This window comes from Tachyglossus aculeatus, chromosome 16 (assembly GCF_015852505.1).
Source record: "Tachyglossus aculeatus isolate mTacAcu1 chromosome 16, mTacAcu1.pri, whole genome shotgun sequence".
In the NCBI taxonomy this organism is placed as follows: Eukaryota; Metazoa; Chordata; class Mammalia; order Monotremata; family Tachyglossidae; genus Tachyglossus; species Tachyglossus aculeatus.
In genome coordinates, this window is record NC_052081.1 from 32,580,108 (window position 1) to 32,724,286 (window position 144,179).

At 43.4% G+C, this 144,179-nt stretch overlaps 2 protein-coding genes across 5 annotated transcripts; one reads left to right on the top strand and one right to left on the bottom strand.

The window, feature by feature from the left end:
* The first annotated feature begins 17,202 nt into the window (after positions 1–17,202).
* Positions 17,203–32,221, top strand: SMNDC1 (survival motor neuron domain containing 1). Its single transcript, XM_038758384.1, has 6 exons — positions 17,203–17,299; positions 21,785–21,904; positions 26,883–27,025; positions 27,638–27,799; positions 29,381–29,534; positions 30,998–32,221. Exons 2-6 carry the CDS (start codon positions 21,785–21,787, stop codon positions 31,133–31,135), a joined length of 717 nt encoding a protein of 238 aa, XP_038614312.1. The 5' UTR covers positions 17,203–17,299; the 3' UTR covers positions 31,136–32,221.
* An 8,009-nt stretch (positions 32,222–40,230) lies between these two features.
* MXI1 (MAX interactor 1, dimerization protein) lies at positions 40,231–115,594 on the bottom strand. 4 transcript variants are annotated; one of them, XM_038757676.1, is made up of 6 exons: positions 115,174–115,594; positions 89,187–89,319; positions 75,643–75,672; positions 48,384–48,498; positions 46,419–46,590; positions 40,231–42,846 (listed from the first exon to the last, which is right to left on the bottom strand). In XM_038757676.1, the coding sequence occupies exons 1-6, from the start codon at positions 115,403–115,405 to the stop codon at positions 42,686–42,688; spliced, it is 843 nt and encodes a 280-aa protein (XP_038613604.1). In that variant the 5' UTR covers positions 115,406–115,594; the 3' UTR covers positions 40,231–42,685. The 4 variants fall into 4 exon arrangements, with proteins under 4 accessions (XP_038613604.1, XP_038613603.1, XP_038613605.1 ...); XM_038757675.1 differs by having other exon boundaries at positions 40,231–42,849; positions 115,174–115,590; XM_038757677.1 differs by lacking the exon at positions 115,174–115,594 and adding an exon at positions 93,739–93,971 and having other exon boundaries at positions 40,231–42,849.
* Between the last annotated feature and the right edge of the window lie 28,585 nt (positions 115,595–144,179).

The window sequence follows — 144,179 nt, forward strand, 5'->3', positions numbered from 1 at the left end:
TTGTGCCCTGTCATACCTGCGTGGAGAAGGCAGTTATGAACTTCCGAGAAAAGACACATTTTGGTCTCCACATTTTGGTTCACCAATCTAAGCATCTCCAGATTAAGTCCGGTTAGAGCAATGATTAAGAGGGAGGTCAAAATAAAGCAACTCAGAAATACAAAGGAAGCTCCAGTTTAGGCTTGAAAATTGGCTGCCAATAAGATTAGATTTGAAGATTCAATTAGTGGCAGATCCCTAATGGAGTTTCCTTCGGTGGGTTTGTTAACTAAGAGGCCAGAACCTTGGGAGGTTTGCTGATAACATGGCACAAGGTGAGTCATCAGATGCAGGATTACTCATAGAGTAGAATAAATGTCACTGGTTCACTGTCTTTGATAGATTAACCCCGTTCATAAATATACGCAGATATGTATTGATTTTTTTTCTTTGCACACGACTGTTAGTCAATGCTCTTGACAGCTAATCCTCCAGCCTAAGAGATGTTTCTTTCTTGCATTTCCTAATGAATTCTCAGGAAGTTTCAACTGCCCTGAGCTTTAGCTGATGCAACCAGAGCGGATGTGCTCAGCCATATCTTCCAAGGGCAGGGCCTGCCTTAAGTCTAAATCATAAGACTAGACACGCTGGGTCAGGAGGGGCAAGCTGCTGTTGGATCTCTTAATCCATCTATCCTAGCCAAAGGGCACTGTCAAATGTCAGGGGTCAATGCCGGTTGGGCAAGGAGTGGTGGAGGAAGCCACGGGAAGAGCTCGGATGGGGATAAGAGACAGCGGGTCCCATCTCCCAGGGCTCCGTCTTCTCCCGGGCTCCTTCTCCCACCCAAAGCTTCCCAAGTCCGGTTACTGGATAGAGCCAGCTTACTCACTGTGCCCCGATCTCGTCTAGCCAGCCATCGACCCCTTTCCCTCATCCTCCCGCTAGACTGAAACTCGCTTCCCCTCCGTACATGCCAGACCACTACTCTCTCCCACCTTCAAAGCATTCTTAAGGTCACATCTCCTCCAAGAGGCCCTCCAGTGCTCACTTCCCCTTCTGTGTCATCTACACACTTGGACCTGTGACCTTTGGGCATTTGAGATCCGCTCCGCCCACTGCTCCGCTGCACTTATGTACTAATACCTTAAATTATGTATTATAAATTATTTATATTGATGTTTGTCTCCCCATCTAGGCTGCAAGCTCACTGCGGACAAGGACCATGTCTGCCAACTCTGTTGTACTGTACTCTCACAAGCGCTTAGTCCAGTACTCTACACACAGTAAGCACTCAATAAATACCACTGATTGCTTGATTGGTATTGGATACTAATTGGCCCAAACCTCCTGATAATAATAATAATAATGATGGCATTTATTAAGCGCTCACTATGTGCAAATCACTGTTCTAATCAACATGCTTGCTGACATGATGGCCCACTCCTTCCATCAGCAGTTTACTTTAATGTTTGTCTCCCCTTCTAGACTCTGAGCTCCTTATGGGTAGGGAATGGGCCTACCAACTCTGCTGAATTGTTCTCCCTCACAACCCCAGGCACTCAGCACACGGTAAACGTTCAATAAATAAATCCTACCGATTGATATTGTAGACACATGTCACCATATTCAGTACCACCCAGCATAATTCAGGGCAACAGACTTAAATTTCACCTCTGCTCCTGAGAGTTTTATCCAAGGGGAATATAGGTGTTGGACACCTTATGTTCCTCAATCAATCGACGGTATTTATTGAGCACTTACGGCATGAAGAGCATTATACTAAGTGTTTGGGAGAGTACGATATAACAGATTTGGTCGACATGAGCTTTGCTACAATCTTGTTCAGGTAAAGTCCCCAGCAGATTGCTTTTTAATATGTCTCCATTTTCCTACCAGTAACCAGCGAGAGGAGCAACTCCCTACTGAAATTACAGAAGAGGGGGCAGAGAGTTGAGCGAGGTCGGCACAATACAAATACCGGCCTTAGATTCTGCTGTAACATCGGCAAGTATTCTGGGCTGGCTGGTAACGACTCTCTTCTCCAGTTCCAAGTCACCGAAGTAGCATGATCATTCCAGAAATGTTTATTTTACCAGGAAGTGGCCCAGTGGTGGGGCTGCTCTGTGAACAGGTTTTGCAGCTGGATCAGCTGCCTGACTTGACTGAGTGATTGCAGCGGCATGCACATGTCCTCCCACTGACTGAGCCGCGTTGGATTCCGTCTCCCTGTTTGGTGGCTTCGTGATTGAGTTGACACTGACGGACCCACGCTTTCTTCTGACACTCAGTTATACAATTGTATTTCTGCCCCTGTTTTTTTTTTCCTTTCAGTTCATTTTGTTATACCGTACTCTCCCAAGTGCTTAGTACAGTGCTCTGCACACAGAAAGTACTCAATAATTATGATTGATTTTGTTTAAAAACAATGCAAAACTGATTTGGTTTTCCTTTTGTAAAATTTCCCACATCCTTACACTTTTGGAGAAGCATTTGCTATTGCTCTATACCCTTGCCTTTCTCTCTGCTTCTTCCTCAATTGGCTAACTCCAAGAGGGACTGTCTCTTTCTAGGGAAGGGGATCACTATCCCTCTAGCTTGGGGGGAAAGTATTAGATGGGGTGGATGAATAAAATGTGGATAGAGACAGTAGGTTGGACATTTCCCCCCAGAATGAATCAATCATGCAAGGCAATGTTGACTGTGTATGGGATTTGGGAATGGATGGACACACACACACATACACACACAGTGCACTGCCTAGGAGTGCTCCCCAGCAACCTTGTGCATATGCAAAAATTAAAAAAAAAGAAAAAAAAGGCAACATCCAAGATGTCTGAGGGACACTAGGAGCTGCCAGGGCACATTTGTGAAAGCTTGGGTCTTGATGAACTTTTGAGGTCCTTTCAATCAATCAATCATATCTATTTAGCACTTTACTGTGTGTAGAGCACTGTACTAAGTGCTTGGGAGAATACAATAGAACAGAGTTGGTAGATACATTCCCTGCTCACAACGAGCTTAGTCTTGGGGGAAGACAGGCATTAATATAAATAAATAAATGAAATTACGGATATATAATCCCATGAGTCAATTTTCCTAAGAAATGGGTCACGTAAGCTCATTATGGGCAGGGAACATGTTTGCTAATTCTGTTGTATTGTAGTCTCCCAAGCACTTAGAACAATGTTCCGTACATACAGCTCAATAAGTACCACTGATTGATTGATTGATTGTACCTGGGTAGCCAGTTCAACTGAGCTCTTTTGTCTCTTCTGGATTTATAAAGGGTGGCTGGGACAAGCACAGACCCCTAGGCCAGCCCAGTCCTGATTCTGACCCAAAATGGTCAGATGCCTGTGAGAAGAGAGCTGGACCCCACCACTACAAATCAAGGACCTAGAGCCTGCCTATTTCCTCCTGACTGCCCCAAGTCTTGGGTCTTATTCACAAGAACAAACTGGATCAGACTTCATGAGAGGAGCACCTATTTCAGTCCTGATGAGGATGATAATGATGATGGTATTTGTTAAACTCCTACAGCGTCAAGCACTGTTCTAAGCATAGGGCTAGATACAAGCTAATCAGGTTGGATACAGTCCCTATCCCACATGGGGCTCATAGTCTTAATCTTCATTTTACAGATGAGAGAACTGAGGAACAGAGAAGTGAAGTGACTTGCCTGAGTTCACATAGCAGACAAGAGGCAGAGCCGGGATTAGAACCCAGATCCTTCTGACTCGCTCTATCCACTGGGCCATGATGCTTCTCCGGTCAACAGAGTATACACAGGGGTTCTTTGAAGGTTTTGTGCTTTTCCAATGGGTCTTTTACCTTGAGAATCTGGGCTGCAATGGATCTCCAGCAGGGCCAGGAGGAGTCTTCAGCTTGTGATGCCTGTTGAGATTTGTCTAATGGCGCCTCCTCTCCCTGAGCACTCTGAGCACCTCGGCCCTCTCCTGTGAAAGCAAAGTGAACTGTAAATTTGGCTTTTATCCACTGAATCATTAGCCACACCCGATTGTTGGAGCCAAAAAGTCCATTTTGAAGTCTGAATGATCCACTTTGGGCATTTAATAGATCAAATTAATGATCTAATCTGACTTCATTTGTACTACCTTGGTGTCAGATGACTACCCGTCTAACATCCCTAATATTTCCTTCTAATGTCTATATCCTTTCCTCCCGAAACCCATTATGGAACTCGTATCCGTGAATTTATCAAATCCTTCTCAAAGGAATGGGTAGCATCTAACTGTACACCTCACTCTAGTGATGAATTCTTTACACTAACCACCCCTCTGCATGAAGAAGTTTTTCCTTTGCTTGCTTTGAACCTCCCAGAAGCAACTTTCAATGGGTGCCCTTGGGGTGTGAGATTAGGTAAACGGCAATTCCTTGTTAGCCCAGTGCTTAGCACAGTGCCTGGCACAAAATAAGTGTTTAACAAATGCTATAAAAAACCCAGTATATACAAATCATGATTCTGTAAACCCAGGTATGATTCAAAACCCAGGTATAATTCTCTCATTTTTTGCTTTTCCAAACTTATGTGTAAAACAACTTCAGGATACCTTACAGGTGTTAAGTCAATTATAATAAATAAAACACCTCTATATTCTCATTTTAAATAGGAATCCCTAATCTCCTACTACTCCAGAGAGTTCCTTTGAAGAGTACATGAGGTAAAATCTCACATTTGCTAGCTCTGTTGAGTAAACTGAGGCATAAAGTAGTCAAGTGGGTACTTGGGGTTGCATGTTGAGTCAGAAGCAGAGTGGAATTAAGTTCTCCCAATATCCAAGCCCTAGCTTTATCACAAACTCACTAGCTGAGATGCCCCCTACTCCCTTTCTCTTCTGCATCAGTCTTCCACTTGGATTTGTACTCTTTACTCACCCTTACCCTCAGCCCCACAGCACTTATGTCCATATCGATAATTCGTTTTAATGTCTGTCTCCCCCTCTAGACTGTAAGCTCCTTATGGGCAGGGAACGTGCCTATCAATTCTTCTTTTGTTTTGTTTTGTTATTGTGGTATTTAAGTGCTTACTATGTGCCTAACACTGCTCTAAGCATTGGGGGAGATACAAACTAATCAGTTTGGACACAGTCCCTGTCCTACATGGGGCTCACGGTCTAAGTTGGAGGGAGGAGGATTTAATTCACATTTTGCAGATGAGGTAAGTGAGGCACGGAGAAGTGAAGTCATCATCATCACCATCAATTGTATTTATTGAGCGCTTACTGTGTGCAGAGCACTGTACTAAGCGCCTGGGAAGTACAAGTTGGTAACATATAGAGACAGTCCCTACCCAGCAGTGGGCTCACAGTCTAAAAGAAGTGATTTGCCCAAGGTCACACAGCAAGCAACTGTCAGACCCAGGATTAGAAGCCAGGTCTTCTGACTTCCAAGCCTGTGCACTTTCCAGTAGACCATGCTGCTGTTTTATTGTTGAACTCCCCTAGTTGCTTCATACAGTGCTCTGCACATGGTAAGAACTCAGAAAATACAATTGATTGATTGATTGAGTCTCAGAAGAGCTGGAATCAACCAATCAATTGTATTTACGGAGCACTTACTTTGGGCAGAGCACTGTACTAAGTACTTGGTAGAGTACAATAAGGAAAAAAGGGCAGGAATGGACAAATCAGAAATTAGGCTAGGAGTAAGAGAGCAGAGCTAGAATACAGGGCTGGCTGTTCGCCCAAGCCCTTCTCCCATGAAAGGTTGAAGGTGACTCAAACCTGTTCAGCTCGGAAAGCCTGATGTGGTTGTTGGGTCAGCCCTTCCTGATTGGGGCAGGGCCGAAATCTCAGCGAGAATCATTTTCTTTATGAGAGTTTTGTAGTTTCCTCTTCTGGTTAAGATTGTAATTAGGAATACTATTAGAGCCAAAATGGACGGAGACATTCTCATATTCATTCTCTTTCTCTCTTTCTCTCTCTCTCGCAGGTTTAGCTTGTGTTGAATATGTTGCCTGTTTGTTTACAGATTCACTAGTAAATCTCAAACATGTCTACACACTCCCTTAGTGCTTTGCCCTGGCCCCCAAAATACTTTCACCTTTTTGTGGGGTTGGAGCACAAGTATAACTCTGGCTAAGCAACAGACATGGAACTTGCTTATTGTGTGCAGAGCAATGTACTAAGTGCTTGGGAGAGTACAATATAACAGAATCAATAGACATGTTCCCTGTCCACAAGGAGCATACAGTCTAGAGGGGAGACAGACATTAATATAAATAAACGAATTACAGATATGTACACAAGTGCTTTGGGACTGAGGGTAGAGTGAATGCCAAGTTCCAAAGGGTACAGGCCCAAGGGCGTCATATATATATTATACATATATATTCCCCAAGTGCCTAATGCAGCATTATGCTAAGTAGGTGCTCACCTCAACAAACATTAGTAAATAATAATGATAATCATAATGATGAATGTCAAATGAGTTTAAATACTCTTGATTAAAAGACCTGACCTGGGGCTCTGATTCACTAATCTTTGCTTTCTATTTTATTTTCCTAGAAAATAGGAGATTAGTAGATAGGGGTAAGATATTATTGGTCCCATTTTACTGACAGAGAGACTGGCATCTTATGTCTGCTCACCATAAGAGGAAGGGTGAGAATTTCCATCTCAGTCCATTCCTTTCTTCCTGATCCCTGTCACGTTAATTACAGAGTTCTAGCAAATAACAAATCTAAGTAATCAGCTAAATGATTTAATAATAATGGAGCACTTTGGGGGCCAAGAAGCAATGAGGTTAAACTACACAACAAGGAAAAGACTGATCGCAAGGCCAAGATGGATCACTGCCACTATCTCATATTAAAAAGTTAGCCGTAGAACAAGTGTTCTGAACTCTGAGAAGAGGTGCTAGGTGAACGTAGGGTATGTGATACATTACTACCACTTGGGTAAAATAGTTTCATTTCAAAAATGGCAATAAAACGTCTTTTGAGTCATATACTGTTTATACCGACTATATGCAAAACACTGTAACCAGCGCACACGGAATATCAGAAGCCTAAGGCATAGTCCCTGCCCAAGAAGAACCAAGGGAGAAGACTCACAGGTCAACAACCATAAAATAGTCAAGAGAAACAAAAGAGGTAAAAAATACCAGACAGAAATGGAGTAATAAGCAAACAGCTAGTAAAAGATAAATGCATTAAGCGATACACACAAGGGTAGCAAAATAGGCTGTCATTCAGAAGGAAAAATCTGGGGTACACGGACCCCAGGAAGTAAGAATCATGGGCTTGGTCCAGGAGGAGACTTTAAAGAGTGGAACTACTGCAGCAGCATTGAGTTATATTTGCTGAACTCCCCTCTCCCTATTCTGTTGTCAGAAGTGGCCCCAGTCCCAACCCTTTAGCAGAGGGGTGACGAGCCTAAATAATCTATATACACACCCCAACCCTCGCCCCCCACCTCAAATCTCTAGTGAGGCTGTGAGAGTAGAAAATAATGGAAATGGCAAGGGGAATCTACTAACTCTGTTATATTGAACTCTCTCAAACGCTCAGTACAGTGTCCTGCACACAGTAAGCGCTCAATAAATATGATCAATTGATTGACTGCTATCACACCTTCTTTGAGTATTTTCTTATTCCTAATTACAACACCTTGTTGAGGTAGGGAGGGATAAGGTAGCATTAGTCCCATTTTACTGATAAGGAGATGGAGGAACAGAGAGGTTTAACGACTTGTCTGGAGTCCCACAAGTCATTACGTCCCTGACCTATAAAGAATTTGCATCTGAAGTGGATCGTTTTGGTTCGGAGCCCAACATTTAACAAAGAGGCATTTAGCGCGTACAGAAGATTTGATCATTATGAATAATTAAATAGAACTGGAACGCTAGAAACAATAATTACAGGAGTTAAGTACGATACAGTGGGGTGCCGTGGAGATGTTTTTCAGCCCTGACTATTGCTATCCAGGGGGCAATTACCCGGAAAGCTGTTTTTTGCCATGAACCCTTGCGTAGACTTTCAAGGAGAAGAACGTTTTGTGTAGCCTTGCTGTCATCTAGTGGAAATTGTGAGCATGGAAAGCCCTTTGTGAGATCAGTCACAATCTCCCCTTTTGTCTTCACATCTTTTCACCAACAAACTGGGACAACTTGGAGGAGGAGGAAGAGGAGGAAGAGAAGTAATGGTAATTTTTTTAGCACCTTCTGAGGGCATTGCATGCTTTACTAAGTGCCTGGGAGTTCTGCTGTTGATCCGGTGGAAATGCACCGCTTTGGAAATCTGGAGATGCGGATTTTAGTCTTGGTTCTGCACGGAAAAACTCCTGGGGCAATCTGGGAAGTGGACAGGCCCAGCCGGATCCTGAAAAATAGGTGGCTAGTGTGGACAACAAAGACCACGGAGGCTACAGAGGCAACCGCCTCCTGGCTCGTGGCGTTACGGCACAACACCGGCCCCGTGAGAAGCAGCATCCCTCATGGTTAGAGCACAGGCCTGGGAGTTAAAAGGACCTGGGTTCTAATCCCAGCTTCACCACTTGTCTACTGTGTGACCTTGGGCAAGCCACTTAACCTCTCTGTGCCTCAGTTACCTCGTCGATAAAATGGGATTAAAACTCTGAGTCCCATGTACTGGGACTGTACCCATGGACTGTGTCCAACCTTATTAGGTTATGAGAAGCAGCGTGGCTCAGTGGAAAAGAGCACGGGCTTTGGAGTCAGAGGTCATGGGTTCAAATCCCGGCTCCGCCAACTGTCAGCTGTGTGACTTTGGGCATGTCACTTCACTTCTCTGTGCCCCAGTTCTCTCATCTGTAAAATGGGATTAAGATTGTGAGCCCCCCGTGGGACAACCTGATCACCCTGTTACCTCCCCAGTGCTAAGAACAGTGCTTTGCACACAGTAAGCTCTTAATAAATGCTATCATTATTATTATTAGCTTGTACATAGCGCTGAGAACAGTGCTTGACACATAGTAAGCACTTAATAAATGCTATCATTATTATTATTAGCTTGTACATAGCGCTGAGAACAGTGCTTGACACATAGTAAGCACTTAACAAATATGATTTTAAAAAAAACCACCCAAAACTGCTATGATCACTTTGGCCATTAATGAACCCTGATCACGTAAGGCCTTTTTGATGTGCTCCACCTCTCCCTGCCTACTTGCTCGGTTGTCACTAGGAAGAAAAAAGCGCGTGTTGGTTTGTCAGGACAGAGGGAAGGTTTGAGCGCAATCATCAACTTCTCAGCAGAGGTTCTCAGTTCTGACTGAAATTTCGGGACCAAAGCTTTCCATCGTTCCTGGCAGGTGACTCCATCGAGCTCTTATGGAGGGTACCGGGCCCGCACACTCGCTCCTCTGCCGCTAGCCTCCTCACTGTGCCTCGTTCTCGCCTGTCCCGCCGTCGACTCCTGGCCCACATCCTACCTCTTCTGGTCTGGAATGCCCTCCCTCCTCACCTCTGCCAAACTAGCACACTTGCCCCCTTCAAAGCCCTACTGGAAGCTCGCTTTCTCCGGGAGGCCTTCCCAGACTGAGCGCCACTTTTCCTCTGCTCCTCCTCCCCTCCCCATCGCCCCTACTCCCTCCCTCTGCTCTACCCCCCTCCCCACCCCACAGCACTTGTGTACATGTGTACATATTTATTATTCTATTTATTTCATTAATGATGTATCTATACTTCTATTTGTTTATATTGACACTATTGATGCCTATCTACTAGTTTTGTTATCTGTCTCCTCCCTTCTAGACTATGAGCCCATTGTTGGGTAGGGATTGTCTCTGTTGCTGAATTGTACTGTCCAAGGGCTTAGTCCAGTGCTCCACACACAGTAAGCGCTCAATAAATACGATTGAATGAATGAATGAATGAACAGAAGCAAGAGGCATGTTCCCAAATCAAATACGATTGATGATGATGATGATGATGTTCCCTATCCACAAGGCGCTTGTATGTTAACAGGGAGATAGCTAGAAGTGGCCTGGGAGGAGTGAAGTTTGCAAGCTCTTACCTCCTTCCCTTCCCCACAGCACCTGTATATATGCATATATGTTTGTACATATTTATTACTCTATTTATTTATTTTGCTTGTACATATCTATTCTATTTATTTTACTTTGTTAGTATGTTTGGTTTTGTCTCCCCCTTTTAGACGGTGAGCCCACTGTTGGGTAGGGACTGTCTCTATATGTTGCCAATTTGTACTTCCCAAGCGCTTAGTACAGTGCTCTGCACACAGTAAGCGCTCAATAAATACGATTGATGATGATGATGATGATGAAGCTGGAGAGCAGTGGGTGAGGGGAGCTAATGTATGGACTGGCGAAGCCTGAACTTCAGATGGCTTATTCAACAGAGGACCTGGAGGATGCCAGCCTGAGAGGACTAAAACCAAAAAAGGACTAAAACCTTGGATCACTGCTTTCTGCAAAAAAAACCAAATTCTACTGGGTGACTATGGGCAAGTCACTTAACCTCTCTGAGCCTCAATTCCCTCACCTGCAAAATGGGGATTTAAGACTGTGCGCTCCATGGAGGACAGGGACTGTGTCCAAACTTGTATCTACCTCAGCGCTTCGTACATGGGCCTGTAAGACTAAGATCATGTCTGCTGTACTTTCCCAACCATTTAGTATACTGCTCTGCAGACAGAAAGGACTCAATAAATATCACTGACTACTATTTTAGGGCTACACAAGAGTAGAGGGATGGCTTTCAGGCATTTTTTTCCCTATAACATCTTTATTCCAAAAAAAGCCTCAGAGATGACGGGGATAAGCAAAACACTAATGCACAGAGACAAAGGGAAGTAAATTTTTAATTCGAGCAGTAACATTAAAGCAACGCAATGGGTTTAATGACACTCTACACATTGTTAATTATTCAAGTGAGGAGAGGGAAAAGAATAGTCTGGTCTACAACAGTGCTGCCTGAAGAACTGGAATGAATGAACTGTATTTCCCTACGCACTTGATAACAGCCATGGCTCAGACTGACTCTCCTCTTTCCCCCTCCCCAATCACCCCTCTACCTGTTCTGCCCTTGAGTATCTCCAAACCTGCCCGAGGAGCAGACTCTGGGCTTGCCAGGTTGTCCCTATCTCTGGCCCCTTTACTTCACGGAAAACCAGACCAAAAATATTTTTTGAGTGAAGAAACACATGGTATCTGGGCTTTCTCTCAAAACGTGGCTTATTTCATCCCTCGCCGACTTGGCCAAGTGTGCCGATGAAGTCAGCAACCATGCTAAAAACACCATGATTGTCTTGGGAGCCCAAAGCACACCCTGCAAAACTTCTCCAGGTAGCCACGAAGCCCTAGAAAGGAGCAGGCGGGTGTTGGGGGTGGCGGGATGTAGAGGCAATTCTGCTGGACTTTCAATTTCAGACTTTTACACATCTGTTCCAAATTTCTTATATTGCAGACAACCTTAGCTGACAAGGGCATCAAGCAGAAACTTCTGACCATAGGCCTTCCCTGATAAGTCTCTCACTCCCTGCCAACTGAACCTTCAATTACCACTTCAGCACTTCAATGCCACCTATGAACTACACACACACACCCCCTATATTACACACACCCCCAGCTATTTATGTAGAGAGCTGTATAATAATAATAATAATAATAATACTAATAATGGCATTTATTAAGTCCTTACTATGTGCAAAGCACTGTTCTAAGCGCTGGGGAGGATACAAGGTGAACAATCAATCAATCGTATTTATTGATCGCTTACTGTGTGCAGAGCACTGTACTAAGCGCTTGGGAAGTACAAGCTGGCAACATATAGCGACAGTCCCTACCCAACAGTGGGCTCACAGTCTAGAAGGGGGAGACAGAGAACAAAACCATACTAACAAAATAAAATAAATAGAATAGATATGTACAAGAAAAATAAATAGAGTAATAAATATGTACAAACATATATACATATACACAGGTGCTGTGGGGAAGGGAAGGAGGTAAGATGGGGGGGATGGAGGTTGTCCCATTGGGGGCTCCCAGTCTTCATCCCCATTTTACAGATGAGGGAACTGAGGCACAGAGAAGTGAAGTGACTTGCCCAAAGTCACACAGCTGACAGTTGGCGTCCCCTAGGAAAGGGGACAGGGAGGGAAGGCTGATAGCAGGACACCCAGGATGTCCTGAGGAGCAAGGACAGGAGATAGGCAGGTGCCACGGGCTACGGAGGCAAACTCACTTTTCCAAGTTGGCCATTTCCTTCGCGGCTTCCACGGCCCCTGGAAGCGGGTGGAGGTCCACGAAGAAATTCTTTGATTCCCAAATGCTGATGGCTTTCTCGCCTATTGAGCGCTTACTCTGCGCAAAGCACTGTCCTAAGCGCTTGGAAAGCACAATACAGCCATAGAGACAATCCCTGTCCACAATGGGCTTACAGTCTAGAGGGAGAGACAGACAACAAAACAATATATAGAAATATAGATAGATACATAAGTGCTGTGGGGCAGGAAGGGGGGGGAAGAGCAAAGCGAATGATTCGAGGTGACAAGGAAGGGAAGGGGAGCTGAGGAAAAGGGGGCTTAGTCTGGGAAGCCCTCTTGGAGGAAGTAGTAATTTGTAATTTATTTATTTATATATGTGTATATATATGTGTGTGTGTGTGTGTATATATATATACACACACATATATATATATATATACACACACACACGTATATATATATATATATATATATATATATATATATATATATATATATATATATATATGTATACCCTATTCCTTCCTCCCATCTGTAATTTCTTCTTCACCGCTGTCTCCCCGGCTGCACCATACAGAACGTGTCTTTGGACCATACTGTGCTCCCCCTTTTTTAATGGTATCTTGTTAAGCGTTTACTATGTGTCAAACACTGTTCTAAGCACTATAGAAAGTACAAGATAATTAGGTTGAACGCTTTCCCTATCATGCCTGGGGATCACAGGAGGGAGAACAGGTATCCTCATTTTATAATTGAGGGAAACTGAAGCAGAGAGAAGTTAAGTGACTTACCCAAGGTCACGAAGCACACAATTGGCAGAACCAGGCAGAGCCCACGTCCTTCCTTCGGCCTCTCAGGCCCGTGCTCTCTATACTATGTCACGCTGCTTCTCCCCATGCACTTGATACAGCCCGCTCACAAAACGGGTGCTCAATAAATACTACTGATTATTTGACCGCCAGGCCCCTCAGAGAACTGACAATATACGTCCTCGATTACCACTGCATCGTGGACCAGGAGGAAAATCCCTTAGTCCTGAGCACCATCTTCCCATAACAATAATTATTACCTTGCAAAACCAGTCCCATTTTCTTTCCACAGCCTGCCGGCCCAGACATCTTCACTTAGATTAGCTAAAAATCAATCCATTAATTGCCTTTATTGAGCGCTTGCTGTGGATAGCGCCCAGGCCTGGGGGTCAGAAGGAGCTGAGTTCTAATTCCGGCTCCACCACCTGTCTGCTGTGTGACCCTGGGTAAGTCACTTCATTTCTCCATGCCTCAGTTACCTCATCTGTATCATCATCATCAATCGTATTTATTGAGCGCTTACTGTGTGCAGAGCACTGTACTAAGCGCTTGGGAAGTCCAAGTTGGCAACATAGAGAGACAGTCCCTACCCAGCAGTGGGCTCACAGTCTAAAAGGGGGAGACAGAGAACAGAACCAAACATACTAACAAAATAAAATAAATAGAAAAGATATGTACAAGTAAAATAAATAGAAAAATAGAGTAAAAAATATGTACAAACATATATACAGGTGTATAAAATGTATAATCTGTATAAAATGGGGATGAAAACTGTGAGCCCCATGTGGGACATGGACTGCGTCCAACCTATCTACAGTGTCTGGCACAAAGAAAGCGCTTAACAAAAAGCATTAAAAAGAAGGAGCGTGGCTTAGTGGCAAGAGTCCGGGCTTGGGAGTCAGAGGTCGTGGGTTCTAATCCCGCCTCCGCCACTTGTCAGCTGGGTGACTTTGGGCAATAATAATAATAATGATCATGGCATTTATTAAGTGCTTACTATGTGCAAAGCACTGTTCTAAGCGCCGGGGAAATTACAAGGTAAACAGCTTGTCCCACGGGGGGGCTCACAGTCTTAACCCCCATTTTACAGGGCAAGTCACGTCACTTCTCTGGGCCTCATTTCCCTCACCTGTAAAATAATAATAATGATGGCATTTGTTAAGCGCTTACTATGTGCAAAGCACTGTTCTAAGCGCTGGGGGGGAGGGTACAAGGTGATCAGGTTGTCCCACGTGGGGCTCACAGTCTTCACCCTCCTTTTACAGATGAGGTAACTGAGGCTCAGAGAAGTTAAGTGACTTGCCCAAGGTCACACAGCAGACAGGTGGCGGAGCTGGGTTCGAACCCATGACCTCTGACTCCAAAGCCCGTGCTCTGTCCACTGAACCACATTGCTAAAATGGGGATTAAGACTGTGACCCCCCGCGTGGGACAGCCTGATCACCTTGTAACCTCCGCAGCGCTTAGAACAGTGCTTTGCACATAGTAAGCAATAGAGAATAGAATAGAATAGAGAAGCAGCCTGGCTCAGTGAAAAGAGCCTGGGCTTAGGAGTCAGAGGTCATGGGTTCAAATCCCCGCTTGAGGCCTTCCCCTCCCCACAGCACCTGTATATATGTTTGTACGTATTTATTCCTCTATTTCACCTGTTCGTATTTATTCCATTCATTTTATTTTGTTAATATGTGTTGTTCAATCAATCAATCAGTTGTATTTATTGAGCGCTTACTGTGTGCAGAGCACTGTACTAAGCGCTTGGGAAGTCCAAGTTGGCAACATCTAGAGACAGTCCCTACCCAACAGCGGGCTCACAGTCTAAAAGGGGGAGACAGAGAACAAAACCAAACACACTAACAAAATAAAATAAATAGAATAGATATGTACAAGTAAAATAGAGTAATAAATATGTAAAAACATATATACAGGTGCTGTGGGGAAGGGAAGGAGGTAAGATGAGGGGGATGGAGAGGTGGACGACGGGGAGAGGAAGGAAGGGGCTCAGTCTGGGAAGGCCTCCTGGATGTATTACTCTATTTATTTATTTAATTTGCACATACTTATTCTATTTATTTTCTTTTGTTAATTTATTTTGTTCTCTGCCTCCCCCTCCTAGACTGTGAGCCCCCTGTTGGGTAGGGACCGTCTCTATCTGTTGCCAACTTGGACTTCCCTAGCGCTTAGTCCAGTGCTCTGCACCCAGTAAGCGCTCAATAAATACGATTGATTGATTTTGTTCTCTGCCTCCCCCTTTTAGACTGTGAGCCCGCTGCTGGGTAGGGACTGTCTCTAGATGTTGCCAAGTTGGACTTCCCAAGCGCTTAGTCCAGTGCTCTGCACACAGTAGGCGCTCAATAAATACAATTGAATGACTGACTGCCTGAAGGGCTCCCAGACTGAGCCCCCTCCTTCTTCTCCCCCTCGTCCCCCTCTCCATCCCCCCCCATCTTATCTCCTTCCCTTCCCCACAGCACCTGTATATGTGTTTGTACAGATTTATTACTCTATTTATTTATTTTACTTGTACCTATCTATTCTATTTATTTTATTTTGTTAGTATGTTTGGTTTTGTTCTCTGTCTCCCCCTTTTAGACTGTGAGCCCACTGTTGGGCAGGGACCGTCTCTATGTGTTGCCAATTTGTGCTTCCCAAGCGCTTACTACAGTGCTCTGCACATAGTAAGCGCTCAATAAATACGATTGATGATGATGATATCTATTCATTTTATTTTGTTAGTATGTTTGGTCTTGTTCTCTGTCTCCCCCTTTTAGACTGTGGGCCCACTGTTGGGTAGGGACTGTCTCTCTATGTTGCCAACTTGGGCTTCCCAAGCGCTTAGTCCAGTGCTCTGCACCTAGTAAGCGCTCAATAAATACGATTGATGATGATGATATCTATTCTATTTATTTTATTTTGTTAGTATTTTTGGTTTCGTTCTCCGTCTCCCCCTTTTAGACCGTGAGCCCACTGTTGGGTAGGGACTGTCTCTAGATGTTGCCAACTTGGGCTTCCCAAGCGCTCAGTCCAGTGCTCTGCACACAGTAAGCGCTCAATAAATACGATTGATGACGATGATAACTATTCTATTTATTTTATTTTGTTAGTACGTTTGGTTTTGTTCTCCATCTCCCCCTTTTAGACCGTGAGCCCACTGTTGGGTAGGGACTGTCTCTAGATGTTGCCAACTTGGGCTTCCCAAGCGCTTAGTACAGTGCTCTGCACACAGTAAGCGCTCAATAAATACGATTGCTGATGATGATATCTATTCTATTTATTTTATTTTGTTAGTATGTTTGGTTTTGTTCTCCGTCACCCCCTTTTAGACTGTGAGCCCACTGTTGGGTAGGGACTGTCTCTCTATGTTGCCAATTTGTACTTCCCAAGCGCTTAGTACAGTGCTCTGCACATAGTAAGCGCTCAATAAATGCGATTGATGATGATGATATCTATTCTACTTATTTTATTTTGTTAGTACGTTTGGTTTTGCTCTGTCTCCCCCTTTTAGACCGTGAGCCCACTGTTGGGCAGGGACTGTCTCTAGATGTTGCCAACTTGTGCTTCCCAAGCGCTTAGTCCAGTGCTCTGCACATAGTAAGCGCTCAATAAATACGATTGATGATGATGATATCAATTCTATTTATCTTGTCAGTACGTTTGGTTTTGCTGTCTCCCCCTTTTAGACCGTGAGCCCGCTGTTGGGTAGGGACTGTCTCTCTATGTTGCCAATTTGGACTTCCCAAGCGCTTAGCCCAGTGCTCTGCACCTAGTAAGCGCTCAATAAATACGATTGCTGACGATGATATCAATTCTATTTATTTTATTTTGTCAGTACGTTTGGTTTTGCTGTCTCCCCCTTTTAGACCGTGAGCCCGCTGTTGGGCAGGGACCGTCTCTAGATGTTGCCAATTTGGACTTCCCAAGCGCTCAGTCCAGTGCTCTGCACACAGTAAGCGCTCAATAAGTACGATTGATGATGATGAGGGTGATGAAGGGCTCCCTCCCTCCCCCGCGTCCCCCCCCCGCCCCCCGTCTCCTCAGACGACGGCCGGGGCCCCCGCTGACGTCACTTCCGCCCCCGGCGCGAGCCCGGGCGGGCGCCGGCGGGGGTTGATCACGCGGGCCTCGGGGCTCTCGCGAGGCTTCCGCCTTCCTTCCTCCTGCCCCCCCCCCCCCCCCTCCGCCGCCGCCGCCGCCGCCGCCGTCCTTCCTGCTGCGGGGCCCCGGGGTCGCGCCGTCGCTGAGGAGAGGAAGAGGCGCCGCCGCCGCCATCGTCATCGTCACCCTCCGCCATCCCGGCCCCGGCACGGTGAGCCCCCCCCTCGGCCCCCTCCGCCGCCCCGTCCTCGGGGACAGGCACCGTGGGCGGCGGCGATGGCTTCGGGAGGGTGTGTGTGGTGTGAGGCCTTCCCACACCGAGCCCCCTCCCCACAGCACCTGCCTATATGTTTGGACCTATTTATCCCTCTATTTTACCTGTACCTATTTAGTCCATTTATTTTATTCTGTTAATATGTGGTGTTGTCTGTCTCCCCCTTCTGTGAGCCCGCTGTTGGGTGGGGACCGCCTCTATATGTTGCCAACTTGGACTTCCCAAGCGCTTAGTACAGTGTTCTGCACACAGTAAGCGTTCAATAAATACGACTGAATGAATGAATGAATGCCCTCGTGGGCGATGGCTTCGGGAGGGTGTGTGTGTGTGAGGCCTTCCCACACCGAGCCCCCTCCCCACAGCACCTGTCTTTATGTTTGGACCTATTTATCCCTCTATTTTACCTGTACCTCTTTAGTCCGTTTATTTTATTCTGTTAATATGTGGTGTTGTCTGTCTCCCCCTTCTTTGAGCCCGCTGTTGGGTGGGGACTGTATATGTTGCCAACTTGGACTTCTCAAGCGCTTAGTGCGGTGTTCTGCACACAGTAGGCGCTCAATAAATACGACTGAATGAATGAATGAATGAATGCCCTCGTGGGCGATGGCTTCGGGAGGGTGTGTGTGTGTGTGAGGCCTTCCCACACCGAGCCCCCTCCCCACAGCACCTGTCTACATGTTTGGACCTATTTACTCCTCTATTTTACCTGTACCTCTTTAGTCCATTTATTTTATTCTGTTAATATGTGGTGTTGTCTGTCATCATCATCATCCATCGTATTGATTGAGCGCTTACTGTGTGCAGGGCACTGGACTAAGCGCTTGGGAAGGACAAGTTGGCAACATATAAAGACAGCCCCTACCCAACAGTTGGGTAGAGACTGTCTCTATATGTTGCCAACTTGGACTTCCCAAGCGCTTAGTACAGTGCCCTGCACACAGTAATTGCTAATTAAATGCGATTGAGTGAATGAATGAATGCCCTCGTGGGCGATGGCTTCGGGAGGGTGTGTGTGTGTGTGAGGCCTTCCCACACCGAGCCCCCTCCCCACAGCACCTGTCTATATGTTTGGACCTATTTATCCCTCTATTTTACCTGTACCTTTTAGTCCATTTATTTTATTCTGTTAATATGTGGTGTTGTCTGTCGTCATCATCATCAATCGTATTGATTGAGCGCTTACTGTGTGCAGAGCACTGGACTAAGCGCTTGGGAAGTCCAAGTTGGCAACATAGAGAGGCGGCCCCTACCCAACAGTTGGGTAGGGACCGCCTCTATATGTTGCCACCTGTACCTATTTAGTCCATTTATTTTATTCTGTTAATATGTGTTGTTGTCTGTCTCCCCCTTCTGTGAGCCCGCTGTTGGGTGGGGATCGCCTCTGTATGTTGCCAACTTGGACTTCCCAAGCGCTTAGTCCAGTGCTCTGCACACAGTAATTGCTCATTAAATGCGATTGAATGAATGAATGAATGCCCTCGTGGGTGATGGCTTCGGGAGGGGGTGTGTGTGTGTGAGGCCGTCCCACACTGAGCCCCCTCCCCACAGCACCTGTCTATATGTTTGGACGTATTTATCCCTCTATTTTACCTATACCTATTTAGGCCATTTATTTTATTCTGTTAATATGTGGTGTTCTCTGTCTCCCCCTTCTAGACTGTGAGCCCGCTGTTGGGTAGGGACCGCCTCTATATGTTGCCAACTTGGACTTCCCAAGCGCTTAGTCCAGTGCTCTGCACACAGTAAGCGCTCAATAAATACAATCGAATGAATGAATGAATGCCCTCGTGGGTGATGGCTTCGGGAGGGGGGGTGTGTGTGTGTGAGGCCGTCCCACACTGAGCCCCCTCCCCACAGCACCTGTCTATATGTTTGGACGTATTTATCCCTCTATTTTACCTGTACCGATTTAGTCCATTTATTTTATTCTGTTAATATGTGTTGTTGTCTGTCTCCCCCTTCTAGACTGTGAGCCTGCTGTTGGGTAGGGACCGCCTCTATATGTTGCCAACTTGGACTTCCCAAGCGCTTAGTCCAGTGCTCTGCACACAGTAAGCGCTCAATAAATACGATTGAATGAATGCCCTCGTGGGCGGCGGCGATGGCTTCGGGAGGGTGTGTGTGAGGCCTTCCCCTCCCCACAGCTCCTGTACATATGTTTGTACATATTTATTCCTCTATTTTACCTGTTCGTATTTATTCCATTTATTTTATTTTGTTAATATGTGTTCAGTCCATCGTATTTATTGAGCGCTTACTGTGTGCAGCGCACTGGACTAAGCGCTTGGGAAGTCCAAGTTGGCAACATAGAGAGACGGTCCCTACCCAACAGTGGGCTCACGGTCTAGAAGGGGGAGACAGACAACAAAACAAAACATATTAACAAAATACAATAAATAGAATAGTAATTATGTACAAGTAAAATAGAGTAATAAATCAGTACAAACATATATACAGGTGCTGTGGGGAGGGGAAGGAGGTAGGGTGGGGGCGGGTGGAGAGGAGGAGAGGAAGGAGGGACTGAGCCCCCCATGGGACAACCTGATCACCTTGTAACCTCTCCATGGCCTAGAACAGTGCTTTGCACATAGTAAGCGCTTAATAAATGCCATTATTATTTATTTATTTGGGGCGAGTCACGTCATTTCCCCGGGCCTCATCAGGAAAATGGGAATGAAGATTCTGAGTCCCACGTGGGAGAACCTGATCACCGTGTAATAATAATAATGATAGCACTTGTTAAGCGCTTACTATGTGCAAAGCACTGTTCTAAGCGCTGGGGAGGACACAGGGTGATCAGGTTGCCCCAGGTGGGGCTCACAGTCTTCATCCCCGTTTCACAGATGAGGGAACTGAGGCCCGGCCCAAAGTCACACAGCTGACAATTGGCAGAGCCGGGGTTTGAACCCATGACCTCTGACTTCCAAGCTCGGTTCTTCCCACTGAGCCACGCTGCTTCTCCTCTTCCCCCCAGCACTTAGAACAGTGCTTGGCACATAGTAAGCGCTTAACAGATACCACCGTCATCATCATTACCTTGTATCCCCCCAGCTCTTAGAACAGTGCTTGGCACATAGTAAGCACTTAAATAGCATTATCATCATCATCATTATCATTATTATTACTACCATATTAAGCACTTGGCGAGTACAAAGAAGTGACACATTCCCTGCCGGACGAGGTGTATGTGTGTGCCATTTATCGTATTTATTGAGCGCTTACGGTGGGTAGCGCACTGCTGTAAGCGCTTGGGAGAGTACAGGATAACAGAGTTGGTAGACACATCCGTTGGATCTGGCCAGATCCTTCCCGGAATGGCAGATTCCTATCGTGTGATTGAACTGGGACAATAATAAGTTGAGGTTTTGGGAGATGCTTACCATGTACCCATCATTGTGCCAAGCGCTGGGATCGAGTCGGGACAAGCAGGTCGGACACAGTCCTTGTCCCCCAAGGGACTTTGGCTAGGATGTGAGGAAGAGCATCGGGCCTGTGGATCTGAATCCCTCCTGGGTTGCTAGGGTGTTAGTTGGCGCTCTGGTGGCGATTATGTTTTTAATCGTTCAGTAAATGACTTTTAACAGATCGCAGACAGGCCAAGGGGTTGTAGGAAATAGTATTGCAGGTTGCCTAGGCACCTACTTCAGTGCTGATGGGCACTGGGCATCTGGATGAGCATTTCTGTTAAATTTAAAAGATTCACAGGTGATGGTACCTCTGAATTTTTAAGGATAAAGATAATTATTATTTTTGGAGATGAATCACAGAATGCTTATATAAAGCCAGAACTTACGTTGCATATAGAAACTAAGCATGCATACCTTAAGTCAAAGTTGTTTTTCAAGCAGTTTGAGGATAGGGGTTAAAATTAGCATTATTGTAGTTTGTGGTTAGTCATGTGTTCAACACAATGCTTTTGAAAATTGGTAGCATTACATGTTTCAGTCATCATCATCATCATCATCAATCGTATTTATTGAGCGCTTACTATGTGCAGAGCACTGTACTAAGCGCTTGGGAAGTACAAATTGGCAACATATAGAGACAGTCCCTACCCAACAGTGGGCTCACAGTCTAAAAGGGGGAGACAGAGAACAAAACCAAACATACTAACAAAATAAAATAAATAGAATAGATATGTACAAATAAAATAAATAAATAAATAGAGTAAAAAATATGTACAAACATATATACATATATACAGGTGCTGTGGGGAAGGGAAGGAGGTAATACTAAATTACACTCCCCTAAAAAACACTAAAAAACACTCCCCAATACTAAAACTGATCATTTAGGGGTGATGTCTAAGCAGGTTAAGGAAACTGTTGAAAAGTAAGTTGAAGGGGGCTTTTTTGTCTGTTGTTTTTGTTGTTGTTTAGTGTTTTTGGTATGTTCTTTATGGTGTTTTCCCTATTCTTGTAGATGTCAGAAGATCTAGCAAAACAACTTGCCAGCTACAAGGCTCAACTCCAGCAAGTTGAGGCGGCGTTATCGGGCAATGGAGAAAATGAAGACCTACTAAAGTTGAAAAAAGATTTGCAGGTGAATATTGAGTGTACTTGGAAATAGAGACTTTAATTTCTTGAAAGATAGACTTACACATAGTCTATCTCACAGGGAGGTATTTTGACACCTGCGGTACAGATAAACTCAAAATAGTATGTTAGCCACAATTTTTGGCAGTTTATTTGCTTCCTGAATTTCCAGTAAATAGTTGAGTTGTAATTTGGGCAGACCTCAAAATTGTCCATTGAAAAAGCTTTTTCGTATGCTTTTTAAAAATGGGCATTAAAAATTGAGTGGCTCTAAAATGATCAAGCCTGGAAGGAAAGATCAGAAACATTCAAAACATCTCTACCAAGGTGAGGTGTATATAGTAATTTGTGATTAAGAAAATAACTTACCAAAATTACTGTAAATTATGGTGGAAGAGAAATAGATTTCCTATTAACTTTTTCAGAAAAGAGTGTAATCTCTTCAGTTATGATTTTTTTCTCAAAGCTTCCATTTGTGTTTAAAATTGGCTATAATTTATTTTCAATCCATTTTGTGGAGTCAGATCTTTCTGGCTTTCAGGTTATAAATACTACACTGTATTATTGAAACAGTATCAATTTGTAGACCAAGTGTAATCAAACTAATTTTAATTTAATTTAATTTTTAAAAAAATTCTTTTTAATTTTTTACAGCAAACTTGACAATTGCAAGTCAGCAATCATAATTCCATAGTAATATGCATATGGTACTTCTCATTGATTTCCATTTAAAGCTAATATAAATGGCTGTCATAGCACCCTCTTTTAATGTTGGGAATACTTTTGTGCCAAGCAGATCAAAGGAGTTGATTTTTAACTACTTTGCGGATGAATCCCAAGAATAGACTTTTGTGGCATTTCACTTGGTCAGCCTTATTTTGACATTGTGTTCATGGATCCAGTTTCCAGGCTTTTTGTCCACTGGTCATGTTCTAAATTTTTTATTTACAGTGATGTTTTTTTCACAAATTTCCAAATAAGAATATTGTATATTTACAGTATGCACGCCCCCCCCCCCCCCCCCCCCCCCCCCCAAAGAAAATCCAGCCTGAGTAGAATCTAACTTTAAGTCTAGGAGTAACAAAATCTGCAAATTTGGGTGGGGAAGAAGAGAGGCTAATCTTCCCAAGATGGGCAAAGTCTTTATAGTGTATTCTATAGTAGTTTATATATTTATATTATATTGTATGGCCCTCTCCAAAAGGCTTGCTACCCATATTTTCCTGCGGCCCAGTCACATTTATGATATTTCCTTTATATATAAGGTGAAATAGATGGAATAATTTCATAAATATTTGGTAAGGCTTGCAATTACAGAGATTCATTATGTTTTTCAAGGATTGAGAGAGTGGGATCTGGGAGCCAGAAGTCCTGGGTTCTAATCCCAGCTCTACTACTTGTCTGCTGTCTGGCCTTGGCTAAATCACTTCACTTCTCTGGGCCTCAGTTCCATTATCAGCCAAATTGGGATTCAAAACCTGTCCTCCATCCTACTTAGACTACTTAGATAATCATGTGGGACCTGATTATCTTAATATCTAGCCCAGTGCTTAGTACAGTACTTGGCACATATTAAGTGCTTAACAAATACCATTATTATTATTATTAGTTATAATTATTAGTAGTATAACTATGGAGGGAAAAACACATGATGATGATGATGGTATTTGATGGTACATCATCACTCCTACGTGTTCCATGTAACTACAATACTATGAGTACATATTTATGTATTTATTTTGAAGCTGAAATAGTGCAGTAATCCAAAGGAAAATGTTTACACCTTCCATGTAAGGTTCAATTGGCAACTTGTTGGGAGCTTCCTAGTTGTAGAGTAGTGAGAATTTACTGCTAGTTGCCTTTAGTGAGAATTTACTGCTAGTTGCCTTTAGTGAGATTTGTGCCAAGGGAGGCCAATTGGCAGCTTGTGATTTTTTTAAATTATTATTTGCCTCCACAATGGGCCATTGTACTACCCTTGTGGTGGCATCACCCTTCTGTGCTGGGGAGATGTGTTGTGTCCCATTCCTTTTCTCTGCCAGCCCCTTGGAAAGTCAGCTTGCCATTCCAGTTAAGAATTTTTTTGACCTTTGGTTCTCAGTCATGGTACGTTTTTGGTTGGTGGCTTTTAAACTCAAGAGGTTTGACCATCTCTGCCTTAGGTTCTTAGATGAAAATCCTTTTTGTTTTCAGAAATGTCTAGGCTTGCTCTTTTGTTTTTGGTCCCTATGAAATCATGTAAAAATGTTTCAGCACAGTTGCAGGCCCATTCAGAGCCACACATGTGCGCGGACACACATATACATTGAAAATGCTGTTTAATACAGCTTAAGTAAAGGAGCAGTCTGAGGAGCTAGAAGTTTTGTAACTTACACAGTGGTGGCATTGCACTTTGAGTTTACGCACAGCTGCAGTTGACTGCGCTGCCTTCAATATTTCATTTTCTACTTTATTTTGGACTTAAAGAAATCTAATTAAATATAGGGCCTTAGTTTGTGGCTGCTTTCATTTTCTGCACTCCAAACCATTTTGTGGGTTTATGTCCCACTTTTCAAACCCGGTTTGAATCTTCTGACCTTTCATCACAAAGATGCCCCTTTTCATGCCTTAGCTTTCTTATAGTAAATCCCCTCCAGTTGTCCCAGTAAATGCTGTCTTTCATCTGTGGCCAGTACAGTTATTCAGCAGACAGCAAGTGAGTCTCCTGAAGTGTTAACTGATTTATAGCCTGTTCCTTTTTTTTTTTAAACTTCAAATAAAACAAGTACAGTCCTAAGGTCTAGGATTGTGACTGACAAGCTGCCAAGCTGGTCTATAGAATTTTCACAGGAATAGTCTATATTAAGCTGTTTTGCTAGATAAACTGATTTATAAAGGAGGCAGGGGTCAAGTCACTTGTCTCCTATATTACAGTGGCTCTCTGCATTCCCGAAACGCCTTCCTTCAGTAAGCCCAGTGCTTGGGTGCACCCCCTTTGACCTGCTGATATGTATATCGCAACTCCTGATGCTTCCTGGAATTGCCGATTACTGTAACTGCTGTCCATCTGTCAATGAAGGAGCAGTTTCAGAGCTCAGACTTGGGGGAGGAAAAGTAATTAATGGTATGTACCTTCAAGAACTCCCTCCTATATGAAATACATTTTTGATAACTAATACCTTGGTCCACATGCACAAAAGAGGAGGAAAATAGTCTCAGAAGCTTTTTGATAAAATGTGTTTGAAATAAGAATTCAGAGTTTGGAAAACTTCAAAAGGACACTCCGAAGATTATTTTCAGAAAAAAAGTTAATAAAATAAATTAAGTAGAATTTTGGGCAACATTCAGTGCTGGACTCAATCTTGTGGAGGGGTGTTGTTGGTTGTTGCGTTTATGGAGGTGGCACATCTTTCCCTTTACTGAAAATTCCTTTCTTGAATAACATTGTGAAAAGATAGACATATTTCCAGTGTGATATGATGATACACACAGCACTAAATGTGTGGCAAATAAATACAGGATTTGAGTTTGTGTGTTAATTATGTTTCACCAGCACAGTCAGAGTATAATGATATGTTAAGAACATGAGGCTGGGGGGAGGGGAAGAAGGTGGGAGGGATCAGTTTCCTGAGCTCTATTCCTGGCCCTCTAAGTGACTGGTTAGAAAATAAAGAGAAGTTGAAGTAAATTACTTTTTGTCTAGGTTTCTAAACCAAGTAATTGATATATTTGATTTGCTTCATGTTCAAAGTATTACATCATGATTAAAATGCATTTGAATTGGACCAAAGCAATCTATATAATTTCACAAAAGATGTAATTTCAAATTTTACTCTTATTCTTTAGTTAAATTTTCTTTTCTGTCATTTTTATTGTTTTTCAACCATATTTCCATTCTTCTAAATTTTGAGCTTTCTAGTATTAGCCATGGGGGATTTGATAACCTGCGGCGAGAGGTAGAATTTGAGCTTCTGGCCAATGGTCAAAGTCACAGTAATAAATTAGGGAAAGCACCGGAAGAAACTCCCTACAGATATTGCTCTGCTGGTTTTACCCTGGGTACTTGGCATAGTGCTTTACAAAGTGCTTTGTGTAGAGTGTGGGAAACAATTTTAGAAATGTCCCCCATGTTTTGTAAAATTTTAGTTTTAATGCTCTCTTCTGCAGCTAATAATATTTTTTGGTTTGTTTTTGTTTTTTTGTGGGGGATTTGGGGGAGGGTTGGAGAGGGGGGAGGTAGGAACAAAAACACCGGCAAAGAAATGATAAAACTTACTCATCAGCCTAAAGCTGTCTTGGCCTAGAGGAAAGTGGAAGATAAGTTCAACCAAAAAATGAACATTCTGCAAACATTTTTACTTATCCAGGCAACGCTTGGAAGGGTCCTGGCAATGATAAAGCTCTAGGAGCAGGGAGTGTCTGTAGTCTAAAGTAAAGCAGATTTTTATTGTTGCCTGGCCTAATTTCTTTCTATGCGCTTGTTCTAATTTGCATGGGTGGTAAGCAAGTGAAATGCTTTGTTCCAGATACTGGAAATGGTCACTCCTCTCTTTCTCAGGGCATGTTCTAATTAAGCAGGACAAGAAGGAAAGAAAACCAATTTCATTCTCGGTAAACATACCTCCATAGGGCAGGGAAAGAATTGGAAGGGTTGGTGAACATTTTGTACTCAACAAGACAGCTTTAATACTGTTTGGCACTGGTCAGTGAATGCAACAGAGCTCCATCTCCCATCAGTACTGCCATGTGATGCCCATTCCAAGCAGGGTAGTCACATGAAGCAAACATGCCACATCATGTATTTTTCCACTTGAATACTTGACCCTACTTTGGTTTTCAGCATTTGCAGATCACTAAAAGTAGCCATTTGCTAAAGTATACACTGGATTAATTTAATGCCACTCCATTTTCATAAAGCTGTAAAGGCTGATATGTTTTTCTTCTACTTATGCTGTTTCAGCCCCGTTTTAATGACTTATTAAAAAAAATTCCTTCTCCCTTTTTAGGAAGTTATAGAATTAACCAAAGACCTTCTATCAACACAACCTTCTGAGACCCTTACAAGTTCAGACAGTTCTGCTTCTGCCCAGCCCTCTCACTCCTGGAAAGTGGGCGATAAATGTATGGCAGTCTGGAGTGAAGATGGACAGTAAGTGTAGAAAACAAACCTCTCTTGCTATAACATGAAATAATGCAGTACCATGGTAAGAGATTTTCATTCAGTTTGAATACTGTTTGGTTCCTTCTCTAGCAAGGGTGGAGGGTGGTACAGGCAATTTGGTGAGTTTACATTTTCTACTTGTCAGGGGATGGGATCTCTCTTTTAGAGAGAAAATGAAATCAGAGGGGGTAATTGTGTCATTCCAATATACGCTTTTTTCTTACTCTAACAGCACAAATTAGGTTACAGACTGGGTAGTGATCACCTTCAATGTTTGTCAAGCAAGTCTTTACATAGAAAGATTGCAGAACATGATCTATAACTATCTCTAAATGGAAAAATTTTAGAGGCTGAATTTTTAGGGGCTGTGAATAATTGAATTGGCCTTTTTTAAAAAATTAGCCTTTTCTTTTGTGATTTTAGTTTGGTCCCAGTAGCACTAGATTCTGAAATAGATAATATTTCAACTGCTAACAAAGTAGGCTGATTTTAGAAGAACCACTTGAACTTTATATTGTAGCTGAGAAACTGCAGAGTAACTCTTATAGGGTTGAATACTAAGCCTTTACTCACCTGCTTACAGCCATGATATCTTTACAGGTGTTATGAAGCGGAAATTGAAGAGATTGATGAAGAGAATGGTACTGCTGCCATCACGTTTGCTGGCTATGGCAATGCCGAAGTCACCCCACTGCTGAATCTCAAACCTGTGGAGGAAGGAAGGAAGGCCAAAGAAGATAGTGGCAACAAGCCCATGTCAAAGTAAGTGACTTAATTGATTGCTGTGTTTTTGAGGCACAGGACATGTGCCTGTTATTACTGTTCCTTATGCCCAGTATTCCGTCTTCAACAATGACAACAGGAAGAACTGTGTGATAGTTGCCCTCTTTGATACGTTTCCACTCTTTTAGAGCAGTGCCATTTCACATCCCTACCTTTCCCTCTAGTTATGGACCACTTACACTTAATGTGGCCAAACATCTCTTTTCACCCTGCCCAACTTGCTGAAGCAGCAAGTTCCATATACCAGCTGCTGCTTGAGATCATTGTTTTAAATCTACCAGCTTCTAGTTTGAATTGGAGCCCCTGGTCATGGTGAACAATTCCTTGTTTGCCCCGTTTGCACTCTCCAAGACTATAAATTTTGATTACCTTCATCTTTCCAGACTGAGGAGTCCAGGCTTTGTGCTTTGCCCTCAGTAAGGCAGCTTCTCCAGCCTCCTGATCACCTTGGTTGCCCTCCTCGGTAGTTTCTCCAGCCATGTGTCCTTCCTTAAAGGTTAAATTCCAGGGGCGGACACACAGTGGTTTTTGTGCAGTGGCAAAATGGTATTATTTCTCTTCTGATCTCTTCCTGAAAATGTTCTGCGTAGGCAGGCGCTCACTGTCTTGCTCACCAGCGTTCCCAATATTTGGTAGGAGTGCCAAAGAATTAACCTTCCTGTTTCAGGTGCGCCATTGCTGGATGGGAGATAAGTCAGAAAGTGTAGATTCAATTTCAGGTTATGAAATTTAAGGCAAAGGGAAAGAATTCTGATGTGGTTATTTTGCAAATGATTGTTATTATTAACAATAATAATAATAATAAACAAATTATTTTTTGTTTTACTATGCTGTACTGACTTAAGCTGTTGCCAAAGAGGCAATATTATCAGATTTTAATTGGTAGTAAGTTGCACATGGACCAGTTGACCTTGAGAAAAATTGGGCCATTAGCCAAAAAGCCACTTTTAGAGACATGGTGATAGTTTCTGTTGGAAACAAATACAATAAGAACTCATCACCAGAATAGATTGATTCCAAATAAACTGCTGACTCTGCAGACCAGCCATCTTCCTCTATATGTGGATGGCTAGGTGTAGTGTGAGGGCAAGTGTCGGGACTAGGGCCAGGGAATTCATTTGGGTGATGTGGATTTTTATGTACTCTTCCTTGGTTGTTAAGTATTTGAATTCTGTTGTCTTATATTCTTTCCTTGGGGACCGTAATACATGGGTAATGTTTCTTCCTGCTCCTTGTTCTGTTTTTATTTGGACAGTTCTGACAATGAGAGATACAATTCTTAATTAAATTCTTGGGAGAAATACTTTAATATATGGTGCCTGGGGGAAGAATTAAATCAGTTTTTTGAAGGTAACAAGGAGGGCCTAAGGATACCATGTTACCCAGAAAGAATTTTACTTTTGAAACTTGATGGCTGACTGGCATTGGTTTGAGTAACTGCTTTAGGGTAGAGTTGGGTTGCAGGGTTATTGGTTTGGTTTTTTTCCTTTACACAACCACTAACTTGTCATCTTTTAAATCTTCTGAGTTGGCACCTTATCTCCTTTTTTTTGCACACAGAAAAGAAATGATTGCCCAGCAACGAGAATATAAAAAAAAGAAAGCGTTGAAAAAAGCCCAGAGAATCAAAGAACTTGAGCAGGAAAGAGAAGACCAAAAGGTGAAGTGGCAACAATTCAACAATCGAGCTTATTCAAAAAACAAAAAAGGACAGGTCAGTGAATTCTCCTTTCTTCCTGGGTCATAGTCAGAAGGTGGAAGACCATTAAAGTGACTTAGTATGGTGCTCTGAACACAATAAGTGGTCAGTAAATACCATTGATTGGTGCAGTGAGTAGAAGAATTATTGGGCAACCAGGCCTTAAAGTTAACTTGCCCCTGAAGTACCAGTTTGTATTTTGCAGTCTCTCAAGACCAGTACTTCATTGGATTTAGTGGAGTTTCCTTTAACAACAATAATTCCTGGAATTAATGAAACACTTACTAGGCACCAAGCACTAGGGTATATAAAAGATAATCAGGTTGGATTCAGTCCTTGCCTCATAAAGGGCTCACGGTTGCAAGGAGGGATAACGGGTTTTTAATCCCCATTTTACAGATGAGGAAACAGACGCAGAGAGGTAAGTGGCTTTTTCAAGGTCCCAAAGCAGGCAGAAGGCTCCCAAAAGGAGTTAGTCCTGCCCTTCTAGGTAATTTTTGACAAGGGAGACTCACTAAACCATTCACCACTTCATGCAGTTCTTGTAGTCCTGATGCTTTTTTTAAAAAAATCTCAATTGTATCTTAAACTACACATTATTACCTGTTTATAGGGAGGGGAGAATGGCAGTTATTTAGCGATTCATTTATATTGAGAGTGTGTGTATGTATCTATCTTAGTACCAAATCCTTACATAATCCCCTTGTTCCAAACTCTTAATTGTAATGGAATAAGGTTGCTCAATGTGGTGTTAGTGGGAAGAGCAAGGGTTTTCTCCTGGAGAGTAAAGAGACCAAAATTTTAGTACCAGCTCTGCTACTAGCCTGTTAACGTAATTTTTTTTTCTTTGACCATGTCACTTAATCTCTCTGTGCTTGTTTTCTCTGCTGTGTAATGGAGATGAACTGTGCTTCTTCCTGTTTCTGGTACTGCGAGGTCCTTGTGGAATAAAGACGGTCGGATCTCAGATCTTGTACCTTCTCCAGCACATAGCTTAGACTAAGCAGGCTTAAGCACTTGATTAATAATTATACTATTTTAGTTGCTAAAATTGAAAACCCTTAGTAATTAGGACATTCTCCCCGTCCCGTCCTCCACCCCCCGCCCATTGTGGGATGGCATGACTAAAACGGATTTTCTCATCCTGACCTTAGATTCTGTTCTTTACGAAACATTGATGAGGCATTTAACACCTTTTAAAATCAGTCATTTCCCAAACAAGTATGGGGTGGTCTCAAGCTGAATAGCGGTATAGTAAATGCTCACTGTGTAAGCAGTCTATTCATGGTGGAGTACCATACAAGTTGGACTTACGTCTCTGAAGTATATAATCTTTAGCCCCCTCTATGACATTAATTGATGACTGGTTATTGCGGGTGCTGAGCTTCTCTATGTTAAAGAAAATTCATATTGTGTTTCGTTCAGAATTATGATTCTGTCCAAGGCTAATTAAGAATGGTGTATATGTTTTTCCTTAGGTCAAGAGGAGTATTTTTGCTTCCCCCGAGAGTGTAACTGGCAAAGTTGGCGTAGGAACTTGTGGAATTGCCGATAAACCCATGACACAGTATCAAGATACCTCTAAATACAATGTCAGGCATCTAATGCCTCAGTAATGAGATAAACTGCTGGATTTCATCTCTGCAGGGCTTTACATTTACCTTTTTAACCTTATATTTTTCTAAAGGTAAATTATTTGTTAGATGTGTAAGGAAGCGACCATTGTCACCATTTTCTGACTTCAAACAATAGAAAGAGCCGTGAAGAAGTTGCATTTGATTAAGTACTGTCCGGCTTTTGTTCTTCATTACCTCCAGCACCATTCCCCCCAAGGGTTACCTTCCCTAACCAACTTCCATAGACTCAAGCAGCCTACCTAGAACATTGGGATGAAATGTCGACTTTCCAAATCTCAGACTTGACGAGTGGAGATATGTGCTCTTTCCAAGTCGAATGTGACCCTCTCTGACATTTTGAATTCGGCTGGTCCTCTCAACAATGCATTGGAGCATTATGCAAAATCTCCATCCTTGCTGAACAGGTGTTTGTTTTTGCCCAGTTCCCTAGAAAATGGCAACCGTTGTTTTAAGGTATCTGCCCCTTCAGTAATTAGTGTTCAAGTTTCTAAAGCATTTGGGGGATTAATTTCAATCCTATTAGACTTTTCGATGAGACTTTGTTGCATGTGAAAGCAAAACCATGTCTAAAACCACCGGCTTTTTTAAGTTTTTATATTTGTTTGCTTTCTTCCCCACTGACGGTAGTGGTTCCATCTTCGGAGGTGTAATGTTTGTATGAAGAAAAAAAAAGCTAATGTATAGCCCTGTATACAGTGTAGATATTATTTTTGTAAAAAAACAAGGCTGAATTAATGAACAAGAGTACTCTGGGTGGCTGAACCATTGAACTCTATGTATGTCTTGTGCATTAATCTGACCACATTTTCCCTGTATATTATGTTCATGTAGCTGTTTGTAATTTTTGTTAACTAGATCAGGTTGTCAGCATTTGTTGATGCAAATGACCATCACAGTTACCTGAGTTGCATTCAGTTTGAGCTAAATCTGAAACTGATAGTTTAGAATTACCTGCATAGAAAAAGTTCTTCCTATTAATGGAAGAAGGTGATTTTTATGACAAGTGTGTTAATTTCAGTTTTGTATGTTTAACTTTTATTAAATAAAGTGTTCTAAAATCTCAAAGAGGGTATGCAGAAAAGTGGACAAAGCAGGGCTTTTAAACTCTAACTTCTACAATTAACCCTGGGCTTGGACTGCACTCATTTTGGCCATCAATTAGAGGAATTAGGTGCTTTACAAAGGATAAAGATACAATCTCAAATCTTACTTGTTCTTCCTGGCAAAATGAGCTTCAGAGCAATAGACAGATCTGAAGAGATGCTCTGTGTTGAGAAGACAGGACTCTGAGCTGGAACCTGGAGGAATGAAGAAAAGGAATGCTTACATTTGGTGAGCACTGTATGCTTTGGCAGGGCAAGATGGTTGCTTTGCACATAGTAAGCGCTTAACAAATGCCATCATTATTATTATTATTATTATTATTATTATTATTAAAGACAGTGAGCAGAGAATCTTCCATTCCCCCCCTGCCACACCAGCGTTTGAACAGATCTTTACTTCTCCACTACCTAACATTGTGCCACAGGGCAGGTCGGGCAGAACCAACTGGGACGTAGTGGAACTTGTGATGGAAAATTCCACAGAAGCTTAAACAGAATGAATGGGAGGGAGTAGAACTGATTAGCAAGAAATCTTCATTTAAAATGAAGTATTGTTTCTCTGGTCTTCTCAAGTGTGGCCTATTCCCTTTCCCCCAACCCTACTCTTGAGGGGGGTTTGGGGGGGTGGGTGGGGGAAACAGGGCAATAGCGGGTATTTTTTTTCCTTCTAAACTTTGCCTACATTGGGGCCATCTGAACAGGAAACCATATTTAATCTGATCTGAATTTCTGGGAAAGGCTGAAGGGAAACCCTATGTTTGGTCAAAAACAGTGTCTGCAGGGCGTGTACGTAAACAGACCTTGCACCAGCCCCTCTGTTTCTCCATTAGCTCCTTATGCCTTTTACCTTTTGAGCTGTACACGTGAAGTGTGGGAATTTGACACCAATGACAAGGAATAGGAGAAGTATAGAAGAGAAGCGAAGAAAGGTGGCATATTGGATAAGCACCCGCCCCCTCCACCCCCCAAGCAGAAGCTTGGACTCCTAATTCCTAATCAGCTCTCGGCATGCATGTACTGATGCCACAGCTCCAGGTTCAACTCCCTGGGCCTCAACACTCCTGAAAGCCAACCCCCTGGGGGCCTCAGGAAGAGCCTGGCCCAGCCTGGGCTTGGTCTGCAGTAGTGTGGCTCAGTGGAAAGAGCTTAGGCTTGGGAGTCAGAGGTCAGGGGGTCTAATCCCAGTTCTGCCACTTGTCAACTGTGTGACTTAGGGCAAGTCACTTAGCTTCTCTGCATCTCAGTTCCCTCACTTGTAAAAGGGGGATTAAGACTTTGAGCCCCACGTGGGACAACCTCATAACCTTGTATCCCCCCCAGAGCTTAGAACAGTGCGTGGCACATGGTAAGTGTTTAACAAATACCTTCATTATTATTATTATTCAGGACTTGGGTCAGTCCTGCACAAAGCAGAACCATGCAGGCCCTTCTGTTCACTGTTTTAGGGTGGGATCATCAGCCAGAAGTGAGTCCAGATTAACTTCCCATCCACCTCCATAGTGAGATTCTGGGATCCAGAGGCCTATTTTAGGCTGGAATTCCTATATCTGGCCTGGGCTGCCCTCTAGCCTTTAACCAACCCTTGAGACGTGGTATGAGCACCCTCAACTTCCTACTGACAGGGCTAGCCAGGGGCTTAAAATTACTGTTCCCACAAAGATATCAAGGGTTCCTACAATAACAGACTAGAAGATGGCTAGATTAGGTGCTGTAAAGCCAATGGTTAGGGGTTTCTTTTGATGCAGAGAGGAAATGGGTAGCCATTTGATGTTTTTCAGGAACACAAAAATCTGTGCAGGAACTGTTTTAGAAAAACATCCAGGCAGCAGATTGAATTAATGAAGGAAAAACTGGAGGCAAGGAGATGGGAGAGAAGACTACTGCAATAGGAAAGTCCAGATCTGTCAAGGTCAGGACCATTATAGTGGTTTTTTGGAAGGCATGGGTCCTGGAAATGTGGAGGAAAAACCAAGGGGATTTGGAACAGCTTGCATATGGGGGTTGTAAAAGTGAGGAGGCAAGAATAATGCCATAGCTGCAGGCTTCGGTCAGGGAGGATGGCGGTGTAGCCAGCTGGAATGAGAAGGTTGGAGAAAAGAGGATTTTGGAGGGAAGATGAGTTCAAGCTTTGCAGACTGTGCCCTTAAGGAGCCTTTCTGAAGAGTGGAAGAAATGTAAAACTGCAGGGGAAAGAGGTTGAGACTAAGTTAAAGCAGATGACCCCCACTCCAAGAAAGTGAGTGTAAATTGAGAAGAGGTATTAAGCTTCTTCATTCAATTGTTAAAATTTGTGTGTGTGTTCCTGCGATTCTTATGTGGGGAGGTGGCTGGATTTTCAGTAAGCTGACGATGGAGAAGCATTAACAGGGAGGAAGAGGTGGAAGGGCTGGTCCTAGGAACTAGTCTTCAAAACCTGATTGCTGGGCTGAGAATTTTGGAGGGTAAGGAAACAGTACCAGATGCAGCAGACAGCAAAGGGAAGAGAAGCAGTGTGGCTCAGTGGAAAGAGCCCGGGCTTTAGAGTCAGAGGTCATGGGTTCAAATCCCTGCTCCGCCTCTTGTCAGCTGTGTGACTTTGGGCAACTCCACTTCCCTGGGTTCAGTTACCTCAACTGTAAAATGGGGGTGAAGACTGTGAGCCCCATATGGGACAATCTGATCACTTCGTATCCTCCCCAGCGCTTAGAACAGTGCTTTGCACATAGTAAGCGCTTAACAAATACCAAAAAAAAAATTTTAAAAAGGGACAACCTGTGTATGAACATGGTATGTGGCTGGGACTGGCCCTGCACGGGCCTTTCAGGCCACACCCTCCTCAAGAGGTAAGATTCACTGCCATGTTCAAATACAAAGGAAGGCAAGAATATTCTGGGAGGGATTTGGGGAATACGGTGACTGCATATTTGGTAACAATTAGGAAATTTTCAAAGGGAAGAAATGAAATGGATGTATATTTCAAAGTGGACAATTCATAGGTGAAGATCAACTGAAGTTTCCTCTGATGGGTAACTATAAAATACTGGAGTACCAACCAATTTCATTGACACAGTGGACTCAACTGGGGAATTGGGGGATGAACTGTGACACCAACCTGAATTGGGGGACTTCCACTCAGGGAGGCCATTGTTGATTTAAACCTTTGTCTTCTGATGTGACGTATTAGAGCCAGCTGAGAGTGGTTGGGGACTGGTGCTTCTGTCTGTAATCTACTCCGACTTCTCCAGGCTTCCTCAGTTGTTTTCTTTCCCACATCAGGAATGGCCTCCTCAGTCACTGCCTCTTCCTCCTCCTTCTCCACCTGGGCCAGTATCTCCATAGAGGTCCTCCATGTAGCCGTCTCTGGGTAAATAAGAGTGAGTGAATTTCCACCTATCCCAAACCCAACCAAACCACCACACCACCCTCATTCCAGAAAATCAAACAAAACAAGATCCCTTAACCCTGCTTGTCTCCTGGCAAGAAAGAGTTCGTGACATTTCAGCTCTGACCTTTCTTCCCCTTTAGTTTTAATGGCATTTAAGCGCTTACTATGTGTCTAGCACAGTTTACGCACTGGGGCAGATACAAGGTAATCAGGTCAGACACAGTGCCTGCCCATGGGGATCAAAATCCAAGTAGGAGGGAGAAGAGGTATTGAATCCCCGTTTAACAGTTGAGACAACTGTTGTGGGCAGGGGTTGTGTGTGTTTCTTGTTTTATTGTACTTTCCCAAGGGCTTAGTACAGTGCTCTGCACACAGTAGGTGCTCAATAAATTCAAATGAATGAGTGAATGAGGTACAGGGAAGTTAAGTGACTTGCTTGAAGTCACACAGCAGGCAAGTGTCAGAGCCTGGGATTAGAACTCAGGCCCATTTTCCACTAAGGCCATGCTGCTTCCTTCTCCTATCCCCTCAAATGGAGTTGGGAATGAAAAGTTGGTGCTTATCACCCAGAAAGCCATGACCTCACCTTGTACTCCGGACTGATTTTTAAAAGGAGCAGTATGATTTGCCTTGGCTTGTCTTATGCCGTCCAGTGGTTTCCGGCCCATCGCAGTACGATAGCTGGCTTCTTTCTCAAACGGAGGGAACCGTGTGCCTTGGTACGTTACGTGATGCTGCAAATCAATACTATTTTCAACTAACACTGGTGACAAAAGTGATTACACTTCCAGATGGTTGATGAAGGGAAATAAGGCCAGTTCTGTAGCAGTGTAGTTTCATAACAAAATTTATTGCAGATCTTTTTTTTTTTTAAACAAGTTAATACAGATAACCACAGACACAAACAAGGATTGCTTTTCAAACTAGATTGGAGAAAAACAAAAATGCTACATATTTTTGTCAGCACCAACTCTAGGCATAGAATAATTTGCCCTGTTCACCTGTGATCTCTCATCAGGCCCAACATCTCATTTGGGCTTAATATCAGTTAGCTGTGCATCATTAAGCATCTCCAAATAGCAACTGGCTGCAGCACCTCCAAGGCTACTAGATAAAACTGAAACCTCACAGGAAGCTAAGAGAACAGTTCAGCAAGGGTTATAGATCAAAATTACAATGCACACTGATCTAACGAATGTACATCCCAGGAAAAAAAAAAAGTTTTTCACTTGAGCGGTACCAAACTGGAGTTCATCATGTATTTACATCAAATAGGTTATTACTACTTAGCTGTATGCTGGGCAACTGCTTGGATCTTTAAAGCACAAACTATGCTAGGAATACTAATGTAATTTAATACCTTAGTACAAATAAATGGATTCTAGCGTAGGCTGTAAACTTGAAAAAGTGCCACAAACAAACTAGAAAACCAAAGAAAGACTAGAATTTGTTGGTGGAATAAAATTCAGCTCAGCGTCTCCTCACCAAAACATCATTTTAGAGCCCACCCTACCCCTTGGCATATGTGGCTTGTTTCAATTCAGAATAATCAACACCCCTGTCCAACTGAATGGTAAGTTCATCTTCAGTGAAACAGAATCAATTCCCGATAAGCTGTCGGTGAGCGAGATGTATTTTTTTCATCAGTGCCTGACCAATTTGATTGTCAACGTATCTTTTTTAAATTCAATCTTCTAACCCACTTGGGCAACTTATGAAAATGGTAGAAAGAAGGGTGGGGATTTTTTTTCTGTAGTCGTGTGCCAGAGTGGTGTTCGGTGCCTCATTTCCTCCTCTCCCTCCTGCCCACCGGCCGCTGTGCCGCCTGCGCACTAACCCAGCGGAGGCTGGATGGAGATGAGGACCCCGGCCGCAGTCGCTCCTTTTGTCCGCCCTTCAGAGGCTCTTTTCTGGATTTGGGTTCTGAAACCTTTTCACTAAGAAAAGGAGGACCTAGGTAAAACTATTTTCACAGGAATCCCTTGAGCAAATTGGTCCAGCAGCTTAAGACGTGAAAGAAACCTCATGTGGTCATAAATTCAAGACAAAAAGCATTTTTGAAAGAGGCCTTGATTTGCCTTTCATGCTTGGTAACTACAACTTGCTTAGGACATCAACCCAGTTAAAGCATCACATGAAGCATCACAAACTGTCAGTCCCCCCAAAAATCACCAAAAGGATGCAAATTACACAACATTCAGCTGTAGTCATTGATCCCTTGATTTGTAGCCAGGTTTTACCTGTTTCGCATCACTAAACCACCATATGAAGATTAAGAAATTAGTGTGAATATATTAATGTATACTTTCAGCACCAACATAAACATTTTACACTAGGATTTTTGAGTTACAATTTACTGCAGAGAAAGCAAGTAGATGTGAAAACAATAGGCAGCAGTTGTCACATAAAAGATCACAGCAAATAGGAAGCTATAATTCCAGTCACTAAATACTCCTTAAATGGATCTTTTCCACTCTAATGACAGTTAAAGTTTAAAAGCTTATGCATTTGTAACTAGGTCTGACATTTGAGGAATTCTTTGGCTTTGCTGATAGAGTAAATAGAAGCAAAACGTGTAAGAAAGATGAAAGTGCTGAGCTGTTTTGAGACTTGCCTTTTCCATCTTTCTAATCTGTTAATTTAGGAAAATTAATGTCTTTGTGGGAACAGTAATTTTAACTGCCCACCCCTACCCCACTAGACCTGTCACTAGGAAGTTGAGGGTGCTCATTCATTCATTCAATTGTATTTATTGAGCACTTACTGTGTGCAGAGCACTGTACTAAGTGCTTGGGAAGTACCAATTGGCAACTTATAGAGATGGTCCCTACCCAACAACGGGCTCACGTGTCTCGGGGTTGGTCGAATCAGACATCAAGATGGGTTAAAATAAACTTGAAGATGAATTTTTACTTCTTCATTTGAAATTCCTTGTTTTTTTTTTTAAATTAAACTATGTTGGATTTAGAAAAATGGGTACCTCTGAATGCCCGACTTTTACTTAGTTTCTAGCTTAGTGACAGCAATGAGCTAGGCCGGAAGAATCCACTCCTGCTCATTAAGGAGAAGACAGGTTTTTTTTCAACAAAGTGCTATTAGCTAAACTTGAATATTTTCTTAGGGTTTCTTTCTAGGACATGATTTTCATTTTTTCCCTCAGTCAGCTGGTAAGCTTCCCAGTAAAAGTTTAACAACGGGAGAACAATCACAAAACGAAGCTTCAGACCTGCAGCTAAGGCAGCCTAGAGAATAATTAATCAACATGCTAGCTGGGACTCAATATCAGGACCAGGCAATCGGTATCAATTTGGTCTAGCCCCTTTGCCTTGAGTGTTACCTTTCTGGCTCTAAATTGACTGTAGTTGATATAGATGTCAAAGGGATTGCAGTGACGGTACTTAGAAACCAACAAACCCTCGAGTACCATTTTTCTCTCCAAGACTTTTAAGTTGTTTTAATTGTTGCTATATTTTTTATTTAAAACCTACTTGCAACCTGAGGTGACTTCAGAAAGAGGTGCCATTCACACGGCCACGCTGGCCAGCTTGAAAAGGAGAGAAAACCAACACAGGAAGCTAATTGCCAACACTTAAAATAAAAATACCCTTCCATGGTTATTTTCCCCAATTCTTGGAAATTCTATTGAAGATAAAATGGGATAAAACTTTAGTTCAAAAATATAGACCTCACAATAAAAATGTAAGGACATGCTAAAAAGTAAAGATCACCACAGAAAACAAGTGACTGACGGCTACAGTCTAGGGATGTTAAAGAACCACTTCCTTCACATCTCCTATTCCCAGGAATTGCAAATGCACAGCAGTGGTGGGAAGAAACAAGTTTCTTACAGAATGAATGGCCTGTGTAATTTCAACAGTACTGACAAGACTGAGCTACAAACAAGGTAGCTCAACAGTCAATGGAATTGATTCTGACTAATCCATTTAGTGCTTTCCTTTCTCTTTCACTTGAAAAATCTAGAAACAATCACGAGAATTCACAATCGTCTATATTTTTAAACCCCAAAGCCCCAGACTAATTTTGGCAGCCTGCACTTTACAATGGCGTTTTCTCTTTCTTTAAAAAGGAACCTGGTTTCTGTGTTCAAATTTTTTTTAAACCACCAATTTTATAAGCAAAATAATGCGAATGAATCTTTTCATGCACAATGCCTTCATATCAGGTAATGGTGGATTCACCAAGCACCCATAATGAACAAGATGTTTGCCTCTGATAAAAATCATGACTCGCTAAGTTACACTGTGCACTTCTGCGATAGCAAAGGGCTAATGAGTAGGTTCTAAATGAGGTGGCTTGAGCTGATAATTGGTCATGAGAAGGTCACTCTGGAAAGCAATGTGGAGAAGAAACAAGGAGAACAACAGGTGCTTCCGTGCATACCTCTGGTAGAAAGACGTAAGAACTAGTTCCAAATTCAGGGCACGATGGTAGCTGAAAATGCCGCTCTGTCCTGATTTAAACATACGATTGACACACATGTATTGGAAAGATGAGCTATCCAAGGGAAAACATACTTCTTCATAGCGTGAGTCCAAAGGATCCTGTTACTTTCACAGAGAAACATGGTACAACAAACATTTGGATGGTCTTTAGTCACAATTTTATTTTTCGGTAATTTAGCTTTTCTGTTTTCAAAATTGATTCATCTTTAAGAAAAAAAAAAGTAATACTTTTCTCATCATACAAATGTTTCCCCCCAAAATGGAAATGACCCAAGGGAAGGAAGTAATCCAGGGACAGTTGAAATGTGTAGTGAACATTCACCATGGAGATCTTCCTATCTGCCATCTTACAGTTGCATTAGGAGGGCATGCAACAAAAAGAGTGTTGTGGGGGGCAAGGAGGGAACCTTAAACTCCGCAGAATGTCTCACATTCCAGTTGTGGGACTCAATTAAGGGTAAAGTTGTAGCTCTATCTGCTTAGTCAATGGCTCCCGTTTGATTTCTACGCTAGTTACTGCAGTCAGCAAAGACACCAGCAATCAGTTGTACAACAACGACCTGCTCCAGACAAATGATGGCAATGAAACCAGAACTAGGTTGCGTCACTCGCAAAAAAAACACATTTTTGTCATGAATTAGGCATCGATCAATGTATTTTTAACAACAACTCGTGGACTTCGTGGTTGAATCACGGAGTTCTAATTTCCTACTCATATTTGAGCTCTACAGGACCTTCTTCCACCTGGTCATTTCACATACTTAAGGTAAATCGTATCTTTGAGGCAGAGGAAGAGCACAAGAAGAACACGTGTACGCTAAGGCCCTATGTACGACCAAGATGGCAGACCACAATACATTTCACACTCACAGACGTGGTGAATGTTGTTAAAGTGCTACTTTTACAGGATAGACTAACATTAACACACAACTCAACTGCACTGCTAAATAAGGTTGTCTTTATTTCTTTTTCAGTGTTGCTTTTTCTTGCCCTGTTCTATCTAAAACGTAAAATAAGTCTACAGGACTGAAATGAACAACCCATTATAATCAGCAATAAGTTACGAAATTCATAAAGCATTTTTAGTAATTAGGAGTAGTTAAATTATTTAAGGTATACAAAGTTCAAACAACGCCAGAGGTGAGGTCTCCCAAAAGATTCGCTGAGGGTGAAGGTGAGGGCTGGGGAGGAGGGCCTTGGGCAAGCCTGGAAATTTGCAAGACAAAAGGAAAATGAGACCTCAAAGGGCAGGTTAGAAATCTCAGCTTGAAAAAATGAGAATATTTCTGAAAGAATTCGGTAACAGCACCTGCACACTGGGGAGCATGGGGAGAGGAAGGTGGAGGGGAAAAGGAGAAAGAGAGAGACTGCCCTTGGGAAAATGAAGGCAAAATTTTGTATTAATAAGAGAAGTGCTGAACTTAACTATGTTAACTATAAGTATGATAGTGCTACTACTGTGTAGATACCAGAAGGTCAAAAACTGGCAAAAAGGGAATGATTCTAACAGGAAACTACAACACTATATCTGACCTTTACCATCTAGTCCAAACCTCATTCGTTTTGTTTTGTGCACTGTAAAGAGTGAGGTGTGACGTGTTTTATCATTATCAAATGCTGCATCAAAATAGATGATTTTTTTTCCCCCTTGTGTTTTTCCACTATAAAAGACATCTATATTTCTTATGGACAAGCTTTAAAAAGATGTCATTTTGGTTTTTCAACACATACAAACATTTATCAAAATCGGAAATAAAAATGTTGCAGTGGCTCAGACCCTGCCTGCATCTCTCTTCAGGCTCACATAGACACTGATGCTGTTTTGTTTTTTTCCCCCCACTTTCAGGCCTCCAAACTGAACTTGCAGTGGAGTGTTGCTAAAGGTGCCATCAGCTATCTCCATTGTTCAGCCCCACCAAGTGCTGGTAAAAATGAGTTTGGTGCCCTTGTGCTAGCAGTGCAGGAAAGGTGACTGGCTTCAAAATGGAGCCCAACAAAACCAGAGCGGAAGGGTGATCCCTCTCAACAAGCTTCATGGGAGTCTCTCCTTGGCAGGGCATGAAATGAGCATTGAAAACAATTGTTATCCACAGGTTTCGCGACAGGTGTCTCAGGCGGAGAGCTGCAATAGCATTTTGCCACACACAAAATTAATGCCTGATGGTTCTAATTTTTCATGAGTGAGGGCGTATTTATTTTGCTGTCTTAGGACCACAGAGCTCAAGAAGTCTTTAGATCTATCCCCTGAATGTAGTGTGAGCCAACTGGGAAGAGAGAGAGAGGGAGGGAGGGGGTTAAATCTCCAATATCCTCTTTCAAATCAACTAAAGCAGAAGAAGGAAATTCAATGTTAAACCTCTGCTTCCACACGGAACTGTGATTTTGTGAAGCAAACCCACAAACGCATCTGTGCTCCTGGGGGAGTCTCTGCCCCGTTTACTGCTAAGGAGACATTTAATTATAGATCTGTGCAATGTTATTGGTTCAAGTATAGTTTTTTTGAAAGAGGAGACTGCAGCATGAACCCAATTTAAGCAACGGCGTGGATTGGATTGGCCCACTGAATGATCTGCCCTGTCCTGGTGTATCCTGCTGGGTTCTAGGAGGTGAATGAGAGTTTGACACTTGCGCTGGAGTAACCTTCGTCACTCCCAATACTCTGCAGGCTGCTGTGATCATCAATGTCACTGATGCTGGTGGTGCTGATATTGTCCACTTCTCCATGGGAGAACTCTGTGCTTTCAACATCCACTTCGATCTCTTCTGTCAAAGGGAAAAAGGAGAGAGTTGGTATCAACTGAGGTGCACATTCCTCGGGATGAGCGTTTTTTTGCAACAAAATGACGGCTACATAATGTGGTTGTTAACGGGGACCTCTCTCGAGAGCAGGAGGAGCTGGGGCTGAAGAGGTAAAGGGCCAGTTTTGCAGAAGGGACTGTCCAGGAAGGAGCCGTGGCCTCAATCGGAGGAAAAGTTTACTAAACGCTTTGACGCCAGGGTGTCTGGATCTCCCACAAGAAACACTCAGGCTAGCTGGGATTAGCACTTAATATTCAAAAACTCCTAGCCCCAAGTGGTTAAGCATCTGTTTTGCATCAGGCCAGAAACTAATTTTCAGAGCTGTTTATGAATTGTAGATGTCTTGAGAGAAAAGCATAACCCTAAGTAAATCCTGGCTCACTGAAAATAGTCCTCTGCCAGATGACTGGTGTCAACCTGGGTGAGATGGTTTCACTGCCTTACAGCCTTTATCATAAGGGTGTTTTGGTAAATTTAATAACCCAAACTGGCAACCACCAGTCGTCACAGGCAGGGAGTGTGTTCTACTGTACTCTCCCAAGCGCCTAGTACAGTGCTCAGCACACAGGAAGCACTCAATACGAATGAATGAATGAATGAAAGACCATCTGAAAACAAACGCCAATCTGTTCTTCCTTCCCTGGCCAAGCAAAACTAACGTCAGGTTTCACACTTCTACAAAGAAACAAATGCAAGGAAGCGCTTCACATTTGATACTAGTTTGGGGGCTGGGGTTTATTTCAACTACTGCAAAAGAAACAGACTCTGATCCCCAAAAGAAAGGCTGAAATGGCTTTCAAATAAGTTTTCTAAGAGGACCTGACATAGTACTACTTCTGCCGTTGTTTCCACCTCCCCACCCTTTAAAGCACACTTGCTCTGGCACAACCCATTGTACTCCAGGGCCCTCCAACATGACCTTCATCCTACCAATTAGCCTCATTACAGCGAAGTAGGGAAGCTCAGCTTCCAATACGCCGCACTGAACTGCCCAGGATAAGTGCTGGAGAATTAATGGAATTGTCTCTTTGTCATTACTAGGGTGAAGACTGGAATTAACGGGGTGAGCGCTATCGTGAACCATAACAGTTCCACTTGTTGGGGCCATGAGGTCATTTACTAAGCCTGGCATCTACTACAGTGTGTGTGGTGAGGGGCGCGGGGGGAGTGTTCAACACATTTGTGGATGAATTTCCTTGGGGGAACTCAAGCATACTGTACCTATGGCTCAGAGCACAGGCCCGGGAGTCAGAGGGACCTGGGTTCTAAGCCTGGCTCTGCCACCTGTCACCTCTCTGTGCCTCAGTTACCTCATCTGGAATAAGGGGATTAAGACTGTGAGTCCTAGGTGGGACCCAGACTGTGTCCAACCTGATTACCTTGTAGCTCCCTCAGTGCTTAGTACATTGCCTGGCACATAGTAAGCGCTTAACAAATACCACAGTTGTCATTATTTGTGGCTGCCCTCTCTCCTGAGGTCTTATTTATCTCACACTTTGGGCCACGGAAGGCCAAAACTCTGGCCTGCCAATGGAGTCATTCCACCTCACCGGACAGATCCGGGCTGCCAAGTGATTCGGGGGGGGATCGATGGCAGTGGATTCGAAGTGGTTCCAGGTTTGCAGCAGTTGCCCTCAGCAACTCCTGCACATCAAGGCTTCCGGGACATCCACTATCACCCACGGCTGCAGAGCACAGGGGAAGCCTCGCTCTTCCAGGGTGACTGAGGGCATCCACGGCCGGGGAAACAGAGTCACTTTGCCCTCTACTTCTCCTCCTCAGTTAAGTAAGTGAGCTCTGAGTCAATACAATTGCTCTCCACCGTCCACTACACTTTGGACCCTTCAGCACAAATGAGCTTTAGAGCCCCAAATCATCACTGACAGCATTTACTGAGCACCTATTCTGACCCAAGTGCTATACTAGACACTTGAAAACACACACCTGAAGTGAAAGACTCTGCGATGGATGGGGGGGGGGGGGAACAGGTGAGCACAAATTGCCAATATATGACAGGTAAAAGAGTAAGCACTCTCATGCAGAGGATTAAAAGAGGTACAAGCGTAAAAGACCACATGGGGCTTAAATCCCAGGAGCTCAAACCTGGCATCTCTAGTTTGGAGGTTTCCACCTGCGGGACAGGAATCCCTCAGGACATTAGAAGGAATTGTTAGGGGGACAGACAGGATAAGTTGCTTTCTCCCGGGGACCCTGGCTAAATGAGAACACCAGAAATTTGGGGAAGAGAAATAGCTCCCTGTTGTCTCTGTCAGGGACCCTGCAGCCTCTAGAATATGGAGGTGAGAGGTCGTTGCAGAAAAACACTTTCCCTTTCAATCAATCATATTTACTGACTGCTTACTGTATGCACAGCACTGGACTGAGTGCTTTCCCCAATGATGATGATGATGATGGTATTTGTTAAGCGCTTACTATGTGCAAAGCACTGTTCTAAGCACTGGGGGGATACAAGGTGATCAGGTTGTCCCACGTGGGGCTCACAGTCTTCATCCCCCTTTTACAGATGGGGTAACGGAGGCACAGAGAAGTTAAGTGACTTGCCCAAAGTCACACATCTGACAATTGGCGGAGCCGGGATTTGAACCCATGACCTCTGACTCCAAAGCCCGGGCTCTTTCCACTGAGCCCCGCTGCTTCCCAATAATCTGCAGTTCCACCCTTCTGCTCTTGCAGGACTTGTGAGGTGTGTAAATTTGGCAGAAAGGAAGGAAGGGAGAGGAGGAGGTGTGTGAGGCAAACTTTAAAAAAATATGCTGAAAACTCCATATCTAAAAAGAGTAGTGGAGAAAGTCTGGTAAGTGGACTGAGAGAAAGTAAATACTGGTCTTTGAGTTTCTGATTTCTCCCCCTCCTCAATGCAGAGGAACACCTCGTAATTTTGTTTCACACCATGAAATCGTCCAAAATTTGAATTCAGGTTCACCACACTGCCCTCTGACAGACAGGCATTCAGGGCTCCGTTTCTATTAGGGAAGCAGCATGGCCTAGTGGCTAAAGCACGGGCCTGAGAGTCAGAAGGTCATGGGTTCTAATCCCGGCTCCACCACCTGTCTGCTATGTGACTTGGGCAAGTCGCTGCCCTCCTCTGTGCCTCAGTTACCTCATCCGTAAAATGGAGATTGATAAAGACTGTGAGCTCCATGTGGGACAGGGACTGTGTCCAACCTGAACTGCTTGCTCCCAGCGCTTAGTACAGTGCCTGGCACATAGTAAGCACTTAACAAATGCCTCAATTATCTTCTAGACTGTAAGCCCAGTGTGGGCAGGGACTGACTCTACTGCTGAACTGTACTTTCCAAGCTCTTAGTACAGTGCTCTGCACACAGTAAAAAGGCAATAAACACGACTGACTGAATGAATCATCATCATCAATCGTATTTATTGAGCGCTTACTGTGTGCAGAGCACTGTACTAAGCGCTTGGGGAGTACAAATTGGCAACATATAGAGACAGTCCCTGCCCAACAGTGGGCTCACAGTCTAAAAGAATGAATGAACGAATCCCTTTCCTACCTCGCTCTGAATCAGAACGATCTGAAGAAATTGTTGAGCCGATGCTGTCCATTCGGATTCGCTCCATCTCCTGGGGACCCTGCAACTGTTCCAGCCGCCTCTTCAGAAACCTCTGTTCTCGTTCCAGGTTCTCAAGCTGGTGCTGGCTCTTCCTCTCGGCTTCTTCAAGTTTCTAACATAATCAAATACAATTTAGTTCGACGTGAGCCTCTGCTCCGGGAATAAACTATTTTGATTTCCTGGTTTTCTTTCTGCCTATAGCAACAGACATCATTTTACTCTAAAGCAGTGAACTGGACCCTCTGTATTTTCCTCCCTCTTACCATGGAAAAGTCTGTTTCCGTTCGTGGCAGATTTCTTTGTGTGGGGGAAACTCTGTTTGTATAAAATGGTCTGTCCTTCGAGTCAATAAAATAATCTCCATGGAGACTTTCCCCTCCGTTTAAATTGTTTGACGGAAAAATACAGTGTTCAGTTACCAGAGAGTCACACAATCGATCCACCAGGGGGCCCAACCTTCTCGATTGGTGGGAACAAGCCCTAAGTGTTTTTAAAAAGTTCTGGCTCTGCAAATGGCTACACTGTTCAAAAATGCGGTTCGTTTTCCTTTTTTCAAGAGGCCGTCTCGCAAGGGAAAGTCTGGCGGTCAATGCATCATCAGCTGACGACATTATTGATGTCCGAACGCAAACGCTTTGGGGCGCGGGCTTAGGAAGTCGGTCAGGTTGTGCCACCTGACCAGAAAAAGAAATGAGAAACTTGAAAATCCCTAGAGTGGCTGCAAGAGTCTCAAACCTGAGGCTGGCCTGGTCCACTCTAAGCCGCGGAGGTTTGGATCTGTACCTGAAGTCTTATCAATCCTGCCCGACTGGTAGGTGTGAATGTGCAGGGCTACTAACGTCTTACAGTAGCTGGACGGGAGGGTATCAAAATGGGTGGGTGAGCAGGAGGGAGGGATTCTGTCCTGCCACTTCATTACCTACAGCTGCAGCCTGCGGAAGCTCCGGAGATGAAATAGCCCCAGAGAGGTTGGTTCGGTCCAAATCACCGCTGGTACTATGAGTCGGGTAGACGCTTCAGCAAAACTGGCTAAAATTGGCCTACCCTGAACTATACCCCCACTGGGATTACTTGGTGGAAGCAACAGTGGTGTCAGGGGCTGGTGAATCTTGGATTTTCTCCCTGCTTCCCCCAAGCCGCCATAGACCAAAAGATTATATCTACCAACCCTGCTGCATTATACTCTCCCAAGTTGCATTGTACTCTCCCAAGATAGCGCTCTGTATAAAGTAAATGCTCAATAAATACCACTGATTGACTGATTAAGCTTCAGGGCAGGGCTCCTATCCTCTATCTCCCAACAATTAGTACAGTGCATTGCTGTCAATAAACACCATAAATGCTATGCAAAGTCTGTACACAATAGGTGCTCACTAACACTACTGACAGAATGATTCCCCCTTTTCCCACCTACAACCTTAAGCAAATGTGGTCCCTAGGCTTATTGTTTCTGTTAGGGCCCAGGGACTTACGCACAAGCATGATTCTTTAATATATATCTATAGAGAGAGCGAGATATAAGTGTGTGTGTGAGAGTGAGATATAAGTGTGTGTCTGTGTTTGTATGTGAGTGTGTGTGTATAGTGCAATAGTTTCCAACAGTGCATAGGTCTCAAAGTTGGAGGTGCTGTGCAACCATGGGAAAGCCACTTTCTTCCCTGTGCCTCAGTTTTCTCATCTGTAAAATTTCTACCTAGATTCTGAGAAGCACAAGGAGTGTGTCAGACCTGATTAACCTGTGTCCACTCCAGTGCTTGGCCCATTGTAAGTGCTTGACAAATATCCCAATTATACATGGTGTCTGCCTCTCTCAACTCTCTGACACCAAAGAGGCTCAAAACAGGGGTGTTCAGGCCTCCTCAAAGCTGGTCCCCTCAAGGCTTCAGTCTGAACTGTCCATCTTACCTTGATATGTGCTTTGGCTTTATTCAGCAGGCCAAGGGTCGTATGCCTGGTGCAATCCGGTCCTAGTGGTATCAGAACTTTTAAGCGCTCTAAACACAAGCGCAGATGAGCTCGCCTGAAGAAGAGGAGAAGGATCTGTTAGGGTGTTGCTCTAAGGACTGAACATTGCATTCTAAGGAAATTAACGTTAGGAACCCTCCTGAAACAAATTCTGAAATCATTTTTTGGATCAGGAATTATTTCAAAGTGCTTACACTTTGTTCCGACTTCTGCCACATCCAAATCGGTAGTTCTTCCCTGGTTTCGAAGTAGCAACAAGTACAGACTTGCCTGCTTCTAACACACTGCCATGTCCAACTGTTTCTGCTGCAAACACAGGCCCCTCTAGGTTATCATTCCCATTGGGAACTTCTGTCCAAGATAGTTCATTTCCATGCCTTTTGCCCTGTTAAGGAATCTCAACTTGATCAATTTTGAGTTGGGAAAACATACTGGGGCTGTTGCTGCAATTCTCAATAACTGAAAACTTCCACCTGGGAAAAGCTTGCGGCTCAATTTTTAGCTCAGGCCTCTGCTGGGCACATAAAATTTACTTCCACTGATAGCTCTTGTGTCCTTAAAACAAGAAAAAGTGACAAACTCCACTTTCAATTCCCCCACTTGAAAATGGGGTCCCATAGTTTAACTCCGCCTCCTAAGGCAACCCAAAAAATAACCGAAGTGATCTCTAACATTCATTTCATGTACCAGGTCATTAGTCTCCACTCTGATCTGATTTCTCTCTCCCTCTCCCCTTTCCATTTGCACAAGGAAACACCCAGTTGACAAAGCTTCAAAATTGGTAGCTAAAAGTTGAGTGAGTTCCATAATGAGCCCATTATGTAGGAAATCCTGACAGAACTCTACTGCAAAAATCTGCACACAAGACCCCTTGTGTTTACCTTTCCTTGGTGTTCCCAAGCTGTTGTTAGAACACTTTCCAAACACACAATTCCATCTTACAATAGCATCAATCCTGCACTTGTCTCCACTCTCCACAAACACAGGCACGGCCTCATATAGTTCAACTACTTGGATTACACATTAGAGAAAACAGCCAAGTATCTGAACATGCAGCATTCATCAAAAGCAGGATTTAAAAATAATCTATTTTCCCTGGAATAGCAGGACTATAGGGCAGAAAGAGCTTTTGCCAGCTCATTCCCTAAGCTAGAACAGAATGGATTCTAGCTGTACCTAAATACCCAAGATACGGTATCAAATGTTCACTTGGATTTTGTATCTGAAATTCACCATTGTTACCAGTTTGAAAGAGGAGGGGGCCAAGGCAGTAAGCAGGCAATTATGTTACTGACAAGCAAGGATGATTAAGGGTAGGGAGGTCAGGGGTTTGGCTGATGAACTGTCAGGATTCTTGCAGGACCACTAGCCCAGCCATAGTTAAGAGCCTGTCAGTATTTCCATTTCAAGTCCTTTACAAGAGCTCGATAACTCAGCTCTAACCATCAGCTCTGGCCCGAAATCTGACACACCAGATTTGGGTTTTTTTATTTTCCTTTTATAAAAATACATGAACAAATTCTCCTTAATTAGATTGAACAATTTTCAAGTCAGAGTCCCCCACCACTCCCTCACCATCCCCCTGCCAAAAAAAAAAATAAAATTCACAAGCATTTAACACCAGCTTCAGTTTTAACAAGAACTTTCACAGGTGGAAACTCCATACATTGACATGGTGCTGTTTTTGAAGGGAAAACCAACTGTTGCAGAAAGTTTTCTCAACTCAGCATTAGGTTGACTACAGCATATGCCTACTATCTAGGAGCAGCGTGGCCTATTGGAGAGAATACAGGCGTGGGAGTCAGAAGGACTTAGGCTCTAGTCCCTGCTCTGCCAATTGCTTGCTGTGTGACCTTAGGCAAGTCACTTAACCTCTCTGTGCCTCAGTTTTCTTAGCTGTAAAATGGGGATACTTGTTCTCCCTCCTACTTGGACTGTGAGCCCCATGAGGGCCAGGGACTATGTCCAATCTAATTAATTTGCACCTTTCCCAGCAGATAGAACAGTGTTTGACACACAGCAAGCACTTAACAAATACCAAAAACAAATAACCGCCACCCCCCCACCAAGTTAACATTACATAACCGATGAGGGAAGGAGAAAGATTAGAATCCCTTGCTAATAATTAGCCCAGTTAAGAAGGTTCCCCATTGTGGTCTGTATACCATAGTTTAAAGAAACCAACCCCCAAGATGCAGTGGGTAAGATCAGAGAGCAGAGCCCATGCGTTTTAGTTCAAGTTGAACTGGAAGTGTTTAAACCTTGGAAAACATCAATGGAATTTCATTTTCCTAGTTCAGATTCAAAGATAGAAAAATAACTTATTTTCATTCAAAACAGAATACCTGAATGGAAGATTTTCCAGAGATTTTTGTTTGTTTGTTTGAAGGGTACCTCTATTAAGGAGGGGATATGAACCCCTCAGCATGTGCTTGGGAAATGTCAAGTCAACAGCAAGGAAAAAAAAACCACACACACACATTAGGGAGGAGGTTTTTTTTTTTTCCCAAGAGCTTCTCTCTCCATTGCCTCCAAGAGTAAAAATCCATCACCTCTAGACTAAAATTATCCCAAGTCTTCACTTTTACCACCTTCCTTCCACCTGCCCAATCTCTCAGCCAGGACTGGATTCAGATGACAACCTCTTTTTCTGTTTTTTAGATAGGGGAAAAAAGGTATGTTCTTGAATACCAAATATTAAATTTACGCCAAAGTATGGCTGAATTTAGAACTGTTCAACTTCTAAGAGTAGGAGTCATACTCTTCAAGTCAATGTAAATGGAATATATTTAAAGCACAAAGTGTTACTATCAGTGCTTTCTTACCATAAACATTTTGATGCACATGTCAGCCATTCCCTACAAGCAGAAATCATGGAAGCCTGGAAACCTGTAGATTCAGAGCAGCCTGTCAGCAGTTGAGCACCAGAGCCAGTCAAGGCTGCCCTCTCTTATCCTCATGATGGGGGAAAATCGCTTAGCCTTCACAATTGCTAAAATGGTAGCCTTGCCATTAATACACTGAGCTTCATTATACTGGGATCTCTTCTGCTCAATGACTCCAGCTCATCTCCAAGCTATACAATTACCTCATGGAAACAGAGCCATTCCAAGATCATGGACCTTCATGTCAAAGGGCAGCAGGGCCAATAATCTCCCAAATGGGTGTTTGCCTAATCAATAAATGGAGGAGAGGTCCATTATGTCAGTGCCTCTAGTGATTTTTCCCTTTATGTCTCAATAGCTTTTCCATCCATATTAAAGTACTTGGAAAATCAGACACTGTACCACATGGGGCTCACAGGGGAAGAACAGGTATTAAATCTCCATTTTAAAGATGAGGAAGCTGAGATGTTATAAGACTTGCCTATGCTCACACACCAGGCATGCTCTTTCCACTATCTGCATTGCTTCTCAACTAGGCCAACCTGCCTCAAAGTTATCTTCAAATATTGCGTTCTCAGGTTCTAAGTTGTACACAAAATTGTCCTGAAAGAGCAGCAGTATGTCTTATGCCATTAGGATAATCGAGGGGATCTCGTCCACTGCTGCTGTGGCATTGGGGCAGGGAAGGAGACATTTCCAAAGTGACAGGCAGATCCCTTCCTCCACCCACCTGGGTGGAGTGGTTTTCAACAGAAGATGGGGAGGGGCTGGGGAAGCACCAGGAGGCACTTGTTTAGGAGGGAGAGGACATTCACGTTCATATTCCTTCCCTCATTTTAAATTTGATCCATGAGGTGGGGAAGACTGTGTCCCACAGTCAGGGCTGGGTCAAAGGTGTAATAACGTCTAAGCATGTCCCCCTGATTTGCCTGGAACTTGATAAGTGAGCTCTGGTAGGTGTAATGTATTTGATTTGGGACTACGGACCCACTTACTATGTTCCAAGCACTGTACTAAGCACTGGGGTAGATACAGATTTGAATGAAGCAGTTTGAAAATGGCATTCCCCAGGGAACTTTTACCTCTCTCAGGACCCTATGTCTATCAACTTAATTTTATTGTACTCTGACAAGCACTTAGTATAATGCTCTGCACCACAGCAAGTGCTCAATAAATACAACTGATTGGAGCTTCCAGAGTCTCTTCTAGCTTTCACCATAATCTTCCTCTTCTAACTGGGTTGGGGGTTTAACCATCAGTGACCAAAAATGAATATTTTTCCATCCGTCTGGCTATTTTCCCTCTTTTATTCACATAGGATTGGCGGGTCAGGAAAGCCTCCTCGAAACCAGGGCGGAGTTGCCGTACCTCAGGCCACAGAAGCCAGGGGCTTCCTTGTTTTGTTTGGATGGACTCCATAAGACTAGGAGGAAAAAGAGGTTGGGCAGGTGGAAAGAACTTGAGAGAATTGGAGGCTTAAGGATTTATGTTCTTTCAAAGAGACAAGCCCATTCATTATTAGGAAGCTGGTAAAAAAAAAAATCTGAGCTTCACCAAGGTGTGACATGGACAGGCAGATACCCATCCAAGTCCACTTGGGAGCTCTTTACAAGACAATCATTTATTATTATTATTAGCAATACATTATTAGCTAATAATGAGCAAAAATAATAATAAATGATATTTGTTATGTGCTTACTATGTTCCATGAATCAGGTTGGCCACAGTCCCCGTCCCACGTGAGGTTCACAGTCTCAGCACCAACCTAGATGGTTGCGTGACTACACACAGAGACCAAAATTTGGAGGACACCATCATCATCTATGAGGAAAAGGGCGAAAAGTCAGAGATTTGGGGCAGATTCACTTGTAGAATCAGACTTTACAAATGCCGTGAAAACTTGGGGGATAGTGCAGCTTTTTTTCCCAGTTCTCTGATTTGTGAATTGCCTTATTTCTGCACTTACACATCTTCTACTCCTGCCCTCATACTTCTTTACATTACAGTAGAAACAGCAGAGCAGAACTGCTTCTAATAGAATTCTTAGGACAAGAAGTCAAATCAAGGCTAGAAGCAGCAGCAGGAGGAGCGCTGAAAAACAACTGGAGTCTCATGGGTGATGGGAAAGGGCAGAGACAAAAACATTTTAAGGACGATTTTTTCCAGAGATACTTTGGGGTGGTTTACGAAAAATAGGAATAAATGAGGATTCATGCTTGATTTTTTCTCAGGAGGGAAGGAGGCCCTCCCCAGATGTGTACCCAATTGCCCAGGAGAGTTCCTCAGAATTACTAACACCTTCAAAATGGAAAAGGCCTTTTCTAGTCTGGGAAAACAATTCCCGTATAAGATGACCTCAGATTCCATAACACGGGGGTTCTTTTAAAACTTTAGTACAAAATAATCAAAATACACGGGGGAGGGGGAGGGATTACTTTTCTAAGTGACTCAAAAATACATACTATAAAGACTTTTTCACGTCTTTTGTTTCTAAACTTAAATCCCTCTGCCCACCAACAGAAAGAAACCCAACCCTGCCTTGGCCCTTCACGTTTTCTCTATTGGCTGGTGCTCTTGAAGAAACTCTCTTTCATTGGATGCCTCTTCTTTCATTCCTCAACTACAGGAAAGCAAACATTTGCCAAGAAACTAAGTCAGAATTGGAAAGCCCGTTGAGTGCTGGGGACAGAGCTTGTATTTTCTTTGCTGCAGAGTGTTACGTAATGAGCTCGGAGCTCTTGGGCCATGCCGTGGAGCTGCAGTGGCTCACAGCCAATTGTCAGTAAGTCCGTACAAACACACACACACAAACTTCTGCATGACAACAGTGAGCCTGCTATTCTACACAATCAATATTTTCAGTCGCTCTGTAACACAGACAATGCTATGAACCTTCTTCGGGGTTCTCAAAGTTAAAAGGAATACTGAATTTTTTCCGGCCATTTTGGGAAAAACAACCTGACTATTCATTAAATAGAGCGGCAGATACTATATGGACCCGATCCACAAACATTCCTGACCACGACTTTGCACGAACAAATGAGTAGAGGCTACCCGGAATGTAGCTGGCTTCGAATCTGTTTCTGAATTGAGGGATCTTTACCCAAGTTTACCCTCATGGTTTGGCTATAAATATTATTCTGTTGCCTAAGGCTGGAATGTGATCTAATGCATAGGAGACAAATACACGCTACAAATTCCTATTTAGTAACCTCTTGGCAGTGGCGATTGGCATTTCCGGAGGAGTGCCAGATCTGGAGTGCCAGATCTGACAGGGTTGTCATGGGAATCAGTTGTAACAGAAATAAAAACTCGAGAGAATTTGTTGAAGCTCTTCCTTCCCATCCATCAAAAAGCCCCCATTTTCACTGGATGCTTATTTTCACGCAGGAGAATTAGAATGAACAAATGAGATCATCTCTAGGGAAGCATAATAAAATTTTTGTAGCTAGCGAATCATGACCCCAATATGGTTTTCTTTCCAAGACGGTGGCAGGCACGTATCAATCTGAACCAGGTAGCCAAGAACAACTTATCTATGCTCGTTACTCTTTTCTTCCCTCCTGCAGAGAGCCAAAGATTGGGAATAAGTGGGTTTTGATATGAATCCTTTGAAAACCTTAATACTTCCTGCAACCTCCCAGGATTGCAATCACAGGCCTTAAGAGTTCCACATACCTAAGTTAAATGATCCATTACTTTTCAACTGCAACCATTCACAGAACAAATTTTGAAGGTCATCATCAGTTCTTCCAGATATCAGAAAATAACCAGAGAAGCCTGGCTTTTGCTTTTAATATGTTCTGAACAGTACCTTGTAGAGTTGGGGAATATAATACATTTTAATCGGTGACTCTCTATCTCAAAACACCTAAGACCACAGCAATCATCTGGTGGCCTTCACCTCCTGTAGAAGTGGACTAGTAGGGGAAAAGGGCCACTGATCCCATAAAAACCAGCAATAGTACTGATTCTATTCAGCAGACTTAAAATAACCAATCAACACATAGGACTGATACGAACAGTAAATAAAAGTCTGTAAACTCAACTGATAGAGCCTAATGGTTTTAATCATCTCTTCATTGACAGCAACCTTACATACCAGCTCACCCTTCTTCAAAAGCAAACACCACAGCTTCCAGTAATAAAAGCAAGCAAACCTATGTAATGCCAGCTCTGGATCCCTGATCATTCATCACCAGGGGGGCAATAATATGAACTTTATCATTTCTAAGCAATGGAACTTGGAGGGTGGGGGGAGAGAGAGGGATAGAGGGAAAGAAGGGGCTAGAAGAAAGAAGGTCATAATTTTATTTTGGGGGAGTGTGGGTGCTGGTAAATTTAGAGGTGTTCCTCAGGGGTTTTCCTGCAGATTTTAACCCAGGCGGCGATCCCTTGGGGTGAATCCCTGCGACACAATGTTAAACTTACAGAAAAACCCAAAGCAAGATGTGGACAAGTATGCCTTGGTTCTTTAATTTTTTTTTTTGTTTGTATTTAATGGCATTTGTTAAGTGTTCACTATGGGCCAGACCCTGTACTAAACCGAGGCAGATACACACTGATCAGGTTGGACGCAGTCCCTGTCTCACATGGGGCTCACAGTCTTAATCCTCATTTTATAGATGAGGTAACTGCGGCACAGAAAAATTAAGTGACTCACCCAAGGTCACACAGTAGACAAGTGGCAGAGCTGGGATTAGAACCCAGGTCCTCTGGCTCCCAGGCCCATTCTCTTTTCACTAGGCCTCACTGCTTCTGAACTCACTGCTAACTAGGGATGAAGGATAATTACTTTCTGAAGGCTGATTTGTTATGCTCCACAGGTCCTTAATCATTACATAGTTTTTTCAACCCTAGAGTCAGAAGAAAAGGTTAATCTCATCAATTCTGACCTACCACTATCCAACTTCAACCAGTTGACCTACCACCTCAGTGCCAAACCTTCTAATTCTGCCCCTACCCCCACTGCTACTTCCACACTCTGAATCCATTCAACCTGGCTCAGGAGATCCCAGTTCTTCTGGACATCTCCCGATGCTAAAACCCACTCTCCCAACACCACCTACAACAACTCCCCTTCCTCCCAACCCTGCATCAACCCCAATCCACTTCCTCTACTCTTTCACTTGGCTATCGGAGCTCTGCCGGAAAAAATCCAGACACGGGGCCCACTTCCACCACCGCAAACACATCCTGACCTGCTATAATTCAGCACTCTCTTCTACTCAGCAACTCGTCTTTCCTCCTTCATTGGCTCTCACATTCACAGCCCCCACCAACTTATTTCAGACCTTTCACTCCCTCCTAAATCTTCCAGTGTCCCCACCATCCTCCTCCCTAACCCTCGATGACCTTGCTAACTACTTTGATGCTAAAAGCAAAACCATCAAGAACATCCCAAAGTTCCCCCTTTACCGTCTCACCACTTCTCTATGTTCTCCTCCTTTCTCCTTCCCAGCTGTCTCGCAGGAGGTCTCCAACCTGCTTTCTAAATCTCTCCCCTCTACCTGAACCTCTGACCCCATCATCTCTTTAAATAACTTTTCCCACCTCTCCTCTTCCTACTTTTCCATAGTCTTATCTTTGACTCCTCACACGGGTGGCTTCTTCCTCACTGTCTCTAACACGACTGTCTTCCCTACGCTGAAAAAGTCTCTAAAAATGGCTTCTCTGGATCCTTCATCCCCCTCTGGCTAACTCATCTCCCTGCTTTCATTCTTGTCTACACTCTTTTAAAAGGCTGAATATATCTGCTACCTCTACTTCCTCTCTCCTTCTTGACCCAGTACAATCAGGAGTACAGATCATTCACTCTACTAGACTTCATTCTCCTATCACATTGGCCAACATGGTACTCACCTGCTTCTGCTCCCAGCCTCATCATCAGTTTTTTCCTCCCTATCTTTCAGGTCTCATATTCAAGCAACTACTAAACGCTGCTGATTCTTCCTCTAAAACAATTCCTGGATATACCCCTTACTCTCCATTCAAAGCGACCCCCATCACCGGTCTCCTTTCCTCTAGGTTCTCCCCACTTCAGTCCATGCTCCTTACTGCTGCCCAGTTCATCTTCCTGAGATGTCGCTCAGCACCCGTAATTTCAAACCTCAAAAACCTCCAAAGACTGCCCATCTCCCTCCATATCAAACCAAAGCACCTTATCTTTGGCTTCAAAGCTCCCCACCAGTTTTTCCATCTTCCCTTGAGTTCTTTTCATCTGCTTCTCCCAGCTCAAAATCTTCACTCCTCCCAAGCTCAATGTCTGTCTATACCTCATTATTGTTCTCTCTCTCACCTCCGGCCCCTTGACTGCTCTGGTCCCCCAGCCTGGAACTCCTCTCCAAATCCATCCTATTTCACCTCTCCCCATCTTCAAAGCCCTCTTAAAAGTCCACCTCCTCTAGCAAGCCTTCTGCAATTCTTTCTGATACCCAAAGTCCTGTCAAGCCACCGGCCTCCCCGAGTACCTCTGTACTTGATTCCCATCTTCAGCATGTATGCACACATGAACATGCAATTATTAACTGATTCATTCTGATACATTCATTCACTCAATAGCATTTTTTGAGCGCTTATATGCAGAGCACTGTACAAAGCGCTTGGGAGAGTACAATACAACAATCAACAGTTTACAAGTTTACATTCTAGAAGACGAGCTTACAGTCTAGAGTCTGATATTTAATATTGGCATATTCATTCTACTCCCTGCCCCTAGTACTTTTTACTGTTATCATTATTTGCAAATATTTTGAGCGTCTGTCTTCCCCTTAGACTGGAATGTTCCTTTGAAGGAGGGAATGTGCATTTTATTTCAATTACATTTTCCTAAGCACTTAGTGGAGGGCATTAAATTCTGTAAGCTCTCAAATACCATTACTATTGGCTAAAATCTGGGGAATGCTAGGGGAAAAAAATGAAGGAAAGGACCTAGGTAATCCAGAAGTTTAAAAACTGATTAGAAAACAAAGAGAACCATGAATAAGTGTGTCACCCACCAACTGATGATGATGATCATAATGATAATAATAATAATTGTTTAAAAAGAACTCAATGCAAAACCAAACCAAAAAAAAGGGCTAATTTTGGTTCTGTTAAGTTGTGGTTAAACTTGCACCAGAGTTTTTTAAAATTCCAGGTCAGATATATAAAAGCATTATTGTTTGTTGCTTGGCATTCATCTCAAAGAGAGATTTGATGACTGACAGTCTCATGTTTTCAAAAAATAATTGAAATCCCATTACAGAAGCATCCGCTTTCCAACCTGATTTATGGCAAATAATTCAAATTACTTTTTAATTTTTAAAGTACTTTAACAGAAACGTAACATTTTGATAAAAGTCTATTAAACATGCAGTATCTGATAAGCCTTATTTGGGGGTCTACGGGGATATCGCTAGCATAGGGCACATCACAGCTGTAACCCACTCGGAGGCACACCTACTAGTAGACAAGACTTCTTCACCCAGCAGGTGGTAAGCATATGGAATTTGTTACCAAGGGAAGTTGTGCAGGCAGAAAATATCAGTAGGTTCAAGATGGGTTTGGATAATTCACAGGTGACTGATTTGACTGTCATTCTGTGATAAGTTTAGCTTTCGGGAGTGTGTGTGTGCTTCAAAAAACCTCCACTAGCTACCCATTTCCCCTCACATCAAGTCGAAAAGGCTCTGTAAAATTGGTTTTGAAGGTCTTAACCAGCTTTCCCTATTGTACATATAGGCACCTTTTACCCACTACTCTCAGCTCACACTCCTGGTTTGTCCCAAACTAAATTTCTAACTGTACCTCATTTTCAACACCCTGGGCCCCAAATCTGCCAGACCACCCACAGACCTCTCTGTCTTCAAAGCCCTCCTAAAAAAGCCACTTCTTCAACCCAACAGCTACTCATTCTTAGCATTTATCAGTGAATCAATCAATGGTATTTACTGATCGCTTACTTTGCGCAGAGCACTGAACTACGCACTTGGGAAAGTACAATATAATTAGACTTGACAGCTGTGATCGCTGCTCACAGGAGCTTTTAGGGACTGTAGACATTAAAATAAACTAAGGAAAAATTGTAATCACCTGGGGGGCAGGGAACATGTATACCAACTCTGCTGTATTGTGCTCTCCCAAGTGTTTTTCCAACTTTGTCTCCTCCATTATATTGTAAGATTCTTGAGGGAAGGGATTATATTTCTTGCTTCTGAAGTGCTGGGGTACCCACACAACCAATAGCATTTATTGAGCAGTTACTGTGTGCAGAGCACTCATACTAAGTACTTGGAAGAGTCCAGTGAAAATTACTAAGCATGATCTCTGCTCTCAAATAGTTTATAATGTATCAAGGGAGACAGACACTTAATTGCAGCTAGGAGGAAGTAATGGGGAATATTAAATACATGCATAAATGCTATGAAGAATTGTAAATGCTGAAGAATAGCTGAGAGAGAAACAATTGGGAGGTTAGAGGTTAACCAGAGGAGGTCCCCTCTTACACCTCTCCCTCTCTCCCCCACCCAGGACTGTAAGATCTTCTCCAGACTGTAAGCTTGTTGTGGGCAGGGAATGTGTCTGTTTACTGTTACATTGTACTTTCCCAAGTGCTTAGTACAGTACTTTGCACACAGTAAGCGCTCAGTGACTGAACTGAATGAACTATATATATTGTTTGTATTCAGGAGATGTTCAGTAGATACCTCTGATGATTAATAAGGATTCTACGTGAACCACACAGCTCATACACGACATCTTCTTCCTTAGTCTTGTGGGCATTTTCTGGGTTCAGTACCAAAAGACCTGGGGACTGGCTTTTATCAAAGGACAAAGTAGTGGCCATTTGTTCCAAATACAAAATAGCTTATTTTCCTTTGGCAGCTCTTCAGAGATTTGGGTGGAGGGGAAGGAAAGATATATATGCTGCACGTTCACTAACTAGTGGGAGGTTGACCCGTACCTCCTGTACCTGGTCCCTGTAGCAAAATCATTTGGGGCTGTAGGCTAGGAAAAAAGTTACTTTAGAATTTATTATTTATCTTCCACCCACATTTCGGAAACTGATTAAAGATCTTCCCTTGTTGACGGTTTTCCACTCCTCGGCTTTTGTTAGTGTTCACCCTGCATTTGGCAGCAGGCTTTTGCTGATTTAATGGTACCCTGGGCTGGAGAAATGCTGTAGTCCAAAAACAAGAAAGCATTCACTCGTCGGGGCCAAGAAAGCAATCTATAATCACAACAATGGCTACTTGTTAATTCTCCATTTGAAACTCAGTGATGTCAATGGGATTGAACTCTGCCAGGTATCATGGGGAAAAGGACATTGGGAAACCCAAACAAACTTCCTACATGCTGGCAACTCAGATGTTAAATACTCGGGTAACCCTCAAGGTACTACCCCTAACTATATATACATGAGGCATAAATGGTATTAATTTAATCTTCTGTAAAAGTAAAAGACTGACCCCCATTGTGTTTGCTTTACTAGATCAGATTAGTGAAGTGGAGGGAGGTAAAAAGACTTGGAGGAAAAAGGTAGGAGTGGCTATATGGCTAATGGCCTTTATTAAAATGGTGAACAGCTACAGTAAAAGCAACAAACTGTGAAGTGCTCTGTAACCTACTTGCTTGTTTAAAACACAAAACAAATATCAGAGGGTCTGATCTCATTAGTAAGAAGGGAGTAATAATAACAGTAACTCTGAACTCTGAAGAATATACTAAACTGCCCATTCATTCATTCAATTGTATTTATTGAGCGCTTACTGTGTGCAGAGCACTGTACTAAGCCCCTGGCTTGGGACAATTTACCCTACAATGTACCCTCTAAAAAATGAAAAAAACCCTCTAGGCTTTTGTTTACAGTGTTGTTCACAACACTGATTTCATGAAGTATCACGTTAAATTATTAAGAGTGGCAGCAACTTTTGCCATGGCAGTAGACAAACTGCAGACTTTCACTGGACAGCTGCCATATTAAATGTCTTCACGGGCAGCAAGAAAGGGGAAAACCTCACAGGATTACCCAAACCAATGAGCCATTTTGAAAAACACCACCATTTTAACCCTGCACCATTACCAAATCCAAACGCTTTTCAACTGTCCTCCCTTATACATTCCATATTTGGAAACTTGAGAATCTGTGGTACAGAGAAACACCCTACAAAGATATTGAAATGCCAGTTAACCTTATAAATGTTGTCTTTTTTTTTTTTAACCAAAAGGCATTCCTGACACATTGTTGTCCAGGGTGGCAGTGAACTCAGGAGGAAGGGATATATTTAAACTTCCTATAGCTTCTTTTCATACTAATAATAATAATATCAATGATAATAATGGCATTTGCTAGGCATTTACTACATGCCAAGTACTGTACTAAGTCCTGGGGTAGATAGAAGATAATATGGTCGGACAGAGTTCCTGTCCCACATGGGGCTCACAATCTAAGTAGGAGGAAGAACAAGGTACTTAATTCTCATTCTAGAGATGAGGAAACCAAGGCCCAGAGAAGTTAAGTGGCTTGCTCAAAGTCACACAGCAGACATAATTATCGTGATTTTTTTTTTCAATCAGCTGTGCCACCTCGTGGAAAAAAATCACCAAGAGGAAAATAGCCCTGTGGAAAACATCCTTAAGAATTAACTTGAAATTTTAAGAAATAAACCAGAAAGTCACAACCCTCAGTGAGTCAGATGCTGCCTGGAGACAATCAACCAAGAATGTTACAGCATAACCTAGTGGATAGAGCACAGGCTTAGGAGTCAGAAGGACCTGGTTTTAATCTCAGCTCCACCACTTGTCTGCTGTGTGACCTTGGGCACGTCACTTCACTTCTCTGGGCCTTGTTCCCTCATCTGTAAAAATGGGGATTAAGACTGGGCCAGGAACTGTGTCCAACCTGATTAGTTTGTATCTACCCCAGTGCTTCGTATAAAGTACTTAAATACCATTTAATTAAAAAAAAAAACTAAAGAAGTAGTGTGGCCTAGAGGATAAAGCACAGGCCTGGGCATCAGAAGGCCCTGGGTTCTAATCCCAGCTCTGCCAGTGGGCTGCTGTGTGACCCTGGACAGATCACTTAGCTTCTTTGTGCCTGTGTTATCTCATCTGTAAAATGGGGTTTAATATTGTGAGTCCCATTTGGGACATTCATTCATTCGATCGCATTTATTGAGCGCTTACTGTGTGCAGAGCACTGTACTAAGCGCTTGGGAAGTACAGGCTGGCAACATATAGAGACGGTCCCTAACCAAAAGCGGGCTCACAGTCTAGAAGGGGGAGACAGAGAATCAATCAATCAATCAATCGTATTTATTGAGCGCTTACTATGTGCAGAGCACTGTACTAAGCGCTTGGGAAGTACAAATTGGCAACACATAGAGACAGTCCCTACCCAACAGTGGGCTCACAGTCTAAAAGGGGGAGACAGAGAACAGAACCAAACATACCAACAAAATAAAATAAATAGGATAGAAATGTACAAGTAAAATAAATAAATAAATAAATAGAGTAATAAATATGTACAACAAAACAAAACATATTAATAGAATAAAACAAATAGAATAAATATGTGCACGTAAAATAAATAGAGTAACAAATATGTACAAACATATATACATATATACAGGTGCTGTGGGGAAGGGAAGGAGGTAAGTCGGGGGGGATGGAGAGGGAGATGAGGGGGAGAGGAAGGAGGGGGCTCAGTCTGGGAAGGCCTCCTGGAGGTGAGCTCTCAGTAGGGCTTTGAAGGGAGGAAGAGAGCTAGCTTGGCGGATGTGCGGAGGGAGGGCATTCCAGGCCAGGGGGAGGACGTGGGCCGGGGGTCGACGGCGGGATAGGCGAGAACGAGGCACAGTGAGGAGATTAGCGGCAGAGGAGCGGAGGGTGCGGGCTGGGCTGTAGAAGGACATGGATTGTGTCCAACCTGATTTCCACCACCAAGCCTGATTTCCATGTATCTACCACAGTACTTAGAAGAGTGCCTGACATATAGTATGTGCTTAAATACCATTAAAAAAAAAAGCAACAACCAACCAACCAAAAAAACCCAGAGGGCAAGTTCCAGCTTCCCAAACAGTGATCTACCATGAACATTCTAACCTAGTGAGGCAGGCATTTCAAGCAGATATACATGATATTAACAGAACCTTAAATTTACCGAAGGGCTGTCTCCCCCTTTTAGACTGTGAGCCCACTGTTGGGTAGGGACTGTCTCTATATGTTGCCAACTTGGACTTCCCAAGCGCTTAGTACAGTGCTCTGCACACAGTAAGCGCTCAATAAATACGATTGATTGATTGACTGATTGAGTGATAAGGACTTAAAAGCTCAACTTTTAGAATAGATTTACTTGAGATCTTCCTACCTTTAAATTCTGTCATTCTGTACTTCATTACCTCCTGTACAACAAAAAAATAATTCCCAATCCAACAGTCTCTCTTTCTTTAATGGCTTTTGGGCACAACCCCCATCAAAAGCACCTGGCACCCATCCCCAGGCATGTTCTCCTCTGATAAGGCAACATTTTTTCAGAGCTGTACTGGGACTGTGATATGGCTACAGCCATGCACTTTTGGGGTTGTCTAATGTGCAACAGGCTGCATAAGCAGTTTTATCTTCTGTAAACCCACCTAAAATGAAAAGATGCTCACTAGATTAAAAACGTCACTGCAGTTCCCGTAAGGCTGTCATTAACCTAAAGTGAGGGTGAAATGAAGTTATTATAGATAGAGTAGATAAATCATTTTATAGTCAGGAGCAAATTATTAGAGGTCGGGGCGATTTTTGTTCTCATTCTTGTAAGTCCAATTTAAAATTCTTCTCATGCGGTTAAGGCTAGACAGGGGTTAAAGTGGGCAAGCCTCAGTCATATGCACATACAGATAAAGTTCATATTTTGGGGAGTGCCACGTGTGGGTGGCCGCTTGTTGAGCTGTTAAGAGCAACCCACATTTCAACCACTAACGCCCAGTGTGAAGGGAGGATAGCTGCAAAGTACAGTACAATACACTGGACAAAGAAATCACACTGGCTGAGAGAAATCAACTTTGTTTCCATTAGCTACTCCGAAAAGTATGTCTTTGAATCCCACAAAACTATGAGTTCTGTGACACGGTGCATTAGAGAGATCGGTTTTCACCTTTGCCAAACCTGGGCTTTTACCAACCAAGTCTCTCCCTACTCCAGTCCATATTTTCACTCTGCTGCCCGGACCATGTTAGTCCACTGGCAATCTGGCAAAGACGGGTGGCAACGTGATTCAGCTCCAGGTCTCTGCAACATTCACTTGTTACGATTTTACATTTCCAGCCACATGTTTACAACCAAGAGACACAATTACTCAGGACTACTGTACCAGTATTGACCCAACAAAGCAACGTCACTTGACAATTACCCAACTTAACCTGAACCTGCTTCTGTAGAACTGATCTGGGCCCCAAGTTTTATAGTTTTAAAGGGGTCCCAGGAGTCCGATATTACCAGATTATACTTTTCAGGAAAACACTGTATATTAAAAATAGTAGTCTTGCTAATTATCCCAACTCAGTTTAGATCGTCTGGTGTTTAAAACTGTTTAAACGTCTTGGGAAAGAGAAATGTTCCCATTGAAAGGAGTTTTACTTAGTGAAGCCCAGATTTTAACAGTTAGTCAAGCCCATGCTGCTCTGGGGACTAATACAAATTGAATCAGGGTGGAATAAATAGAATCAAAACTTCTATTTATGTTTTGGATTTTAAAATGAAGTTCTCTGCTCAACAGAAAAATAAACCACCGGTGAAAACATTTAAGGGAATAACAGCATTAGTAAAACAGGTGAAAAAACTCCATAAAAATAGCAGCCTCATTTTAACAGGGTAGCGTGATTTTAATTGGAGAGTTTAAATAGAAATAGTCTGGCTCGGTATTTTGAAGGACGATAACCTGGGGTTGCTGGACTACAGCAGGAAAGACATGAGGAAACCGAGGCTCAGAAAAGTTAAGATTCCTAAGGATCAAGAGACAAGGAGGCAAAAGTGAAAACAGTGGCAAGTGTTGCACCATCTCACTATCAACAGCATTTATTGAGCACTTACTGTGTGCGGAGCTTGGGAGAGCACGACAGAATTAGTAGCCATGATCCTTGGCCTCAAGGAGCAAGGATCTTTGGCCTTACAATCCAGTGGGGGGAGAACAACACTAAAATAATTTAGAGATAGGAGGAAGAAGGAAAACAGGATATATACATAAATTAGCGCTTAAGCAATAAAGCCTGATGACAGGTACATCAAGGTTAAGGGTGGTTATGAATACAGGAGTGCGCAGGTGGTGCACAAGTGCTGAAATGGAAGTGGCCATCTGGGGAGATTGGAAATTACCTGGAGAAGGCCTCCCAGAGAGGTGGTATTTAAGAAGGGCTTTGAAGATGTGGAGGTCTGTTGGAATTGAAGGGTAAGGCAGTATCAGGGAGGGGAAAGGAGCTCCTCAAGGGAGTGATGCAAAGTGGCTTGAGCAACCCCCACTGTTACGGGGTGGGAGGCAGAGGCACAGCTGAGAAGGAGAGCCCCAAGAAATACGAGGAGAACTAATAGGGAATTGCGTCGGTAAAATTCAGTTTAGATAGCGTTTCCAAAAGAGTAGTCTACAGAGTTAAAGGCAGCTGAGGGGTTAAGGAGGAATAGGCTAGAGTAGAGCCCATTAGATTTGGCAAGGAGAAGGTCATTGGTGACCTTGAAGACAGTGATCTCGGGGCAAAAAGAGGGCAGAGTTACTAGGCCAGAAAACCACTATCTTGGCTTTTTTCAGTCCTGACTGGGAACTGGCAGGTCTTACAAGAGACCTGGAATGAACTGGGAGTTCAGCTCAAAATTATAGCTATAATTCTATTTATTATGATGGTTTTGACACCTGTCCACATGTTTTGTTTTGTTGTCTGTCTCCCCCTTCAAGACTGTGCGCCCATTGTTGGGTAGGGACCGTCTCTGTGCGTTGCCAACTTGTACTTCCCAAGCACTTAGTACAGTGCTTTGCACACAGTAAGCGCTCAATAAATACGATTGAATGAATAAATGAAAAGAGATGAGGCGACCACTGCCCTTACCTCATCATGGACTTGCATCTGTCATGGCATCTTCTTTGAGCCCAGAGGAAAACCATATTTTGGGGGATAATTTTATATTTTTAAAATAAATGCTACAAATTCACATTTGCTTGTCATGAAGAAAAACAATTCCATTCTATTCAGGCAACAGAAGAAGTGCTCTGGATGAATAAATTTGTGCAGCATTAGCAGCTTGGAGGCATGTTTTGAGAAGCAACTTTTGGGGCTGGAAATATTTATGGAAATTCGCTACTTCCGTTATGTGTTTTCCTCAGCTCCTGATTTTAAGCTCTAACCTTTTAAGGCACTATCTTAAGTGGGTCCAAAGTTTCTCACAGCTGCACTATCCTTAACCACAATGGAAATTTCCACTATGAGATCTACTTCATTTAGCTAATTCTTTGGATCACAAATCTTTATTTAAATCGAACACATATTAGGGTAGCACAAATTAAAAATTCCCAGGACTGCTGTGAACATGATCCTGGATAAGAATTTTATAGAAATGATATCATCCCTAGCTATATATATAGAGGGGGATGTGTGTGATATCATTTCTATAATAGATATGTATACGAATATATATATATATATAGAGAGAGAGAGAGAGAGAGAATGAAACAAGATTTTTTTTGAGTTAAATGGGGAATACCTCCCAAATGGTTATAAACATATCAAATACAGATATGTGTCCTAATTAACAAAGTTTTTCCCATCTCACATGATGGTCTAGATTACGCCAACACAGGCTGAAGCATCATACTAAGTTGATTCACTTGTGGTGGGCAGCAGTGACAGGAAAGAGTCAAAGGTGGATGACAAAGTGATCAAATTGTTGATCAAAGAATGGCAGAGACTTGAGTTTTTACTGGGCAGAAGGAGGCAATGGTAAACCGTATTTTTTACCAAGACAACTCTATGGATAGACATATGCCCTTAGTACAAGCACTTAGTACAGTGCTCTGCACATAGTAAGCGCTCAATAAATACGATTGATGATGATGATATGCCCATAGAGTCACTATGAACCGGAAATGACCCGATGGTATTGGAAGAAGAAGAATACGTAAGTAGATTCAAGTCTTCAAAGTCTTTATACCTTTATATATGTTAAAGTATGTCTTAAATCACTTGGGCTTCTACTTAGGATTCACAGACTGGTACTTAGACCAGCAATTGAGTACAGCTGTCACTGGCATTTCCATTCTGGCTGTCCAACATAGAGGGCTTATCAGAGGTCCTATAATACCAATAATAATAATAACTGTGGTACTTGTTAAGTGCTTACTATGTGCACTGTACTAAGCACTGAGACAGAGACATGGTTTCAAACTCCCAGTGAAGCTCACTGTCTAAGTAGGAGGACGAACAGGTCTTGAATACCCATTTTCCACATGAGGGAACTGAAGCACCAAGAAGCTAGGTGACTTGCCCAGGATCACAGAGCAGATGAGTGGTGGAGCCGGATTTAGAAACAGGTCCTTTGAGTCCCAGGCTCGTGCTCTTTCCACTAGGCCAGGCTGCCATACCAGAGTACTCTGGGGAACTGGTGGGGGCTGCACTCACCTGCTGCTTTAACACATACCTCCTGCTGCTACTGCTTGGTTCTATGCTGGGCTCTCGGCAGTGGGGTTATTCTTTCTGGCAAGTGAAGGAACCGAGGGGTGAAACGCATGCCTGCTCTCCCTATGGGGGATGGATGGTCGCTTGAAATTAAGCTTGCCTTTGCGTCTAAAAAGATACTAAAGATAGGCAAATTACAGAACGGAGCGGAAAACAAAGGTGTCATGGGGCAACTGTTATGTATTCCGAACGTCATGAGGAAATATTTTTATGCAAAATATCTACCAGAGCATTTCAGCTATTCATAGCAATGGCCCCTCCTCCAGTCAGTCTCTGGGACACCGGCACAATTTTAGCCATGGGTATAAACCCCGAATGAACTTTATACCCAGATCATCAAACTGGTAGATTTATCCCAAGTTACAAAGAGTTGAGGAGAGGTCACGTTGGTTAACTCAGCCACAGCATACTTCCCAAGTGGATCATATTACACCGTTTAGGCTATCCTACTGGACAAACTGTTCTCCCTAAACCAGGAGTACAGAACCAAAGCAATAGAATAAAACTATTTTTCTTGGAAGAAATCAGCATTTGGGGGCAGCATCTCACCTAAGTGTGGGCTTGGGTAAAATATTTCCTATCTTTCAGCGGGCAAACTTCACAAGGTGAAATCACCAAATTGCACCACGTCATTTTACTTGAAATTTGTCTCTTTTCTCAATCTAACAAGGGTACATGGGCATTTTGATTCTGAGACTACCACAAAAATAGGAGGAATTTTACACCACTTTCTATCGAGGTGGCAAAGAATAGGAGAGTTCGGGTTTTTTTATTAAGTTGCTTCAGTTCTTCCTTCTTCAGGCTGCTCGTAACCAAATTTTAAAAGCAGGACCGAGATTCCCTTCCCCAAAGTTTTATAACACAGCAATGCTATCATCTCTCTTGGGAAATTGAACAATCCTAAGTGATCACAGGGGATTGTTAAAATCCAAGGGCCAGACGACATTAAGACATAGAATCAGGAACCAGATTTCTGGAGCCAAGATAAATGCAGACTTGCCAGAATGCACAGAAACACTGAAAATGTGCCTAAATACTTAAGAAGTTTGGAGACATTTAAACCCCATGCTGCAGTGGGGGTGTTAGCTATGAATCAATCAACCAATCAATAGCATTTGCTGAGTGCAGAGCACTGGACTAAGCACTTGGATTAGTATACATCAGATTAAGCAGACATAATCCCTGCCATCAAAGATTTTACAATCTAGCAGGGGGAATCAGACATTAAAATAGACTACAGTGTGGGAGAGCAACTGAGCCTACAGATATGTATTTCAGTGCTGTGGGGTGCCTAAGCGCTTAAGGGTTGGGGACTCCAGTGTATAGGAAGGAAGGAAATTAGGTGGGTAGATGAGAGGTTCATCGAGGAAGCTTTCTGGAGATGATGTGATTTTAGTAGGGCTTTAAAGATGGGGATAACAATAACCTACTCTCAGTAAAAAGAGTTAACTGTACAACATTTGGGTTGTTCACCTTTTGATGATCAAATTTTAATTCTTTTCAGAAATTCCCTCCCAAGGTAAAACAGAAAAATCAAGGAGGATATCTCTGTGAGCATACAATTAGGATTTTTTCATTTACAAGATGTTAGCCTAAATAAGATGTCCCTATCTATCTTCGCAGTTTTAGATTACTTTCCAAGTTAATTTTGTACAGTGATTAACAGAAAGCAGAATTAGGAAATTATGCTTTCATGATCTCAGCCTCTCTCAGTAGCTCCCCATCTACTTTTTAGCTAGTGAAACCCATGGCCTTTTAGAAACTATTCTTCACAGGAACAAGACGAGCAATCGTAATAATTCCAGCCTCTGCACAGAAAGAGCTACGGCTTATTAAAAGAGTACTTACCTCTACAGGGAGCATGCTCTGCTAAAAAGATATTTTAAAGATGCATTTTTAAAAGCTAGATCTCTTTTCCTTATCAGAAAAAAAAAACCATTCTTTACCTCCACACCTGCTTTCATTTTTAAAATGCATTTGAGAATGCAGCAAAATGAAGACTATGTAAAAGTGGGGATATCTTTAAGTAGAGAAGATGAAAGTTAGGAAATAGTTTCTTTGTGGCATTTTTTTCAGGACAAAATAGCATCTATTTATGGATTAATATTCATTCCCATCCCAACTGTTATCAGCCTCCAATTAAACCCAGGAAGATAAAAGTCTGGCAAAGGGATAGCAGTTATTTATTGGACATTAACTTGAAAGCCAATTTTGAAATTTGCAGCTATACCAATGTTTCCATACTGCAGGGGTACATGCTTATGTAAGTACCTAAATAGCCTTTCTCATTGTGGATTCCATCACATGAGTTATTTTAAATCTGACCGTACTCATTCATTTCCAGACATAATTCTAGGTATTGATTTTAAAGTTATATGGTATTTACAGCTCTTTACAGTTCAGTCACCACACTTCTCTTTATACATTAGTTGGAGGACTGGTGTGGACATTACGGACCTGATGACAGGAAAGATTTGGAATTGGGAATATATTCCCTTGTCCATGAGTCAGCAGACACTGACCTTGCCGAACACCTGAACTGGGATCCGGATGCAGAGCGGTTAGGTCTGACAAGCTAGTTTTCCAAAGGTCAGTATATTCTGAGATGGTTTGTCCCAAGAATGATGATATGAGTTCATTTCATAAAAATGCAATTTTAGAAGTAGAACTTTAATTTGGGAGTGCTACCACAAACTTCATCTAGAGAACCTGCTTATTATTTCATCTCTTATCTTAAATCTTAGATTCTTACTTCAATAGGCATAAACTGGAGCACCCTGATGGTTATTTAAATGATCATTATCTATTTATGAACCTTACCCCATAAGAAATAGCACTGAATTATTATTTACCTCCACAAACAAAATGAATTAATTATGTTTCTATAACAAGTGACAAGGTTTGCATGGTTTCCACCCAGTTTTACTTCACTTTAATATGTCACAGCTAGCTCTTCTGCTGTGAAATCAGTCAGTTCTTTGCCAGTTCCTGAGTCAATTGTTCTCTAGGTTTGGATGGTACTTTCAGAGGTGTGCTCCTTTTTTCATGCCACCAGAGTTATCATTCAGTCCCCTGGAGCAATACCGTAATTTGCTAAATGGTATCCTTGGTGCCCTGAAAGACTGAATGCAACTTTAAAAGGGCTTATTTTACTAACTGACTCATCCAGTAGGGAGGGTCTGCATTATTATCTTAAAAGTTCTTCAAAGAAAAGCCATGGTGCTGGATGAAATAAGCCTTTTTTTCATATAAATTAGCACACAGGCGCCATCAAATGACTGGGGTGGAGGTAGTAGAGGTCTTGGGTGTTGGGAGGAAGGCGAAACGGCCGTGGGGAGAGTGGAAGGTTCCCTGTGACAAAGGAGGCAAGAGGAGGGGCCCGGCGCATGGGAGTAGGGGGTGTGGCCACCAGGGAAACTGAGGAAAGTCCTAGTAATGGGGAACTGTGTGTCAACAGGTCTCTCCTACCTTTTACGCCAGTCTTCTTTCCTAAAATTCCCTATACACACCAATAGGGACTATAGGTTACACATAACCCTTTAGGGCTATGCAAACCTCCTCCCCCCAAAACTCAAAAAACTAATATTCCTCAATCACACACAATGATCATCCATAATGTGCCATACAGTGAAAATTTCAGAAACTAAAACAAGCTCATGGGCAAACTAGAAGGTTATCAGTCACAACTGTGATGGCAGTGGGGTGTGGGAAGTGAGATGCCATCTTACAATTCATTCACTCATTCAATCGTATTTATTGAGTGCTTACTGTGTGCAGAGCACTGTACTAAGTGCTTGGGAAGTACAAGTTGGCAACACATAGAGATGGTCCCTACCCAACAGCGGGCTCACAGTCTAGAAGGGGGAGATAGACAACAAAACAAAACAAGTAGATAGGTGTCAATACCATCAGAATAAATAGAATTATAGCTATATACACATAGATACAAATACAATACAAATACAATATGCATATACAAATATAATTCCTTGGGAGACCTTGTTAGTCTCTCTCCTGCTGTCTTTTAGCACACCCAAAACCACCCTGCAACCTTTACACTCCTCTATGGCTAAATTATTCACTTGTTTATTTTTTCCAACTGAAATAACGCACAGTATTTTCTTCTCACTTTAAGCCCTGGTTCCCTAAAACAAAGGCACTATTTAAAAAAAAAAATCTGAATTTGTTTTGTCCTGATCTGCAACACTAACAGATGAGGTGAGTACCACCTTGGCCTATCAAAGATTCCACCTGAGAAGCAAACAAGGAAATCTTCTCAATGCCATTTAACTTTTTATCACCACAGTGACATCCTCCCATTAATGACATGGCTTGGGGAAGTAATTGCAATTACCCCTGCAGTCTTGATGAAGTTACTAATCAAGTCTGCTGCTTTTTGAGATATGTGAATGGAATGATGGTTTAAATCTGTAACCCTGCATCCTGTGTCATCTATGTTTTATGAATACCTTTTATAGATTACCATTTTGCAACAAATGATGAGCTCTTTAGGTTGAGCTGCTGTCCAGATAGAATTATCAAGAGGAAGTGTGTCTGCTATCTAAATCAAGATAACCAAGAAGCAACATGGCCTAGTGGAAAGAGCCCAGGCTTGGGAGTCAGAGGATGTGGGTCTAATCCCAGATCAGCCACTTGTCTACAGTGTGAAATTAGGCAAGTCACTCAATTTTTCTGCACCTGTTACCTCAACTCTAAAATGGGGATTAAGCCTCCGGGCCCTGTGTGGGACAAAGTATGTGTCCAACCCACCTGTCTACATATTTTGAAACCTGTCTACATGTTTTGTCACCTATCTACATGCTTTGTTTTGTTGTCTGTCTCCCCCTTCTAGACTGTGAGCCCATTGTTGGGTAGGGACCATCTCTATATGTTACCGACTTGTACTTCCCAAGCGCTTAGTACAGTGCTCTGCACACAGTAAGTGCTCAATAAATACGATTGAATGAATGAATGAATTAACTTGACTCTACCCCAGTGTTTAGTACAGTGTCTGACAAATAGTAAGCCTTAAATACCATATTTAAAAAAAAAAAAACAAATAAGTGTTTTTTGACCTGGCCTTGGAGGTGAAATGGCCCTCTCGCCTTCAAGGATGGTATTCAATAAATGACGCTGATTGAATGCCCTTTGATCGCGAGGCATCCCCACTGCCACCAAGCACAGGAGTTCTGCAGGCCGGCAAGGCTAATACAGCAGCATAGAGACCCACCCACCTGCGACTTACACCTCAAACGGTTCCAAAAAGTTTGGCTCTCATAATTTCATAACCAGTTTACCATTTCAAATACCACAATTTACTGTTATTTCCCATTTTCCTGCTTAGACATTTTGAAGAGCTGGTAGCCTTGAAAAACATCTTAAAAGGAATTTAACAGAATTGTCATTTCTTGTGCTCCAACTGTTAATACCCAGATACAAAAATGAATGTTGAACAATAAAGTGGGAACATCTGCTAGTACAGAACCAAAAAGATTCATTCTACCAAAATTTACTACGCCCTGAAAACATTTGAAAAAGTCTCCAGGGAGGTGACATCTACCACTCGTAGTCTATTTTCACCCATTCCATCCTTTCATCATTATCTACAACCTCAGGGGTTTTTCCATTGCCCTGTCTGGTTCAGTGAATAGTGTCCTCACTTAACTTCGGCCCTTAAAGTTTGCCAAAGTTGGTAATTAGGGGTGGAATGATAGCTATTAAGGTTAAATGGCCCCTCCTGCCAACAACATTTAATGACTTTGGACCACTAAAGGGCTGCTAAAATTCAGAGATTTAAATTAAGAAAATCAAGGAGCCTTGAGGACATCTATAATCTGCCTGGAAGAGTTTCTTCTCTGGCTAAAGATTCAACCACTGAATAGAGCCAAAGGACCATATACAAATTCTTGATTCCTCAATTGAAGATACATTCTAGATCAAGCGATTCATATAGATTTCCCAGGAATTTGTCACTGATGAGAATATTTTGGGGTGTATATTCCTCAGCCATTCCAAGTGACCTCTCCCACCCCTACCAAGAAAGCCACGGGCAATTGGAAGCCTGACTTAGATGTTCTAACCTACTCGAGACCCAAACTAGGAGAGCCCCAAGAGTTCTGGATCTGTTCCCTACCAAACCCGAATTCCAGACTGATTCCCAAATCTTCTCGGGGTCCTTGAGATCACAGGAACGTCCCTATTAATAAACCAACTTCCAATGACAGGGGTGGGTAGGGCAGAGAACAGGTGAGGAAATATGGCCAGGTGTATTTCCCTCAGTGCTGAAGTCAGATTCCAAAGTCCCTTTTTCAGACTCCAACACTCCTATGGCTTTAGTCAGTCATCTGGAATGTTTAAATCCTTCCATTAACAGTTTGAATTTCTCTATTTTAACGCCCACAGCATTTTGCCATGGAGGAAACAGGGTGATTCAGCATGGTTTTATACCTGAGATTTGATAACTCAGAGAAAAAGTAACACTCCGAATTTCAGGCACTATAATGTATCACGTAATAAGGATTAATGACTAATCCTTCTGGATTGGAATTACATTTGTTTATTGTTATAGTGTACTCTTCCAAGTGCTTAGTACCATGCTCTGCACACAGTAAGTGCTCAATACACACAACCGAACGAATGAATGGCTTATCTGTGCATGAATTACCTGAAGTCAGTTGGAGAGGTTTTTTTTAACATTTCTAATAAAAGAGTTAAATGTACACAGAACAGTAAGTTAAGCAAGAATGAAAATAATTCTGCCCCGAAACAGGTTGCAATGGCAATGCAATTTCTATAGATAAGTACAAGCCAGGCTATTTTCTCTGATTTCAGACATTAGTCTTTACTGGGATTCTTTAAATGTGGGTATATGAAATAGTAGGCGGGCAATGAAAAATTACTCTAGAAAGGCATACAATTGGTAAAGGTCAACAAATTGTGCTGTCAATCTTTATGCAATAGTCACAAAAAGCACTTTTCCCGTACTGTTATAATTTTTGGATTTTTTTTCTGTTAACCTAATTTCATCAACCCAGGGAGACTCCCTAAATCAAAAGTAAGTAGATGGGTTTGGGGCATGGGGAGGGATTGGGTGCAGGGAGGCTGGGGGGAAGGGAGCCAGACCACACCAAGGGAAGGTTTCAGAGGAAGGGATGGACCACCCAAAAATAGGCCCTGAATCACAGTTTGGAAAACACTACATCATACAACACTATTTTCTTCCCATAATAATAATAATTATGGCATGCGTTATTGTTAATATTATTACTATTATTAGTTATACAACACTGCTTTCTTCCCATCCAAGCAGAGATAAATTCCTTGCACTTCAGTTCATGGCAGGATAATATTAACTGGCGCCTGGGATGTCTCAACAACCCCAAATCAGTATTTAGAGTTCATGAAATGGGAGAGTAAGGAAGAGCTCCATTATTCCACATGCAGATGTGTTTCAATGAAGTCACTTCTCTCCAATTTGGATTAGAAAGTCTTAATTTTAGAGTTATCATTTGGATACAGGAAATTACTGTGGTCAGAATTGTTCTTGATATCTTCTTTCCTTGTCAATAACATTATAGCAACATGTCCAGTGATAAAATAGTTTAAAAGAGTTTTGGTTCTTTTACTTACCGGTTTTTTTCCAATTCATTGTGCGTAGACCTGGAAGATAAACATAAAACTAGAATTAGTCACTTCTGATAGGAGGGAGTGGGAAGAAAGGTAATAATTCAGTTTCTGCTAGACCACTGATATTTTCCAACAGTATGTTCCACTGGAGCTATTTATCTCCACAACATATGGTATTGGTAATGTTATATATTTTGTATGTGTGTAATAATAATAATTGCGGTATTTGTTAAGCACTTACTATGTGATAAGCACTGTACTAAACGCTGGGGTACATGCAAGATAATCGGGTCCCACTGTCTAAGTAGGAGGAAGAGCAGGGATGAAATCCCCATTTTGCAGATGAGGGAACTGAGGCATAGAGAAGCAGCATGACCTAATGGAAAGAGCATGGGACTAGGAATCAGAGGTCCTGGGTTCTGATCCGGGCTCCGCCACTTGTCTTCTGCGTGCCCTTCAGTAAGTCCCTTCACTTCTCTGTGCCTCAGTTCCCTCATCAGTAAAGTCAAGATTAAGACCGGGAGCTCCACGTGGGACATGGACTTTGCCCAACCTGATTAGCTTGTATCTACTCCAGCTCTTAGTACAGTGCCTGGCACATAGCAAGTGCTCAACAAATGCCATAAAAAAAACAACAGAGATGTTAAGTGACAAAGAGACTGTGTGGCCAAGGTCACACAGTCTGAACCCACTAAGTTTCACAGTCTCAATGGGGGTAACCCACCAGAACAATCACAGTGGGAAACAAAACTACAATAATTTACCATTCAAAATAACAAAGGAGCCAAACGGAGGTCCTGGATAGTGAAATTCTCACCCTCCTCCTTTCTCCAAGCACAGTCAACAAACAGTGGCAGCCTCCAAATGTTTTGCAGGTAGGGCCCCTGTCCCACGGGTGTTCTGGATGGAGACAGTGAGATTGGCTTGGCACTGGGCAGCTGCAGGGACCACAGAGGTCTGTCTCATGGGGGTTCTGGGCCACATGAGCCTCTGCTAGCCCCCCAATCTGGTTCCCAAGGGCAATGTGGATCCCCTCTTAGGATGCTCTGGCAGGAGGCAGTGGGACTGGACTGGTACATTCAGCATGGAGATGTTTTTAAAGGACCAGTTTTTCTCAAGTCACTGTAGGTCACCCATCCCTATAGGGTGTAGAGCTTCTAGGGAATGAATTGCCCAAAGACAGGTGAGTGGCTCAAACAACATGGAATAGATAGGTACACAGCTTACTTGCAGCATCTGCCTACTTTCTCCATCTGAAAAGATGATCTTTAATTTTCCAGATTAAGCCATTCCAGTACTTAGATGGATTCAAGAAAGATGGATGAAGAAAGAGGATGGAAATGAGAGGAAGATGACCTGGCTTCTGGCACCAGCTCTGCCATCTGTCTACTGTCTGACCTTGAGCGAGGGGCTAAACTTCTCTGTGCCTCAGTTTCTTCATCTGTAAAATGGGGTTAAAATACCTGTTCTCCCCACCCCTGCCCCCGAGCCTGTGATCCTAAACGGGACAGGCACAAGGACTGGGTGTCCAATCTGATTATCTTTTGTCTACCCAAGCTCAGAGTTTGACACAATCAGTCATGAGAGGTACTTGCTGAGCGCTTACCATTTGCAGAGCCCTACACTAAGTGTTTCGGAGAGTACAATACAGCAGAATTAGCGGACACATGAAAAGCTTCAGTGCTGAAGCTTAAAAAGTATTTTTTTATCGGAACATCAACCACTTCGCACACATTACAACGGGCCTACAGTGTAAGGAGCTGACGTGGCAAGAGGGGCCGGGAGCCAGGCTGTAGGGCTGGGCTGACTGCCCTGCTCAGACTGGTCCAAGGTCTCTCTCCTCCCTGGAACGCCTCAGTGGAGATGTCCACAGCGGCAGTGAGGGCGGGAGAGTAGAGGTGACGGGACGCAGAAGGAAAAGGGGACTCCGTCACCTCTCTCACCCTGGAGACCAGGCTTGGGCAAAGGGTCGGAAAGAAGCAACGGATCCCTGGGCGGATGGGGAGATGGCGGCTTGAGGGGCGGTGCCGGCTGGACTGGGGATGCGCCACACGCTGTGCTCTGAGCAGCGTGGCCTTCGGCCACCTTGCCCGGCAGAGCTCCCACCCCACGGGTCTCCGAGGTGAGCCGAGGGGTTGCCTGTCTGTACCCAGTCTGCGGCCGACCCCTACCCTGAGTCCCACCTCCGGCTCAATCTGCTGTCAACGGGGCTGGACACCGCAGCCCCTCTCTGGTGGCACATAGGAGACGGTGGCTAGAAAGTTAAAATTTATGGATTGTAAAACTGAAATAGAGCATCTCCAAATTTAAACCCGAGTGCCATTTGTCGTAACTCGAACATTTTAAGTCAAAGCTCTCCTGTAGCTCGACCAGTTCAATTTTGCCACGGTCAAACATGTACTGAAATTGAGAGCTTGAAAACAATAACTTGCCAGGATAAACCATGAATCGATACTTAATGGTACCACTTGCTGAACTCTTTATTACCAGTTTACTTCCTCCACAAACCCGTTTAACATTTCCCATTCTGAATGTCAAGGAGGACCACCTTGTATCTACTGGCTCAAACAAAATACTGGACTGTTGGCCTGGCCAATAATGGCCCTGCTTGCCCATCTTGCCTCTCTCACTTATATTCCCTGACTGACCCAAGCTTGCAGAAGGGAAAACCCTAAGACACAATCCAGGAAGACACCGCAGGCAAAAGAAAGTTCCTCTCCCGAGTCCTGCCACCCACTGGAGTGATAACTTCCTGGGGAAGTTTCATTAAACTTGGAGCAAAGTCCTGCACAAAGGCCTCCACTCACCACCTGCCTGGAAATTAATAAAGGGAAAGCAGCAGCTGCTGCAGCCTGGTAATTCATTGGGAAAGGGGAGTGAACAGAGTGCTGGGAGTACATCATCATCATCATCAATCGTATTTATTGAGCGCTTACTGTGTGCAGAGCACTGTACTAAGCGCTTGGGAAGTACAAATTGGCAACATATAGAGACAGTCCCTACCCAACAGTGGGCTCACAGTCTAAAAGGCTCACGGTCTAAAAGACTGTACCATGCCAAGCATTGTACTAAGTGCTGAGGGAAACACAAGATCATCATGGTGGACATGGTCCCTGTCCACAGTCTAAGTAGGAGGTAGAACAGGTAAAGAATGAGGGCATCATAATGGACCCACATGATCTGCTCTGGGCAGGACCGTCTCATTTCCTGGGGTTTAGTCTTGATAGTGAAATGGCCTACGATGGGCCCTACTTGGGGTGGTGGAAGGGGACCCACAGCCATGGAAGCAGAGAAGAGGACAGGCGAAAGGGGGACAGCCCTGGCTCTTTCATCAGTGGCAAGGAACACTGCAGCTCAACCTGGCTCCTCCTGGGAGGTTTACTGCTCCAGAAAAGCCAGTTCTGCAGGGGCCTACAGTAGCCATGGTGGCCATCACCAGGGCCAAACAAATACCACACGCCTTGGTAAGCGGTGAAGCTGCCTACGGCAATCACCCGAGCTCCCTGAACGAGTCTTCTTGAGGCTGTTATTTGTAAATCTGACTTGTCAGTGGTGGGTGGAGAAGGAAGATAGTAGTGATGGTGGTGGCAGAGGCTGTGGGTTCAAATCCAGGCTCCGCCACTTGTCAGCTGTGTGACTTTGGGCAAGTCACTTAACTTCTCTGGGCCTCAGTTACCTCAACTGTAAAATGGGGATGAAGACTATGAGCCCCTGCCATGGGACAACCTGATCACTTTGTAACCTCCCCAGCGCTTGGAACAGTGCTTTGCACATAGTAAGTGCTTAATAAATGCCATTAAAAAAAAACTGGCCCCAGTGACTAGCAGTAGTCAGTAGTTCTTGGGCTCCACTCAGAACACCAGGCTGGGCCACCTCTGCCTGGCCACATCTCCAATTTTCCCCAACTTTCTTAATGTTGGGCAGGTGGCCTTCAGCTTGCCCTTCATTTCTGTTCTGGGCAAGGCTATGACCTGCCAAGCAGAGAAGGAGGGGTCATGCCCTTCCCGCCCTATAAGCCCTCTTTGGAAGGGGCTTAGGTCTGCCCTGTCCCTGCTTCCACCCACCCTCCACCCTGAGAGAGGCAGGATTCCTCCTCAGCAATGGGCAGGCAGGGAGAGAAGGGCCACTCTGGTCATGAGGTCAGATGGTTCTGCAATCAGTTCCAAATTGGGATGTCTGGTCCCCTTAGCCATTTCCCTCTATTTATCTATGTTTGCTTACTAACACAATCATATTCTCCCTTCTCTTACCGCTAATGAATTACGGAAACTGATGTTGCAGTATTCTTCAGACAAAATGAATCCTACTCAAAGTTTTTAATCAAATGCTTAATTTGACCTGGGTGCCTGAAAACTGGCATACCGACACCTCTCTCGTTGCTAACTAAGTCTGCTTTCAGCTGGAACACTTGAGAGTGGGCAGGGGAAGGGTGTGAAAAGCAGAAGTTTCTGCCACTTAGCCACTTTCACCCACCATGTCTGTCACCCTACTCCAGTTTCCAAAGGCTCCCTGGCCGGCCCCAGGACCAGTCCCCCACCCTCAACCACCACAGCTCTCCCTAAGGTGCTAGAATAGGTCCTAGAATTCTATACCTAGATCTCAGGGCAAATTACAACACAGATTATAATAATAATAATAATGATGGTATTTATTAAGCGCTTACTATGTGCAAAGCACTGTTCTAAGCGCCGGGGAGGTTACAAGATGATCAGGTTGCCCCACACGGGGCTCACAGTCTTAATCCCCATTTTACAGATGAGGGAACTGAGGCACAGAGAAGTGAAGTGACTTGCCCAAAGTCACACAGCTGACAAGTGGCAGAGCCGGGATTTGAACCCATGACCTCTGACTCCAAAGCCCGGGCTCTTTCCACCGAGCCACGCTGCTTCTCTAAGCAGCAGATTGAGCCCAGATCTTCTGGGGTCCAGTCTTTTGTCAAGTTGAAAGGTATGGAACCTGCTGGACTTGTGCTTCACAGAAAATAAAGTTAAATATACATCCCTTCCAATGCCAAATCTGTGGATGGAGAGAGAGGAAGGGGAAACAGAAATATGTGGCTCATGAAAATGAAAAGTTTCCTTCTTTTTTCCAGATGACAAGTATAACGGAAAAATCATTCAGCTTGTTCACCAGTTTGGTCTTCGATTACACATTTTTACTGATAGCTCATTTCAAACTAAGTAAGAAATGCCTACACTAGCACTAGCATAATGTTTTCATTGCATTTTTGAAATTAGTTTATTATCTACTTCAATAGCTAACTTGCATGAATATTCCTAAACCTGCCACCATAGTGTAGAACCGCCAGCAATCCTGACAGGATTTACTTTCTTTTATGCAAACTTCATCCATGAATTTCTGCAAAATTCAACCAAGAACCTCCACAAAATGAAAAACAGTATCCATTTTCTCAAACATCTCTCATTTTATTTTCTCTTTTTCTCCTGAAAAATTTGGTGGTCATAACTTCAAAAATGAAACCATTTTTGTACGGAAGAGCTTTCCCTGTAAAGATGGGAGTGCGTGCAGGCTGAATTTCAGATGTTCAGAAATCTATGAATGTTTCCCCAAACGATCACGATATTCCCTCTCCATCCTATGCAAATATTTAAAATGGTGTGGTTTTAGTTTTCCTTTCATATGAGGACTTTCTGGGCAAATTAATAAACTGAAGGAGAAAAATATATGTTAAATATATTTAAAATGAAAACATAAAATGTAAAAACTCAAATATGGCTTTTTCTTTCTCTCTGGCAAGTGAGCAGTTTTGGTCTGATCATTTCCAGGTTAAAAAAAAAACACCCAACACAAAGGAAGACCTAGATAAAATACCCGTAGACGATAATTCATAGCAACTAAATACAAAAACAACATTTAGACTGGAGTAGACTTCTTTACTATAGGCTGTCTTCCCCCTCAACACTCTGGCAATTCATTGATAGCCATAAATGCATCAGATAATATTCCTAGGGACCGGCAATAGATTTCCCTTATTATAATGAGCTCATTATCAAGGCCAGCACCAAAAGAACAGAATTTGGCACACTGCTGTGAACAAAATTAAAACAGCAGGTTCTCCCCAGGCGTCCCAAACAGACACTCCTTTAATTCTTATCTTCTTTCTAAAGAACAAAAAATTCCTTCGGGTCCAAACCTATACGAGTCAGGCTACCCACTCAATTTTTTTGCTATACAAATGGAACTATTTCTCAATAACAACAAATGCTCAAATTCTTCATTCTGCAGTCTTTCCAAAATTATGAGATCAAAAAAATCCAATTCAGAAACAAGAATTGGAAGGGAAAATGACCAAAGACCACTGTTCACACTTCTTTAAGCTGCATTTTTCAAACCAAATGTTAATTTCTGCTCTGAACAAAAATAAGGCCACAAACATTTTAACTCAAGAGGAAAACTGAGTATGTTTAAACACCTGAGAGAGGCCCAAAGTCATGTGAAGTCAATTCTACAACTTAGCATGGGCTACAATGAAGAAACAACCATCTTCCAAATGAGCAGTCTTTAAAAGATGGTCGTCTCTGGAAGAAAAACTGTGACAGAAGTTTCTACGTCTAGTCATCAAACAATCTAGAATGACTTGAAAAATAATGACACCTAATTATGTTTGCATACAGAAAATCAAGATCGAACCAGTGACTGTAATAAATACTGGTTTAATGAGTAACACACCAGCCTGTTCACAAACACTTTCTCTGTACTTGTGCCATACCATGCTTTTTCCAATAATGTGCCACTGAAATATTCAAACCACATCCTCAGAAAGGTTGAGATGTTAGAAATACTCAGCCTGGTTTCCTAATCAAAATAAAATACCTCTTTGAGGCTACATATATTTTATTTTTAAGGTCAGTTAGCGCACTTACTCGTAAACACCTGTTTCCTGAATGTTTAAGACAAACAAGCAAGAACAGAGTCTTTTTTTGGCCATTTTATTATTTAATTCTACAAAAACTTATTTAAAAGTAATTTCCTTTGGAGAGAGGCATCCTGTTGCACCCTGTATTCAATGTTAGTTGCTATATTAACCAGATGTGTGCTTTTTCACTGACTGTTATCTAGGACTTATATAAAGGCTTCTGATTCTTTGAGGGTGCATCTTGGTAGAAAATGAATATGCACCAAAGCTACATTTGCATTCACGTCCCATGTTAATACTAGACAACTAAAAAAACCACCAGCCCCACCACCACCAACAACAAAAAACGTAGCCACACAAAAGATCTTTCCAAACAGAATCGACTCTCTTATGGAAGGGATTTCTAACCCCAAACCTTAAAGCTTGAACATGAAAGTGTTGACAATTTCGGGCCCGGGTCAAACCTGGCCCAACCCTAGGAAAATGGGGTATGAAATGAGATCTGACAGATCCAGTGGGACCACACAAAACAGGTCTGTGATGGCACTACGGCGATCCCTTTCGGCTGCTGGGATTTGTAGACCCAGGAGGTACACAAGGATTTCCACATATGTGTGAGGCGGCATAGCAGTGCCACAGCCACTTTCTTACTTGTCTTGTCTTATGCCGTTGATTCGCCTCTGACCCATGGCGACTCCATGGACCCATCTCTCCCTTAACGCCCCTCCTCCATCTGCAATCGTACTCGTAGTGCATACACAGAGTTTTCTCGGTAAAAATACGGAAGTGGTTCACCATTGCCTTCTTCCGCACAGTAAACTTGAGTCTCCGCCCTCGACTTTCTCCCATGCCGCTGCTGCCCAGCCAGGTGAGTTTTGACTTGTAGCAGATGGCCTTCTACTTGCCAGCCCCTGCCAAGCTAGGGATGGAAGGGATAAGTTTGCCTCTGCTTGGCTCTCCCTCTCATAGTTGAGACTGGTAGAGTATTGGAAACTCTCCAGGTGTGATCATGAGAGGCAACTCTCTTACTAGGAAGCCATATTCCTTTCTGGACGGAGAATCAATCAATCAATCAATCATATTTATTGAGCGCTTACTGTGTGCAGAGCACTGTACTAAGCGCTTGGGAAGTACAAGTTGGCAACATATAGAGACAGTCCCTACCCAACAGTGCACTCAGAAGGCCCCAAGTACTGCGGTGGGCCACAGTCTCTGCAGCCTGGCCTGCCGGAAGGGTTTATGGGCCAGCCCTGGCCCATACCAAATCTCCTGCCAAACTCAATGGTACAATTTCAATTTTGCTCTAGTCTCGATCCCTGGAACTTCTAGTCAGGCACACAGGTGCCCCCTCAGAGTCAGGGAGCGGCACATTCAGGGTCAACCCCAGGCACTTTGGCACTCAAGCTACAACTCCTGCCTTAGGTATCTCTTCCTGCCAATTTTAGCATGGCCCCCTAGCTAAGCAGTGGCACGTGCAACCTGCAAAAGCAACACCTTTCCCCTCCCCTTGGTTCCCTACCACCATTCCCAAGTGACAGGATGGAATACTGATGGTATTAGTCGTCTGCACTTCTGCTACTCCACACAGGATTTATTCATTCAGTTGTATTTATTGAGCGCTTACTGTGTGCAGAGTGCTGTACTAAGCACTTGGGAAGTACAAGTCGGCAACATATAGAGACGGTCCCTACCCAACAATGGGCTCCCGTCCCCTCCATCCCAACCTATCCGGTAGCACGAGAACTGTCAGAGTGACTTTACCCTGGAGTCACGATGTAGCATGGGGTAAATACCCCTTGGACTCCAAGAATTGTCTGGTCTTGCAAATTTTACCTTTCCAAAGTGAATTCTAAAGGCAGCAGTGTCAGATAAAGCATGGAAGAAAAACATAAAGGCACAATGTCATGTGAAGCCTACTTCTTAAAAAAAAAACTAATGTTTTGTTTTTACATTTGTCCTCCAGAATAAGGCAGCCTCCATTCTTAGGCATAACTACTGGCCATAAAAAGGTTGGTAAGACTGTTCCAGGAGAAAGATAAGGAACCTTCAACCTATCCCCCCCCCCCCCCCAAAAAATCAAACAAACCGCCCCCACCCTGTGGAAAACAGATTTGCAACTGTAGCAAATTGATTCTCTCAAAGAAAAACCTACATTGCTTTGATGAAACTAACTTCTATTTACAAGCAAAATTATTGGGCTTACAGACTGCTATATGAGGGCATGAATAGGATTTTCCTGTCTCTCCATTCAGCTGATACATCCTAGAAAAGAGCTCTTTCAGGGATTATTGTCACTTTAACATTCATCCACTGTAAAAGGAGTGTCACGCACTGCGTTGCTTACTTTGGGACCACCACAAAGAGGAAATGAGGTATGGCATATAATCAAGATCCCATTTAAAATCTATCGGATGAATGCGTTCAAGATTACTGTAACCAACCATAATTTCAGGCAGTTGAACAGTAAACCCAAATGACAAGAAACAGTGCTTGAATTTCACCACCGACCTAACACCGTATGTATGGACCACCTCTTTTCGAGGTGCGGACAGTGTTGTGAGTCCACATCATCATTTAGGGTTGGAATGGCGAGGAACACTTAGATGCTGTTAAGAAACCGTCAGGCTGAGTGGGAGAAACATCTGCAACTCATCATTTTAACTATAAGCCATGATTCTGGAACAGCGCCATGGTTTAACCCCACTGTTGGATGCATGACCACAATCTTTTTTCAAGTTATCATTTAGCTTTCCCCATTACTTTTAAATAATTTAATATGTTTCATATGTGGATGTAGGATACCCTTCCTGTTCCTTCACTGAATTTCACCTTTCAAATGTAAGATGGAATAGGTTCATGTGAGACTCTTATGATACTAACCTCATCAAATTGTACAATGTAGCTACTTTTTTTATGATATACAGAAGGTGGCCTACATAAAAACCATGTGAAATTTAAATAATTTACCCAGATCCCCTTTGCACCCCACCAGGAGATGAAAATTAGTAGGATTTTGATAGTGCCCATTCAAAATGGAGTAAATGGATTGTTTTCCAATTCTTTGGGATTGAAGAGGCCCATTTGATCTGTGTTCAACCTCTCATCGCTATTACTTTTTGTCTTGCATGAGACAGAGACCTCTACATATGGACGGAATAAGCTGGTTTCTAACTCTTGCGTTTTTATATGCTCAGTCTCATCAGGAGTAGGCAAGTTCGAGCTCTCCCATCGACATCATTACACCCTCCAGAAAAAACTCCATCTAAATCCCCTGGTAGTCTGACGTGTGCAAGCATACCAAATCTTAGCAGGCTGGGCTACCAGGCCACGATGGGTGGCTGGGAGGATCAGCCGGCAGCTCTTGTGACATTAAAGGAGCACGGATCCCAGCCCCTAGCAAGAGACTGGGGTCGGGTGGAGCCTTCAAAGCCTGTACGACTAAGCGGGTTGGGAAGACCGCAGCTACCTGGAGAGGAAGGAACCTGAAAAGCAGCATGGCCTAGGGGATAGAACACAGGCCTGGGGTCAGAAGGACCTGGGATCTAATTCCAGCTCCTCCACTTATCTGCTGTGTGACCTTGGCTAAGTAACTTCATTTCTCTATGCCTCAGTTACCTCATCTGTAAAATGGGGATTAAGACTCTCAACCCCATATGGGACAGGGACTGTGTCCAACCCAATTAGCTTGTATCTAATCCAGTGCTTAGTACAGTGCCTGGCTCATTGTAGCACTTAACAAAAAAAAAAAAATACCCCTCCCAGTACTGTTCAACTTCCCATCTCTGCCCCTCATTATTGAATGAATCTGGTCTTTTAAAACGCTATTCTGTCTCTCATCCATTTCTCTTTTCACATAAATATCAAAATTACGAGCTGCCATTTCCTGAAGTCAACATGGCAACAAAGCATGCCTCCAAGTCTCATGTGGCCCGAAGCTCACACATGAAGAGACATAGTATTGCCCCAAATATGATAACAATGCCACGACAGCAGAGTCTCAGCGTGAAAACCAACAGAGCAAGAGAAATAGACAGTGAAACCAATCAGTAAATGCCATTACCGAAGCTGAGGAAAACATAAAAAGAGAGCATGAATGATGAATAATGAACCATGATGTTATTAGTCACTTTTACAAATGATATTAAGCTTTTATTCAGTCCCTTTATGTAGATTTTACATGGATCATATCCTTTTGCTACCTTACAAGTGGAAATGCTATAACTGCAGTCATTTGATTTGAAGATTCAACGTTGAATTCCCTACGTACTTATCTGCATTCGAGAATTGCCATGTCTCCAGAAGTGCCGATAAACCCAATATCTCACTTAACCTTAAAGGCAGACGAGCTTTCCAAAATGTCTAGGCTCCAGGCCTCCTCCCTAGGGTAAATTTTAAGAGGAAGAGACCTTCTAGTCCTGCTGCATTGATTACACGATGCAAAAATATATACCATGCTTTCACATAAAGCGTGCCCCCGAAGGTTAGCTGCATTCAGATTTATGTAACATGGAAACATTTTAGGCTTGGGTAGCTCAGTTGGTAGAGCATCACACTTTTAATTTGAGGGTCCAGGGTTCATGTTCTTATTTGGGTGGGGGTTTACTAGAGAAGGAGCGTGGCCTAGTGGAAAGAGCCTGGGCGTCAGAGGACCTGGGTCCTAATTCCGGCTCCACCGCTTGTCTGCTGGGAGACAAGTCACTTCGCTTCCCTGTGCCTCAGTTCCCTCATCTGCAAAATGGGGATTCAATCCATGTTTTTCCTCCTACTTAGACCGTGAACCTCATATGGGACCTCATTATCTTGTATCTAACCCTGTGTTAGAACATAGTAAGCGTTTAATACCAGTTATTTTCCATTTCCAACCAAATATAAGAGGACATAAAGTGTTTGTGACATTAAAGATGGCCATTATTAACAATCTATCAATCGTATTTACTGAGCAATTACCCTGTGCAGAGCACTGCACTAAGCACTTAGGAGAGTACAATATAACAGAATTGGTAGACCCGTTCCCCGCTCACAATGGGTTTACAGTCTAGAGAAGGGGGAGAGGGGAGAACAAGTGGGCCTTGACCCTTCATTCAAAGATAGCATTTATTGAGCATCTAATAAGACAAAGTGCTAATAAAATTAGTTTTTATCACTACCCCATCAGGTCAACAGAACCGAAATAAAAGGAATCACAATAGGTGTTTGAGCTTCACATAGACAATACCGGGGACTTCAGATGGGCAAGTTCTGAGAAAGCAACACACTTCCCTTAGCTGAGATTTGAATGCTCTGAGTAACACACTCTCTAATCGAAGTTGAAAGTGGTAGAGGCAAGTCTTATTTAATTCCTCTCCTATCCACCTCAGAGCTGTGAGGCATAGCCATTGAAGGGGTGTGTGGTGCTCGGGGATATGTGTGTTAGATTCAGGTATATGGTGAATTTTTGAAACTCAGTAAAATCCTTGAACAAAAATTAGAAGAGGTACAAGAGGCACTTTTCAAAAATGGAAGCCAAGTTTGTCTGATTCTACCCAGACAGGCAATTTCTAGGGATTTGTTCTGCTTAACGGATAAGCAGTCCCTTGCAGAGTTTTCTGTTTTAAAGGCTCCCCCGGCCCCTTCTCTTGGTTACAACCTAATTCTGCCTTGGTTTTTTTATAACCAAAAGAGAGGGTTCACTTCCCCTGCATCTTTCTTGTCATTCATTACAATGCTTTGGTTCTTTACTTCCCTAAATATTTTCTTATTTACTTTCCAACAAAGCCTTTTCCTGTGCCTTGGAGTCTTCAAAAATCTACGTTATCTGGACTTCTCTTTAAATATAGATTACTATATGACAGCTGAACTTGAAACCAACTATAGCCCGTCAATGTATAAAACAAGGGTGCAAAGAACCCAGGATCTGTCTTCCTCAGAATTATTTGACTTCCAATTTAAAAACTCTAGGAGAAATGGGAAGCAGAGCGGGCTTTTGTAAAGACCATGGGGTGGGAGTCACAAGACCCAGGTTCTAGTGCCAGCTCTGCCACTGGTCACTGATGTGATCTTGGCTAAGTCACTTCACTTTTCTGGTTCTCGGTTTTCAACCCAACAGCCGTTCCTACCATTTGGGTATTTTATGCCTATCCTCAGCAATTCAGTATTGCTTTCCTTTGAATCCTCATTTCTACAGTCAATTTTTTCCCCTGCTAATTCACCTCAATCTACTGCACCGTGCCCAGTGCTTCTCACGGTGCTCTGCACACCGTAAGCACTCAATAAATACCACCGATTGATTTCCTCATCTGTAAAATGGGATAAGTCATACCTTCCTCTTCCTATCGCTGAGAATGTGAGCGCCTTGTGAGACAGGGACTGCACCCGATCTGATTATCTTGTATTTCCCCCAGTGCTTAGCAAAAAGTAGTAAGTACTATAAAAATCCTTTTGGCCACTTTCAGCAGGCTTTTCTCCTTCCCAAAACCAGCAAGCCAGTTTCAAGTGCAAGAAGCACCGTTCCTGTCCCGCATGCTGCTTCTCTTGTTCTGGATTTAGGCCCACAGGCTGGTGTAAGCAGACCGTCCCCCAACCTCTCTACTTTCTTTCCCCAGTGTTTTTCCAGTCCGTTCCAGGTGTTCCGCATCCCTGCTCTAGCCACTCCCTCCTTCGGCTTCCTTCTCCTGGTTCCCCAGGGTGGTACCTGTTGGCAGTGCTGGTGTTGCTGCTCCCGCTGCTGTGTTTCTGTGCCCGACTCAACCTCCGCGGTGGCTTTGAGTGCTGCAGCCGAGGGCTCGGCATAGAGGGGAAGGTTGAGGCATAACCATGTTCGCACTCTGCATGACACGGGAAGAGAAGAGGGTAACGATTAAGGGAGAATTCACCGGCACCTGGCAGGCCCGAAGTCTTTTTAAACCATGACCAGAATCCGAGACGTGGGTGATGGAACAGAAATCAAAACCAGGTGTAGAACAAGGAAACATGGGCATGTGAGACCCATTCCCTCTTAATTGATATCCCCTGGAAGAGAAATGGACGTTCCCCATCAGCCCTGCACCAATACTGCTTAGTTAGCCCCATCTTACACCCCTCCTCTTGCTGAAAACAGATTGGGTGACTCTCCTGCTACCTACACACACACACACTAACGATGTTGTCTATATGTTGCCCACTTGTGCTTCCCAAGCGCTTAGTACAGTGCTCTGCACACAGTAAATGCTCAATCAATCAATCAATCGTATTTATTGAGCGCTTACTGTGTGCAGAGCACTGGACTAAGCGCTTGGGAAGTACAAGTTGGCAACATATAGAGACGGCCCCTACCCAACAGTGGGCTCACAGTCTAAAAGGGGGAGACAGAGAACAAAACCAGACATACTAACAAAATCAAATAAATAGAATAGATATGTACAGGTAAAATAAATAGAGTAATAAATATGTACAAACATATATACATATATACAGGTGCTGTAGGGAAGGAGGTAAGATGGGGGGATGGAGACGGGGACGAGGGGGAGAGGAAGGAAGGGGCTCAATAAATACGACTGAATGAATACACACAGGGAGCCAGGCCACGGGCCTCTCCTCGGGCATGTCGAATAGCTCCCAATTCCAAGAAAATCGCCCTTCCACCAGGGCACGGTAGCCCCGTCCCCAACTTCTCATCCACTCATTCGTTCAATCGTATTTATTGAGCGCTCACTGCGTGCAGAGCACTGCACTAAGCGCTTAGACAACCCCCCACTTTACAACTTCAGATTTTAGTGGCCGCTCTGTCCCCTTAGATTCCAAGCCCTGGAAGAAGGCTTGGGGGGAGACAGGAGGAGGTAACCCCCATTTTCTCTGTGAGCTCTTTCTCTGTGTGCTCTGCACACAATGCTCTGCACACAATCAGTGTTCAATAAAGCAGCGTGGCTCAATGGAAAGAGCCCGGACTTTGGAGTCGGAGATCATGGGTTCGAATCCCAGCTCCGCCAATTGTCAGCTGTGTCACTCTGGACAAGTCACTTCATTCACTCATTCAATCGTATTTACTGAGCGCTTACTGTGTGCAGACCACGTACTATGCGCTTGGGAAGTACAAGTCGGCAACATTTAGAGACGGTCCCTACCCAACAACGGGCTCCCTTCACTTCTCCGTGCCTCCGTTCCCTCATCTGTAAAATGGGGATGAAGACTGTGAGCCACCCGTGGGACAACCTGACCACCTTGTAACCTCCCCAGCGCTTAGAACAGTACTTGGCACGGAGTGAGCGCTTAATAAATGCCATTATTATTATTAGAATAAGCAGAAGAGACGCAGCAGAGAAGCAGCATGGCTCAGTGGAAAGAGCACGGGCTTTGGAGTCAGAAGCCATGGGTTCAAATCCCGACTCCGCCAAGTGACACCTGTGTGGCTTTGGGCAAACCACTTTACTTCTCTGTGCCTCAGTTCCTCATCTGTAAAATGGGGATTAAGACTGTGAGCCCCCTTGTGGGACAACTGATCACCTTGTAACCTCCCCAGCGCTTAGAACAGTGCTCTGCACATAGTAAGCGCTTAATAAATGCCATCATTATTATTAGTAGTAGTAACCTCCCCTGTGCCTAGAACAGTGCTTTGCACATAGTAAACACTTAATAAATGCCATCATTATTATTATTATAGTAACCGCCTCAGCTCTTAGAACAGTGCTTTGCACATAGTAAGCGCTTAATAAATGCCATTATTATTATTATTGTTATCATGGTAAACTCCCCAGCGCTTAGAACAGTACTTTGCACATAGTAAGCACTTAATAAATGCCATCATCATTATTATAGGAACCTCCCCAGCGCTTAGAACAGTGCTTTGCACACAGTAAAGTGCTTAATAAACGCCATCATCATCATTATTATAGGAACCTCCCCAGTGCTTGGAACAGTGCTTTGCACATAGTAAGCACTTAATAAACGCCACCATTATTATTATTATTATTGTTATTATTATTATAGGAACCTCCCCAGCGCTTGGAACAGTGCTTTGCACATAGTAAGCACTTAATAAATGCCATCATCATTATTATTATTATTATTATTGGAGCCTCCCCAGCGCTTGGAACAGTGCTTTCCACACAGCAAGCGCTTAATAAATGCCATCATCATTATTATTAGAGGAACCTCCCCAGCGCTTGGAACTGTGCTTTGCACATAGTAAGCGCTTAATAAACGCCATCCTCATCATTATTATCATTACAGGAACCTCCCCAGCGCTTGGAACAGGGCTTTCCACACAGTAAGCGCTTAATAAATGCCATCATCATTATTATTCTAGGAACCTTCCCAGCGCTTGGAACAGTGCTTTCCACACAGTAAGCGCTTAATAAATGCCATCATCATTATTATTCTAGGAACCTCCCCAGCGCTTGGAGCACATAGTAAGCGCTTAATAAATGTCATTATTTATTATTATTATTATTATTATTACTATTGTAGGAACCTCCCCAGCGCTTGGAGCACATAGTAAGCGCTTAATAAATGCCATTATTATTATTATTATTATTATTATTATAGGAACCTCCCCAGCGCTTAGAACAGTGCTCGGCAAGGAGTGAGCGCCTAATCTTCCCGCCGGTGAGCCCTCGGTTGGGCCGGGACCGCCTCCCTCTGCGGCCAACTCGGACTTCCGGAGCGCTTAGGACACAGTGAGCGCTCAGCAAATACGAGCCGACCGAATGAATGCTGTCACCACCATCATCACCACCGTCAATCGTATCTCTTGAGCGCTTACTACGTGCAGAGCACTGGACTAGGCGCTTGGGAAGTCCAAGCTGGCAACCTCCAGAGGCGGTCCCCACCCAGCAGCGGGCTCACCGTCTAAAAGGGGGGGGAGACGGAGAACAAGACCAAACGCACTCACAAAATAAAATAAATAGAATGGATAGGTACAAATAAAATAAATAAATAAATAAATAGAGTAAAAAAATATGTACAAACATATATACATATACACAACAGAGATATACATACATACATACACATGTATATATATATGCATACACACACATATACATGTACACACACATATACACATGTATATATACACATACATATCCATACATATACATGTATATGCACATATACATGCACATATGCATATACACGCACATATACATACATATACATGTATATACACATATACATACACATACATATACATGTCCATATACATATGTGTGTGCATATCTACACACATACGCATACATATGCGGAGAACAAGACCAAACGCACTCACAAAATAAAATAAATAGAATAGACAGGCACAAAATAAATAAATAAATAAATAAATAAATAGAGTAAAAAAAATGTACAAACACATATACATATATACAACAGATATATACATATATACACATATATATATACATGTACATACACACACATACATGCACATATACATATACATATGCATATACACACACATACATATACATGTATATACACATATACACACATACATATACATGTACATATACACATGCATATATATACACATACATACACATATGCATATACACACACATATACATGTACATATATATATACACACATACATATACATGTATATACACATATACACACATACATATACATGTACATATACATATGTATATATATATATACACATACATATACATATGCATATACACACATATACATGTACATATATATATACACACATACATATACATGTATATACACATATACATACACATACATATACATGTACATATACATATGTATATATATACACATACATATACATATGCATATACACACACATATACATGTACATATGTATATACATACACACACATACATATACGTGTATATACACATATGCATACACATACATGTACATATATATATGTATATATATACACACACATACATATACATGTATATATACATATACACATGTATATATACATATATAGAAGAGTGCTCGGCGAGGAGTGAGCGCCTAATCTTCCCGCGGGTGAGCCCTCGATTGGGCCGGGACCGCCTCCCTCTGCTGCCAACTCGGACTTCCGAAGCGCTTAGGACACAGTGAGCGCTCAGTAAAGAGGAGCCGACCGAATGAAAGCCGTCGTTATGAATGGAGACGACGGGCCGACTGACTGACTGACTGAAGTCTCCTGAGGGCATCGTCGGCCCTGAGGGGGCGGGGGTCGTCGTGTGAGGGGAGGGCCCTGAGGGGAGAAGAAGGGCGACCGTGGCGCCGTTGGGACCGTTACCTCTGTCCCTGCGCTCCAGGAACTCGGCCGCCTCCAGCAGCCGCTGCACGTTGATCATCCGCACCCGCTCCATGGCCGAGGGGGGCGGCCCAAGGAGGGGGGGGCCTGTGTCTGTGACTCTGTCTGTGTGTCCCTGTGTGTGTGTCTGTGTGTGTGCGTGTGTGTGAGAGAGAGAGAGAATCTCCCTCCCCGCCTGTCAGCCGTCGCCTCACAGTTTGTTTACCTCCTGTGCGAGACCACGGGAGGAGCGAGGCGGGGAGGGGGGGCGGAGCCCCGCGCGCCCCGCCCCGCCCCGGGGCGCCCTGGGAAATGTAGTCCTCCCCCCTCCCACCCCGCCGCTCCGCGCACTGCACGGCGGGAACTGTAGTCCTCCGTGTCCCGTCCCCCCCCCCCCCACGCCGGAGTAGTTGTCGCAACGACCTCTGGGAAATGTAGTCCTCATCATCACCATCAATTGTATTTAGTGAGCGCTTACTATCATCATCATCATCATCAATCGTATTGATTGAGCGCTTACTAGGTGCAGAGCACTGCACGAAGCGCTTGGGAAGTACAAATTGGCAACATCTCCCCCCCCACCTTACCTCCTTCCCTTCCCCACAGCACCTGTATATATGTATATATGTTGGTACATTTTTGGGGGGGCCTGGAATGCCCTCCCTCTGCCCATCCTCCAAGCTAGCTCTCTTCCTCCCTTCAAGGCCCTGCTGAGAGCTCACCTCCTCCAGGAGGCCATCCCAGACTGAGCCCCTTCCTTCCTCTCCCCCTCGTCCCCCTCTCCATCCCCCGCATCTTACCCCCTTCCCTTCCCCACAGCACCTGTATATATGTATATATGTTTGTACATATTTATTACTCTATTTATTTATTTATTTTACTTGTACCTATCTATTCTATTTATTTCATTTTGTTAGTATGTTTGGTTTTGTTCTCTGTCTCCCCCTTTTAGACTGTGAGCCCGCTGTTGGGTAGGGACTGTCTCTAGATGTTGCCAGCTTGTACTTCCCAAGCGCTTAGGACAGTGCTCTGCACACAGTACGCGCTCAATAAATACGATTGATGGATTGATTGATTTTTTTTTACTCTTTATTTATTTATTTATTTTACTTGTACCTATCTATTCTATTTATTTTATTTTCTTAGTACGTTGGGTTTTGTTCTCCGTCTCCCCCTTTTAGACTGCGAGCCCGCCGTTGGGTAGGGACCGTCTCTCGATGTTGCCAATTTGGACTTCCCAAGCGCTTAGTCCAGCGCTCTGCACATAGTAAGCGCTCAATAAATACGACTGATGATGATCTAGAGACGGTCCCTACCCAACAGTGGGCTCACAGTCTAAAAGGGGGAGATGGAGAACAAAACCAAACATACTAACAAAATAAAATAAATGGAATAGATATGGACAAATAAAATAAATAGAGTAATAAATATGTACAAACATATATACAGGTGCTGTGGGGAAGGGAAGGAGGGAAGATGGGGGGATGGAGAGGGGGACGAGGGGGAGAGGAAGGAAGGGGCTCAGTGTGGGAAGGCCTCCTGGAGGAGGTGAGCTCTCAGCAGGGCCTTGAAGGGAGGAAGAGAGCGAGCTTGGCGGATGGGCAGAGGGAGGCCATTCCAGGCCTCGGATAATAATAATAGCGGCACTCGTGGGGTGTTGTTGTTTTTTTTAATGGGATTTACTAAGCGCTTACTACGTGCAGAAAGCACCGTTCTAAGCGTTGGGGAGGCCGCTTAGGTTCCCGACTTGGACTTCCCAAGCGCCCTGTACGCAGTAGGCGCTCAATAAATACGATTGATTGATTGATTGACGCAGGGGGATCAGGCTGTCCCACGGGAGGGGCTCACGGCCTTCATCCCCGTTTTACAGATGAGGGAACTGAGGCACAGACAACAACAACAACAACAACAACAACAATAATAATAATAATGGCAATTATTAAGCGAGGCACAGAGAATAATAATAATAATAATAATGGCATTTATCAAGCGCTTACTATGTGCAAAGCACTGTTCTAAGAGCTGGGGAGGACGCAAGGTGATCAGGTTGTCCCACGGGAGGGGCTCAGGTCTTCATCCCCATTTTACAGATGAGGGAACTGAGGCACAGACAACAACAACAACAACAATAATAATAATAATAATGGCAATTATTAAGCGAGGCACAGAGAAGAATAATGGCATTTATTAAGCGCTTACTATGTGCAAAAAGCACTGTTCTAAGCGCTGGGGAGGCCGCAAGGTGATCAGGTTGTCCCACGGGGGGGCTCACGGTCTTCATCCCCATTTTACAGATGAGGGAACTGAGGCACAGACAACAACAACAATAACAACAACAACAATAATAATAATAATAATAATAATAATAATAATAATAATGGCATTTATCAAGCCTTACTATGTGCAAAAAGCACTGTTCTAAGCACTGGGGAGGACGCAAGGTGATCAGGTTGTCCCATGGGAGGGGGGGCTCACGGTCTTCATACCCATTTTACAGATGAGGGAACTGAGGCACAGACAACAACAACAATAATAATAATAATAATGGCATTTATCAAGCGCTTACTATGAGCAAAGCACTGTTCTAAGCACTGGGGAGGCCGCAAGGTGATCAGGTTGTCCTACGGGGGGTCTCACGGTCTTCATCCCCATTTTACAGATGAGGGAACTGAGGCACAGACAACAACAATAATAATAATAATAATTAATAATAATAATAATAATGATGATGGCATTTATTAAGCGAGGCACAGAGAATAGTAATAATAATAATGGCATTTATTAATTGCTTACTATGTGCAAAAAGCACTGTTCTAAGCGCTGGGGAGGTCGCAAGGTGATCAGGTTGTCCCACGGGACCCGGGGGGGGGGGGGGGGGGCTCACGGTCTTCATCCCCATTTTACAGATGAGGGAACTGAGGCACAGACAATAATAATAATCATGATAATGGCATTTATTAAGCGCTTACTATGTGCAAAGCACTGTTCTAAGTGCTGGGGAGGACACAAGGTGATCAGGTTGTCCCACGGGGGGGTGCTCACGGTCTTCATCCCCATTTTACAGATGACGGAACTGAGGCACAGACAATAATAATAATAATAATGGCATTTATTAATTGAGGCACAGAGAATAATAATAATGATAATGGTATTTATTAAGCGCTTACTATGTGCAAAAAGCACTGTTCCAAGCACTGGGGAGGATACAAGGTGATCAGGTTGTCCCATGTGGGGCTCACAGTCTTAATCCCCATTTTACAGATGAGCTAACTGAGGCACAGAGAAGTTAAGTGACTTGCCCAAAGTCACACAGCTGACAAGTGGCGGAGCCAGGATTCGAACCCATGACCTCTGACTCCAAAGCCCATGCTTTTTCCACTGAGCCACGTTGATAAGCGCTTACTGTGTGCCCACCACTGTTATAAGTGCTGGGATGGGGGGAATACAAGGTAATCAGATTGTCCCACGTGGGGCTCACAGTCTTAAATCCCCATTTTCCAGATGAGGGAACTGAGGCCCAGAGAAGTTAAGTGACTTGCCCAAAGTCACACAGCTGACAAGTGGCGGGGCTGGGATTCGAACCCATGACCTCTGACACCCAAGCCCGGGCTCTTTCCTCTGAGCCACGCTGCTTCTCCACAATGGTGGGTGGCCAGTTCACTGGGCCACTGCGTAAATTTCGAGCAAGGGTTGGGATTATTTCTGGGACCCTCTCCCCACAGAGGAGATAATAATAATAATAATGGCATTTATTAAGCACCTACTACGCGCAAAGTGCTGTTTAAGCGCGGGGGGGGGGGATATACAAGGTGATCAGGTTGTCCCACTTGGGGCTCACGGTATTCAGCCCCATTTTCCAGATGAGGTAACTGAGGCACAGAGAAGTGAAGTGACTTGCCTAAAGTCACACAGCCGACAAGTGGCGGAGTCGGAATTAGAACCCGCGACCTCTCACTCCAAAGTCTGTACTCTTTCCTCTGAGCCACGCCAGATGGAAGAGTTGGATGGAAGGGACTGAAAGAAGTCATCTCGTTCTACCCCTAGACTCGGGACAGAATATTAACCCTTCTTTCGGTGGCAGGCCATACAACTTCAAGGTCCCTTGACATTCACTTTTTGATATTTAAAACCATTCCCTCTTGTTCTCTCTCCTTTATTCCCCACCTCCCCATTCCCTCTGAGTTTCAGAGAGGCTTTGGAAAGTAGTGCATGTGGCCGGTTTCTCTCACCCTGGCCACCAAAAATCACCAGGGCATCATCACACACGGTGATTTATTCATTTTGAGAATCTGTATTGTACTCTCCCAAGCGCTTAGTACAGTGCTCTGCCCACAGTAAGCGCTTGATAAATGTGACTGACTGAATCGTATTTATTGAGCAGTTACTGTGGGCAGAGCACTGTACTAAGCGCTTGGGAAAGTACAACAGAGATTCTCAAAACTAGTATTCCTCCCACCCCCGATACTGTAGATTTAACAGCCCCAAGAGCCTCATAGCTATCCAGGGAATTGAAGGGTAGCTTGCTGGAACATTTGACTTCTGCTTTTCGTGTTTATAAACGGCTTTCTTCTTCACCATTTTCCTTTCACCAAACTACATCTGAAATAAATGTAACTCTATGTAATGTAAAATGTAATGTAAGGGTGGGGGAATACAAGGTAATCAGAATATCCCACGTGGGGCTCACAGTCTTAAGTCCCCATTTTCCAGATGAGGGAACTGAGGCCCAGAGAAGTTAAGTGACTTGCCCAGAGTCACACAGCTGACAAGTGGTGGAGCTGGGATTTGAACCCATGACCTCTGACTCCCAAGCCCGGGCTCTTACCTCTGAGCCACGCTGCTTCTCCACAATTTACATTTACAAATGTAAACGTAATGTAAGGGTAGCGACCACCTCTCCGTGTTCCCTAAACTGTTTATTCAGTAAATATTAACTGAGAAGGATGATGAATATACTCCTCTCTAGGGAATGAACTTCACTCTATTTTCTATTCTCAACTCGAGTATTAGAAAATACCCACCTATGTCTAATTATGGGTTAGTCCCTTGTTTATAAATGGAAAATTATCTGTGATTAGTGTTCAGGACTACAATCTCTGCTAGCACTGTAGTCCTTTCAGCTTTCAAGATTCAAACGTATATGGCATTTAAAATGTGAGAAGGCTCAAAATAAGTAATCTTCACAAAGCACCGGGGAAAAAATAGATCGTGAAACAATGGAGTTTTCTTTCCTTAGGAAGCAACTAAGTTACTGGGTTTGTAGGTCTGTGGATTTCACATTGAGGGACGGTAAAAATAAGTGATCAACAAGGGGGCAGAAGTAATGAGTGGAATAAAATTATGACCCAAAAGATGCTCTGCGGTTCGGTGGGGAAAAGAATAGAATTTTCAAGATGTCAATTATTTTAAGGGGATAAAGTAGTTTTGAAATTTAGCCTTTGTTACTTGAAATGCACCTTCAGCCTGTGACTAACAAATACTTCATTTTCATAACATTTCTGTGATACAGAATTGACACTGTAACTTCCACAAAACAGAAGGAGTCATGGAAGGTAAGAGAAACTGAATGTCATTCCAGAGACCACAGAGAGTCCAGAAGAGGACCCAAGTATCCTTAATTTGGTTCTGCCGCCTCCCGCCCCTCTCCCGACAACCCCCCCAAAATTTTGACTCTTGAGACAGTTCGCATACATTGTTCTAGAAGAGGTGAAGCATTGTGCTGTTTAAACAGCATGATTATTAATCAATCAACAGAATTTATTGAGCACTTACTCTGTTCAGGTACTTGGAAGAATACATTTGTGTTAGTTAACGTGCCCTCTGCTCTCAAGGGGCTTACAGTCTTTACTGCGCTAAATGTGAGAGACAATCTCCTTCTTCAGAAAGCACGAAACGGCTTTAAATTCCGGCACTCCATTTTTCCCTCAGTACATTAAATTTAGATTCCAAGGACAGAACTCACGGAGGGGGCAGTGAAATTGTATAGTGCCATTTCACAGTTGAAGAAATTTGAACACAAAGAGGTTAAGTGACTTGCCAATAGTCACTTAATAAGTCAATGGGAAAGCAAGGTAAAGAAATCCGGAATCTGAGGGTGCGAGGCGTATGCCTTCTGATTTAATCCTTAGATGTTTTTCCCCCTAAATATGTCCCTCGTTTTTAAAATGGGAAAAAAAATACCGGGGTGAATGTGCAGGGTGCAGTTTTCTGCAAGTCTTCTAGGCAGGAGGGGGTAAAGGTTTCATCCAGTCAAGGGCAGAATGGATGACATCTGGGCTTTGGAAGGATGAGACAACAGTCCCTGGATGAGTAACACAACCACAACAATAACAAAAGCCTGAAACAAACAAAGCCTCCAAGCCCCAGGAACACTACCAGCAGAGAGAAGCGGAACACAAAACAAGATTCGTTCTGGAGTCAGCCCTCCCTAACTTCCAGCATGCGCTTTCCAATGTCAGTTTGCAGCTAGAGAGCAGCAGGTTTGTGTGCAACAGAGATAAATTTGGGTCTAAAACGAATGACGTAATGATGTACCAGAGAGGCATGCTGCGGGATCCCATTCACTGATCCCATCTGACATTCAGAACCAAGCCGAAATGTTTTTCAAGCAATACTTGTGACTGGGATTGAGGGGGAGAGGTAAAGGGGAAAGAAAGGGCATTCTGGGGGGGATATCGGAGATGATTTAAACTGGAAGCCTTAACTACAGTTTTCCGTTCAAAAGTGCAAGCTCTCTGGCAATGACTCGGGCAGCAGCACTTTACTTTCACTCTGCTCTTCGTTCTCAGAAAGGGACTTTCTACATTTTATTAAACGGCAGCCTATTTTCAGAGATAATAATGGATCTGTTCATCTCACTGGTGTCTTTTTTCTTATTAGCAACAACTTGAATCCAACAAGAAATCTGCATTGCAGAATCAATTAATATGCACATCTGAGTTTCTAGCTTACAAGCAGCAACATGAGAAGAAGATGTTATTTTTCATCTGGTGAGGTATCCGATAGGATTGTACCATGGATTCAAAAAATATCGTTTGAACTTGAAATCACCAGTTAAAAAATTTAGTAAAATGAGTTTTCCCTTCTGGGAAACTGGCACCCCCATGAGCAGGTGAAGGTAAAGACACTCCCATGAGCAGAACATTCAAGCCCAGAGGGTTAAATGTTGCTTTCAATTTTGGATACAGCTAGTTATTAGTTCACTTTTCCCCAGTAAAGGACACCTATATAACAACGTCTTCCCTAAGTGGTGATGGCAGGAACGCCGGGCAGGCCCAATGTAATCATACCTCTCCCAATTAAAGAACAAGGCCACTGGACTCTGATCTTTACATTCCTGCCTTGGCTCCTGGTGACCCCCTTCCTCCTGCTGAGCGGTCACTGCTTCACTCCCACTCCCCTCCACCCTGCTCACATTGTAGCTGTGGCTTCGAAAGAAATAGGCAGAAATCGGCAGCCCCTAAGGGGATATCAGGTCCAGAGAACGAGTGATCGATCACAGTAACGCAATCTGAAACCCCCTGACGATTTGAGGATCCCGACTAAATAGTTGTACCTTCTCCTGCTAGCCTGATAGGTGGAAATGGAAATGATTTTCCACCCTCGGCCACACAGTGCTTATGTACATCTCCGTAATTTATTTTAATGTCTGTCTCCCCCTCTGGACTGTAGGCTTCTCAGGGCAGGGGGGCATGCCTACCAACCCTGTTGTATTGTTCTCTCCCAAGCGCTTAGTACAGTGTTCTGCACACAGTACGTGCTAAATGAGTATGACCGATCGATTGATTCTGAGGCCTCTGTCTCTGTTCTATAATTTGTCAAAGTCATTTCCATTGATTCCGAAACAACTCTCACCTACCCACCTTACACAATAATAATACCTTGGTTTTGCAGAGCACTTTGATTCCCAAAGCGCTCTCACATGAATTGGCTCACTTTTGCCCTCACAACAACCCTGCGAGGTAGGTAGAAAAGCTTGTAGAATGGCAGATATTATTATCCCTGTTATGCATATGAGGAAAAGGAGGCACAGAGACGTTCAGTGACTCACTCACAAACACAGAGAAGGCTGGAGGCAAGAGATTGGACTCATGCTAGTGTTTTTTCACGGTATCTGTTAAGCACTTTCTATGTGCCAGGCACCGTGTTAAGTGTTGGGATAGATACCAGCTAACGAGGTTGGACACAGTCTATGTTCCACGTGAGGCTCACGGTCTTACTCCCTATTTTACAGATGAGGTAATTGAGGCACAGAGAAGTGAAGTGACTTGCCCAAGGTCATACGGCAGACAAGTGGTGGAGCCCGGATTAGAACCCTTGACCTTCTGACTCCCGGGCCCGTGCCCGGGCCACTACACCCTGCTGCTTCTCAGGTCCCCTGGTTTCCAATCAATCACATTTCCACCCCACCACCCTGCCTCCCCAAGCGCTACCTCAGCACTTCTGGGTCATCTAGGCACTTGGGTACTGACTCATAATCACCCTAGCCCTTAAAGACATATTTTCATACTCTATTGCACACTATATCTGTAATTTATTCTAGTGCTTGTTTCCCCCCATTAGATTGCTGGCTCCTTGAGGGCAAGGATCCTGTCCACTAACTCTGTGCTCTGCTCAGTATAAGCTCTAATAAATACCACTGATTGACCGGTAGATCATCACAGACTTGCCAATAAATTTGGACATTGAAACAATGTCACTATCTTTAAAAAACCAAAGGGGCAAGGACATTTTCTCTTCGATCTGTTTTCCCTCCTTCTCAGACTGTGAACCCTCAATCAATCACTTAATTGTGTTTATTGAGCGCTCACTGGGTGCACAGCACTGTACACTAAGCATTTGGAGAGAACAACGTAACAGATTTAGTAGGCATGTTTCCTGCACACAAGGAGCATACAGTCCAGCGAGGGAGACAAACATTCGAATAAATTACAGATAGGAAGAAGCGACAGAGTATAAAGACATAGCTACAGCTTTCTGTGGGACAAGGACTGTGTCTGACCCAATTATCTTGTATTAGCTCCATGTCTGACACATACAAATGCCATAATTACTACTACTAAGCATTATTACTATTTATTATTATTTCTTTTTCTCCTTCTCCCATCTGATCCTGTTGGGCTTATTCCCATGTTCACTGGAATGTTAAGAAATCTTCCAGTCACACGTGTCTTTAGCTCAGCTACAAGTGAGTGCCTCAGTTCCACTGTAAAAGGAAAAACCTTTGGACTGACAAGCTCCTGAAAGTGCAGTTCTTTGATTTGAAACTTGCACCAACCTTTGGGTCTTCTGCCCAAACTACTGACTCACCATGTGACCTCGTTCTGGCCTTCTCCATTTTGGTGTCATGACGTACCTGTTTAACTTGAGTAAGCTCATTTGAACTGCTTTTTTTATGGCATTTGTTAAAGTGCTTACTCTGTACCAGGCCCTGTACTAGGGATAGGTACAAGCTAATCAGGCTAGACACAGTTCATGTTCCCACATGGGTTTACAGTCTTAATTCCTGTCTTATAGATGAGGTAACTGAGGCCCAGAGAAGATAAGTGACTTGTCCAAGGTCACACAACAGGCAAGTGGCAGAACTGGGATTAAAACCCAGGTCCTCTGACCTCTGGGCCCATGCTCTTTCCAGTAGACCACAATGGTTCACAAAGCTATAGCAAGAAGTGAAGGCCATTGCCAATGTGAATGTCACAATCTAGATGACCTATAAAACAGGTGAGGCTATGGCTATGCTACTGAGAACATCTCCCAGAGATTTTCTGTTCCGTGACTGAAGGTTCGCACCTGTTCTCCCTGCCAATTGCCTCACAATGTGGACCGTTGACTACGTAGACACTAGGACGAAGATTGTTGGAGACCTAATGCAGGGCTGTTCTTTGCTGTATGAGGCTAATTCACCTACTGAAGGGCGGCCACTTTGGAGGGAGGGAAGGCGGGGACATAAGGAGTGGCACCAATTACTGTGTGGTGGATCTGGTCTCAAAGTAGGCAATTTCTTCCAAGCAGGCAGCAACTTCCCCACAAAAAATCCTTGAGCTCTCTGAGCACCAAGAAGGATGAGAATCATTCAATCGTATTTATTAAGCTCTTACTGTGTGCAGAGCATTGTACTTTCCATCCCATTCTGAAGGAAGTGTCTGGGGAAACACCTCTATTGGTGTTGCCAACACAGTCTACTAGACCGTAGGTTCATCCTCTAGATTATAAACTCACTGTGGGCAGGGAATGTGTCTCTGAACCACGTTGTATTGTTATATTGTACTTTTCCAAGTGCTTAGTGCAGTGTTCGACATACAGTAAGCACTCAATAAAAAAGATTGATTGACTGGAGGGTCAGAAAGCTGTTTGAGACTACAGATCTTTGTAGCTCTGCACAAGGATGAGGAAATAAGAAGACATCTGGTTCATAACAGTGAATGGTGACTGAGGGGAAACACTACCGAACTGTCTGGGATTCAGCTGGGATTCTGACTTTTGTTTCCGTCTCTACTGGCTTGCTAGGTGACTCATTTAGTAAACACTATGAGCCTCAATTTCTCTACCTGCCATGCAGGACTCATAAATGACCCTTCCCAGTGGCACGCTGGGATATCTGTTATGAGAAATTCATTCTGAACAGGACTTTGACCTCTTTAAGCAAAGTGAATTAGAATTGCGCCATCAATCAATCCATCATATTTATGGAGTGCTTACCTTGGGCGGAGCACTGTACTAAGCAATTGAGCGAGTACAATATAATAGATTTGGCAGGCATATTTCCTGCCTACAAGGAGCTTACAGTCTAGAGAGGATGACAGGCATTAAAATAAATTACAGACATCAATTAATTGAGCTTTTACTATGTGCAGAACACTGTACTAAGCCCTTGGGAGAGTGCAGTGCAACAGAGTTAGCAGACACATTTCCTGTCCTCAACAAGCTCGGAGCCTAGAGGGGAAGACAGACAATTTATACTATACCATGGCTGAGGATGGGGTGAATAAAGGGTACAAATCCATGTGCAAGGGGCATGCAGAAGGTAGAGGGAGTAGGGAAAAGGAGGGCTTAGTCAGGGAAGGCCTCTTGGAGGAGATGTGATTTCAATAAGGTTTTGAAGGTAGGGAAGAGGGGTGGTAACATATATTAAAGCTAGAGACTGGATGGAGGCTAGATCTGAGCAAGGGTCAGAGCAGGATTCTAGTGCTGGGAGCTCAGCAGAGTTGGATAGGTACATTGGGAGGCCTTAAGCGGATTGTAAGATCTCTTTAAAGGGTAGTCTGCACTGCTGCTCTGAGGGAGACAGTTTGGCTGATTGGCTGTGGGTTGGTAAATGGTTCATCCTTATTTACAAGGCTTCCTGCAACACTCTCAGTTCACCTGACTTGGGAGAAAAAAAGGCTGAGCTTTGTTAGGATTAAATAGAGGTTACCCGCTAGGAAAAACAACAACAAAAAATTGCAGCTCTTGGCAGTATAAGTTGCAACTGTGATTCTGTGGGAAACAACAGTGACTGTCAAGGTATCAAAATCACAGTGGAGACGGAGCACCAGGTTGTTCTGTTTCTTCTTATCTCCTATTCATAAGTGAACTGAGGTCAATAGTCATCACTAGCATAGGTCAAGAAGTGAAGACGGATTCTCCAGACTGGGTTAAATTGTTGGGGGTTTTTTCTGCTGGGGGAATGCTAGTCAGCTTTCCTGGGTCTAAACCCTTTGGCTACAACTCCAGAGGACATGAGTATCAGAATCTATTGCTTCCCCTATACTTAGGTGTTACAAAAGGAACCAGGCAACAAATGAACATACAGTGGTTGTAGACACACAGAGCACTCAAAGGCTGAAAGACCCCTCAAATGTGAGCAGACAGCTGAAAGTGTTTGAGACTGTTAATGACTGAGAGTCCAATTTGAACCAAGCTCTTCACTGCACATTCTAACTCTGCCCTCCAATCAGTGTGCTGAATCCCCAGAGGCAGGCCTCTAGAGATTGCAGAAGGTTCATACCCTGAGTGTCCCTTTTTAATTCAGCCTGCTCATCTTTATTTTTTTTATTTTTTTGGTCAGTTTTCACGTCAACCATTTTAAAACCTGGGGAAAAAAAAGAAGTCTGGGAGGAAGGGGCGGGGTTCAGAGGTTAAAGCTATGTCAGCCTCACTCTATGTCTGACTTCTGAAAATAGCTTCTGCATTTTTGCAGAAGTTTCCTCATTTCGTATTTTTAACATGAAGCCACAAAACCACAGTTCACCTCCCTGAAACAGTTCATTTGGAACTAGTGAGTTGTCAGGGATACTAGGTGTGACCTACTGGTGGGATCCCAGTGAAGACTAGGTCAGACCAAACATGTGACTCATCTTCAGAAACACAGTTTAAATCAATATTTATCCAGCCTTATTTATAGAAAGGGGCAGGGAAAGAGAGAGGGAATAGCAGGGGTCTACAGCAGAGCTGACCACAATCCCTGATGCAGATCTATAAGGCCAATTAGTTTATGTAGTCAAGATTTTCTTTAAATTAAAGAAAGTCACTTTTGAAGACTATGCAGCTGGCCCCAATCATGCTGCATCAGTCTGAGGTCCTCTAAGAAGCTCTGAGGGTAGACTCGGGAAAAGCAAGAGCTTTTGAGCTTTATTTATAAAGTGTTGGTGAGCAAAGGTAATTTCTGTCAACCTTATTAGATAGCCATTTCTGCCACCTTGACCTCCCCAGATACGGGCCTCTCTCCTACGACTCCCAGGGAGAGAGGTGGTGTTTTTCTGTGATGTGGACATCTACTCAGTACTAGTAAACAGTCTCAAATCTCCCTTCTGCTACCCAGAAGAGACACTGAGATGACCAGACTCCAGTGGATGCTCTAATGGCGAAAAATATCTTTCTCATTAATAAGGTCAGGAACCAATCAGTTACGAAGGGCAATTCAATCCTCTATTCATTCTAAATCACTCCTTTAAAAATCACAAAGAGGAGCCACCTATTTCCTAAGTGTATCTATTTCTAACAACCTCCATTTACTATGAGGCAGGATGGTCTACAAGTGGACTACCCATGGTAGATTTTTTTTTTTATGGATCTCCCAAGATGAGAGTCAGCCTTTCCTGATTTCCTGCTAGACTGTGGTACCACAATAGCTCCCTTGACTTAGGGATGCCGAGAAAGGCACCAGGTACACAGGCAATTCCTAAGATAACCTCCCCACTACTTCTAGGGTGAGACCTATCTATCCACCTACCATCTTTTGAATTATTTACTATTTTTGTACCATCCAGCACACTTTTCCTCTTGTTCTGTTGGGGTGGATGACTAAGAATTGATTCCTTCATGAAAAAAATGGAATATGGCTTTCTGCTTAATTGCTGATACATTCCATCTCTCCAACTCAGAGAAGCAGTATGGTCTAATGGAAAGAATAATAATAATAATAATGGCATTTGTTAAGCACTTACTATGTGCAAAGCACTGTTCTAAGCACTGGGGAGGATACAAGGTGATCAGGTTGTCCCATGTGGGGCTCACAGTCTTAATCCCCATTTTACGGATGAGGTAACTGAGGCACAGAGAAGTTAAGTGACTTGCCCAAAGTCACACAGCTGACAAGTGGCAGAGCTGGGATTTGAACCCATGACCTCTGACTCCAAAGCCCGGGCTCTTTCCACTGAGCCACACTGCAACTGCGAGACAGGAGACCTGGATTTGAATTCCGGCTCTGTCACCTGCCTGCTGTATGGTTTCGGGCAAGTCACTTAATTTCTCAGCGCCTCAGTTTCTTTAGCTGTAAAATGGCGAGAACCTATTCCCCTTCTCTCTTCTACTATGGCATGGGGAACTGTATCCAATCTGATGATCCTACATCGATCCCAGGGCTTATCAGAGTGCTTGGCACATAGTAAGAGCTTAATATATACCATAATTATTAACTCTATTGTACTTTACAGGGAGTAGCAAGGAGATGACCTAAGGAATTACCTGGGGGGGGCTATGTGTCCCTTTCAGCATCCCTGGGTCAGTGGAGCTATTGTGGGGGATTCTGGGTGCCACCGTCTAAGAGAAAATGGGGGAAGGCTGACTACTGTACTCTACCATGTGCTTAGTACAGTGCTCTGCTCACAGTAGGTGCTCAGTATCACAGATTGATTCACTTGACTGTATTTCAAATTGTCTTTGAAGCCAAAGTCCTCTACAGTCTCAGAATGAATAAACTATACCATTTATTTGCAGAAATTTGCCTGTCCACTTGGACACTTCCTCACTCTCCAATGGAAGCCATTCATAGTTGAAAATCTATTTGCTTTCATGCCCTGTTTGGAATTCAGGGAGACAATGCTTGTGGGTGCAAATGGCTGGCATCAACCACCACATTTTCCCTCGGTCTTCTCTAGGTATCCTCCACACTCTGCACAAATCTTACTCTCCCTGACTTTGAAGACAGGTGAGAGGACATATCCATTTGAGGCCTTTGATTGTGGTTACCTTGATGGCAAAGTTTGCAGGTGCACAGATGAATAAATGCCTCCTTTTCTTTCGAAATTAAGGGGTATCGTCTCATCTTTTCATCTTGATGTAATCCTCTCCCATGGAAGGTGAGATTGCTACACTATCTATACCTCCTCTACAATGCATCTAGTCTCGAGCACTCCGGGACCTTCAGTGCAGATTATATTTTCCAAGCCAGATATCGCCCTTTGTCCAGAAGCCAACACACTACACCTGACACCTGCACTTATCGGACCAGCTCGCAAATATCAAGTTTAAAAGTGAAATATGTACCAGGGCATAGGGTAATTGCTACAGTATAAAAATGCTTACTAACATGGTCCTCAGATAAAAGGAACAGCAACTGAAGATTTTTTAAAAAACCTGTGGTGTTTTCAGTAAAGCAAAACAAGTGTTAGAGGCAGAGATGTTACCTCGACAAACATCAGCTGACACAGAAACCCTCGTTATTAGGCCGAGTTGTTATCAAGTCCCTGAAATACCTCAGGTATCTGAGACGCTCTCATGTTTTTACCTACTATCTGTAAGCAGGAGTCTACTGAAAATAGCTTGCAGTTCTGTCCTCTTAACCTTAATCCACCCCTAGCTCCTGCTGCTTATAACTTCCCCTAGATTTACTGCTGCTACCTAAAATTCCACCTGGTGTACGCCTGGTATGGGCAAAGGTTTTGGTTCCACGTCTTCCAGGAGGGCCTTTGGGCAGGGCTGCGTGCCAGCTGTGGAGGGGGAATTTTTTCTTCTGATTGGAACCTGCCACTTCTACAGCAGCTTGTGGGCCTTGTGGTTTCTGTGGCCACACACCCCACAGTCCCGTCTCTGCAGTTGCTGCATTGCCCCACACCCCGCCTGTGCTCTTCCTCCAAACGCCCCTGCCATCTGAGCAGAATGGTGGCAAGACAGAGTCGCAAGGGACCTGGGAGGGTGGAGGGGATCTTGGAGCACGATGACAGGCAAGGGTAGGTGTCTCCAGGCACTCCAGAGGTGTGGTGTTTCTGGCAGCACACGTGGTGTGCTGTTCTCTGCTACACATCCTGTAGGTCGCCAGTGCCTGGTGTAGTTAGCAGTCCCTAACCTCCTCCAACGTTTTTGGCAACACCAGCAATTCTGAACCCCAAACTCAACTTTCTCTTCTTAAGAGCCCATATTCCCACTTCCATCCACATCAGTAAATCACACCACTGCTTTGTCTCTTGGATCTGCACCTCTCAACTACCCCAACATTAAAATTCCTTGTTCAATGCAGCAAGCTGTTTGTCACCAGTAACCTTGCTTCTGATCTCTCCACCCATCCAGCCTCTTATCCTTCCAAATGGAAGGTTTTAAATGCCACCACCAAAACCAGCTTTCTCCAGCACCTTTTGGTTTTTGTCCTTCTCCTCCTAACTCTACAAGGGCTGTCCATTGTCCTCACACACAGTCATCTTTAATCCCCCTCAATGTTTTCCTCCCCTTTACACTGTACAACTGTAGCACTACATCCCCACATTGTATCATATAATATTCTTGCAGGATGAAATAGAGGGCCCTTTTTTCCAGCAAAATAATTGGGATTTCGATGTCGAGGCTGTCTGAATTAGCTAACTATAATTCTCAAGCCAGTAGTAATGTAACACTGGATTTTAGTTCATAGTACTAACAATTAATTTAACCCATATTTGCTACTTATGGGCCAGGTTCAGAAAAAGGTCCTTGATTTAAATTTTCCACAGATGATTTCATCCATCCACCCATTCATTTGACCGCATTTATTGAGCACTTACCGTGTGCAGAACATTGTACTGAGTGCTTGGGAGAGTACGATATAGCAATAAACAGAAACATTATGATTGAAGGCTGCAACTGAATCTCATTTTGGAGAGCACTCTAGAGCAGATTGCAAGTCCAGTCCTTCTTCCTTTCCCTAAAAAGTTGTTGCTTTTAGTCTAGGCCGTGAGCTCATGGTGGGCGGGAATGTATTTATTTGTTGTTATGTCGTACTTTCCCAAGCACTTAGTACAGTGCTTTGCACACAGTAAGCGCTCAATACTCGGGCTTTGGAGTCAGAGTCATGGGTTCAAATCCCAGCTCCGCCAATTGTCAGCTGTGTGATTTTGGGCAAGTCACTTCACTTCTCTGTGCCTCAGTTACCTCATCTGTAAAATGGGGATGAAGACTGTGAGCCCCCCTTTGGGACAACCTGGTCACCTTGTAACCTCCCCAGCGCTTAGACCAGTGCTTTGCACATAGTAAGTGCTTAATAAATGCCATTATTATTATTATTACAACTGAATGAATGAAAATCAAAACTAAATGCAAAATCCCACCCAGTAGGCACTGTCGACACCATCGGAGGTCACTCTATTCTGCTAGGAGAATAAAGCAGCAGAGAATGAATTTGGTTGCAAAGTGCAAAGAACATATTTGGGGGCACATTTGTACACAAAAATAGAAGTCCCCGTAGAGAAGGGAAAGGGACAAGTAGATCTCCGCGTGGCTCAATGGAAAGAGTTCAAACCCCGGCTTTGCCAATTGTCAGCTGTGTGACTTTGTGCAAGTCACTTAACTTCTCTGTGCCTCAGTTACCTCATCTGTAAAATGGGGATTAAGACTGTGAGCCCCCCGTGGGACAACCTGATCACCTTGTAACCTCCCCAGTGCTTAGAACAGTGCTTTGCACATAGTAAGCACTTAATAAATGCATTATTATTATTATTATTATTCTCTGTGCCTCAGTTCCCTCATCTGTAAAATGGGGATGAAGACCGTGAGCCCCCCCCCCGCCCCGTGGGACAACCTGATCACCTTGCGTCCTCCCCAGTGCTTAGAACAGTGCTTTTTGCACATAGTAAGTGCTTAATAAATGCCAGTAGTAGTAGTAGTAGTAGTAGTAGTAGTAGTAGTAGTAGTAGTAGTAGTAGTAGTAGTAGTAAAGAGCATGGGCTTTGGAGTCAGAGATCATGAGTTCAAACCCCGCCTCCGCCAATTGTCAGCTGTGTGACTTTGGGCAAGTCACTTAACTTCTCTGGGCCTCAGTTCCCTCATCTGTAAAATGGGGATTAAGACTGTGAGCCCCCTGTGGGGCAACCTGATCACCTCGTAACCTCCCCAGCGCTTAAAACAGTGCTTTGCACATAGTAAGCACTTCATAAATGCCACTATTACTATTATTATTATCTCTGATCCTATCCGAGATCCACATGAGGAATGCACCGCACTGAACGGCTGCAAGGGCGAAGTGGATTCACGAGAGCTCCTGGTGGAGCCATGTTGACCCATTATACCTGTATATATGTATATATGTTTGTACATATTTATTACTCTATTTATTTTACTTGTACATATCTATTCTATTTATTTTATTTTGTTAATATGTTTTGTTGTCTGTCTCCCCCTTCTAGACTGTGAGCCCGCTGTTGGGTAGGGACTGTCTCTGTGTGTTGCCGACTTGTACTTCCCAAGCGCTTAGTACAGTCCTCTGCACACAGTAAGCGCTCAATAAATACGATTGATTGATTGATTATTCAAAGTGATTTTCGGGCAGGCGCCTGTCCCTTTAAGAAGAGACCCGAACACTCCGCTGCCTAGATCTGCCCCACTGGCCTCCGGGCCTCAGCAACGCGTGACGTCAGAGGGGGAAGAACTTTCTGATTGGTGGACGGCTGAGCTAGGTCAAGTCCACTCAGAAGAGAGAAGTTTGTCTCCATGTGGAAACCATGTGTCTCTAGCTGGGAGGAGGAGGAGGAGGAGGAACGAGATCAAGTGATTACAGAGAAGCAGCCTGTAATGCAGCCAAGGAGACGGTGCACCTGAGCCAGCAGCAGTCTACGCAGTACTGACCTCAAAAAAACCAAAAAAAAAAAAAAACAAAGGGAGAAAAATATCGAAACTTCCTAAAACACGATCTTCTCCTCCAGCCAGTTTCGGTCCAGATAATAAAAACAAAACCCAAAAACACCGAAAAGCCGGAGAAACGTCAGAAATCGGGAGGAAAAAACCTGATCCCCTACCCGCCAAGCCTTTGTTGCTTTACAGCAGAAGATCATCCTTAGTGCAAGCGATGCAATTTTGCCAAACAAGCCGACCACAAAAAGCCAACCCAGATCTCCGAGGTCTGGGCCGTCTGCATTATGATCGAAAGCTCTATTGCAGGGTTCTCCCCGCGATTTGCTTTATTGTGTGCCCACTGACCGACGTGACGTTTCGGCTTCGCTGTTGGGTGAAAGGAAACAAGGGCTTTTGACAGAATGGAGAAAAGCCTCTATTCTTTTGGGCCTTGGGGGAGGGACGTGGGAGTTGGGGTGGATAGATCTTGTGGGATGGATCTGCGGGTCAATGATCGAACACCTCGAAATAATATCACACTATGCCATGGTGCTGCCCTCTGAGTCACCCAGAAGGACGGCGGCAATGTTGGTTTTACCTGGTGGGTATGTGGGGCGGGGGAAGAGCTGGCGTGGGGTGCAGATCACGTAATCTTAAGGCCCCTCAACTCTTTCTGAAAGCCAAGGTCTAATCCATTTCACTCCGACTCGCCACATTTCACGCTCCGGTCTGCACAGGCGCTGAAAATAATGGTGCTGGGAGGATCACGTCATGCAAAGAAAACAGCAGAGGCGAAGAGGGGGAGTGATGGAAACACATATTTAGGGGCAACTGGGGACTTTCTTCCAGGGACGGAGGAGGGGAGGCAATGCGTGCAGTTAGTTGGTTTGGATGGGGAACGGAGGAGAATCCTCCAAAAGGGTTCCCGCTGAGCAGATGGTGGGTTACTTTGTTATGTGTGTGCCCTTCGCCCCCCAGCCCCCCTCTCAACCGAGGAAGAAGCCGGGCGGGCGGTTTTTCCCCCCGGCCTAGCTCCCCGCCAGTCCCCGGCTGCTTCTCCTTCTTGCCTACGTGACTGTCCGCCACACCAAGGGCCCTTCGGGGATGGCGGGAGGAGAAACAAGGAAGCGGCAGGCCGGAGCCGCGCTGGGGTCAATCAATCAATCAATAATAATAATGATGATGGCATTTATTAAGCGCTTACTATGTGCAAAGCACTGTTCTAAGCGCTGGGGAGGTTACAAGGTGATCAGGTTGTCCCACGTGGGGCTCACAGTCTTCATCCCCATTTTACAGATGAGGGAACTGAGGCCCAGAAAAGTGAGGTGCCTTGCCCAAAGCCACACAGCTGACAATTGGCGGAGCCGGGGTTTGAACCCATGACCTCTGAAGCCAAAGCCCATGCTCTTTTCCACTGAGCCACGCTGCTTCTCTATCGCATTTATTGAGCGCTTACTGTGTGCAGAGCACTGTACTAAGCGCTTGGGAAGTACAAGCTGGCAACATATAGAGACAGTCCCTACCCAACAGTGGGCTCACAGTCTAAAAGGGGACTAAAAGGGTCCTTTGCCAACGCTGGTCCGTGCCCTCTCCCACTACCCTGCCCATCTCTGGCCGGGTGCCACCGGCGGGGGGCAAGGGGTGGGGGGGGGAAAGAGGGGCAAAGCGCCTTACAGCTCAATAAAATGCACCTCGAGGGGCTGGGGGTGGCTGTTGGGTGTTTTGTTTTGCTACAACGTTTTCAAGGCGCTCACCAAGGTGTCCTCTAAAAACAGTCCAGACACCAGGAGACATGGAATCCGGGATCACAAGACACCACCCGGGAGACGGGATGGGGGGGTACAGAGAAGCAAGGATTCCCTTTCCGACGCCCCCCCCCCCCCACCTCTCCAGTTTTTCACTACGATCCTGGTAAATCCATCCCTGCATCCCTCTCTTTAATAATAGAAAAATAAGAGACGCCTTGACATCAACAGCAATGCCTTTCTCTCCAAGCAATCGAATTGCTAAAGGAAATACAGAGCACGCTTTTTTCAGAAAGAAAACAACAGCCAGATCAACACCAACCACTGAAATACCCCCTTTTTAAAAACGATTCACACCATTTCTTTTCCCCCCCATTCACATCATCACTTTTACTCCCTGGAGATATTTTGTAGGATTTTTTTTTTTTGCTGTGTACTGGGGTGGGGGGGTAGGTTGTTGAAGCTAGGGTTTGACACGTTGCAATCTACCATTTACGTTCCTGGCCGGATTCATTCCTTCTGTCCTTTCTTCTTCTCCTTCTCCTCCTCCTCCTCCCTCCCTCCCCCGCTGTTATTGTCGACGAGCCTGCTCGGAGACGTTGCAAACGCGTGCAGCCCTAACGGGGGGTTATTTTGCTGACATGAGCGGTTAAAGGAGGGAAACGAGGGGGGGAGGAGGCCCCACCGACCCAAGCCTCCAGTCCCCATTTAGCCTCCTTCGCCAACCATCCAGCAGGAAAGGCGATTTACTTGTCCTAAATAAATCCCACAAAAACAACATCCCCCCCCACCAACCCTCCTCCTGCAACATTATAAAGTTTCCTCCGAGCTGGGCCCCTTTCAACAACTTCTACGGAGCAAACATTTTGGGGTTGGCTCTGGTCAATATTTTTTATTTTTTGGTGGGGGGGTCTTAGTATTATTATTATTTCCTCGTCCCCATCAAGCATTTGCAAGACAGGGGGGTTGTTTCTCTGTCCAGAGAAGGAAAGGAGCGAGCGGGAGAAAGAAAGAAAGCGAGAGACATAAAGGAAGAGAGGCTGGTTTTGTTGGCCCACCATGAAACAACTTTGGGCTGCTCTGCCTGCACTGGCGATTTAAAACCCCCCCTCGGCCTTGCTATTTAAAAAGGAAAGAAAGAAAGGGAAGCGAAATCCTGCACCATCATTCCCACAGCTTGGCTGTCAGCAAACTTAACACTTTCCAGTTTCTCCCTGGCTAGTCTCAATACTCCGGCAGCTTCAATCTTTCCTATTTGCTTCTTCTTCTCTCTCTCTTTTGTTGGATGTTCAAAAGCACCGTGCGAGTGTGCATGTGTGTCTTCACTGAAATCATCTGCTTATTCCCCAGCATTTTCTGACTGCATGTGCGACTATTTATTTGTTAAAAGAACTGCAGGAGGAAGAAAGACAGAACTTACTTTTGTTTTCTTTCTCGATTTTCTCCAGGTAGCTGGCGGCCTCCAGTAAAATCTGCACGTTTTGCAGAAAAGTGTTGATCTGTTTTTCCATGGAGCTCTCGCTGGTGTTGAAAATGTCACTGAACGGACACCTGAGCTTTTCTCCGGCGAGGTCTTCTCGCGGCTGTTCGGGAGAAGCAGCCAACTCGGCCTCGCATTTCAGTTCTTTCCTCGGTCTCCCACGTTTTCCCATATTTAATGCAGTTTTTTTTTAAAAAATGACAGATTTCGTGATAGTGGTTTATCTTGGGAGAAGCCCAGGAAGGTGCAAAACCATGAAAAGGAGAACAGGCTTTCGCTGGCTTTTCGATCCTCTCCTTGTGCAGTTTGGTGAGAATATGTCTGTATGTGGGTGCCTATACAATGCGTGTGTGTGTGTGTGTGTATTTGTGTATGTGTATAGAGAGAGATTGAATGAACCAAGAAGACTTTGGGTCCCGCCCTCCTGGGTCCTAGTGCCACCAGCGTTTCCTCTCATGGCCCGTCTAGAATAAAAAGTGGAGAGAGAGGGTGTCCTGTCCTCTAACCTTGAATTTGGCCGCCCTTCATTAGTCTGGCACGGCAATGCACTTCGTCTTAAATGAGATAGAAAACCTCCGGAGTGCATGTTTGGGAGCATTTATACAAACATATATACGTACAATTTGCAAATCTAGTGAGAGAAGGGGACCGGAATGGGGACAGGAAAAGAGACAAAATTTAAATTAGTGATGTGTGGAATTTACTCCCTTTGAATTTCGGAATACGTTCCTGGTGTTCTCTAAGACAAGTCAGAGACGGGCTTTCGAAGTCCTCTCTGATTTCTGGAAGTTTTAGAATATCAATATACTGTTGATTGATTAGATGGTGGTTTGGCCTTAGAAGGTGAATTTGGTTCATGTCCTCTTCAAATGCAGATTGTGTGTGCGTGTTCCTTGCCTCCTCTATTTTTCTCCAACCCCAGTCCAGCCATCATAAGGCCTCGGAAGTAGTTTTCCAGTCCCTCTTAGAACTGAGAGGTCACCTCCTCCAGGAGGCCTTCCCAGACTGAGCCCCTTCCTTCCTCTCCCCTCTCCATCCCCCCATCTTACCTCCTTCCCTTCCCCACAGCACCTGTATATATGTATATATGTTTGTACATATTTATTACTCTATTTATTTTTTTATTTTACTTGTACATATCTATTCTATTTATTTTATTTTGTTAGTATGTTTGGTTTTGTTCTCTGTCTCCCCCTTTTAGACTGTGAGCCCACTGCTGGGTAGGGACTGTCTCTATATGTTACCAACTTGTACTTCCCAAGCGCTTAGTACAGTGCTCTGCACACAGTAAGCGCTCAATAAATACGATTGATGATGATGATGGTGTGGGAAAGAAGGGGAATGTCAATTTTTTAAATCAAAAATAAAATTGAAAGACTGTAATCAGCACAATGCTTTCTTTCCCCGCCTGTTCTGAGAGCTTCTCCCATCCCTCCCACACACTCTTTGAATGGAAGAATAACACCCCAGCTGCTAGCCAAGTCTAGACCTTTCTTGGGTTACATATTAGGCCAGCTTCTGTGCACTTTGGCTACGCCAATCCATAGATGCTATTGTGCACCTGTCTTAGACAAGGGCCTGATGTATTTGCTTTGTCAACTTGTGCACATCTTGCCCTACTGATAAAGTTATTGAAAGTGAGCCTAAATGAGGACTCACTTTCATTTGGAGATTTTGGGGGTTTTAGCTGACTTAATATAATTTCTTCCTCCAGATGTATTTCCAACACCCAGGTAATTCCTTCGCCCCACACCAAGGCCAAAATTCCAATTAAAAACACTTTTTAAATATTTCACTGATATTTAGATGGATTTACGATTCTTTCCTTATTCGATAGGTGGTCAAATTGATTCAGGGTTTTTTTTAATGGTATTTGTTAAACGCTTACTATGTGCCAGGCACAGTACTAAGCAATGGGGTAGATACAAGATTGTTAGGTTGGACACAGTCCCTGCCCTGCATGGGGCTCACAGTCTTAATCCCCATTTTGCAGATGAGGTAATTGAGACACAGAGAAGTTAAGTGACTCGCCCAAGGTCACCCCTGGCCAGAGCCAGAATTAGAACCCAGATCCTTCTGACTTCCAGGCCCGTGCTCTATCCACTAAGCAGATAGAGCTGCTTCTCAATTAAGTTTGACAAATTTTCATAATTTAATATCTAAAATATATGCCAGTTCTATTGACGGCAATTCTGGAAGGTTTGATCATTTATGAAGGCATTCTAATTTTTTTTTCTGGAAATTTTCTCCCCATTCTGTAATAAACCTGGGAGGCATTCCTGGGGTAACATGTACCCATGATCAGTTATTTCCTTATTACTTGTGAGTGTCATTATTCTTGTAATCGATTGATCACATTTATTGATCATCTACTGTGTTCAGAAAAAAACTTCTATGTTCTTGGTTGAATAAAATGGATCCCTGCCCTCAGGAGCTAGTAATTTAATGGGGGAGATAGAAACAAATTTACAGATAGGAAAAAGAAAATGAAAAGATGGATAAGTGAAGAAAGAAGTGCTTCGATAGCAGAGCACAAAACAACGTATACATAAGTGATATAGAAGGCTAATGGTATAAAGACTAAGGTGGTAGTTGGGAAAATGTGACCCAAGGCGAAGAAAATTAATTTGGGAAGGTCTCCTGGAGAGAACTCTTAAAGAGCCTTAAAACCAATGGTCAACTAATCAATGGTATTTACTGAGTGCTTACTATTATTACTGTAGACACAGCATGGCCTAGTGGAAAGAGGATGGATCTGGAAACTACAGAACCTGGGAGTTAGATGACTTGGGAGTCAGAGGACCTGGGCTTTAATCCTGGCTCTGCCATTTGCTTGCTGTGTGACCTTGGGCAAGTCATTTAACTTCTCTGTACCTCAATTTCCTCATCTGTAAAATTCGGGATTAAATCCTACTCCCTCCTACTTAGACTGTCAGCGCCAAATGAGACAGGGACGCTGTCTACCTTGATTATATTGTATCTACCTTGCACTTAGTACAGTACTTGGCACATATTGCTTAATAAATACTATTATTATTATTAGTTATTGATTCAGAGGGAAATGGGATAGCTATTGTAGGTGTTTGAGGAGGAGATGTTAGCACAGTGACATTTTAGGAAGTTGAGTTGGGCAGTGGAGTTTGTACAGACTGAAAGGAGAGGAGATTAGAGGAAAGGAGACCAAATAAGAAGGCTGATAGGGTTAATCTAATCAGGAGATGGTGAGAACTTGAACCAGCAGGGTGGTTGTTTGGGTGGAAAGGAAGGAAGCAAATCAAGAAACATCTTAAAGAAGGAACTAGCAGTGTTTAGCTACAGAATGAATTTGAGGGTTGAAAGATAGTGAGGAGTCAAAGGTGACACCAAGGTTGTAGGCTTCTGGGGTAGGGTGGATGGTTGTGTTACCAGTAGATATGGGGAACATGGTTTAGGAGGGAAGATAAACAGTTCCATTTTAGACAAATTCAGTTTAAGATGCAAGCATGACATCCATTGGAGCTGTTCTGGAGGTAAGAGAAGGTGTGAGATAAAAGAGTAGGAGGAAGATTGGGGCTGGAGGGGCAGATTTGGAAGACAGTCATGTACAAGCTCCCTGGGAGAGTAGGTGCATAGTGAGAACAGTAAGGAACCCAGACCAGAGTCTTGTGGGACACTCACAGTTGGGGGATGAAAAATGGAAGAAGAGCCAGCAAATGACATTAAGAAAGGGCTGTCAGAGAAGTAAGAGGAGAATCAGGAGAGTGTCTCATCAGTAAAAACAAGATGAGTTGCATCTCCAGGACTGCATAAAGAGTCTTGGAGGTGTCCAAGAGATCCAGGAGGCCTAGGGCAAAGTCCTGCCCGTTAGTCTTGGCTATATGAAGGTCACTGGTGATCTTGGGGCATACAGTCAATGAAGGGAAGTGACAACCTGATTTTAGTGGGCCAAGAAGAGAGTTGGTGGAGATGAAGGCAAGGGATCATGTATTGGTAACCCTTTTGTCGAGTTTGGTTACAAATGGTGGAAGTAGTAGTAACACTAGTAGCATTTATTGAGTCCCCATTTAGTACAGTGCACTGTTCTAAGCGCCTAAGAAGAACAAGATAATATAATGGTATTTGCTTGTGCTTACTATGTATCAAGCACTGTACTAAGCCCTGGGGTAGACACAAGGTAATTAGGCCCCACACGGGGCTCACAATCTTAGTAGGAGGGAAAACAGATGAGGGAACTGAGGCACAGAAAAGTGAAGTGACTTGCCCAAGGTTACACAGTGAAGTAATATGTTCCCTGCCCACAGAGAGCACACATTCTAATGAGGAAGCAAGGATAAACATATTTACAAACAGAGTGGTCAAAATAATGAATTGAATACACATATAAGTGAATACTAAGGAGGGTGTAAATAAGTTTATAAGTGCTAGAGTTGGCTAAAAGGATATGGCTTGGAAGGGTGGGAAATTCACTGGTTTAAAACTGGTTGGAGGAAGTGGGATTTCAAGAGGGCTTTGAAGGTGGGGCTAGCTGTGGTCTGTCAGTCTGATGTGGAGGGGAAAGGAGTTTCGAGCTGGAGAAAGGACCTGAGTGAGGAGACTAAGGTGGGAGAGATGAGAACCAGGTACAGCCAGGAGGTTGGCTTGAGAAGAATGAAGACTGTGAGCTGGGAAATAGTGGGTGAAGAGAGCAAATCGGTAAGGTGGGGCTAGATGGTGGTCAATTGTGACGAGTTTGTGTTTGATGTGGAGAGACCCTGGAGGCCAGCAGAGGGTTTTGAGGAGAAAAGAAATGTGGGTTGAGTGCCACTTGAGAAAGATGATCCTTGCAGCAGCATGTAGTATAGACTGGTGGGAGAAAGGTTGGCGGTCCTCACTGACCCCCTACCTGCAGTCTCTCCCTTCTCCAGTTCATATTTCATTCTGCTGCCCGGATCACTTTGCCAAAAAACATTCCAAACACATCTCCCCAAACTTTAAAAGCCTCTACTCGTTGCTCATCCATCTCCACATCAGTCAAACTCCTTTTCATGAGCTTTCAGATATTCATTCTACCAACTCTGAGATTAGTATAGTGCTCTGCACACAGAAAAGTGCTCAGTAAATAATTGATCGATGGAATCAGCCCCCTCCAAACACCTAACCTCACAAATCTCCTGTTATAACCCAGACTGCCCACTTCATTCCTCTAGCACCAAGCTATTTACGGTACCTACATCTCATCTCTCTTGCCGTTGACCCTTTAGGTTCTCCCACTGGCCTGAAACTCCCTCCTCCTTCGTATCACTCTCTTCAATTCCCCTACTTAAATCATATCTCTTCCAAGAACTCTTACCTGATTAACTTCTCTTTCCTGCTGCACTGTTTGCACTCCCTTCTGCACTGCCTATGTACTTGGGCCTACAGCCCTTAAACACTCTGCAACTCATACCACCTCCTTCCCCACAGCACTTACATACACATCCCTATGCCCTGCCTCCCTCACTCCAATTAAACTTTATTTTAAAGATAGTCTCCCCCCTTAGACTGTAAATTCCTTGAGGGCAGGAATTATCTCTACCATCTCCATTTTATTGCACATGGAAAGAACTCAATATATATCATTGACTGATTGATTGATTGATTGATTGATTGAGGCTGGGAGACCAGCCAAGAGGCTAATGCAATATTCTAGCTGAGGCAAGACCAGAGCTTGTACCAGGGTGGGAGCAGTTTGGGCGGAGAGGTGGAGAGCGGATCTAGAAGATGTTGTGCAGGAATAACCGGCTGGATTTGGCAGTGAACTGAATTTGAGAGACAGTGAAGAGTGGAGACTTCTGGGTTTTAGAGGGTGGTGGTTTGTTGGCTGAGATGGAAAAGTTATGGGAGGAATGGGTTTAGGGACTTTAGACATATTGAGTTTGAGGTGCTGACAGGACATCCAAATGAAATTCAACAGGAGACAAGAGGAGATGCAGGACGGTAGGTTAGATGGGAGGTCAGTGCTAGAGAGACAGAGATTGGGGAATCACCTGCATGGTAGCAGAAGGAGGTGGGGCGATAGTGGAATAGTGGGATCCAGTGAAGAGACTTGAACACCTTTGAAGGCAAAAGGGAGGGAAACAATAGAAAGTGAGAGGTGGAAGATGACTGTAAAGCAGAGAAGGAGGTTGGGAGCAAGGATTTTTAATAGGTGAGAGGGTCTTAGAAACAGGTATAGGGTGTGAATTTTAAGAACGGGTCTTTTGAGATACATTTGGAAGGAAGAGCTGAGGGAGGGAATTGAGAAAAATGTAATAAAAAGCCCTCATTTTAAAACCAAGAGATGAATATTGTTATAGTTTAGATTTGCGCTAGGAGTAAATTAAGCCAATTTTCCCTAACATTGCTACTTGTGGCGTCAGGTAACTATGTTGCTGTACTTTTGCTTAATTATTTTTGTCAGTTTTGAAGAAAAGTAATATTATAAAAAAATTACTATGCAGATATTATTGTATATGGCAAGGAATGTGTCTGTTATATTGTTGTGCCGTACTCTCCCAAGCGATTAGTACAGTGCTCTGCACACAGCAAGTGCTCAATAAATACTGTTGACTGACAAAAATAAAACTAAAGTCCAAAATATTAAAATGGAAACTCAATGTTTTCCCAATTTAAAAAGAACCCTAAAACCTGATCATTCCTTCAAATCACATATTTTTAAACTCCATCAATTCATGTTGATAATATCTGAACAAACCTTGCAGCTGGTGGCTCTTACAGTGCAATCAATGTGACCAGAGAAAAGCAAAGGCTGAAAACACAAGGGAATTCTGTATTTCACTTTGAAAATATATAAATCTCTTCAGCAAAGTTCAATAGAGTAACCATTAGAGCCATACCTCCATAAATATTTACTCTCAAGAGTCCCACTGGAAATAGGAAATTGAATGATTGGATTCTTGATATTGCTATCTCCATCCTTGAATTTAACACTGTTCATGTTTAGATTTGATTTGACTGTAGGTGTGGTTGAAAAGACTATTGAACAATCAACAATTCTTTCTCCACCAGCCAAATTCCGTGATAATATTTGCTGCGCATTTGCTATCTGCAGTGCCTGATGTTGACTTTAGATCCGTTGCTGGCTATCACAGTCTCTTCTCAAAGTCTCGTCCCTGAAGTCATCCCATCCCTGATTTCCATATACCACAATGGTAAAAGCTGTTGTCCCTCAATAGACCACAACTATGTGGGACCCTCTCAGATTGTGCTACATTGTGTTTCTCCTGATCCCCCTGCTTTCAGTGACCCTGCTCTAGAGCAGCTAAAATCTACATATATATATATGCATATATCCATATGCGCGCACACACACACACACACACACACACACATACATAGGCACCAGGTAGCTCATTTACAACTGTCTGATACAACTGCTGTATCATTTTGATACCAGAGGGTATTCACTGCAGTGCAAAGTATAGAGATGAGGCAATTATCCAGGCAATTTGTCAGAAGAACTAGAAAAAAAAAACTTGTTTTTTTCTTGAACTATCTTAAGAGGGTCTAAACCAAATGTGTGTTCAAGGTATGTGCATATTGTCTAAATAGACAAATAGATATGTACAAGCATAAACAAACTCTTCCCAAGATAATTTGCTTGCCTATCTATTTGTTCCAATCTACCTCCAGAAGATTTTTGGGCCCCAGGAAAGCCACTGGGAATAATTGAGTCGGGATCTGTTCCGTGTTTTGACCGAAAGGAACAATAGGTTGTAGAAAATCTGCAAAAATGCTGATTTGAACTATTCCCACAGCCCACTCTAGCCCCTAGGATCAGTCCCGTGGAAAACTGCACTGTCTATGCCAAATCAAGTTTTCTCCATCATCATGGTATTGTTTTATGTTATTATGCTAGTTCTTACCATTAGACAATGGCACAGTGGAGACACAGTGGAGGCAGGAGAAATGTCTTTGTTTCTCAGAAGCTTCACTGTGGTAGCCTAGAGTATAGTATAGCTCAGTATAGTTCAATGGAGAATATTCATTTTGGTAACAAATGTGATGCCAGAAATAGGCCAAGATAAAGCTTGGCAGCTCCCGCCCCCAGGCCTTTAAAGTGTTTAAGGATTGCCCCCAATTAACAGCTTTTTGTAATAGAGCTCATCTAGGTAGATGGGGGAGAGGGAGAGAAGGGGTAAGTTTATGTGTGTGCTGGTTGCATATGTATGGTGGTCTATGGGTTAGAACTGGGCAAGACAGCCAGTATACTCACTTTTGATCTTAGTAGAGGTCTGCTTTCCTTTGTTTTCTAGGACTTGCCACTTTTGTGTCTGGTCTTTGAAACAGGATAAAACGTTATGGGGATTTTTTTTTTCAAAGTAGGGGTGGAGGGTGGGAGGAGCACAGATAAGGGAAGAGAACCTGACCTGCTTTTTGTTTGAAAACATTTGGGGAGACTTGAAAGGAAAGTATTGCTGTAGATTGAAAGTATGACTAAGCTCCAAAGCTCCAAATGTCATGTCTTCTGATGCCTCCCAGGGGTTTTGCTTCCCTCCCTCTGCTGCCTGTTTGTTTGCTTATATTTTCTTTCTTGGTAATATTTTTCCATCTGACTTGTTTGCATATTAAAGCAAGATTGTTCCCAGTTTTATTTGCCCCCTTCTTTTTCCCCAAGTAATTCTACACTCTCACATCAAAGGATTTGTTTTGCCTGTAATTATGTCTTTAGTGTACACATAGGTAGGTTAATTACTGAGAGGGAGATAGCAAAGTTTCCACAGACACCTCCTTCATGCATTCAGATAGGTTGAAGCTCAATATGTGGAGTTATTTTTGTACTCTTTCCTCTCTAGTATCAATCACCCTTCCTCTCTCAGGCTCTCTTACCAGGCTCTCTTGCACTGCTCCCTTAAAAAAAATATATCTGCCTTGCAAGTATTTCAGGGCATTTCCGGGCCAACATGACACAGAAAGGCTATAATTTGTTTGTTGCCCTGATGTCGTTTAGTGATCCCTTTGCAAACACCCCAAAGGATTTTTCTGTTCCCCCTACCTTACTCAGGTCCAAATCCCCAAAGACTTAATAGAAAAAACTTTCCATGAAAGTGCTTGAAATTGGCAATAATCCTTAAACTGCAATTGCGCTGCCGACTCAGCTCAAGGAAACTCACCCCTCTTCCTGAGGTTTCCCATTTATCTTAAGGGAGGAATCTTGCTAACAAATCCGCACTCCACTTTCAAGAATGGACATTTAACACTCATCTCAAAGCCTTCCTGCCTCATTTTTAATGTCCAGAAACAGTCCTTTCTCAAAGATGTCCTTTGATGCCATCCACCAGTGCACAATTATCTTACTATGAGAATGCCAAACCTGCTCCGGCTTGAAGTAACCAGAAAACTGGGAATGTTTTTTGTTTCCCCCCTGAATTATCCAGCTAGTAGTCCTCATCTTCTGTTTTGTGCTGAGTGGATATGATTCCAATCTTAGTAATAATAGTAATAATACTTGTGGTATTTGCTAAGCGCTTACTATGTGTCAGGCACTATAGAAGGATACAAGGGGTAGATACAAGTTAATCAGGTTGGACACAGTCCCTGTCCCACATGGGGCTCACAGTCTTAATCCTCATTGTACAGGTGAGGTAACAGAGGCACAGAGAAGTTAAGTGACTTGCTCAAGGTCACACAGCAGACAAGTGACGGGGCTGGGATTAGAACCCAGGTCCTTTTGACTCCCAAGTCCATGCTCTATCCACTAGGCCATGCTGCTTCTCTTGTCATAAATATCATAGTATCATAAGCAGAGCCATTTGCAACAGCCAGGACAGGATTTGTGTGAACTATGATGTTGCAATATTGCAATGTAGGGTCACCAAGTGTAATCTCCAGCGCTGAGCCACCGCTGCCACCTCTGCTACTCCTATACAGCTCAGTAAATCATATTTATTGAGTTCTTACTGTGTGCAGACCACTGTACTAACCGCTTGGGAGAGTACAGAAATCCTCTAGACGGTGAGCTCTTTGTGGGCAGGAACATGTCTGTTTATTGTGATATTATACTCTCCCAAGCGTTTAGTACAGTGCTTTGCACACAGTAAGTGCTCAGTAAATAAGATTGAATGCATGTATGAATGGAATTGGTAAACACACTGTACTGGGTGCTTGGGAGAGTACAATAATCCTTTAGACTGTGAAGACATTGTGGGGGTAGGTGTTATCCTGTACTCTCCCAAGCGGTTAGTACAGTGCTTTGCACACAGCAAGGGCTCAATAAATGAGTGAATGAATGAATCAACAGAATTGGTAAACACATTACTTGCTCACAATGAGTTTACAGTCTTTAGTCTATCTTACAGAATGGGTCTAGGTTTCCTGTTAAGAGCAGCCTGTAGTGGAGGACGGTAGGATAAGGCCTTTGCCACCACTGTCTCTGCCAATCACTCTGGTCTGATTCAAAGTTTCTGCCTCCGTTGCTTGCCTCCCTTCACCCTGGGGTAAAGCTGTCTCCTATCTAAAGTGGTCTGCAGAGACAGAACTGATGGTGATGGGTAGGGCTCTGGTACTGAGTGAGGCCATCGACCAAGCTGGCAAAGGACCCTATTTGGTTGCTTTGTTTATAATGTTTGCTCTTTTCATCATTTCCATCTTTCCGACGTATCCATCGCCAGCTTCCCCTCCCCCCTTTTTCCCTTTGGACTGTGAGCCCACTGTAGACAAGGGATTATCCGAAATATCATCTCTTTGTTTTCTCCAGCTCTTAGTCCAGGGCCTCTTATGGCAGACATTCAGTTCTACTGAATAAGAAAAAAAAAACAGTTTAGCAGCGGAGGTATTCAAAGTTACGACCCAGACCAATTCTCATGAAGACCAAACGAAAAAAAGGAAATGGAAACGAGAGAACATTCTTTTAGTCCCATTGCTTGATTTCCATTAGGCCCATTTTTGTTCACCATAATTTATGTTCCTGGCTGTTACATACCTTGCATACTAACCAGAAGCCTATTGTGTCATTAAACAGACATTTGGGGAATATGTAAAAGTGACTGTAAAATATTAAACAATAGTCAAAAGAAACAAATGTGAAAATGAAGAAGGGAATCTGATATCTGCTAATCTTATCTCATTTGGGGACCAAGATCTAATCTAAAGGGCAGAGATCAAGTATAGTAAGTATTTGGGATTTGTAGAACCCTGCAGAAAATCAATCAGTGTTAATTGAGGATAATGATGATGGGAGGGTGGAAAAGGAATGAAACAATGTTACCAAGTCCCATCCACGTTTACTTGCTTATTACAAAAAACATTTGGCTATATAGCATTGCAGTGTGAAATTGATCCTTTTCAGGTTTCAACCAACAGAATTCCTTGAATATGGGCCAGAGTGCTTTTCAGAAATATCCTGTTTCATATAAGATACTGACTCATGGCTATCGGCCTACCTCTTTTAAAAGAGTTCCCAGCTAAACATTCATATTAAAACCTCTGTTTGAAATTACAACCAATACTGAACCATCAGAAATGTAATCAGAGACTACCTATCACCACATGTGACTCAAACATGAAAACACCAGGCCCAGATGAGCAGTGGAACAATAAATTAGAATGCAGTTACTTCTCATTTTGAGAATTGCTCACCACTTTTGACGCTAAAGAGGAACTTCCATGCCTCTTGGTTTCTACGGATGCTCCAAACTCCAGAGCTGAAGGATAGAGATCGGTAAGCTGGAGAATCAGTCTTTGCATCTTTGGTACACCCAACCCCTTTGGGGCCCTAGATAAGGGCATGTTTCATCCACTTCCAGGGATGGAACTGACATTTTGGGAAGCAGACAAACACATATCCAATAGCACATATCCACGAACTAGTGAGTGGGCTGCCGTTTAGTGAGCTACTAAAGCACAAGCAGCATGGCCTAGTGGCAAGAGCACAGGCTTGGGAGTCAAAGGACAGGGGTTGTAATCCCGGCTCCACCACTTGCCTGCTGTGTGACCTTGGGCAAGTCACTTAATTTCTCTGGGCCCCAATTACCTCATCTAGAAAATGGGAAATAAGAGTGTGGGCCCCAAGTGGGACAGGGACTGTGTCCAACCTATCTACAGTGTCTGGCACATAGGAAGCACTTAACAAATAGCATAAAAGAGAAGCAGTGTGGCTTAGTGGAAAGAGCTTAGCAAATATGATAATAATAATGATAATAATTATTATTACTGTGGCTGTTCTTTCCATCCACGTTTGACCAATCAGCTTCAGGACAACCAAAGCAGCTCAACAAGGAGCAATCCAGGCCCTGCATGCCCAGAAAAGACAATATTTTTACATCTATTAGAGAGGCTGCAAAAACCTATGTAAATCCATTTGTTTGCAAACTGCTATATTCAGCCTCCTTGAGAACTCTTCTCCATGCCTAGTTCAGGGCTCGATCCTTGGTGGGGACTACAAGGTGTTTACCCAACTGCCTGTAGCCTGGGCAAGAACTGAATAAGGAAATTCAGAGAGCAGAACTCCAAAATGAGGAAACTGCCGGTGGTCAGGTTTGTTGAGGGAGAGGAGTTGCATAAAGGGCAACTCAAGACAACTGCCAGAATTTCACCAAGCAGTCTTTAGCTAGAGTCATCTTCAGTGCACTGCTGTACTGCTCTTAAAATTCCACCTTGGTTTAAGATGAAGGAACCTGAAATCTCATCAGCTTGGTGTTAAAACAGGCTACATCAAAATCAAATTGTGAATTATAGCACATGTAATTTTTGAATGTCACCTCCATATTACTTTTTTTAAAAAAACTACCATAATACCTTCCTCTGGTAAGCTCAAAGAGCTTTATAGACACTCGATAGCTCAATTCCACCATTAGCGTATAAACTCAGGGGCAAGAAGTGTGTCTTTTCCTTTTATTATATACAGTGCACTGCACCAGTAGGTACTCAATAAAATACTATTGAATGGCTGAAATCTTCTATTTATTATTATTATCAGTAACAATAACAATGATAGTATTTTCTAAGCGTTGACTTTGTATTAAGCACTAAACTAAATTCTGGGGCAGAAATCATATAAATAGATCAGACTCAGTCCCTACAGGACCCAAACATTATGATCCCTAAAACGATGTGGAGACTTGCCTTGATCTGACATGGATATCTCCACACCTCCTGAGCACTTTTTGGGTCAATTTCTACCCCCAGTTTCTTAGGGGAAAGCTTTATGCATTGTTGGTACCTGAGCCCCAGAGTCTAAAACAATGCTAGCCAAGCTTCTGTGATTCATCTTAGTAACTCTAATAGCACTATTAGCCTGACTGGTGATGTTATTATTATTATTGTTATTATTAATAATAATAATAGTAAACATTTCCTCTATTCCTGCCCTCTGCACCCCACAGGGAGGTGGGAAAAAGGCAAGACCAGCAGTCATCAGTTTCCAGTTATGTAGGCTCAGGAGGGACATACAGGGAAACCATTCCACAATATAGGTACTCTGTCTTCACTAGCCCATCTGAAAGAGGGCCGAGGCAGGAGGGATAAACAGGAGGGATCCTTTAACTTCTTTTCTATTTTTTTGTTCCTCTTTGGGCCAACATACTCACAACGTTAGATGGGGAGGATATAGCAGACTCCAACCTTCTAACTCCCCATCCAGTGCCTTGCCACTTGAGACCCCAGGTTGCTCCCTCTGGAGGAAAATTGAAATGAAAGGAAAGAATGGTTGCCTCATCAACCGTATGGAGAATTCCTGAGTTTGAAAATTCTATCAGGTCAGCAAGAGCTGTAAAGGTCTTGAAGGGTAGCAAATGTGACCCTTTGTTTGGTTGAATTCAAGTAGTTCGTATGTGGGGAGATCAACAGAAAGTGGATGGATACTTATGAATCTGCTTCGTGGAATTTCTTTTCCTTTAGAGAAAAAGGAACAAATAAAGAGGAAAAACTGTTCTAGTTGTGAATTCCCTCCTTTTTCCAAGAGGAGACTTAACAAAATCACAAATACTGACCAGGTCCCAAGAGGATGTCAGTGTTTCTAACTTGGATTTAATGGTATATTTTGAGAGTGTCATTAAAAAACTGCTGAAGATTTCATCTTGACCGAACACCCTAGATGCACCTGTTCCTTTTCTTTGGGGGATAATCCCTTTCTAATCCTTTTTCAGATTTCACCTGCCGTTAGAAGTCCACTGCTGCAGCCCATTTTGAGGGACAAACCTGCTTTTCAAGTGATAATTGCATTGACCATCTGTCAACATTAGCCATTACCTTTTACACTCCTCCATACAATGGGGATAATATTAAGGTTAAAACAAAATCTGTGTGAAATCCTATAACATTTGGTCCACATTTATCTACAATGTGATGGATTTAAGAGCCAGAGAGTCAGAAACACAGGCCTCCCTTTGTGTTTCCTGCCAGCTACCTGCAATATCCTGAGCTTGCAGGTCTTAGGACTTTATGAACAATGGCTCTGCAGACCTGATTAGGAGAGTGAGTTTATCTGGGTGGCTTCCAGAAATGATTTGTTTTAACCAGATTACATTCAGATGCATATTCTGGGTAAAATGTTTGGGGTGAGGCTTAATTGTGTCCTGAAATAATGCCTTCATCAAAGTGGTCATGAAATCCTTTTGAAGTTCCATAGAAAATATCTGGCAAACACAGATAAAAGACAACGGTTTAGAGAAAATGGTTCCTTGATTAATAATATTTACGGATTTGTTCCCAGTATGGCCTTTGAAAATTTACCTGATTGACGAGTCCAAGTGTATTAATTCAAAGGTAGAGTCCAAGATCAGAGGACAACTTAATGTGCCTTTCTTTATCATCATTCAACTCAATATTTATGAAAGACTCAGAGTATTCTAGGAGTTTCAAGTAGCACTCTGGGGTGGTCAGGGTTGGGAGCTTGCTCCCTCCCATAAGTTATTAATCAATTGATCAATCAGTGGTATTTGTTGAGCGCTTACCATGTGCAGAACACTATACTAAGCACCTGGGAGAGTACAATACAATTGTTCCCTGCCCACAGCGAGCTTATGGCCTAGTTTTCTGGCCACTTGCCTTTTACCACAGCAAGAATCAAGTAGGCCTTTTGACTGTCTCTTTGTGGCATCACCAGTCACCCTGATGGCTTTATGAAGAAGCAAGAATTCCTTCTCTCAAGTTCAAAATCAAGTGCATACATTTTTCCTTTTTAAAGTTATTTTTCCTTTCTTATTTCTTTGTTTGCTTTTCTGTCCACTGTTTTCAAGAGAAAATAATCCTGGGCTGGGTTTTGGAAACGTATGAATTCCACCCCTCCCCTAAATGAGTCAAAGCTTCAGGAGACAGCTCATTTATTTGCAATTCAACAACATGCTATGAGCATCCATTGTCCCGAAAAGAAATGGATAGTAGACACTGAATGTACATATCTATTTGGTTGGTCTAGCTTCTCATGTCAGGTCCACTATTCTATACTATCCAGTCATATATCAGGTCCAGTAAACTTTCTGGTGAAAAAGGGCCATCTTGGTCAAACATCAAGAGAAACAAAATTAATAATGCTTATGGGTTGAACCTTTTAGCATAGTAATTCCCACTGGAATATCACTGAGGGTCTCATCCAAGGTTTACAAAATAGTTAAAGGAATGTAAATAAATTTGCCCAACAATTTGCCCATACTTAAGACTCACCCTCTGTTCTCAGGAAATATAAAAATTTTGCTCATTATCTTTAATTTTTCCTTTTCATCCTCTGGTTGATTCTGCACAGATCAGTTGAAGTAGAATATTAAACATGATTTGATTGATTTGCTCCATATGATAGCTAAATGTATTTGCTTCCCCAAAATGGAAATTCTTTTTAACCTATACTTTCTGGTTGGGTTGATTACAGATAATAAATCAACCAGACAATTGCTCAACCATCCCTTCACTTGGGCTAAACAGGGACTGTAACTTCACCCCCTCCATTTAGGGCAAAGACAGGCATCTTTGCCTTCCCAAGAATTCCCCACAGCCCCTAGTAAGTTCTGTGAACACAGTGAGGGGTCAATAAATACTGCTGGCTGACCCCAGTACTGTTGATTCACCCAAATCCCCTACACCAGGAGTATACAGGAAAGCCTATAAAAGGTGGTTGGTCGGTTGAAAACAAGAAATTTAAAGAGGGTTTACCAAAGGATGTTGAAGCAAATAGCTAAAGAGTCTTCATATTTATCAAAAACAGGAAGCTGGCTAGGAAATCACTGGGGCCCTTGATGATCTTGAGCTAAAAGTTCACTCACACAAGAAAAATGATTTAGCCGATAGGCTCAGTTTAGTCTTTTTAAATGATCACTTCTTTTGTAACAAGCAGATTAGAAGAATTAAATTAAATTGTGATGCCCACATAAGATATTTTAAATCAAATTGATAAATTAGATGTCAAAAAATTACTGGGACTAGATAGCAGTCACCTGAGAGGGGAAAGTCGTGGAACTCCTGGCAAGTGAGAAGCAGTGTGTTCTAATGGAAAGAACTTGGGCATGGGAGTCAGAGGAACTGAGTTCTAATCCTGGTTCTGCCACTTGTCTCCTGTGTGACCTTGGGCAAGTAATTGAACTCTTCTGTGCCTCAGTTGCCTCATCTGTAAAATGCAGATTGAGACTGTGAGCCCTACGTGGGACTGGGACTGTGTCTACCCAATTTGCTTGTATCCATCCCAGCACTCAGTACAGCCCCTGGCACATAGTAAGTGCTTAACAAATACCATTGCAAAATAAATACATATTTAAAAATTCAGGAACAGAATCTAAGAGTCTTTGTTGACAATGTGCAATTACCACCAAAAAGAACAATCAAATGCTGGGCATCACTGGAAAGGGAGCAGAAAACAAAAGGTATAATTTTGTCTTTATTTAAAATCATGGTGCGCCTTCATCTGGGAATACTGTGTGCTATTCTGGTTGCCTTTTTCACAAATACAAGGCATTAGCATTATTAAGTGAATCCATGAACTTTTCAGCTCGTCTGTCAAGTCTGAGCTCCTGGGGAGCCAGGATCTCTCAGCTTTGGTCTCTCGTGGGGAGCTGACTTGCTGCTGGCCCTGGGTTAAGTTACCACATCTCTCTGAGTTTTAAACTGGGCCTTAACAATTGCAGTGTTAATAATTCAAGGAAAACCTCTCCAAAGAGATCCTTCCCTTCAGATTCTTGGCCAGCTTGTTTTGGGTTGCTCCTACCTGTGAATGCCATGCAACTGGGAAAGACTGCACATGTGGAGAAGTCCCTGGGCAGTCACTAGGGCTAAACACAGGGTCACCTGCAGAAGATTATGTCAGGTAATCAAGTGCCCTCAGGGTGTGATATTAGAGGGGGTGGCTGTGTGAGCATGGTTGGGCAGGATTCAAGTACAACATCATGGAGCAGCAGGGGCAGGTTGGGGTTCCCCTGGAAAAATTATCCATGTTTGGGAGTTCGAAGAGACTTCCACATGTCATTGTGGTGATATGCCGTGTGTACGAGGCCATGTGAATGATCATGTCACATGGCGAGACATGGTAATATCCTGTGGAATGTCATGTGTGAGCGCAGCATAACATGATGATGTTATATGGAACAGAGTTTGTGGGCAGGGAGAGCAAATTTTGAAGCTGGTACTGATTAAACTCAGCAGGGGTGACACATTTTTGCACCTAACTATTGATTTGAGGCCCTGCCCTTTCAAAGCTGAGTCAGATCCCAACAGGTTTTGCTTCATGCACTGGCCCACTCTTCTGCAACTCAACTTGGGTCAGGCCTAGTCCCAGACTTCAGACCTGCAGGGCTCTAGAACCAGTGGGCCACAATAGTTTAACGCTTCCTGGTAGTGTCAATCAAAGTGCTTCTCACAAATGTTAAATGATATTTCCAGGTTGCAAAAGGCATTATAGACCAACCCAGTGCTATTGACAAGCATAATGTGATGGTTTTAAAAATTCTCCATCAGATAGCAAAGCCAAAAAATGTTAGAGAGCCAAAGATTAGTTATTTCCTCTGGAATCAGGATATAAACTATCTCCCCAAGGTGTGAGTTAGCAAATAGTTCTGCAGTTGGGGAGGGCTGGACTGTAAGCTCACTGTGGGCAGGGAATGTGTCTGCTATATTGTTACACTGTATGCTCCCAAGCACTAAGTACAGTGTTCTGCACACAGTAAGCACTCAATACATTTGACTGACTCACTAGTCCTATATTTTAATATCATAACTACATTATATTGACATTTTTGTGGATTTTTTTCTTTTACTCGTAGCTTTAAAATATCAATTAATAATATTTATTAAGCATCTACTGTGGGCAGAGCACAGTATTAAGCACGTGGGAGAGTACAATAGAGTAAACAGACATAATCCCTGCCCTCAAGGGGTGTACAACAAATTGGGGGAAACAGAAAGAACAAATTGTACATATTGATGTGAATTATTTCTTTGAGAGGGGAGTGGTGAGCTTTTTTTTTTAGTTTAGGTTCATTTTCCAAATTAATTCCAGAAGGAGTATTGGCTATTATTGGTGCCCCTTTAAACATTTTCTGCACTGTAGCAAATTTGTTAACTTTTCCCAATCTGTCTTCAGAGGTGCGGTGGCAGAAAGAAAAATGGAAAGAGAGCAAAAAATGGCATATCTGCCTGGAAACAGTGAATTTGATGGATGATTATTCATCTGGACTCCCTAACCAAAACAGCTTTAGTCCTACAATGTATTTTAATATAAACTTTTTCATACTTAATAATTTGCTTATAGCAGATGCTAAAAGCATTAAACTCTTTATTACATTCAAAGGTGGAATTGTGCCTAATTGAGTGGTATATTTGCATATGGTAGGAATTCCAAGAGCCTGCATAAAATAGAGCAAAGTACACCATCCTCATCTTCAACACTCACAGACTATTTATTCACTAACAATGCCTCATTTGGTACCAGTAGCCTTCTGATTGAGTCTTGGAAGCTGTAGTTTTCTGAGCCTCATTATTGTATTCATGGTATAGGTTTCGGTAGACAATGTTATTGATCTCTCCAGTCTACACTTAGCCTAAAGTGGACTGTGAAACAGATGGATAGTAGAGACACAAAAAATGGACCAAGAAACTTCACAGACCAATGAACTGTTTGGTGCTTTGAGTACAGAATGAGACAGGCTTCTAAAAAGAGATTAATTCTGAATGCCATCATTTGTGGGACTGGCCCACCCCAAGCCTTATTTACTTCCTGATCTACCTGATCCCTCTTCTTAAATATGGACAGAAAGCTTAGATGAAACTGGAGCAGAAACTGATTCTATCAACAAACATCACCTCAGAGATGAATGCTCAGAAAAAGATGGGGAAAAGAACATTTAGAATAGGAATGAGTACTGTTATGGTTTCCTATAAGGAGATGCCTAAGCAAATGGAAGTCTCTTGGTGATTTTTAAGAAAACAGCATATGGGTTACTGGGATGCTTTCAATACAGCCCTTTTTGGATGTCAAGGGATGAATCCCCAAGCAACCCTGTAATTCTTTCATATATTGGAAGAGTTTATTTTCCTTTTTTCACATCTCTAAGCTGTTGTTATTTTCAAAACATCCATTCCATTCCAGAACATTTGACTCTTGTGATGATGCCATGGTGAAATGTGGTCTTTTCAAAACCAGAGGGATTTGGAAGCTGTAGAAACCAAAGTTTTCTTTCTTCCCTTTATTTTTTTTTTTTTACTCCTATATCCATCAGGCTTTTCCCTCTTTGTCAGGACCCTGACCTCAACCTTTGTGGGCAAACAACTTCTTTTGAAGGAGGGATTGGTAATTTGTTTTCTGCCCAGACTCATTCCTAGGCTTCTCAAAGAGGAGGGAGAATGCCCAGTCCTCTAACATGTGAAAGTGCCCAGTGCAGAGGAGGACTGTGATGCAAATCACGGTCCACTCATTTCAGGGAGAACTTGAATTGCAGCCCTAGATGTGAATGGACAAGTCCTCATCAAACAGATCCCTGAGCTTTCCTTTTCTGTCATCTCAACGTATCTCAGCTGCATCCTTTTTAAATCTTTTACCTTAAAACCAAGCCAAGCAGTTTGCCTGTCTGTCCCAGGCTCTTGAAAAAGAAAGCCAGGCCTTAGAGAACCAGACAGTAGCGCCTAAAAGAAACTGAATCAATTGCTTCTCCTTTCTATTTCCTTTTTGTTTGGTTTTCATGGGAATCTGTGCCTGGGTGGGGACCCGGACTGTATTGGCTGTAGGCCGACTCTTCTGTTCTCTCAGTCTAGTGAGATGGGCGGCCCCAAGGGGGAGAGCCAATATAGGTGGTGGGGCGGGGGCGGGGAGGTTTGGCATTGATGGAGCTGAAGTGTATCTGGAGAACTAGGGAACATTTTGCTTTAAGTCCTAGGATCTCAGAAAGCACAAAAGCAGCAGACAGGTTGGAGGACACTTAGGGGATGCAAATACTTTCCTGTCACTCCTGCTCTGGCTTTCTAGTTTATCCCGAATTCCTGGCAGAAGTCAGCTTTGAGAAAGCCAAATAGGGTGAGGGGCTGGTTTCTAAGCATGGTGGTTACTCACCTTTCTCCTCTTCCCCTGACGTTGTCGAAGGGAGAACACTCTTCCTCTTGGTCAGGTTAAGGCTGTTTCAGGGGGACACGCAGTGCTCTCGCGCTTTGTGACATTTCGTCATCCAGAACACAACGGACTCACTACAAATCTACTGCAAATCTTTGCCATGTGTTTAGGAAATGTATTAGGTCACGTCCAAGGTTGAGGTACAGAGAAGGATTCACAGTGATCCTAGTTGGAGCTGAATGTATGACTCCTTTGCATTTTAGTGGTGGGAAGAGCCTTATCCTGGCAACTCCATAGACCAAGCGGCACCACTTTGGGCAAGTCACTTAATCTCCATGAGTCTCATCTTCCTTCCTGTAAAATGTCATAATGATACATCCTCTCCCCAGCCTGACATGGATAATATGAACTCTGATGACACAATAGCTGGGCAGTGCTTTGAGCTCCTATAAAGACATGAAATAAATGCACTGTACCTGGTATTAATATTGTTATTGGAAAACAATTAAAAAAGCACAGAGAAAGCTTGTTGTATCTAACCTCTACTTTCCTTATTTTATCTTCTGATTTGGAATTTCTTCAGGGCAAGTGGCTTTTGTTATCACAAAAGACCTCTGAAATGCCCCCATATCTCCTGCAGAAAGCAATTTCCCCAAGCATCAGAGTTGCCAATATCTTTTCATTGTGATTTCCGGCTAGTAAGGTCCAAATACTACCAACAATGCAGCTCATCAGGTTGAAATGGACACACTTTTTTTTCCTCCCCAGAGGTTAGTCTTATCTTCAGGTACAAGGTTAAAGGCTTCCTGGAGACAGTGGCTTCCTTTATTTCCCAAGAAGAAGGGGTAGATTTACAGTCTCAGGGTCTCGTAGCTCCCACATGCGTGGATCCAGGCTGCTTGGACAGTGGACCCTGAAATGGAATGAGCCCAATACAATCAAATTCCTCTCCTCTTGTCCCTTGTGAGTTCTCTAAATTCCCTCTCTCCACCTCCCTCAAACAGTAGTAGTAATAATAATAGTATTCCTTAAGTGTTTCTCATGTGCACAGCAGTATACAAAGCAGTGGGAAAGAATACATGAGTGAGAATTAGACATGGTCCCTGGCCCTGAAGGGGTTCAAAATCTGAGAATGAAATGGGGGAGAGGGGTCTGGTGACAGACGTGTAAGGAGCGATGAAACAATGAAGCACCAGAACAATAAAAATAACAAGAACAAGTACACAAAATCAGACCAAAAAACAGTAGGGTACTCGGGCTAGAGAGGCAGAATTTCACGCTCCTCGTGGCTCAGAGTTCACAGTCAGTGTAAATACAATTTCCTTTCCTGCTAGACAAACATCACGGTCCATCCAGCATTCCCAACAGCTCCTAATGGCACGTTCCTGTCTGTACCTGGAGAAGTTGGGGCAAGGCAGTAGTGGAAAAACCTCTGGGGCCAGAGACTCAGAAAGCCGAGGTGGTTTTCAGGTTGGATGGATGTGCAGGTGGTGGAGCAGAGGCTTAGTACAGTACTCTTAAGGGCTTAGTATGGTATTCTGCTACAGTGAGTGTTCAATAAATACCACTGATTGTGACTGGAGAGCCTGGATTGAATCTGGTTCCTTAACAATAACTGAGTTCCAGGATCAGCCCTGGGCCTGAAGTGGCTTCCAAAGGTCCCCCGGAATAGGATGGTCCTAGCTACACTTGATCCAGCCACCTCCTCAGTTAGTATGTATAGCTCTCCCAAGTGCTTAGTACAGTGCTCTCCACATAAATACCACTGACTGATTGATTCTACCTAACCTCCACCTTGGCCAAACCTGAAGTGATGTTTGGGTTGGGCAAGGGTGTAGAGGAGTGAAGTAGGGGAAAGGTCAAGTTCATGGGGATTGACCAGATTTGGATCCTACAAAACGATATCCATCTTGGGCCATGAGGGTAACTTCTAATGAGCAGCCTGACATCAAAGAACTACTTGCTGATACCCACTGAAAAAGATTTTGATAAAAAGAGGAAAAAGCCTGACACCCTGATATTAGCCTTTGTCATTAGCTACCCTGCCTCAGCATTTTTATTATGTAAATGACATATTGAAATACAAATTGGAAGCCGTAGAGTATAATTACAAATACTGCATATTCATTTCCTCCTTTTGTTACTCTTTCTTTCCTATAAAGCCTCCTCACTCACATCGTTCTGATCCTGTATGTGTGTGTGTGTGTGGTTTTTTTTTTTCTTTCAAGCTCCTTGGGAGGGGGAGGAGGAGTGTAGTCAAAAGAAGTACCTGCTTCCACGACAAGTTTCTATTTTGGTTACAATGCCACGGTGGCGTCACAACTTTCAGCAACAGATTTCAAAGCACCACCCAGCTCTGAGCAAGTAACACTCACTATCCCTCCTCCCACACCCCACTCCCACTGACCCCCTCACCCCCCAGAAGAGGAAGCAAGCTACAACACCCTCATCCTTATGGAGAGCATCACAAGCCAGCTTTCAGTCAGTAAGTGTTTGCCAGCCCAGATTGTGGATTAACTGTATCTTTGATTCCTCCTTCTCCTTGCTCATATTTTGGCTACCTTGCTTGGTAGCACTTCCAAAAGAGTCAGGGCAGAGAAGAGGGAACGGGAGAGGACGTGAAACACAAACCTGTCCATTTTGCTACTTTCCCAGCCACTCGGAGAAATGGACTGGCTAAATGGAATGGCTATTGGATTATCTGGGGCTTTCGATTATCCACCCTCTTCCCCATTAGAAAAGTTAATTAAGAACTGAACGGTAACGTGATTTCCCTGCTATTCAAGAATGTCGTGGGAGAGAACCCAGGTGTCCCGGCCACTCGGCTGGAAGCCTCTTACCCTTGTCTTTGAAGTTGGTCGTTCTTGGAGGGGCTCCCATCTGAGTCACCTCATCGTTTTTCCTGGGCAGAGGTGGGGCACTCAGTTCCAGTAAGTGGCTGCAGCTGGGAGCTGGTTACGGCCCTTTCAATTGCTAGCTGGGAGACGCAGCCTGGACTTTGTGTTTTGCTAGCCATGGAAACTTCACAGCAGGTCTTTGAAGGCCCCAAACAACATCATAGGAAAGAGGAACTGCGCAAAAGAAAAGCCCTGAGGAAACGTGCTGTCTTTTATTACTCCCCAGAAAAAAAAGAAGAGAGAGAGAAAGAGAGAGAGAGAGAGAGAGAGAGACAATAACAATGGGACCATCTTCTCCAAGGCTTTCGAGATATAAGGGCTGTAGGACTCTGGGTTATTGAAACTGTATTTCAGGCTCTGGGGTTGTGCTGACAGCACAGGCCAGTAAAGAATATATAGGGAGAGAAGTGCTCAATGGATTCACTTTGAAGCACACAGCAACTGCCTTAACACAGAACAAAGAACGGGACAGAGCTCCAGAACTATGTGTGTTTTTAGTGTTGTTTTTAACAGATACTTATTTTTCATTTATGTGTTTGCTTGTTTATTTAGCTAGCCTTTGAAATAAGGCCTTAGAACTCCAAGAAAGATGCACAAGTAGCAGTGAAAGAGAAGTGGAGACTTGAACAATTATCCGGTTAATTTGCTCCATATAGTCAGCCAAACAGGATAATTCAAAACAGAAAACAAAAATCCCTTTGGGGCTTGAATGGCCTTATTTGACTGTCTACATGGAGCAAATTAACTGGATAGTGGCCAGATCTCCACTTTAGTTTGTGCTGGATAGACCCAGCTTTGTGGAATAAATGACTCACTCTTCAAGCGAACACCTCCCCCCAGTTCTCTCTTTAATACTTCCTTGCCCTTCTACCCAACTCCGGGGCATCATTTAGAAGCAGCATAGCCCAGTAGAAAATACATGGGCCTGGGAGCCTGAGGACCTGAGTTCTAATTCCAGTATCCTCCTCTTAGCTACTGTGTGACCTTGGCCAAGTCACTTAACTTCTCTGTGCCTCAGTTTCCTCATCTGTAAAATGGGGATTCAATACTTGTTTTTCTGTCTACTTAGAGCCCCATGTAGGACAGGGACTGTGCCCAACCTGATAATCTTGTACAGTTCTTGGGATTTAGGACTTAATATATGCCACAGTGATGATTATTACTGAGAGAATCAGTTCTTCAGATGGAACAGTGGTGATAAGAGTTGCTGCCGGAGACCAACCTCTGAATGAGCACAGATAACCATCCCTTAAAGGGCCTTACATAAATTGGGCGAAGCCTAAAGACACTTCAGACTTTCACCACTGCTTCTATTTGGGGAGGAGCGGAGTGGCCCATTGTAAATGATGGTTGCCCCCCTGATCTCTTTCTGATCCAACAGTAGCATCCTCTGGACATTCGTGTCTCCTTCCCTCAACTCCCTCTTACCCCTTTACCTGGCTCACTGGGTTCATTGGGAACAGCAATGTTGAGAAACTCCATCTTCCTTGCTCTACTAAAAACCCACCTCCTTCACGCAGATGTCCCCATTTAACCACATCTGATTCTAGCCTTTCAGATCACACTAGCAATTATGTGGTCCATGTAGTCCTTTCGAATGTCCCAGAAAATTATGTGTTTCTTTTGTTTGTAATGTTTTAGGGTCTTTGTTTTTTTCACATATCTCTTTTCACCACTCATCGACCACCGTTCCCTCTGCCCTTATATGCATATCTGTAAATTTATGTGTTTATTTCAGATTGTGTATTAATTTTTTGATGGTATTTGTTAAGTGCTTACTATTCTTCAAGTGCTTTCTACTTCTTGCCAACCTTTCTGCCCCAAGGTGTTTTTTTTAAAATGGCATTTATTAAGCGCTTACTATGTGAAAAGCACTGTTCCTATATTCAGCAGCAAGAAAGATCATTTTTAGTCACCCGCAGAATCACGACACTTCCCTCTTCCAAAGCCTACAGTAGCCTACCCTACTACTGCTCAAATCAAATTAAAGCTTGAATCACAGACCTCAGGAATTTCTACCTTCCGACAAAAACTGCTTTCTTTCACCGCCTCCCATCTTGTGCTATCTCTTCCTCCAAAGCAAACTTTCTTACCATCCCCTGAACATACTAACATACTTCTCACTTGCGGGATTTGCACCTACCATTTCCCCCTTTAGTTTGCCAAACACTATCCTCCCCTTTCAGAAAAGTCCTATTAAAAACCTGCCCCCCACCATCCCTCCCTCCTTAACTCTAGTCACATCAACTCCATCAATTTAGAACTTTGGTTTATATGTATTTCTGTAAATCCTAGGTATAGTTTTATATGTACTCAGGTTTTACGATCCTGTAGATTACCCTTTAAAATCAAATGGTATGTGTACACGTTTTGCCTTGTCTCCCGCATTAAAATGTTCTTTTATTACAATTCCCCATTGCGTCTAGTGTAGTGCTGTGCCCACTCTAAGCAGCTTAGACAATACTGTTGATTGCCTGATGTGGTTTGAACACTGCTCTTGGTCCAGAGGAAAGAGTACTGCTCTTGGAATCAGGATGCCTGGCTTCTAGTCCCGGTTCATGCCTGTTCTGGCTAACGTGGGCAAATACCACACATACATTTGGCAATGAGCTGGAGCCCTGCCCAATTATTCGCTACACTCTGTGCCCCAGTGGGAACATAACTGACAAGAGTGTGCATGGCACTATACACACAACAGGCACTATAGGCAATTCCTCTGCTCAGGTCTTGAAGTCCTGGGACCAATCTGTCATTCCTGATAAGTGACTCCATCATCCTCATATTGTGGTTTGAGCTTCTTGTTCCAAACCCATTTATTAGTCATGTTCTCAAGCCTCCACCATCAGGATTAGTGTCCTAGGTGGAGGGGGGTGGAGGGTTGGCGGGGGGCTGGCACTTGTGAATTTATTATTAATAATAATAATGATAATAATGGCATTTGTTAAGCACTTACTATGTGCCAAGCACTGTTCTAAGCACTGGGGAAGATAGAGAAGCAGCATGGCTCAGTGAAAAAAGAGCATGGACTTGGGAGTCAGAGGTCATGGGTTTAAATCCCGGCTCCGCCACTTGTCAGCTGTGTGACTTTGGGCAAGTCACTTCACTTCTCTGTGCCTCAGTTACCTCATCTGTAAAATGGGGATGAAGAATGTGAGCCCCACGTGGGTCAACCTGATCAACTTGTATCCTCCCCAGTGCTTAGAACAGTGCTTTGCACTTAGTAAATGCTTAACAAATGTCATCATTATTGTTATTATTATATAAGGTAATCAGGTTGTCTCACATGGGGCTCACCGTCTTAATCCCCATTTTACAAGTGAGGCAACTGAGGCACAGAGAAGTTAAGTTACTTGCCCTAAGTCACACAACTGAAAAGTGGCAGAACCAGGATTAGAACCCAAGACCTCTGACTCCCAAGCCCGGGCTCTTTCCACTAAGCCACATGTGAAAGAGCCAACTGACCCCCAGACCAGACAGTCACCTTCTCATTTCTCTCTGCTTCTTGCTAAAGACGTTTCTTGGCAGGAAGTGAAGGAGATTTCCTCTTTCCCAGGGGAAGCACAGGGAGATGCTTCCAATCAATCAATCAATCAATTGCATTTATTGAGCGCTTACTGTGTGCAGAGCACTTTACTAAGCGCTTGGGAAGTACAAGTTGGCAACATATAGAGACAGTCGCTACCCAACAGTGGGCTCACAGTCCTCTCCCTCCCAACAAAGTGGCAGAAACTAGAGAGAGAAGAGGATTGTGTGCTTTCCCTGAAGTCTTGATGTCCCTCGACTGAACCAGCCAACCAGGAGTCAACTTACATTGAACCATTTCTTTACCAGGAGCTGGGTGAAAACCCTGGAGAGGTCTAAGGAAAAAGAGGAAAATCAATCTAATTTACTACTTATCTTCCTCTGCTTATCATTGTGGTGCTTAGCCCCTACGTTTGGATTATAACAGACACAAGAGTGTGCCGCTAAGGACTCCAACTTTTCATCAGGTATTAGAGGGTTTATAACAAATGGGGAAGAAAACAGGATACCTGCCATGGCCCTAATGGGAGTCTTCATGGTTTCTCACAATTGTACAGCCCATCAGTATTTTTCATTCCTATATAGCCCTGGCTACTTTAATGCCTACACAACCCTCTGATATTGTTCTCCCTTCCCCTTGTACAGCCCTTCTCACTAGGGAAGACCAGGAGAACATGGGGGTATGCCTTTAGCCAAGTTCAGCATTCTCCTACATCCTTGACTTCTCATTAGAACTCAGTTCATGAACGAAATTATGGAAAATCTCCTAGGTTCACTGACTGACTTCTTTCAGGCCTTGGGTATGTGCTAATTTCCATGGCGATTGTACTAGGTTCTGGAGTCTTTCCAAACCACATCACCCTAAAGAAATGATCTCCATCCTCTACAGCTCTTGATAAAAATAACAACAACATATATGACAGTCCTCTTCCCTTTAAGGGGCACTAAAGGCCTGGAAGTCTACGACAACATAACAGGGGCACTGGCATATATGAATTCCATTCTGGATCCAGAAACCATAGTCTGGGGTCCATTTGGGCTGGGCCAAGGCTGGGCTAGGTGGCTGAGCCAAAGAGCCGTGAGTGGATCTAGACCTCCTAGCTTACATAGCTGAGAATGAGGTCATGTTCCTGCATGGGCTCTTCTGTTTTTACTTTCTGTTTTTAAGCCTCTATCTCTTGGGGCTTATGTTTATTTACATGTTTGTGCATTAATTCATCTCCCACGATCAGATTGTGAACTCCTTGGGGCAGGAATCTTGTCTTGTTTTTTCCCTTGCCACTCCATTCAGTGGCTGTGCAAAACAAGCACGCAATTCAGACTACTGTCAGACATTACAAATCATGTGCCCTCTACCCCCTGGCACAAGCTCTTGGAAGCTTTTAGAGGCCTGCACAGAGGAGCAGGCCACCCTCACAAGTCCTGGTTTTATGAGGGAAGGTCAGGTCAACACCGAGCTGAACCCACTTGAGTCGGGCCAGGTTTGAAAGTCCCTCCAACCAGCTCAAACTTCTTGTTTCAGAGATCTCAAACTGGGATTCCAGCAGCAAGGTGACTGGGAAACTGTTGATTGGAAGTGATCCTGGACTGAATCAGATGGAGCCAGGTTATCACTTGCTAAAGACATGCTTGATCTATAAGACAGTTCCACATATGGATGGTTGTCCCAGGGGCTGCAGGGAGCATGATCCCCGGCAGCCTAGAGGACCATCTGGCAATGCACAGCGTTAGTCCCTGACACGAGCTCTGGCCCACGTCCAGTTCAGCCTAGGATCACTTATCATCATCATCATCAATCGTATTTATTGAGCGCTTACTGTGTGCAGAGCACTGTGCTAAGTGCTTGGGAAGTACAAGTTGGCAACATATAGAGACAGTCCCTACCCAACAGTGGGCTCGCAGTCTAAAAGATTATGATTTATGATTTGCTTTGGGTAGTTGGGCATAGGCTGGGCTGGATATAACCTAGGCCTGGAGTGGGGCAGATCAGATTAGCCCCTGGATTTCCAGACCATGCTAGGTTCTGCTGGGCTCTACTGAAAAGTCCCTTCTGGGTTGGGAATTACTCTTTT

What these genes read in the sequence shown, in the direction of transcription:
- SMNDC1 (XM_038758384.1), top strand. Translation starts at nt 21,785, where the DNA reads ATGTCAGAAGATCTAGCAAAACAACTTGCCAGCTACAAGGCTCAACTC. An exon ending in GTCTGGAGTGAAGATGGACA is followed by an intron (nt 27,026 to 27,637) that starts GTAAGTGTAGAA and finishes ATATCTTTACAG; the next exon opens with GTGTTATGAAGCGGAAATTG. An exon ending in CAAAAAACAAAAAAGGACAG is followed by an intron (nt 29,535 to 30,997) that starts GTCAGTGAATTC and finishes GTTTTTCCTTAG; the next exon opens with GTCAAGAGGAGTATTTTTGC.
- MXI1 (XM_038757675.1), bottom strand. Translation starts at nt 115,405, where the DNA reads ATGGGAAAACGTGGGAGACCGAGGAAAGAACTGAAATGCGAGGCCGAG. An exon ending in AAGCCAAAGCACATATCAAG is followed by an intron (nt 46,591 to 48,383) that starts GTAAGATGGACA and finishes TGATTATGTTAG; the next exon opens with AAACTTGAAGAAGCCGAGAG. An exon ending in TCGTTCTGATTCAGAGCGAG is followed by an intron (nt 42,850 to 46,418) that starts GTAGGAAAGGGA and finishes TCCCTTTGACAG; the next exon opens with AAGAGATCGAAGTGGATGTT.